General features: G+C 49.7%; 3 protein-coding genes and 1 pseudogene across 7 annotated transcripts; all 4 read left to right on the top strand.

Annotated features, from left to right (window-relative positions):
- The first annotated feature begins 4,269 nt into the window (after nucleotides 1-4,269).
- On the top strand, nucleotides 4,270-7,325 carry LOC309830347 (gametocyte-specific factor 1-like; annotated as a pseudogene). The gene is made up of 5 exons: nucleotides 4,270-4,362; nucleotides 5,300-5,454; nucleotides 5,580-5,681; nucleotides 6,627-6,693; nucleotides 7,262-7,325. The product of its transcript is annotated as a gametocyte-specific factor 1-like (transcript).
- Nucleotides 7,326-15,210: 7,885 nt separating this feature from the next.
- Nucleotides 15,211-30,080, top strand: GTSF1 (gametocyte specific factor 1). Its single transcript, XM_082666774.1, has 9 exons — nucleotides 15,211-15,260; nucleotides 17,160-17,204; nucleotides 22,200-22,300; nucleotides 24,099-24,225; nucleotides 24,667-24,750; nucleotides 25,216-25,279; nucleotides 26,867-26,961; nucleotides 27,882-27,915; nucleotides 29,927-30,080. Exons 2-8 carry the CDS (start codon nucleotides 17,189-17,191, stop codon nucleotides 27,896-27,898), a joined length of 504 nt encoding a protein of 167 aa, XP_082522900.1. The 5' UTR covers nucleotides 15,211-15,260; nucleotides 17,160-17,188; the 3' UTR covers nucleotides 27,899-27,915; nucleotides 29,927-30,080.
- Nucleotides 30,081-60,862: 30,782 nt separating this feature from the next.
- ITGA5 (integrin subunit alpha 5) lies at nucleotides 60,863-82,105 on the top strand. The gene is made up of 30 exons (XM_082665303.1): nucleotides 60,863-61,143; nucleotides 67,535-67,665; nucleotides 69,022-69,137; nucleotides 69,273-69,393; nucleotides 69,601-69,662; nucleotides 69,751-69,796; nucleotides 70,046-70,171; nucleotides 70,408-70,452; nucleotides 70,594-70,637; nucleotides 72,370-72,426; nucleotides 72,617-72,669; nucleotides 72,947-73,155; nucleotides 73,437-73,628; nucleotides 73,850-73,895; nucleotides 74,067-74,168; nucleotides 74,365-74,420; nucleotides 74,556-74,710; nucleotides 75,013-75,150; nucleotides 75,282-75,349; nucleotides 75,697-75,847; nucleotides 75,930-76,022; nucleotides 76,168-76,247; nucleotides 76,386-76,466; nucleotides 76,579-76,684; nucleotides 77,217-77,369; nucleotides 78,278-78,364; nucleotides 78,477-78,590; nucleotides 79,186-79,287; nucleotides 79,841-79,963; nucleotides 80,600-82,105. Exons 1-30 carry the CDS (start codon nucleotides 60,923-60,925, stop codon nucleotides 80,681-80,683), a joined length of 3,162 nt encoding a protein of 1,053 aa, XP_082521429.1. The 5' UTR covers nucleotides 60,863-60,922; the 3' UTR covers nucleotides 80,684-82,105.
- An 8,527-nt stretch (nucleotides 82,106-90,632) lies between these two features.
- Nucleotides 90,633-105,682, top strand: ZNF385A (zinc finger protein 385A). 4 transcript variants are annotated; one of them, XM_082666723.1, is made up of 8 exons: nucleotides 90,633-90,741; nucleotides 91,807-91,943; nucleotides 99,253-99,363; nucleotides 101,066-101,228; nucleotides 103,133-103,381; nucleotides 103,729-103,898; nucleotides 104,107-104,202; nucleotides 104,347-105,682. In XM_082666723.1, the coding sequence occupies exons 2-8, from the start codon at nucleotides 91,857-91,859 to the stop codon at nucleotides 104,575-104,577; spliced, it is 1,107 nt and encodes a 368-aa protein (XP_082522849.1). In that variant the 5' UTR covers nucleotides 90,633-90,741; nucleotides 91,807-91,856; the 3' UTR covers nucleotides 104,578-105,682. The 4 variants fall into 4 exon arrangements, with proteins under 4 accessions (XP_082522849.1, XP_082522848.1, XP_082522851.1 ...); XM_082666722.1 differs by having other exon boundaries at nucleotides 104,083-104,202; XM_082666725.1 differs by lacking the exon at nucleotides 90,633-90,741 and having other exon boundaries at nucleotides 91,818-91,943; nucleotides 99,240-99,363; nucleotides 104,083-104,202.
- Nucleotides 105,683-108,523: the final 2,841 nt, after the last annotated feature.

The raw sequence follows: 108,523 nt of genomic DNA, 5'->3' as shown, positions 1-108,523 counted from the left end.
AATTTTAGCACTATAATTTTTTTTTTTTTTTTTGTGGTATGCGGGCCTCTCACTGTTGTGGCCTCTCCCGTTGCGGAGCACAGGCTCCGGACGCGCAGGCTCAGCGGCCATGGCTCACGGGCACAGCCGCTCCGCGGCATGTGGGATCCCCCCGGACCGGGGCACGAACCCGTGTCCCCTGCATCGGCAGGCGAACTCCCAACCACTGCGCCACCAGGGAAGCCCTTAGCACTATAATATTTTGTCATTCCAAGTTAGGCCTTAACTCCCTAACTCAAGAAAATCAGCTCCCTTTCAAGTTTCTTTCAAGGCAAAAAGCAGAAAGTCCTCAGAAAATTCTAAATCAAACAGAATTGTCTTCATATTTACCTCCTTTCTAACACCTTTTCAAATAAACAAGAAGATGGAATAAAATTTCAAATATCTCTAAGGTAGACTTTGCATTTTCGGAAAACAGGATCTGCCTTCCAGCTTATTTACTGCAATTGAGTCCCTAGAAGGCTATGGGCCTAGCATAAGGTGATAGTGGCCCCAAATATTTGAATTACCTGCTGTTACCAACGAAACTCAGGTTCTACTAAAGAGATCCATGAGGTTTCTATTGGTCTTTCACCTTGATGGAGGAGAATAAAGGGCAGGCAGTAAGACACCAATATCTATGGAGCTGACCAGCAGTATAGCAGCAGCCTCCTTATGGGTTAGTATAGTTCCTATTGGATCTTTCTCACTTGCATTTCTTATCCTCATCCAAAAACTTTTGTTAAAGACACTCCATGCCAAGCCAATCTTACGCTCTGCTATCCCCTATTATGTACTCACCAGCTTAGTGGGGACCATGTTCTCAGTGTCCTATGTTCATTTTTCATTTCTGCCTTTCTCATTTATGGATGCTTTCCCTCTTGCTGACCCAAATCCCAGTCAATCTTCTGGATCCAGCACAAACAATCCCAAGTCCAGCCCTTGCTGAACTCCTATAGCACTTGGTCTATAGCACATATTTCACACCTAAATTAGTTTTCACCTTTAATTGCCCAGTTCATATTATACTGCCACCTCAGCTGAACTGTAAGATTGCTAGAGCCCAGAAACACTTATTTGCCTGTACTTGGCATATGGGAAAAGCCTACATTCTGGAATCAGACAGAATTCTGGGTTCAACAGTTGAGTACAGTGGACTGAGCCTTATGACTTAGAGGCTAGGATCCCAGGTTCTAGAGCCAGATAGCTTGAGTTCACATCCCAACTCTTATCACTTAGCAGCTTTGATCCAGTGTCTCTGTCCGTAAAATTGAGATGATATTAATAGTTCCTACCTCTTGGGAGTACTGTGTGTGTTAAGTAAGTTACTGCATGTAAAGTGATGACCTGGTTATTTACTATGTACCAGGTACTTTAAGTGCTTGACATGTATTACATCAAAGAATAGTAATAATGATACTCAAACACTTGCTAGCTTTTTTTTTTTTTTCAGAGAAAACAACTGACAGTATTTATTGCCACTGATAAAATACAAACTGTCAAGCAGAAATGACAATTCTGGAAAACCTGTATCCACTACTATGAGCCTGACAGATTCCCGATACTTAAAGTCGTTCCTGGGGCTTCCCTGGTGGCAGTGGTTAAGAATCCGCCTGCCAGTGCAGGGGACATGGGTTTGTGCCCCGGTCCGGGAGGATCCCACGTGCCGCGGAGCGGCTATGCCTGTGAGCCACAACTACTGAGCCTGTGCATCTGGAGCCTGTGCTCCACAACGGAAGAGGCCGTGACAGTGAGAGCCCGCGCACCGCGATGAAGAGTGGCCCCCGCTCGCCGCAACTGGAGAAAGCCCACGCACGGAAGCGAAGACCCAACACAGCCAAAAATAAATAAATAAATAAATAAATAAATTTATTTTAAAAAAAAAAGTCGTTCCTGATGAAATCAACACTTACTAGCTGTGTAACTTTAAGCTATCTACCACCACTGAGCTGGTCTCCTAATCTATACAATGGCAGTAATCCCTCATACAACTGTGCAAGTAATTATATGACATGGTGTATGTAAATATTTGGCTCAAGACCTGGTACACTGGATTAGGAGCGCCAAATATAAATTTTTGATTTTTTTTAGCATGTAGTGAGCTTATGTTGCTTTCTGTGGAATTCTATTTGGCACACCATCAAGAAAAAGGCCAAGTTTAAAGATGAGACTAATCTGCCAACAGGTAATCTCTAGGGAAACTTCACTGGAAACATTATGTGGCAGGTCCTGCTGGAAACGGGAGGAACCCTTCTAAGGGGAGTTCAATTACCCCAGAGCAGGGTCTAGTAACCCTGTCTACAAATCAGACACCTGTGGAACTCTTTTAAAGCCACAGTTAGCCAGACCCCATTCATGAAGATTCTAATACAACAGTTCTGGAGTGGGGCCAAAGGCTCTGTCACTTTGAAACTACTCAGTGATTCTCATGCACAACCAGGCTTGAGAACCACTTCTGAGGACCTAACTATGACATCAAAAACTTCCAGACCTCTGAGAAACCACAGAACATATGATGGGAGAAGAGGCATTGATTAGAAAGTTGCTTCACACCACTTGAACAGAAAGTTGCTTCACATCACTTGACTGAAAGGTACTGTGCTTTCCCTCCCGTCACACTTCAGCTGTTTGCCTTGTTTTGCCTTACAGAAGGATTGTTCTCCTGTTCAAGTGACCCTGCCTTTTGGATTCTTGAGAGTCACTGCTTCAAGAATAAGTTCGGTCTAAAAAGCCTTCAGACTAGGTTTAAGTGTCAAGCTAGCATCAAGGTTGGAATACTGTTGCCAAGTCTAACAAATGGCATTAAACCAAACGGCCTCCATTAGAGTGTTGGCCTCTCTACATGGGATATTCAGCTAGCAATAATTAGGTGAACGGTCCCAGGGCACCAATTCTTGAGGCCTATGCCTGAAGCGCTCTTTGTTTATTAAGACCAGCCTTTCAGTCCAATCAAACTTCAAATTTTTCTAGGCTGCTGGCTAAAAATGAGGGTTTGAGGTTATCTAAAGACTACACTTAGGTATTAAAGCTCTTTTTCCATTATCTTTAAGAATCTTCATTGTAAAACAACTATACCCCAATAATAATTTAAAAAAAAAAGAAGAAGAATCTAAAGATAGCTATGCAATGTTGGATTATACTGCGCCTTTATATTCAGGGAGCCAATTCACTTCAGAGTAAGTATTCACGGCTCTAACATAACCATTAATATGCATTGTAAGCTTTAAAAAAACACCTTGGCTTGTGTTCCTGAAAGGTACCTGAGTTTAAATCCCTAGACTTAATCACCTAAATGCCCTCAGGAAAATCTGACATTTAACAGTCTAGCTCTGTGCCCTTTGTCTATGCCCTAGGCATGATGTAAAGTAGAATTGAAATGGGCTATTCTAGGCACTTCTCTATCCCTACTGCTTATGGCAGTCTGCCTTGATCTTTTTCCCCCTTATCAGACTGTGCTGTCTCTGCTTTGCAGAAATCTCAACTGTAGCTGTTGCCTGGAAACTTGGGAGTCCTTGAAGTGAATGTCTGCGATGCTAAAGACAGCTAGCCATAAGGGAGTGTAGGCCTCCTATCGGTAGTAAAATGAGGCAGATTTGAGACTGTGTATTCTTAGTTCACTTCTAGGAGTCTTCATGTGTTAATACCTACAACTTTAGAGAATTCGGATGAGCATTCTCAGATGATTATAAAGTAGCCTGAACTTGAATATGGTAATGTTCATTCTTCCAAATCCTTCTCCCCAAAAGCGTCTATGCTGACCTATCTGACAAGTAGCATCCTTGTCTGGAAAAGAGCTTAATTTAGACAGGTTTGGCAGAGAGATGGAAGGGGGCAGTGCTGAACAGTGAAAGAACTGGCTGCCCCAGCCCTTGCTTTCTCCAGCACTCAAGCTTATGGTGTTAAACTTCACCTTACCCCAGTACTGTGAATTTTCCAAGGAATCCTACCTGTTTATTTAACACACTAATGAAGGGCAAAAAAAAACTATCTAAAACAAGCGATATAATATGTACAAATACTAATTTTTGGCCTTCCGAGGCAGATAAACAGTGAATTTATCCTATTATCCTACTATCTAACTGGCTAGACTATTGTTTAGTTATCCAAAACTTTCATAGGTAAAACTTGAGACACCCATATCTTTCACACTACTCTTTCTCTGAGAACAGAAAATAGACCTATGTCAACATTACTTGATCCTAAATGTCAGTATTTTCTTTGCCAACCCATGGCTCCTGCTATTTAGGGCTCATGGAGCTAGAAGTCTTGGAAATATGTCCTTATGACCCAAACCACAGGATGTTAGTCAGCAGGTTACAGTACCACCTGGCATCATGTAGAAAGGTGAGTTTTCCTGATAACTCTTAAGTCACTGGAAGGAGAAAACTAAGCTCAAAATATAAAAGGTTAAAGACCCTTTAAAAAAAAAGAACAGGGGGCTTCCCTGGTGGCGCAGTGGTTAAGAATCCGCCTGCTAATGCAGTGGACACGGGTTTGAGCCCTGGTCCGGGAAGATTCCACATGCCACAGAGCAACTAAGCCCGTGTGCCACAACTACTGAGCCTGTGCTCTAGAGCCCGCAAGCCACAACTACTGAGCCCACATGCCACAACTAATGAAGCCCATACACCTAGAGCCCGTGCTCCGCAACAAGAGAAGCCACCACAATGAGAAGCCCGCACACCGCAATGAAAAGTAGCCCCCACTCGCAGCAACCAGAGAAAGCCTACGCGCAGCAATGAAGACCCAGCGCAGCCAAAAATAAATAAATAAATAAATAAAAGAACAGGACTTCCCTGGTGGCGCAGTGGTTAAGAATCCACCTGCCAATGCAGGGGACACAGGTTTGAGCCCTGGTCCGGGAAGATCCCACGTGCCGCGGAGAAACTAGGCCCATGTGCTGTAACTACTGAACCTGCACTCTAGAGCCCGCAAGTCACAACTACTGAGCCTGCGTGTCACAACTACTGAAGCCCGCGTGCCTAGAGCCCGTGCTCCACAGCAAGAGAAGCCACCTCAATGAGAAGCCTGTGCACCACAATGAAGAGTAGCCCCCGCTCGCCGCAACTAGAGAAAGTCCGGGCACAGCAACGAAGACCCAAGGCAGCCAAAAATCAATAAAGAAAGAAAGAAATTAAAAAAAAAAAACTTCTGAGTATACATAGCACCTGCAAGTTCTTAATGTTGGAACATTGTATGTCTTCAGCATTTCCAGAAAGGAATGGAGGGCAGAATACAGGCAAAACCTAATAGCCATTTAACAAGAACTTCTTCCTTTTAGAAAAATCCAAAGAAAACTAAAAAAGATGGCTAACTGCAAATATAATGCTTGTCATGTGGTCCCAATCAAAAGGCTCAAAGAACATGAGACTAACTGTGTCAATAGAACTGCTATAGATGACAGCAAGTTTTTCATTTGGGGGACAGATAAGTGGAGTCGAGTTCTATTGCCCCCCCACCCTCCATATCTCATAGCTATGGACACCTTAGCCAAATGAGGAATGAAAAACAAAAAGAAGTTTCCACTCTGCTTCTATAACTTCTGGTCTGCTTTATTTCAGAGCCATTTAATCTTCCAAAGGTTACTTCTCCAAGTTTGGAACCAAGTGAAAAATTTTCTGATGCCGCCAATCAGATTCCTGACCCTGATGTCTGGAATGTAGGTAAGCAAGGGTGAGACAGTGAACACAGTCCTAAGTGAAGGCCTGGACCCTAAGTCCTCTATAGCTAATAAGTACAGAAGCTCTGCAGTAATTAGTCTTAATACTACTCCCACAAAATCCTTCACCAAAGCAATCAAAAGAGTAAATCTCAGAATTTCATCTCTCTCTGGAGAGGCAACCCAGTAAAAAGGAGTCTAATTAAATCTAAATTCACTTATAACAGTTAAAAGATTCTTATCTTAACAATACCCAGTCACTTTCCATAGAAGTAATTTTTTACTTGTAATCTGAAAGATTAGGATCTATCCTATCTCAAGTGATATCCTTTCTCTAAGATGCAGCATGTTATATTGGAGAATTCACTAGCTTTTCAGTCAGATCTAGGTTCAACTACCTGCTCTGGCCTCAAGTTACTTCTCAAACACATCTTCCTCATCCATAAAAGGAATAATATCTACCTCATAAGGTAGATTAATATTAAATAAAGATGTATGTATGTGTTAGAGCAATGCAAGCTCCTTTAACAGATAAAGTCCAAACTGTGTTAAATGTCATGATTTAACACAACAGAAGTTCCCTTGTATACAATCCAGTGCAAGTATTTGGTAGGAGTGGTGATTCAAGAACAGAGGCTCTTTGACTTTTGACTGTCACCTCCCACACCTGGCTTCCCAAGCTGCCACAAAAAGAGAAGGGAGAAAGTACAGCTACCTCATAACCACCTCAGCCCAGAAGAGAGTATTTCTACTCACATCCCATTGGCAAAAACTAGTAACAAGACCATACCTATGTCAGGGAGGCAGAAATGTAGGCCCAGGCAGAGCAGTCACTTCCCAGCAACAGCTATGGAAGGGAGACTCAAATCTCCTGCCAGCTAGCCTTCTCTGCAATAATGTAAAAATGCTTAGTACTTGTGTTACTTCATCCTGATTTCTTTCTTTCTAGATAACACACATCATTCTCCTTCATTTGTCCTTAAGACATTTGCTCCAAAAATGCTGGTTTGTGAAAGGTAAGATAAATCATCCTATAGAAGTTATTGGAATAGAGAGTGGAATACCTTTAATACCTTAGGAGAATGGCCACTAGATCATAGGCATGGCAGATGCCTAAGCTTCAATTACAAATTTTAAAAGAGCTGTATTCATGGGCTCTGAGTATTTCCATTCCTTTCCTAAGGCTCCACTTAGGACTTTAATCCATCAAGGACTTGATTACACAAGGTTCTCAATTCTGTGTAAGATTTTCAAGGAAAAAAACCCCAATTCCTAAAGCTACAAAGGGGAAAGAGCTAGTATACTATACATGGGCAGGATCCCCAACCACACAAACTTCAAGGGCACAGCCAAGAGCTAGAGGAGCCCTCAGTGGAGCTACCCACTGGATACACAGTGGGGAGGGAAGGTGCAAAGGAACTATATAAAACAGATGCTAGCACAAAACCAGTAATTCCTACCCGGACATGTAGTAGCATCAACTATTTTTGTTCAAGTAACTTTAATCTCCTAGAACTGGTTATCTAGACTAATTCTCTAGTTCTGATTTCCAGCTAACTTTCCTCCTTTGGTCATCTTCTACAGCGATTCAAGAGACATAAAAAAAGAGACTATGGATGATAAACATCGTAACAACCATAAGTCCTAGAGAAAAGGTAGAATAACTTTTTTAACATCACAGTTTTAATATATATTAACATAGTTTTTTATATTAACATAGTTTTAACTAATATCACTAACATTGTATTCTAAATCTTCAAAGATTCTTAGACAAGCTTTTCTTCTTTAAAAATAAACACTTTCAAAAAATAAATAAATACATAAATAAAAATGAACGTTTTCTATTCAAAGTCCTCCTCCTCTCACAATAGAATGCAGGGAAAGTCCTGATGGCTTTAAATCAGACTGGAGAAAGAGCTGTCTAGAACTCTATTTGAAATGCTATTAACACACATCAAGCTTAGGTCTTCCATAAAAATGCTTGCTATCAAAATGGCACTGCCTCAATGTTCTCTTTCTATCCTTAGGTAAGAAGAACTGATGGGGAAGTTGTAGGTTAAAGAGCCAGCAGATGGAAGATTTATTAAGTCTTTTTTTAAAACTTTGGGGAAATCTTTACTGTCAAGTTTTAGGTAACAACTCTTGTCACTGTTGGCATCTTAACGTGTTTTTATTTATTTAAATGAAGAGTATTTTTCCTATGACAAGCTTCCTTTGGTTTTTTATTCTTCCTTGCTGTCATATCCTCATATTTCAACTAAAGGGCTGGAGGGCTGATTTGCCTATTTCTCTTTGTAGGGGAAATACAGTCACCATGTGGTCTATAATGCTATTCCTTAGTTAGGTTCTTTATCCCCCAACCTTTTTCTCCTACCTCCAAGTCATTTACTGTATGACCATCGTATCAACCTTCTTCAATCAATTCTCCATACGAATCTTCCATGCTTAAAGGATATAGTTTTTATGACAAGCTGAGTTTGAAACATGGCTCCAAATCTACCTTCCTAACTCTGCAGAAGTCAGTTTACATCCATGTTAAATATGTTTTATTCTTTTTCACTTGGTTCGTTTTAAAATGTCACCCCTTGCCCTTCAACTATTCAAATCCCTGTTCTAGCTTTTTTTAAGTCCAATTCTTAATCGTCACCTCATTTAAACCTTCCCTGTCTCCGACCTCAACCAAACCACAAACCTTCATGAAGGAAGGCAGAATCACATACTGCTTTATATTTGCTACCTCATTAGCCTAGTGCTGTGCATCTAGGAGATATTCAAATACTTGGTGCTTAAACTGAACCAAGACCCAATTTAAAACAGGCCAAAATTAGTTCCTCTTAACCTGTAATTTTTATTGCAGCTAGCTAATCCTTTTAAAATAATGAGTTTGGGGTTTTGCTAGTTTACTGACTAGTCCAGGTATATTTAGACTTAAAGAGTCCTATCCCTACCTAAGTATTTTCTAGATCCTTTTCAAATGATCTTTTTTTTTTCTTCCGCTAAAATAGAAGGGAGAACAGAGAACACTAGACACTTTTAGCATCTAGCACATTCCAGTATATTTGGTACAAAGTGGAGGGGGTAGGGGGCTACTGACTTTCTCACTTAGCTTTACAGAATATAAACAAGATTTACTTTTATCTCTTGACTAAGACCTTACACATATTTTGAATTTTTAAAATTATACTTTGGTATATTAACACCATACTATATAAAAACAAAAGGTTGTTTCCCAGGAAAAATGGCCCTAAAAGATAAAACTGTCTTCCTTTATCATATTTTAGCTATATGGAATCTTCCCCTAAAAGAGCATGCAGTTTTAACTGGGGGACCATATAATTTTTCCTCCAAACCAGGATACTCTTGAGCTTGAAAGGGGGAACAATAATTATCCTGGGATAACAGCCAGACAAACCGAGTCAACTACCCTAATAAGTCATCACTTATTAGGCAGTTGTATCATTCAAAACATGGGTGCCAGATTTACTCAAATCTTGCTTTAAGAGGTTTTGAGTCCCTTGGATAAAAGCACAATAGAATCACTTTTCTTGGTTTCTAACATAACATTTGGTCAAAGCTTCAAAAAGACCAAATTAACTTATGGAAAAATACTTTGTAAAAAAAGCAAAGTTTAAAAATAATTGCCTCGAAGCTTGCCTAGACTCCCCAAAGTCCTAACTATTTCCCCAGGCTCCCATAACAGGTGGCTTATGTCTCCTTTTAACCTCCTTTCATTCTGATTTATTACTACTAAACTATAGCACGCTTTAGGAGAGGCATGATCTTACTATGTACTAGTCGTATGCCCATACAAAATCAAAGCTACTGAATGTGGAGAATCTATACTTTACACCCAAGGTGTAGTAAAAAGAGATTCAGTACTCTGGGCTAAATATTTATACTGAAAAAAAATCAACCTTTCAAAACCCTTGGTAACCAGGTTCACTCATCTTCACAGAAAAGTTCTATCAAGGTGATTTAAATTATGTTTGTGTAACAGTAATAAGACTTTCTGGCTATAAAGTTTCGTCCCTAAAATCGGGTTTTAGGGTTTCTACTCTTACATTCACAGTATGAACTATGGGGGAAAAATTGCTAAGGCCCATTACTCACGTCCTAGATACGTACCAAAACGTATCTCATTGGTTCCGCATCTTTTATCCTTTTGTTGGTCCATACTTTATGGGCCTTTTTGTTCAGGCTTTCCAAGCAGCTGTGGTATAAAAAAGAGAAAGAAAACAACCTCAAATAGTTTAGTCTCTTCCTCCCACGTATTCTCTTACAAGACAGATGATGTCTTACAGTTGCTGCAGCCGCTGACAAAATATACCTGTGCTCTCAAGTCAAATAATCAAGTATTGACTAAGTTTGGGACACTATGTTAAGAACTATAGTAGGGGCTTCTCTGGTGGCACAGTGGTTAAGAATCCACCTGCCAACGCAGGGGACACGGGTTTGAGCCCTGGTCCAGGAAGATCCCACATGCTGCAGAGCAACTAAGCCTGTGTGCCACAACTACTGAGCCTGCGAGTCACAACTACTGAGCCCACGTGCCACAACTACTGAAGCCTGCGCACCTAGAGGCTGTGCTCCGCAACAAGAGAAGCCACCACTATGAGAAGCCCCTGCTCGCCACAACTAGAGAAAGCCTGCGTGCAACAACTAAGACCCAATGCAGCCAAAAATAAATAAAAATAAAGAAATTTATTTTAAAAAAAAAGAACTAGAGTGGGCTTCGTCCATTATGAGGGAAAAATGTTGACAACTATAGTTAATATAAGGCAACAGTTCTCAAACTTCAGTGGGTATCAAAATCACTTGAAGGGCTTATTAAAACAAAGATTGTAGGGCATCTCACCCCTGAGTTTCTGCTTCAGTAGTAAGGCCCAAGAATCTGCATTTTTCTCATGTTCCCAAGTGACGCTGATGCTGCTGGTCTGGAGATCACACTCTGAGAACAACTGGTATGACACGCAGTTTAAGTGCTGGGAGGAAAGGAGGTTATAAGAAAACATAAGAACTTAATCCTAGGCAGAGGTTAGGAGAAGGCTTCAAAAAGAAAATGACCTTTGGGTTTAAACATTTGACATTCCTTAAAATAACATCAGAAGAATAGTATTATTGGAATTTTAGAACTGTTCCATACAAGACTAGCCCTTTACACAATTTTTAGAAGGTAAAATTTCCTTAGCGTAATTCTGCCATCCTACCATCTTTTCAACAAACTTTTAAGAAGTTTCCATTTTCTTACCTATCTATTCATTAAGCCTTGCCAAAGCAATACTAACAATGGTTTGCAAACTTGGGACTTACAATTTACATCTTAGATGCCAGCACCAGTAAGGGCATGAGGGGCTATTTATTGCTGAGTCCCAGGGAAAGAAATTACCTAGAAGTCAAGGAAAAACACAGAGAACAGATTGCTCGAGTACACTGGCAACTATTACAGGCAATGTGGATTACACAGCTATATAATATTTACATATTAGGACACAGAATGAATTTAAAGACAAAAATTAAGAAGTTACTACTGTTTTGTTTTTGTTTTTTCGGGTTTTTTTTTGCGGTACGCGGGCCTCTCACTGTTGTGGCCTCTCCCGTTGCGGAGCACAGGCTCCAGACGCGCAGGCTCAGCGGCCACGGCTCACGGGCCCAGCCGCTCCGCGGCATGCGGGATCCTCCCGGACCAGGGCACGAACCCGTGTCCCCTGCATCGGCAGGCAGACTCTCAACCACTGCACCACCAGGGAGGCCCCACTACTGGTTTTTCATTTATCCTGTATCATCCTGTGTTTGTGGAGGGGGTTGCTGGCTATTCTTGGCAAACTCCCATTAATGACCCTTTTTTAAACATAAATTTATTTTCAGTGGCTCCCTGGTGGGAACACCTCTCCCTGCTACTTTGCCTGAAAAATTGTAACCAGCCCCAACTTCTCACCCTCCCTACAGCAATACTTCCCAATCTAACCTCACCAATAAGAACATCTATTATGTTCCCCCATAGATCTCTTTTTGAAATATTTTGCAATTCATTTATTGAATAATTTTCCTATTTTAAATTATACACTTAACGACCAATCAGAAATCATAATTAGATGAGGGAACCAGGACTTAGTTGATAAAATTTAAGCCAAAAACAAAGAAATTTAATGTTTTAGTCTTCTGATGGGCAAAAGTTTAAGTTTTATCAGGCTTTCTGAAACACTGAAAATCTCTAAAGAATCTGAAAGACTACTGGGATTCCTTCAGTCCTAAAAACTGAGAAAACTCATCTTCTAACAAAGTTGGGGGGTTTTTTTCCAGTCATTAGCATACAGATGTCTCTTTACTCATTAGTTCAGTCTTTATTTTTAACTAATAACTCTAAAAATATAATTTATAATTTAGGGATAAATGCAAGCATATCCAGAGATAGAACCAGCAAAGATCAGATTCAGTTTAGGGAATTAATCCCAACTAGCTCTTAGAATGACCCTGTGTAAATGCCTTGGTCTCTCTCTTTTTTTTTTTCCTTTTCAAATACATTCAACCTGGCTGGAAAATCAGTCTGAAAGAAAGCTCAGCAGGGATATCAGATAAAGCAGGAACTTTCTGGGTTGGAAAGGAATGAACAAAGCATTTAAGAATAGAAAGAATAGATGTGTGATGCATTTTTATTTTAATATCTCCACCATTGAAAGACAGGTTTGGTTCTTTTGTTTGTTTGAAAGTCAGTGGGCTCATTCACTGGTGCTAAATGGAACAACTTTATCAGTTGAGGATCCTGTCACCCTGACAAAGCATTACTGAATGCACTGAAGCCTGACTTTGGATTCTGGTTTGGTACCCACTCCCCGTCCTCTCAAGCTCTTAGCTCTTTCTTCCCCAGCAGTTTCAACCTTCAGGTATCTGAATGAAAAGTTCGGATGGGTCACAGAAACAGTGTCAACAATTTCACCAGATTACCTCAATTTAAAGCCCGAAAAATCGGGCTTCCCTGGTGGCACAGTGGTTAAGAATCCGCCTGCCAGTGCAGGGGACACGGGTTCGAGCCCTGGTCCAGGAAGATCCCACATGCCGTGGAGCAACTAAGCCCGCGAGCCACAACTACTGAGCCTGTGCCCTAGAGCCCATGAGCCATAACTACCAAAGCCCATGCACCTAGAGCCTGTGCTCCGCAACAAGAGAAGCCACTGCAATCAGAAGCCCTCGCACTGCAACAAAGAGCAGCCCACCACTCGCCGCAACTAGAGAAAGCCCGCGTGCAGCAATGAAGACCCAACACAGCCAAAAAAAATGAATAATAAATAAAGCCTGAAAAATCACATTTCATTTCAAGTCACAGTGGCCCCACTAATTCTGCATGAATAATGTTGTGATAAATCCAGAGGTTTAAGGTTTAGGATTTCGTAAAGATTACGTTAAGATACTCTGAACAATCTGAAACTGATTCGCCAAAACAGCAGCTTTTCCTAAAATGCTTTGTGCTAAGCTTGTAAGGAAGCTTTCATTCTTAGCAATCATCTTTCAAGAAGCACTTTAACAGCTTGCTCCTCCTTCATAGGAATCATCTAGGCCACCCAGGTGAAGAATAGCTTTTGTAAGTTCAAAACAGTGCCTAGGTCAGTGGTTCTCAACCCTGACTGCACATTAGATCATGTGGGTAGATTTTAAAAAATAACTATGCCCAACCCTTTAATTGGTCTGGGAGGGGAACGTGGCACAATATGTTTTAAAAGCTCCCCAGATGATTCTAATGTGCAGGCAAGATTAAGAACCAGTAGCCAGGCTTCCCTGGTGGTGCAGTGCTTAACAATCCACCTGCCAGTGCAGGGGACATGGGTTCGAGCCCTGGTCTGGGAAGATCCTACATGCCGCACAGTAACGAAGCCTGTGCGCCACAACTACTGAGCCTGTACTCTAGAGCCCACGTGCCACAACTACTGAAACCCGCGTGCCTAGAGCCCGTGCTCCACAACAAGAGAAGCCACCACAATGACGAAGGCCATGCACTGCAACGAAGAGTATCCCCCACTTGATGCAACTAAATCCCACGTGCAGCAATTAAGACCCAATGCAGCCAAAAATAAATAAATAAATTTGTTAAAACAAACAAACAAACAAACAGTAGCCTGCAACAAGCAGGCTTGGGCTCTGCTTGCATCAACACATTTCTTTTTAGGGTCTTAATATGAACCAAAGGCTGTGAAGCACACTCTATTCAGCCCAAGGGATGATAATTAAACAAAAAACAGGACTTCCCTGGCGGTCCAGTGGTCAAGACTCCGTGTTTCCAGTGCAGGGTGCTTGGGTTCCATCCCCGGACACGAAACTAAGATCCTGCAAGCCGCGTGGTGCGGACAAAAAAAAAACAAAAAAACCCGGTAACAATGTTTACACATTATTCGTGTAAAGATAAAATGTCCCACGACCCTTTTCACTGAAGCCACATTAATTTCATGCTGTCAGGATAAGTTCTCCTAAATCATATTTAGGCTCCAGAAACCACTGAAATGTTCTAAAACTCCCAATATTTCAGCACCCAGACTGAGCTCCCAGACTGCCTACCTTGGGCAATACAAAAATTTGTCATATCACATCTCTTACTTCTTGGTTTTGAAAACTATTATTACCAGATCTACCTGTAGTGTCAATCTCTTCCTTTTTTCTGTCTAATCTTCAAAGGCCACATGTCCTTTTTCTCAAAGCCTTCCCCAGGTTACTTTGGGCCCCACTGATTTCCTCCTAATATGAATTTACAGTCTCAACAACTTTTTTGGCATCTGTTACACTACCATTTAACCTTTCACTTTGGGGCCTATTTTCCTAGCACCTTGGAGACAAGAACCACCGCTTGCACCTTTTTTTTGGGTATCACATTTTCCAGAACAAAGGCTCACAATATATGTTTCGTTTTCCACTATCAAATTATAACTTTCTGGCCCTTTTTACCTCGAGCTCTCTCCTCAACTCTAAAACTCGCTTTAATCTGACTAGGGCATCCATCCCACCACGCATTCTCAGATAAACCATTATCAACTTTCGAATTTTGAAATTCTGCCTACAATGCGTGCTAAACAAAAACAACTAGATTCCTGTCCTTGGTGATTCGTTTTGGGGCGTTGGGGTGGGTGGGAGAGGGGTCTGTTGTGTCTGCTTATCTCCTTTTCAATTTTCCTCTTCCTTCCAGTCAAAATCTAAATTATCTTTCTCTCTTGACAACTTCCACAAACAAGGCTTCGTTCTCACCAGTACCCATCGATGGACCCCTAATGAGTCCCGCCCCTCCCCGAGCGCCCATGTCTCAGCACTCGTTCTCCTTTCTAAGATGGCCACCCCAGAGCCCCGCGGGGCAGCGCGAGTTCCACCCACGCAAGGTCACGGTCATTCCGGGGGCCAGAGGACGACGGCCCGAGGTGGGGGGCAGGGGTGGGAGAGCCGAGGAGGCCCTCAGCAGAGCCCGCGCCTCGCTCGGTCAGAGTCCAGCCTCCGTCACCGGAAGTGGGGGCCCCACCCCCACCCCCTAACGTCAGGGGCCGGAAGTGAGCGTTGCTGGGCGCGGGTGTGGGGTGAAGGCGAGTGTGACCGGGAGTGTGACTCGGCCGAGGTAAGAATGACGCGCGGGCCCCGGCTTGGGGCCTCCAAAGACCTCACCTTTAGTGGGCTGGGATACCTTCACCTTCTAGGATCTTCCCTTTTCTGCCCAGAGCTTTCGGCCTCGTGGGTTCTCAGTGCGGCTGTTTTGGCAACCTGTGGTGCCGCCGCTGCTTCGTCCCCTCGACATCCTCCCTAGCTCCTGTGTCTCCATTCTTTTAAGTTAACCATCTTCCCCACCTTCTCTTATTTAGTCCCATTGTTTAAATCGACTCTGTTTTGTTTAAAGGAAGAAAAATGATGGTTTTACCGAGACCCCAGCTCGGTTAAGAGTGTAACCAGTTGCTTCAGGCTGCAACCAGCCCCCAAGCTTGCCTGCTAAGTGTCATTTGTCCATTACACCAATGTCTAGTACTAGGAAAAACGTAAAAGACTCACTTGTTAACAGTTTAATACGGAAGATACTTAGATGGACAGGGCTGAATGATGAGGCTATAGATTCCAGTGCCCTTAATCTTGTGTAATTTAGTCTTTTTGCCCCCAAAGGATAGGGTGGCTCCCTACAAGTTGATGAAACTGGCACTGATTGCTCCTTTAAATGACTTAAAATCAAGGAACATAGTGCTTGATTCTTTCTTCCAATTCTCTTTTTTTGTTGTTGAAAAAGTATAAAGTAACTGTGTAACATGTCAAAAGGAATGTCAGAATTTCTTAATCCAGACATGAAAAATATTTTTTATGACAGTTTCACCGATGATTGTCATTTACAAATGAGCTCTGCAGCAAATAACTGAACGAGTTCCAGCTGATCACTTGTATTTCCTATCATAGGTTCCAAGGCTGCTTATGTCATAGAATGGAGGGAAGGGGTGTGGAATTGTATGAGGCGGCAAAGGAGAGCTGGCTCTAGAGGCAATAGATGTAAACCTAGCCAGTTTTCAGAAGTTTCCTATGGAGATGGTTTTATATAAATTTAGTCTTTTCTATAATGATAAGTTTATTTAATCACAGAGCTCAATAGGGGGGAATCTCAGGTGGAAGAGGACTGACACTAAAAAAAAAATTGTCTTTTAATCTTCCACATTTCTGTTACAGACTTGTTCTTTTATGACTGTCAACTATAAAATGGACAGTTCTCGAGTCCTAACATTCAGAAGTTTTGCCTCAATGCATAGAGGGAATGAGTATTAACTGGAGAGATTTAAATAACCAAGTCTATCCATTTTAGCATAGGAGATTTGGGGAGGGGGGTAAAGCATCACTGGAAAAAGTACGGTACTTCCTAATCATGTTTAAGAAAAGTCATAGAAGTAGTAAACTAGAATGTCTCTGGACATATTGGATGGATTGAGTGTATAGTCTGACGCAGGCTTCCAGCATCCCCAGGTCCCCGGGGGAGAAGCAAGACTGGCAGCCTGCCCATCCTGTATTTTTGACGACTTGAGAGGAGAGCTTTAACATAGTAACCTTTTCCTTTGTTTATCCTGAAGTTTAAATAACAGTATTCTGGTGGGCTTGACTTGCCCCCTCTAATGTTAAATAGCATCAAACCCTAATAGATGGTAAACAGTGACAGGGTGTTGTAATGGCACTTAACATAGACTGACATCTTATCGCCTGAATACAGTTTAAGTTAGTAGTCATATTTGGTTTTTCTTAACTGTGAGCCCTAGAATTTATTCCAAGAGTGTGAATTGGGCAAATGATGTTAAAATGGTTCAAAGTAGTAAAGAATGCCTTCAAGGGGAGAAATTTATTGAGTGGGAGGGAGGTGCTATAAGGGTTTTTTATATTGAACTTGGGTGACTTCAATTCTAGTTTGAATCCAAGCTTGACTCCACTTCTTAGGGCTACTTTTGATACATTTCATTTCTGATTCCCTGATCCATTGCTTTTTTTTCCCCCCCACCAGCACTTGGATTTGGCTCCTTCATTTCCAACATGGAAGAAACTTACAGTACGTACTTCTTTTTGCTTTTAGAAAATAAGTTAAATTACTTACATGTAGTTTTCTGTCTGACAAGACTTTTACTGTGTTGGGAAAGATTCACTTTTCTCACTAGACGGCTGAGAAGAAAATGTCTCCCCAGAGACTGTTTTAGTAATGTAGAGAAATGTCCAAATTTGAAATACGACACTTGAAATTTAAATAAAGAAGTATGAGAAGTCATCAAGCTTTGAGAAAGCTGTGGTTGGGACACCTGTGTTAAACTATATTTTTATTAAATGAAGCATTTTCATTCCTCAGGACTTCAGTTTCTCCTGTTAATGACACAGGGATAGTCATTAACTAACTGGTTTCTTTCTATTTTGTGGGATAATATGATATACATAATGTTGATGTACGCTGAGTTTTTAGACTTAAAGAAATCCTAGGGAGGATTCTTGTTTCTCGAGTGATCCAGGAATCTAGATGGCCCAACAAATCAAATGGGAACCAGGAGACCTAGGATCATACAAGTGTAGCACCAAAAGAGACCTGAAAAATCATTTCATTCAACATTCGAATTTTACAACTGAGAAAACAGAACCTAGATTAATTGATTTGCCTTAAAGTTACATAGGTAGTTGGGGACAGAGTCAGAACCAGAGTCTTATATGTTGTTTATATGTAGTGCCCTACTTGCTACTACAAAGCACTATGGTTTCTAGACCCTGACCAAGTTTGAGGAACATCTGAGTGGATAAAACTCGTCAACAAGGCCTCCTTTGTTTCCTACTTTCTGTCTTGTTCAGAATCTCTATAAGTTCTAACTAAAGGGTATTTTAGTCCCATTCTACCTTCAAGGAAGAGTCCGATAGAATCTTTATCACCAACATGTAGAAACTACATGGAAACAATCTTTATTAAATATCTACAATAGAGATTCTTAAACTTTAGCATGCAGCAGAATCACCTGGGAGGCTTGTTAAAACACAGGTTGCTGGACCCCACCCCCAAAATTTTTGATTCAGAAGGTCTGGGACCCAAGAATTTGCATTTCTAACATGTTCCCAGGTGATGATGCTAATCTGAGGACCATACTTTGAGAATAATGGATCTGATTCTCCTTGATCTTCCTTAGGGCTTCCTCCTTCACCCCCTTAATTTTTCTAAAAATGTGTTAATTAAAATCTGAGATTTCCATGTGAGATAGATATGAGAGATTTATATTTATTTATTCTTGGAAGCTTACTACTCTATTAAATTAGAAAGCAACATCTCCCCTTTATATCTCTATTCATTACTTTTGTCAGTGGTGATTTTTTTTTTCTTAGAAAAATATCACCTGGTTCTTTTAATTACTGTATTGCTACATAACAGACTTTTTTACGTAGTGATAATCAGTAGATGTTTGTTAAAGAAAGAAGGAAATGGTGAATTTTGCTGTATGTTTACAATTTTATTTAAGTTTTGTGATTAAGTTTAATAAATAAATAAGTTGGCTTGTGAAGAAACAACTCCTTTAAGTCTATAGCATTTCTTTATCTATGTCTTTCTTAATAAAGCTTCATTGTTTTAAGACTTAAAAAAAAGAAAAATATCACCTGGAAGTAGGTTAGAAATGCACAACCTCAGGCCTCATCTCAAACCTGCTGAATCAGAATCTGTATTTTAACACAGTCCCTAAGTGATTTAGCACCGGGAATCATGTTAAAGTGAGAAACAGTGCTTTAGAATATGTTTGACCTTTTTCCCAAAGTGACCTAAAACTCTAACGTTAATCTGATAGACTCCTGAAGATCTCCAGCTTCTGTCTTTGGGCAGTACCTCTTAGCTGATGATACTCTCGTCAAGTCTAGTTCCTTATTTCTGTGAAGTTTCCTCCATTTCTCACCATGGGTTCTGGGCTCTATGCAAGTGTGAGGAACATCTGAGTCTACGCTCTTGGAGGAAGGTTGTCCACAGGGCCTGCTTTGTTTTCCAAATTAAGTTATATTCCCAGAAAGCCACTCAAGATTTTTGCTGAGCAGTTTGATAGTATTCATTACAACTTTAAATGCGTGTATACTTCGTGTAGCACTCTTAGGTATCTGCCCAAGGGAAATACTTGTACAATGCACAAAGAAGTATATGTTATATTGCTAGTCACAGCATTGTATATAAGAGTAAAAAACTGGAAACAACTTAAATGTCTATCCGTAAGGGAACTGATTAAGAATCTATGGTACATCCGTATGCAGCAGTGAAACATTTCTTAACATACTGACATAGAAGGAGTTCAAAGATATGTTAAGTTAAAAGAAAGCAAATAGCAAACTAGGTACAGGAAAGCTTGTCACAGGCTATACTCTGGATGAACTTTGAGGACATTGTGGGAAGTGAAACAAATCAGTCACAAAAAGACAAATGCCATATGATTTCACATATATAAAGTATCTAGAATAGTGAAACTCATGGAAACAAAAAGTAGAATAGTGGTTGCCAGGGTTTACAGGGAGGAGGAAATGGGAGTTATTTAATGGGTATAGAGTTTCAGTTTCGCAAGATGAAAATTTCTGGAGGTTGGTTGCACAACAATGTGAATATACTTAACACCACTGAACTGTATACTTTAAAATGGTTAAGATGATAAATTTTATGTGTATCTTATTACCATTAAAAATTTTTTATTAAAAATAAAATTTAAAAAATTTTAATCTAAAAAACCAGTTTAGGGCTTCCCTGGTGGCGCAGTGGTTGAGAGTCTGCCTGCCAATGCAGGGGACACGAGTTCGTGCCCCGGTCCGGGAAGATCCCACATGCCGCGGAGCGGCTGGGCCCGTGAGCCATGGCCGCTGAGCCTGCGCGTCCGGAGCCTGTGCTCCGCAACGGGAGAGGCCACAACAGTGAGAGGCCCGCGTACCACAAAAAAAAAAAAACAAAAAAAAACACAAAACAGTTTAGAGCTGACCTAAGTTATCAGAGACCAAAAAGTAAAGCATTTTGGTAGGAAGCTATCATTATCAACTCTGATGAATACCACTGTATGGGCAGTAAAATGTGTATGAATCATAAAGTACGTCCAGTCTCTGTCAGCTGCTGACATGGTGTATCGTTTGCTAGTGATGGAATGGATTAAATGAAGGAAAACTAACAAGAATTTCATCCGTACACTCTTCCCGGGTGTCCTGAAGCTTCAGAAATGTGAAAAGATTGCTGGTCAGGATGAGCCTGGCTGGCATAATAAGCCTGCTTGTCCTTTAAGACTTTTCGTTCCTATTCATTCTGTCCTTCAAGTCACCTTTCTGGCTCATTTGCATCACGATCATGGTTAGCAATTTATCCCATGTTTACCACTCTTCCAGTGAAGCTGTCTGTTTCAATTCCCCACTAGCTTCTCATTTTCATAGCAGTCTCCTGGTTTATAAGCTTCTTATCAAATGTGAATTGTTTATCTTATTTCACTTTTATTATTGCCTTCAGTGGTGGCAACAGCATTTTATTAGGTTGCCTCTTGTCCTCATAATATATTCAGAATGTGCTTAACCATTTAATTTCCCTTCTTTAACCAGGCTTCTTAAAATTTGGGGCTCAGCCTGGACATTTTGCAGAACATAAGGATAGTTGTACACGTTCAGAGAAACTTCTCTAGTTTCTATTCAAACTATTGAAATGGTCCCTAAAAGTATAGTCTTCTAAGGGTACTTTTAAATAGCGTGATATAGGTTAGGGGCTTTCTTTCACACAGCAGCCCCTTTAAGGTATCTGCATTTGTCTTAATAACTTCGGGTTCTCTTTTTGCAGATTATTCTACTTTTTTATCTGGCCAGTTTGATAATCACTAGGTTAAAGAATTCTCTGTCTTTCTCTCATTATGTTCCAAAATATGAAAAGTAAAACCACCGATCTGGTAAAGGTATTGGTTTCATTTGAGAGGTAACTAGATTAACCAAGATCAGGAACTACTTATAGAAGTACATTAAAGCAGACAGACGAAAAAGAAATCTATCAATGAATATTTCTCAAGCTTCCATAGAACGTATAACTGATATAGAGCAATGCTTACCAACTCTTTTCATGTCATAGCATACTAGTAAATAGGGATGCTAGTGTAGGGGATTAACTACCCTCAACTTACCCTAGGACTGGTTGGGGAATAGGGGACACGCATGCAATGGACCCCCACGGCAGTGTATCAGTACACTGTCCATTCCAACCTTCAACATACTGGCTGGGAAGCTCTGGTTGAACTAGCTAGAGATAAGAATGACCCTGAATTAGCACTTTTTTTTCTTTTTGGCTGTGTTGGGTCTTCGTTGCTGTGCGTGGGCTTTCTCTAGTTGTGGCGAGCGGGGGCTACTCTTTGTTGTGGTGCGTGGGCTTCTCATTGCGGTGGCTTCTCGTTGTGGAGCACGGACTCTAGGCACACGGGCTTCAGTAATTGCAGCACACGGGCTCAGTAGTTGCGGCACACAGGCCCTAGAGCATGTGGGCTTCAGTAGTTTGGGCATGCAGGCTCAGTAGTTGTGGCTCGCGGGCTCTAGAGCGCAGGTTTGGTAGTTGTGGTGCACAGGCTTAGTTGCTCTGCAGCACATGGGATCTTCCCGGACCAGGGCTCGAACCCGTGTTCTCTGCACCGGCAGACAGACTCTTAACCACTGCGCCACCACGCAAGTCCTATGACACTGAATTAGCACTTTTAGAAAAGGAAAAGATGTTTCATTTAATTTTTTTGTTTATAATAAGGGTAACCAACAATGAAAACAACAATATTCATGTACAACCAAATCTGAACCAAGACCCCACCCCATGACTGCTGGTTTTGCTGGACTTAATGAAGATTCGATGATAACGCAGTTTTATCTTCTCACAGTTACATTTTTATTTTCAGATGTTTAGTCACCCTTTCAAAAAAAAAGTCCAAGCTGTCGTTAGGCTGTCTTGTTGAACTCTTACAGATTCTGTTGAAAAAATCCAGTGTGCCGGGGATGCTGAAGTTTTACAAGGGCCTGTTAAGCTTTATACTTACCCTGTTTTTCTCTCTTTCAGTCGATACCCTGGACCCTGAAAAGCTGTTACAATGCCCCTATGATAAAAACCACCAGATCAGGGCCTGCAGGTTTCCTTATCATCTTATCAAGTGCAGAAAGGTAGGGTATTATTTTCTTAATTTGCCCTGTGATGCCCTCCTGAGTTCTTTTTAAAAGCCAAATTTTGTAACTATCAAATAATTTTAGCATAAATGTTTTAACTGAATGCCAGAATTGCTTTGGGTTAAATACCAATATTTATAGAAAAGAATTTGTTTATTTCTTGGATATGTAAGTTTTTTCTTATTTTGGTTTTCCCCCCACTAGTGACAGAGCACCCTTCATAAACAGCTTCTCAAGAATCTTCGCAGCCTTTGTAAAGAGGAAACACTAATTTTTGCTAGCAGTGAGAAATCCCTCTTGCCTTGTGAATTTGATGTGTTCATTGTCCTGATAAGGATTGAGTATTGTAATACACTTATTTCTGATTTTTTTGTTTGTTTAGAAATTTTAGAGAAGTTGAACAGCTAGAGGTTAACCCAAGAAAAGGTCATTCCTAAAAATAACTTTCTCCAAGTTTCAACAGTAAGCACCTTTGGGGGAAAAAAAAACAGCTCAAAGATTTTTTTTTCCTCTGGTCACCCTTTTGTAGACTTAGCTGATGTAAGCTAGTTTAATGCTGATATATTAATTGAGGCAGTTTGAAAGGATTGTTAGAATATAGATGTCAGATACAGAGGCCAAAGTTCTGCCAGGATTTATGCTTGGAAAACAATTTTAGTATTTAATCTAAACCTGCATACAATTCAAGTATGCATTAACATTCTTCAAAGGATGTTTCTCTTGCAGTCCTGGAGGCATGATTATAATGCCATTGTTGATTATTTCTCAGCTCCTTTTAATCTCTAGAGCAAGGATTCCTTAAGGTTGAACCTGGGCAATATGGACTAGCAAATACTACCACAACTTCCTCCCCTAGGCTCTCAAAAATGTTCCAAGGATAAAGGTTGGGAAAGGGGTCCAAGTGGTAAGAAGACATTGTCATAACTCCCCTATTCTAATGCTCTTAATCTTCAGCTACAAAACCTTTGCATTCGAATGCCTGATATCCCTTACAAAAATCATGGAGATACCTGCCCTCACAATTTTCTCCATCCCCTATATTTTTCCACCCTTCTCCCCACTTTACATTATTTTTACTTTTTTGAGTATCATTTATGATACATCTTTTGCTTCTCCTAATAAATTTCTTAATTGCTGGTAAACTTACCATAGGATTTGGGTGATATTAAACATTTTGTTTTGTTTTCTTGTTTTGTATTAAAATAAAGAACTTGGTCAGCAGAGTTCTCTATCATTTGGACTTTTCCTTAGTGAAATAGCTGAAATAAAGGTCAAATTGTTCAGAGCCTCATTTCAGGCATCATTACTTTAAATAAGCGTTCCTGTGTTAATCTGAAAAATCATTGGGTTTGCCTCTTCTGCAGCTCCCTTCCAACAGCTGTTTTCCTGCACTATTGTACTGCAGTAGCAGGGGCACTACTGCAATGCAGACTAAGTGTGTTTTAGTGTTGCTGTTCGTCCTGAATATCAGCTTTCAAAGATGTCCAGAGAGCTCTACCATTACAGGCTGTGCCACCTGAATCTTGTGACCCTGAGAAGTAAACGGGGTGAAGATATGTTTCAAATACCCCATCCTAAATTCACTGCTTACTTCCATACAAGCCACTTTAACCCCAATATCTGTGTTGTCAGTCTTTATAATCATAACAAAGAGGCTTAGCTTTTGATGATTCTGAGGTAATGTCTCTATGGTCCATATGAGTGATAAATAATTCCCTCTTAATGTTCTACTATGAGTTTACCTACCAAGTTAAGCCACAAGTTTATTGACGGACCCCTTTAATTTTTTTCACAGAATCATCCTGACATCGCAAACAAACTGGCTACTTGTCCCTTCAATGCTCGCCATCAGGTTCCTCGGGCTGAAATCAGTCATCATATCTCAAGCTGTGATGACAAAAGCTGTATTGAGCAGGATGTAGGTAAGACTGACTAGCTAAATGTTTCAGTGTTGGAGGTTAGCCCCTTCAAATTTATATGACGCTACGTTATCACCTTGATTTTGGCTTTCATCATTTCAGAAGAACAATGGTTTTCTGCCTTTGAGATTTTTATTTTAGCAGCAAAAGGTTGTCAGGTTGTGTTTGTCAGACTGCTTTCTCTTCTGAACAACCTGATTTCATTTTGCTAATAATTCATCTAAAAATGAAAATTCTTTTATTACCATAAATATGGCAAACATCTTTGTTTCTGCTTCTCTTTCTTGTCTTCTGTTGGCAAAGGGATAAGACCTCTCTGTTTAGCTTTCATCCCATCCATTTTTCAGAAACAAAGACCCTGCAACCTTTTAAGCCACTAACCCCTTTAAACATAATAACTTGGCAGTGTTCCCTTGTTAAGTCAGAATCTCTATTGTCTTGCAGTCAGCCAAACCAGGTACCTTGGACAAGAGGCTCTGGCTGAGAGCACATGGCAGTGCCCTCCTTGCGATGAAGACTGGGATAAAGGTGAAATGCTTCTACATCTTTTTCTTCACAATGTCAAAATCTCAAGTCATTTGCTTTAGACAGAAGGAAGATTTTCCTTTTTTATGAACATACCATGTTGTTCAGAATGACTTGTTATTTTTATTGGGCCCCAATACAAGCACATATTTCTCTCTGTGCAGACACGTGGAACAGCCTATCCCTCTTGATTGGAAAAAGCACTTCTTTACATCTGTTTTTTTCCATAAATTGTGTTGTACCATCTGTGTTTGGTTGCTACTAGGCACATTTATTATTATTTATGTCACTTGTGTTTATATCCTTCAATTAAATTCTTGCTACTCTGTCACTTAGGCCAGGTACTTGATCAGTTATTACTTGCTTCTCTAAACTTATGTTTATTATTTCTCATCTTACAAATTCAACTAGCATGAATTGGTGTTCTACCTAGTAGTACCACAAACCATGTTTTGCTTCCTTTGGCAGATTTGTGGGAACAGACCAGCACCCCATTTGTCTGGGGCGAAGCCAACTACTGTGGCAACAACAGGTAAATGAAAGGGTCTCATTCCCACCTCTTCCTCCCAGAATCACAGTGCTCTGTTACCAATAGAAGCCACCAAAGCATGTATTGACCTCTTTCCTTGATGATGTTACTTGGTGGTAATTTAGTCTAGATATAGTTTTGGTGGGGTTTTTTCCTTATTTATTCCTTGATTCATAAAAAGGTCACATGCTTTGTGTTAATTACCACGGGAACACAAAAATACTAGCTTATAGTCTAGTAAGGGAGACAGTGGCGCCAGCCATTCTTATGTCTTAGTTGGAGTTTTTGCTAAGTTCACATTATTTTAATGCTTTGAAAAAATTCTCTAGCTATACCACATGTATCATTTTTACTCTGGGTAACTAGTGTCTAAGGAAAAAGTAATCTTAAAAGTTCTATTTTTTTAATAAATTTATTTTATTTATTTATTACTTTTGGCTGCGTTGGGTCTTCGTTGCTGTGTGCAGGCTTTCTCTAGTTGCAGCGAGCGGGGGCTACTCTTCGTTGTGGTGCACGGGCTTCTCATTGCAACGACTTCTCTTGTTGCAGAGCACAGGCTCTAGGCGCGCAGGCTTCAGTAGTTGTGGCTCGCGGGCTTCCGTAGTTGTGGCACGCAGGCTCAGTAGTTGTGGCCTGTGGGCTCTAGAGCTCAGGCTCAGTAGCTGTAGTGCACGGGCTTAGATTGCTCCGCGGCATGTGGGATCTTCCTGGACCAGGGCTTGAACCTGTGTCCCCTGCATTGGCAGGTGGATTTTTAACCACTGCGCCACCAGGGAAGCCCAGAAGTTCTTGACTTGAGATTGGGCAATCCATAATACCAAATGGGTAGGAAAGCAAACGCATCTCTTCTTCCCACTGATTTTGTATCTAATTTAAACCTCTTAAGATTTTTCATTACTATTTGATCTTCAAACCTTAAAAGATTCCCTGGCAGTCCAGTGGTTAGGACTCCGTGCTTTCACTGACGAGGGCACAGGTTCAATCCCTGGTTGGGGAACTAAGATCCCATAAGCTGCGTGGCAAAAAAAGATCATGTTTCAAACCCAAATGAGAATACTTCTGGATTAGAAAATGAAGGAATTAGATGCTAGACTTCATTTTTTTCCTCAAATAGAACACTTATCAATTTTTATTTTTTAGCTCCTGAAGTCAGTTAGTTATAATAAATGTATCTTAGTCTGTGTATGCACTGAGATAGAAAAACTTAAAGATGAATTCCATTGGTACAATTTTAATTTTATCTCAGTTCTGTGAGATTTGTTGCCTTTAGTTTGGTTGTCTTGGCATTTTATCTCTTTTATCTGTTGAGTTCATGAGCCTGTCATACAACTGAACAGTAGATGGCATTGCTGTTTATCTCAATTTCTGGAAAATGAAAATGGTTAGACTCATCTTAATGCCTGTACAGAAGACTGAGCTTTCCAGAGAAGCTGGTAATCATTCTCATTGTGAGAATGTTTTGATGGAAATGTGTTTACATTTCAGAATGTAGGTTGTTGTTTTCCCCCAAATTACAAAAAACACATTTGATTGTCTTGTGTGTGCCTGCCTGAAGAATACATATAGTCAAATTCATCTTTCTTTTTGCAGCCCCGCAAGCAACATAGTTATGGAACATAAGAGTAACCTGGCTTCAGGCATGCGTGTTCCCAAGTCTCTGCCATATGTTCTGCCATGGAAAAACAGTAAGTGAAATAGAGGCAAAATGCTTTTACTCTGTTTGTTGTGCTAAATACAGTTGGTCTTGATTATTCAAGGACATGTTCAGTCTGAACACCTAGTACCCACATGACCCTGAGAGTGAGTGCCTCCTTAAATCTTGCACCCCAAGCACCTTACTCACTTCCCCCTACTCCTGGTTAGTAGCAGGAAAGGACAAGATCACAGAAGCATAAAGAATATTTTCAAGATGGGGTGATCACTGACATCGAATACCATGGGTAAATTTGGGGACCAGTAAAAAGGCTATTGATTTTGACTAGGAGGAAATCATCCCTGATTTTCAGGCCATAATATTGATAGGGAATTAGGATTAGAAATTGGATTGCAGGGGCCTAAAAGGTAATGGGTAGAGACAAAATGAAAGTAATAAGTCGTAAGAACCACCATAAGAATGGTATTCAGATGTCTTTCCTAGGCTTCAGAGACCATGCTGAGTAAACAGGTATGAAATTCATGTCATACCACCCTAGTAAAGAAATTCCCACATATGGTACACCCAAGGTGCTGTCATTTTTATTTAATACAAACTTTCTTTTCCTAATGTTGCCCCCAAATTCAGATTCTCTTGATTTCAGTTTTTGCTACTGTTTGAGCTAATTTTTAAATGGCTAGAGTATCCCCTTTAAAACATTTCCCTTTGGATACTTGCATTTCTGCAAAAATGAGATCACCAAATCATATGCCATAAGGCTTGATAGGTAGAGGACTGTTTCCTTTTTCCATGCTCTTGAGTGGAATCCAATTGCTAATTTTAAATTCTTCTCCTTTTATATTATAATTCCATATACCCCAGGAATAAGTCATTCGTGTTTAGTAAGAATAGGGGATGGAGTGATTTTCAATTGACATGGCGTATTTATTTTGAAATATTTCTACTCCATAGATGGAAATGCACAGTAACTGAGTATCTATCTCAAGTAAGTATTCCAGTTTTATTTCACTATTTTTTTTTCCAGATGGTAGCAAGATTTAACTGGACATAAAGCAATTTGGGTCCAATTTTCTTTCAGATTATGGTACCAAATTAAAGCTTTGTATGTGCCTGTGTTTTTAAGTATATATCCTCTGTTATGGCTTTACACACTAATGAATAGGCATTTACTAGTTAAATTAGAATTCTGTTACATGCCAAGTTGCTTTCCCTAATGTTAGTGCGCACTGCCTCTTTCCTTTTTCTTTTTTTTTTATCAAAGTTGCATTCTAGATCTATCATGCCTTTTTAATGGACTGAGATTAGTCAAACAACTGTGCTTCACTGCTCTGCAGTTCTTCCCCTGTGCAGTACAGTTTAGTACTCATCAAAAAATTCATACTCTTTTGAATGAGAACTTTAAAGTTTTGGGTCTCTAAGAGTCTCTCACTGTTGATCTTATCTGAATATTTGATTTAGCAGAACCTCACAAAATCTATATAAAGAGTCCAGAATCTTTTAGTTTTCACAGATGAAGCCTTTCTCTGAGGTCACCCTATGGACCCATAGCAGAGCCAGGTTTGATGCTTCAGATGCTGTCTTGGCAGAGGCTGCTCGGCCACACTGCTTCTGGCAGAAGGAATACTGTTGGGCTGGGAATGGGTTGATAATCCCCACTGTCCTGCAGATAGTAGGCCTTCAGCGAATATTTATTGAATGGATGAGTAATTGGCCTGTTGCCTTCTAGTCCATTTACTTTCTCTGGACAGTGAAGTAGATGGATCTCCTGCAAGTTAGGGTTCATTTTAGTACCAAAACTGATGTTTCTTCTGGTAAGAAGCAGAAAAGAGATTCTAAAAGCAAACACCCCTTAGCTATGAACAATAATATTTATCAGTTGCTTGTAGGTACTGGCCATTTTTCTTGGTAGGTTCTGACATCAAATTATTGAATATATCTGGAAGCCAGAAGTTGGATTTGATCCCAGAAGGGAAAGACACAACTGCACTGGGGTGTGTCAAGAAAGCATACACAGACATGGGTAAATGGTGAACTTTGAATCCTTCTCTGACACACTGCATGAGATGCTTGTGTTCATAGAGTGTGGATAGTTACCTAGTAAAAATGGCTACTCTACGGTGAAAGCCTAGGAGAAACTTCTATCACTTAAGACTAAACATTTTTCTGCTTTGGAACTTAACTCTTTGCTAATAAACTCCTTACACACTGATAATTTTTTTCTTCTATGTAACCCGTGAGGAATAAGGGGAAAAAAATAGGTAAGAATCCTTTAACAACAACAAAAAAGGAATCCTTTAACAGCCAAAGACCTTCTTATCCCCTTAATAAAAATAAAGCATCATTTTTTGAATACCTGTTGTTGCAGAACTCTCTTCTTTGGATAGATACACACACACACAAAATGTAAGACATGACTTATTCCCTTAAGAAACTTAAGAATGGGTGGAGAATTTTTTTTAATGCACATGCCTGAAAAGGGTTTGTTCACCTTGCACTTAAATGCTTTATCCCATTTGTGTTTTTATCAACAACTCCAATTTTTACTAGGTAAGTGCCTCAAAAGCAGGTAATACCATGATGTACATTGTAACAGCTCAAAAATATGATTGAATTACTGAGTAGATGGGTATATGAGAAGAGAAAAAGATCAATATAAGTTAATTGGAATTAATCCAGAATTGTCTGCAGAAGTCAATTGCCTGGATGGTCAATTCTGATTTTCTCCTCACCCGTGAAAACTGTTGACACAACAAGTGTGCGTTGATCTCTGTATAGAATGTTTTTAATTCAATTAACAAGTTTCTGTGTGCTTAGTGATACTAAAGAGCTAAGGGTCAGAAAGTACTTGGTGTTCTGCCATTAGCAACAACAGATTCTTCCAGCAGACCAGGAGACTAATTGGGCTGTAGTTGTGTGGCCCATTGTCAGATGTAGTTGATGCTTTTGTCGTTGATAGGAACTAAGAACTCTTTTTTTTTTTTCTTATTTCCTTGCAGATGCCAGACCCTAGAAGACTCTTTGCTTCTTCCTGCTACAGTGGGTTCTTCATTTTTTTCTCCTAATCTAATTATAGAAAGATAAATTGTTTGTGACTTTCAAACTGACAAGTACCTTTCTTTTCCTCCCCCCTTTGAGTCCTTACTCATTTGATGCAAGAAAGAATCCTCATGCTCAGAAGAACTGTTTCAAATAAACCATCATTGTAAATAGCTTGATAGTTTGGTTAAGTACCTGCAGCCGCAAGATCAGAACTCATATCTCATTCTACATTAATGAAACAAAATCATTTAAAGTTATCTTAAAGAATCCAGCTAAAGCAGGCAAGAAATTTGGGTTGGAAAAAGTAACTGTGTATGTATTTGTGTTCTCTGACACACATGAACCAAATTCCTTTTAACATTTATAGGAATGGACCTTTTCTGATTAGTGCATTTTTTATTGAGTCTTTGATGTTGATAGCATTTATATATAGAAATATACCCTATTCTTGTTTAGAATCTTTAGGACATCTTGTTCCCTGAACATTTGTAACCTAGGGTAGGTTTCTTTTATTTCTTTTCTCTTTCCCACATTCCAGCTAGAAATTGTACTAGCTGTCAAACCAGGTGTGGATTGCGTAGGAGTGAAGATTGGAATGGAGAGGAGGAACCAATGTACATGTGGAGAAGAGATAGGCTTTTCATCTGTGTGTGAAATTTGATTAAGCTTCAAAGCTGAAATGTGTGAAGGCTCTGCTGACTACCCTGGGACGTGTGTATAATAAGTTAGATTTCTGAACTCAAGGCTCTGGCTATCCTAGCATCTTGTTGACCCTCACAAGGAGACTTCATAACCTCCCAGACCAGTTTTTTGTTTGGTTGTTTTTTTTCAGGTTTGGTGTGGTTTGGTTTTAAAGCCATTTGGCATGGGAAGAGATTTGGGATCTGGTATAGATAGGGAGTCAGATGAAGCATACTGACCAATAATTCCAGAACTGATCTGTTGAGCATTGTTTGTAGGGGGAGTGGGCTCTTGTGGAATGCCTCTTCCACAAGTTTCACACAAAACAGGATTCTGTCTTTAATGAAGCAGAGCTATCTGTTTATTTAGTTCCAATCTCTAAAAACAGATTCAAGATAAGCCCTAGTACAATAGTATTTCTTCTTCTACCTGTATGAATAAGTGAGTAAGTAGACCATTTCTTCTGGAGTGGGTGGTATAATGTATTGAGGAGGGGGAAAAAACACCCATTATTCTCCTAATTCTGGTTACTTACGTTTGAGTATCAGTCAGCAACTCACATTTAACTTTATTTAAAAATAGTTTTAACTAGAAAATACAAAACCCTTTTGATTTCGTTTGGGTAATGACAACCCAAACTGTGTACACTACACTTGTAACCCAGAGCTCCTTCCTAGTTTAGGAAAAAGGGGTATGAGTCATATTGCAAAGAATTAGCTACTTGAGTACAACTCAACAAAGGAATTAAATAGAACATAGTTACTTTGTGTTTTTTAAATATCTAAAGGGGCAAGAAAGGCTAGCATGTCATTCATGAAAAACCTTATGTTATTTTAGGAGGACACCTCTTTGCTCACCACTACGAAAACTTAACCACAACACATCTGACCTTTGCGAGTGTAACACTCACTATGGGAGAATGCCTGCCTATGTTAATTTTGTTAGCTTACAAAATAGATAACCCAGTTTTTCTTTAGTAAACCAATGATTAAAGCAGCCAATTTGTCTTGTCCAGGAGCTTTCAGAGACTGCTTAGGATTTTTATTGGGCCTAGGATTCACTAGACTGGATTTAGGTTGCTGAAGATTTTTGGACATTCCTAAAAACTAGAACAAAGAAGTGACTGTTTAACTCTTGTCAGAAGTTGGGAGTTGGGAGAAGAAACTTACTTATTTTTGAGACCTTCTTCAGAGGCTGCCTTCCCTTTGGAATGTGAACAGTGGAAGGTAAACACTTGAATATTGTACCTTAATTTCAGTTAAGGTCAAGTGTTATGGTTAAAGGTTAAATGCAGACATGTTTCAAAATTTTGAGCTTATCTTAGAGAGCCTCTGAATCCTGCATATTGATCTTATCCAGGGTTTCCACACTCTACCCCAAGAAGAGCATTTGCTTTCTGGAAGATTACCTTTCTCTGTAGGTATTCTGGAAGTGACACTGTGATTTGCAAATGTTCTTACCGGGAATAAACAAATGTAGGTAATAAATGATGCTTAGCTCTCCTGGTAGCTGTACCTGAGCTAAACGAGGAGAGTATTTGGATTCAGTTTCAAATAGTGCACTGCAGTACCCTTTCATTGTTGAGAGAGAACAGTAGCTGCTTGTGTTAGTCTCTTAATACCTATACTGACATTCTTAGAGTCCTTTAGTTGTACTTTTCACAATTCATATTAAGCTCCAAAGTAGACAGAAACCAAGGAGATGACATTATACTTCTTACTACCATTTTTAAAGAGGCAGGTTATAAAAATCAAGGTGATTTGTATGCCATATATATATATATATATATATATATATTCTTTTTTTTTTTTTTTTGCGGTACACGGGCCTCTCACTGTTGTGGCTTCTCCCGTTGCGGAGCACAGGCTCCGGACGCGCAGGCTCACGGGCCCAGCCGCTCCGCGGCATGTGGGATCTTCCCAGACCAGGGCGCGAACCCGCATCCCCTGCATCGGCAGGCGGACTCTCAACCACTGCGCCACCAGGGAAGCCCTGTGTGCTATATTTTAATTGATTGAAGCAAGACTGGACTTGGGAAGAAGATACCTCTAAGGAAATATCTGTTTTCTTGTGCCAATTCAATGGGTAGAATAAGGAAAACTACTGAAATTCCATGAAAAAATTACTGTAGTGAATGCTCATTCTTTCGACCACTGTTGTCCTGGTACTGTTAAGGTTCAGAACATACTCACATCCTACTTTACAGTCATGGCCTCTTCAAAGGCCACTGAAAACACATTAAGCGGTTACCTCGTACCAACAGTCTCAGCTGACTTTCTATTCCAGCCATACTGAAGTCTGATAAACGCAGACCTGTGTACGAGCGGGGCATTTGTTTGCCCTTGACATAGCAATTCCACTGCCTGGTCCAACTCACTTAACTCTTATCAACTTGGTAACTGGTGTGACAAATACAAAATCTCAGGTTGTTTACAGATAGGGAGAACAGCATCCTAGGCCAGACAGGCACCCTAGAGGAAAGCCATATGGTCAGCAGATTTGCATTTGTGTTTATCGTATTTAAAGATGTTTTTTGTTTTTGCGGTATGCCGGCCTCTCACTGTTGTGGCCTCTCCCGTTGGGGAGCACAGGCTCCGGACGCGCAGGCTCAGCGGCCATGGCTCACGGGCCCAGCCACTCCGTGGCACGTGGGATCTTCCCGGACTGGGGCACGAACCCGCATCCCCTGCATCGGCAGGCGGGCTCTCAACCACTGCGCCACCAGGGAAGCCCTAAAGATGGTTTTTTATGAAACTAAGATAGTGTAAGCACCTTTGATGAAAGTTAAAAAGACAAAGTTAGTTGTTTTACTTTATACTACTTATATATACACATATATGTGGAAGAAACAAATCCAGGTTGTATTAAAAGCTACTGCATATGAACCCAACCATGCCTCTTAATTTTTATTGAAATACTTGTCACTGAAATAAAGTATGCTTTCCCAGTTCATCTGTTTCAGTCCTATTTCCTCAGGCTTGAGTTTCAGGATTTCATTGGACAGTGTCAGGGGCTTAGATTATTTAGCTCCTCGTGTTGGTTTTCTCTAGAGTATAACTTTATAGCAGAGGTGCAAATTGAAAGTGATGGAAAGTCTTGATCTTGAAATTAGAAGTTCAATCGAGGGGGCTTCCCTGGTGGCAGAGTGGTTAAGAATCCGCCTGCCAGTGCAGGGGACACAGGTTTGAGCCCTGGTCCAGGAAGATCCCACATGCCGTGGAGCAACTAAACCTGTGTGCCACAACTACTGAGCCTGTGCTCTAGAGCCCGTGAGTCACAACTACTGAGCCCACGTGCCTCAACTAATGAAGCCCACACATCTAGAGCCCGTGCTCCACAACAAGAGAAGCTACCACAATGAGAAGCCCATGCACTGCAACGAAGAGTAGCCCCAGCTCGCCACAACTAGAGAAACCCCATGCACAGCAACAGAGACCCAATGCAGCCGAAGATAATAAATAAATAATTTTTTTTAAAAAAAACCACAGACTCTTGGGCTTCCCTGGTGGTGCAGTGGTTAAGAATATGCCTACCAATGCAAGGGACATGGGTTCGATCCCTGGTCCGGGAAGATCCCACATGCTGTGGAGCAACTAAGCCCATGCGCCACAACTACTGAAGCCTGCACGCCTAGAGCCTGTGCTCCGCAACAAGAGAACCACCGCAATGAGAAGCCCACACACCGCAGCGGAGAGTAGGCCCTGCTCACCACAACTAGGGAAAGCACGCATGCAGCAACAAAGACCCAACTCGGCCAAAAATAAATAAATTTATGAAAAAAAAAAACCCACAGACTCTTAAAAAAAAAGTTCCATTGAGATATCCTTTTGTTGAATTGGAGATTTCAACAGAAGAGCAAGTGTTTTAGCTTTATAAAACCCTTGAAAAATAAACATTAATATGGTTCTGCTAGGTATGTAGTTTTCCTATCCACCTATCATATCTCATATACTCTTAAAGCTAGAAGGGAGTTTAGAGAGCCGCTAATCCAAAGCTTCATCTTACCTATAAAGAAACAGGCCCTGTACAAATGTGGAACATGACATTTTTTTTTAAGGAAAAAGAATGATAAATACAAAATTCAAGATAGTTATTTTCTCTAGAGGAGAAGCCAGGAGGATGGGATCAGGAAAAAACACAGTATATTAGTAGTATTCTGTTTAATAGGTTGGGTGGTGGGTTTCCCAGTGTTTATCTTGTTATGCTTCATATGTTTGTATTAAATAGTATATAATTTTAAAACATCTAAGAATACTTGCTAAAATCATTGCAGAGTGCTTACTGTAAGCAAGCCACTGTTCTTAGCGTTTTACATATTTTAACCAAGGATGAGGGGAAAACAGGCCCTGAAAATTTTCTCTTTACCAAGGATACACAGCTTGTTAATAGTGACCATAACCTGCAACTTCTGATTCCTAAATTGCTGCTTTGGGCTTCTATAACCATTCTGCTTCTCTAAATGTTGATTCTGCACTCAACCTCTCATTCTCTCAGGCTGTGCGTTTCCTCCGCAACTCATTTCCACGTCTACCAGTTTGGATTCCATGGTCAGTCACTTCAGTGGCCTAAGTCAACACCCTGAGTTCCCTTGACCCTGTTGTTCTCCTACTGTCTCCGCTTCACCAATTCTCAAGTCAAGCGAAACCCGCCATCTCTTACTTTATTTCCTCTAGGTTATCAAGCATAGTGACAGAAAAATCACATAAATATGCCAACTGACTCCACTGCAGATGTATGATTTCTTAAGTACCCATTCCTGTTTGGCTTTTTTCAGCTTTACCTGGTAACTATTGCACCCTTTTTATTGTTCTCCTCAACTTTATAGTCCCTACTTCCCACCCCTACTTTCAGCAGATGGCATTGCCTCTTACTCTCTAGAGGAAATACTAGTTATCAAACTTAACCTCCTCTTTTCCCATCCCTAGACTTGAACTCTTGTGACATCCATCTTTTCCTTTACGTCAGAGGTATACTTCTTCTCCAAGGCTAACTTCATCCCTGTACTATATCCCAGCTATTGATGCATAACAAATTTCCCCAAAGCACAGTGGATTAAAACAAAACTAGGGCTTCCCTGGTGGCGCAGTGGTTGAGAGTCTGCCTGCCGATGCAGGGGACGCGGGTTCGTGCCCTGGTCTGGGAAGATCCCACATGCTGTGGAGCGGCTGGGCCCGTGAGCCATGGACGCTGAGCCTGTGTGTCCAGAGCCTGTGCTCCGCAACGCAACGGGAGAGGCCACAACAGTGAGAGGCCCTCGTACTGCAAAAACAAACAAACAAAAACTAAATGCTATTACCCTCCCAGTTTCTGTGGGTGAGGAATTCAGGCGTGGCTTAGCTGGGTAATCCTGGCTTGGGATCTTTCATGTAGTTGCAGTCAAGGTGTCAGTCAGGGCCACAGTTTTCTGAAGACTTGACAGGCTGGAGGCTTTGTTTCTAAGGTGGCTCCCTCACATAATTGGCAAGTCAGTGTTGGTTGTTGGCAGAAGGCCTCAGTTCCTCGCCGTGTGGGACTCTGCACAGCCTGTTTGAGTGCCCTCACAACATGTCAGCTGCCTTCCCCCAGAGTGAGTAAGTTAAGAGCAAGGAGGAAGCTGTGAATTCTTTTGTGACCTAACAACTTTAGAAGTCACACTCCATCATTTCCATAACATGCTTTTGGTTACACTGGTGAGCCCTTTTCATTGTAGGAGGAGAAGTCAAAGGAGCATGAATACCAGGAGGCAAGAATCATTGAGGCATCCTGGAGGCTGGCTCTCAGACACTTTTTCTGTCTTCCAATATCTTCCGGAAGTTATTCCCTCTTTTCTCTTTACCTTAATTCTATTTCTTTTACTTTATATGTTATATTTTTCAGTAATAAATAGGTTGTCTTCTTTAATCTTTAACTCTTTAAACTACAATAATGCTAATGTTACATTTCATTCTTTAAAAAAAAAAAAATACGGGCTTCCCTGGTGACTCAGTGGTTGAGAATCTGCCTGCTAATGCAAGGGACACGGGTTCGAGCCCTGGTCTGGGAAGATCCCACATGCCGCGGAGCAACTGGGCCCGTGAGCGACAACTACTGAGCCTGCACGTCTGGAGCTTGTGCTCCGCAACAAGAGAGGCCGCGACAGTGAGAGGCCCGCGCACCGCGATGAAGAGTGGCCCCCGCTCGCTGCAGCTAGAGAAAGCCCGCGCACAGAAACGAAGACCCAACACAGACAAAAAATAAATTAAAAACAACAACAACAACAACGCGTACACTCTCCCCCGTATTAATCAGGGTTCGGTTGCAGAAAACATCTATTTGAGCTAGTCTAAGCAGGAAGGGACGTGTTACGGGGCAGTAAATGGATCACAGAATTATTGGGAAGACTGAAGAAACAAACTCTAGACTGGACTCCCCGAAATAACACCCAGGAAGCTGCTGCTTCTACTACAGTAAGGAAGCTGCCACTGCAGCTGCCAGTTCAGGAAGCACACTACCTCTGCCACTGTCAGCATCCCCAAATGGATGCCCTGTACCCTCTCTTAATCGCTGCGGGCTTTAGAATCATACAATGGTTCATCTGATTGGCAGAACCGAAATCACGGCTGAACCCTAGTTACAAGGGATTATGGGAAATGTAGTCCAGCTTTCCAGAGCGGTACACTAGAAGAGTATCATGTTAAGCAAATCAATATATAGAAACCTCCACACTCCCTCTCGAGCTATTGTTTGCTTGCTTCTTCCCTTCAGTGCCTGATTTCTTGAAAGAATTGCCTATATATAGTTGGTCTGCAGTTCCCACTTATCCCTTAATCCATTGCAGTCTGCCCACTCTGTTCTGTCTCCACCCAACCTACTAATTTGCAGGACCAGTGGTCTATTTTAGTCCTACTCCCTTGGACATTCAAGAAGCAGCAGGTTGTTTCTTGTGCTGCTTGTGGTAAGAGCCATATTGATGTGATGCACAAAAGAATTACTTAAGGCCACTCTCCTGGAACAGGCCTTGGACTTGGAGGCACTTAAAGCCTTGAGCTTCAGCTGCTATCTAGACCTGCTCTCCCTCATACGTGACTAATCTAGGTTAATGATGTTTCTGTTCGCCTAGTCTTTTCAGAATCCCTCACATTCAATTAGTCACCAGATCCTGGAATTTCAATACCAATGATGACTTCTGAAGCCAACCAGTTCTTTGTATCTCCACTGCCACTGCCTTATTTCCAATCATCGTCCCTGCCTGGATTATTACAGTAACCTCCTAAGTAGTCTTTCAGCCACTAGGTTTTTCCCATTTCAGTTTATCCTCCACCTGCCTTCAAGATATTTAGTAATCGGTTTCCAGTTTACCTAATGATAATAGCAAAGGCTTTTTGAGCACTTGGTCTGTGCCAAGCACTGTACAAAGCACTTTATATGAACTGTCACATTTAATTCCCCATGAAGTAGATATTATTATGTCCCCACTTGGTAGATAAGGAAACTGAGGATCATAGAATATATAAGATTTGGCCATTAGTCACTCCATGGAGGAACTGGAATTGGAGTCAGGTCTGCTACCCCGCAAAGGCAGTATTCTTACTCCCACCACATTTTACAGTTGCTCCAGCCTCATCTCTCCCGACCCTGTTCGTAGTCCAGCCATAGTGAACTGCCCATCCCTCTAGCGCATTGTGCTCTTTAATGACGACACCTTGGTGCATCTTGTTTCCCTCGCGTTCCAGTGATTCTCTGCTTAGCATATTCCACCTTCAAGTTCCAACTCAAGTGTTATCTGGGTAACTCCAGGCTCTGTGGTCTAGGCTCCTGCTGTTCTCTGTTAGTACTCATTTTGAGTTGCGTTGTGATTAGCTTCTAAATGCCTGTACCCGCCAGTTTAGAATAGGAAACAGAAACCACTCTCCATATCTCCATATTTTAAGCAGAAAAGAAATTTAATACAGAGAATTATGAAGTGCTTACCAAATCCTTGGAATAGCTGGAGAAGCAGGCTGTAGCTGAGGCCTCCAGGAATGACTCGCAGAACACTACCAAACTAACCCACCAAAAAAAAAAAACAAAAAAAAACTAACCCACCAACGGAGCTACAGCCTTGATGGCCATGGGGATACCGAGTGTGAGAACGTAGCACTCTAGTACAACCCAGGGATCAGGAAGCTGCTGACAAACAATCCCACGACATATATAGTGTCAGACTTCTTGCGGAGCTACTGACCAGTGTAAACATCCAATGCGTAGTCAGCAGAGGGAGGAAAAAGGAAACTGCATAATCAGAACCTGGAGCACTGAGGGTTTGTTCTAGGGTGGGTTGGGGTTTTTGAATGTTTGCTTTCAAAAAGTAAGATTGAGGTAAGACTTTTTTTTTTTTTTTTAAGGAAATAGTTATTTTCAAAGTCCACAGGAAAAGATAACCATATGCCAACCTCCCCACTCCAAAAAAAAAGCCAAAAATTCTGTAGCTACAGTACTTGAGTACTAAGTGCTCAGGCAAAACCATTTGAGAAAAGCGGTTACGAAAGCAATTAAGAGAGGTACTGTTAAACTGGGAGTCAGTACAAACTTACCTTGAATCGAAGACCAGCCCTGTGACCTTGGAAACATCATTTAAACTGTTTGTCCTTCATTCTTCTCTTCTCTGACCTTCAAGGTTTAATCCAACCCTAAATTTTGGGTTTGTTAGTTATTCAACTGAAAAAAGCATTTTTAAAGTAAAGAGGAGGAAGATTATGCAACCATCTCTAGGACTCTCTGTACTTTTGATCATTCTGTAAAAGTTCCCTGTCAACCTTAAAACATTCTCTGAGGCCATCCGGATGAGGCGAGAGAAGCAGTGGGAAAGAAAGGAACCTAGAAAGTGGAGGGGATTTTGCCTTCACCATATCGAATCAAATACAGTCTTTTAAAACACACAGAGCAGCTTCGAAGTTCCCTAATTTCCCAATTTGGAGTTTTGGTTAACCTGTCCCCCGAGTTAAGGGGGAAAGAGATTCTTCAAAGATTCTAGGAGCTAGAAGGGCTCATCACAACCTCAGAAGCCAAGCTTGTTATAAAAAGTGCATTAAGAAGCATCCTCTAGGCTATGTTAGCTAGGCCAGAGATTAAATGGAGCCTTCCCAGGTCCCTGCAGCCTCCTTTGGGCTATTTGAGGTGCTTGCTGTATTTTTTGGCCTATTTTTTTTTTTTTCCTGCAAGACTTGTCCTTCATCTTCTTGCTTCTCTGATGTAAATGGCTTTTCAGAACTTCCCAGACAAACCTTCAAGTGTTAGCGGAGGGTCAGTTTGCCAATACTGTTTTCTGTTGTTGTTATTTCCTTCAAAATAAGAGACTGGTGCTGTCTTCAGAGAATGCTATGGCATGACAGGAGTTTTGTGCAGCCGTTCATTTCTCCCCTGCTAATATGCTTCCTTCGTTTGCTTCAAAGCTTGTTTACCAACTCTAGCTTGGTCCCTGGACTCTCCTCCCTTCACCCTGCCCCCTGCATTGTGCATTTCAAAAGGTAGAGAAAAATAACAGCCTCTTCTCAGCCGTCTCCAGTGAAGACAGCAGAATTACCAGGGCCAATATGTCAAATTGTACAGCCTTCACAAAACCTTAGCCCAGAGGTATTTCAGGTTAGTAAAAGAAAAAGCCACTTCACATAGAGCACAAGGGCCTCTAACAGACAGGGAGGTTCCAGGGCTGCCTCTCCTCAGTGCATACACACACAAAAAAAGAGAGTTAAGAGTGAATAGGCAGGGTTTAGTTCTTAGCCACAGATGATACAAACCCCAATGATACATCTATTGCTACATGCCGCCAAATTAAATGGGATGTACACATGAAGATTTGCTATAGTTACAGCCCTACCCTCAAGCCGTTTATAGGCAAAGGCAGTGTTTCTCAAAGCATAATCCAAATATCACCTACATCATAATTACTTGGGTGCGTATTTTAAAATGCAGATTCCTGGGCTTTCATCCAGATTTCCTGAATCAGAATATCTGGAAGCAGCACAGAGGAATCTAATTTTCACAATACACCTCGTATAATTCTTAGGTACAGTAAAGTTTCTGAAACCACATATTACTTTGAATAAAGGCTTTTTAGGAATTTACAAGGAAGATAATTATACTATTTGAGTTTTCAGGCTCCAAGTCCTTAAAAAATCTGCACATTAATCACAAAGTAAAGAGTATAGCATAGCAGCAATTAAGAACAGGAGTACAATACAGCGCAGTGCCCGAATCATAAGATCATTTAAAGGTATAAATGGGGGAAAATGCATTAAGGTTTTTAAGAGTGTTCACAGTAAGCCCTCAATACATTTTAGCCGTAATGAATAAACTGAGGGCACCTAATACACAAATGACGTGACGTACATGGAGCACAAGATTATCCCCATACGCGGTCTTAACGCCTCGATTTCTTCCTTCTAAAACAAAAATTTGAAAGCCATTAAAGGACATCCTCTCAGTCAAGGTCAGGCAACCAAAAAGTAAAGCAATGGCTCCTTTTTACTTAACCTGGGTAAATCACAATATCACCTGGGAAAGGAGAGTAGATTTCTAGAGCTGCTGTCGTTTGCTTGCCTAGCCCTGTAACCGCCGCAGACTGATGTTATTGTATGTCCTGATCAATCCTGACGGTATTTACTGACATTGTCCCATTTCACCAATAAAAGATTCATTTGAGAGCTATCGCTACTTATAAATGACCTTCACCTCTGAAGATATAGCCTGAGGACTCTAGGGGTTAGCTAGCCCATGGTTTCAACATGGACTGAATGACGCTAATGGGTTGTAGTGGTGTTGTCTCTGCTAGGAGCATAGGAAGATGAGAACAGCCAGTGAGTATAAAGAGAACAGTAGAGGATGCCCCCACTTTCTCCCATACCTGGGTCAGGCAGGGGATAGACAAATAAGGGCAATTCTTTATCTAGGATTTCCTTCTCCTGGCCTCTAAGGCTAACGAGTACCTAGTGATTTATGCCCAAGCATAAGCCCACCTGCCTGCTGCTTTCTGTTTGTGGACATAGCTAACCTGTGTGAGGAGGGGCATAGATTTCAACCTCCCTACACCTCTGGCAGCTGAACAAGGAGACAGGGCTCTGTATTCAGCCTCTGAGTTTTCGATAAAAGACAGCATATGGGGGAAACTGTACCCAGGTCTCCCTTGAATCCAGTCTCCGAAAAAGGCAGTCTTCCGAGAGAAAACTGTAACTTCAACAGATCTGAGAAGGAATAATTTAACCTTGGAATGAAGGTGGAGTAACTGTGAAGTTTTATTTAATCCTATGTCTGAAGAGTTGACGCAGAGTTGTCGATCTCCTTGGTGTCCAGCAGGTGGAGATACAGTCTAAGGCTGCCCGGGACTGCAGTGGAAATTCCTGGGCAATAGGTACATTCCAGAGTCTTCTGAAGCCTGTGGCAGACAGTAAGCAGGGTGCCTTTGCTGCTTACCAGTCCCCAGTCATCCTAACCTGCATATTTCTCTTCCTTCCCTTTCACAGAAACTTTAGCCTGAGACTATGACCTGTCAGCTTTTGGTTTCAGACTAGGAAGGGGTGATACAAAGAACTCTATGGTGGAGGAGAGATGGGAAGAGGGGGATCATAGAGATATTTGAAGAACTTTCCTGAAGTCCAGGATCTGTGCTGTTTAGCACAGATTCTGTGTTGGCAGTGAGGTGTCATTCCTGCCAATCTGGAAATGTCAGTATCTTTAAATCCATGGAGGGACCACCCCCCTAAAACTCAAATAAACAAATGGTGACACAAACCAGGACCAGGAGACCAGGCAGGATTCAGCATAAGTATCTAACTAACCTTCTGGCATCTGTGGATGCCAGGCAACAGGTAAAGATATGGGTGGGCGCCCTCCCTGCCATCGGGCACTAGGTCATGGCCACCAGTTGGGTACAATCAGCCTGCCAAGGTGAAGGGCATCCCAGGATGTTGTGCCCATCAGCTTCCCCTGCCACAAACTGAATGGAGCCCGAAACTTACGAGAGCCCTCCTCCATAGACTCAGTTCCTCCTTGAGAACAGCAGGAGAAAGGGAAGCAGGGAAGGGCGGTAATGCTCTGCTTAACCTAAAGACAGTAGCAGAGGCTCTTCACTCCTCCACTGGAAAAGAAGAGTCTGGAAACGGACCTTTCTGAATAGGACCCAGAACTTGAAGTTACAAGTTAGTAGGATAAAACAATGTATGATGGAAGTAGAGTGAAGGCAGTATGGCATCGTGGAAGGAGCTAATTTGGGATAAGGACACCTGGATTCTATCCCACGTTAGCTGCATGACCTTGGGCAAGTCATTTATTTTCTCTGGTCTTCAGTTTCCTTGTCTGTAAAATGAGGACATTGGGCTGGATGGTATCTAGAATATCTTCCTTCTCCGACATGTGCTATTCAATTTTGAGAACTGATTGACTTTCCCTTGTTGAGGGTGACTAGTCTAGCACCACAGACCCCCATGTGACTAGACATAAGCTATGTCTGAGCTAAGGGAAGCAAGTACTAGAGGAGTGGGGGAAGTGAAAGTTCTGGGTTCCCAAAGTGCCTCCAGACTCACTATCTCTATTCCCACACTACGCCACAGGGATTCCCCACCACCACAGAGACATGAAGTTCAGAGGTCCAGACCTCCTAATCTTCTGTCTACTGAGAAGGCTGGAGGCTCTTGTTGTCAACCTTGTAACTAAGAGAATCTAAAACTCCTGTGTCAAAAAGAAAGTGATACTCATCTGGGTAACATCCATTGAATTCCTATCTACTGAGTTTGGATCGATCGAATGCAGATCTGTCTCTGATCTCTGCTCCATTGCCCCCAGAGCTGCCCTTCCTCACTCAGGTCCCTTCCTGCCCATTCAGATTCACAGTGGGCTGAGTGCTGGTTCTGGCTGCCTGTGCAGGGTTCACCTGGTCCCTAGGATAGGACCTGTGCCTGAATTTATCCTGTGAAGAGAGGTGTCCCTTTACTTCCCCTCCAAGCATTGTCTCACTTCTTTGCCCAGGTGAGTTTCCATAGGATATTGGAAACTCCTCATTTACCAAAGCTTCCCTATATACCCAGGCTTAAGAAAATATTCCACTTCAGAACTGAGAACAGGGAGTTTGGGGAGATTCAAAAATGACAAATAATCATACTCACCTGAGACCTGAGTGCTACTCCCTTGTCCTCCCCTCCACCCTGGGGAATCTTAAATAACACCCTCAGGGAGGAAAAAATGGTTGGAATAGTCTGACAGATTAACATCATGTTGCATTGTGCTGAATTTCAAAGGGAAGTTAATTTCACCACTCATACTCCACCATATATTTGAATATGCTATAATCTTCAAGGCGGGGCGGGGCAGGGAGATGCAATAGCTTGAAGTAAAATAGGTATAAAACATGAATCCCACTTTCAAGGAATTTATAGCCTATATTATTTATCTATTAACACATAACAAAATTACCCCCAAAATGTAGTGACTTAAAACAACAATAAACATTTACTCTAAAAAAATTTTTTTTTAATTTAAAATTTAAAACAAACATTTATTCTCTCACACAGTTTCTGTGGGTCAGGGACTCGGAATCCGCTTAGCTGGGTGGCTCTGGCTTGGTGTCTCTCATGAGGCTGCAGTCAACATGTCAACTGGGGCTGTAGTTATTTGAAAGCTGAACTAGGGTTGGCCACCACGTACTGCAAGATAACTCGCGTGAGTGAACTTGACTTCTAGCAAGTTGGTGCTGGCTTTTGGCGGAAGGTCTCAATTCCTCTCCACAGGGGTCTCTCCATAGGCCTGCTTAAGTGCCCCCCCTGACATGGCAGCTGGCTTTCCTCAGGGCAGGTAATCCAAGAGAGAGACCAAGGTAGAAACTGCCGTGTCTTTCATGACAGCCTTGGGAGTTACACACGACACTACCGCAGTATTGTGCTGATCACACAGGCCAGCCATGACTCAGTGTAGGAAGGGAACACAGAAAGGGCATGAATACCAGGAGGTGAGGTTTGTTGGGCCATCTTGGAGTCTGGCTACCATATAAACCATCTGGGATCTCAATGTTGTCATAAATAATACATTACGCTAAACAAAAGGGGTAGAATATTTATAAACCTACAAGAAATTTGAATACGCCATGATAGGGCAAATTTCATAGTTTTTCACAAAATGCCATTAAGCAAATGACTTTAGCAGATTCTGTTTTCATTGAAACTTGCTTCAGTTTTACCTTTAAACTCCTTGAGAACATTCTTCAGAGTAGGCTAAGAGATTGCATGATTGCATCGCGATCTTAATCTTTATTCGAAGAATGTAAGCCATGCGGCTATAACCAAGAGATGGGCAAATAGAGGGGCTCAGATAGAGTAATAGTCCAGAGGTAGGTAGAGAGTCCTTGACTGGTGAAGAAAGCTTGCATTGCTGATCCAAGGTGGCTGCTTAGTTTGTCACCATGTCCCAACAAGCAGAAGGAAGAAAGAGGAAGTAGAAGATCATCAGCTTTCCTTTTTAAGAACGTGACTGAGAAGTGACACACGTTGCTTTATTCACATCCCATTGACCAGCACTTAGTTGTGTGTCCACCCCCTAACTGTTGGAGAGGCTGGGCAGAGTACCCTAGCTGGCAGCCACACACCCTGCTAAACTCAGCGTGTGGGTGGCCAGGTGGAGGGGGTCATATTACTAAAAGGAAGAGGGGACTAGATCCTGGGCTACAGTGCTCTCTGCTACACCTACAAAATTTCATTCTTTGGGGATAGGTCAGGTGACCGAGGTTAACACGTAATTGGATCACATTTCCAGCTACATTTTTTTTAATATTAATTAAAAATATTTTTAATATTAATTAATTAATTTGGCTGCACCGGATCTTAGTTGTGGCACACGGGATCTTCGTTGCCATGAGAGGGATCTTCGTTGTGGCACGCGGGATCTTTAGTTGCGGCATGCGGGCTCTCGTTCCCTGACAAGGGATCAAACCTCGGACCCCCTGCATTGGGAGCGGGGAGTCTTAGCCACTGGACCAACAGGGAAGTCCCTCCAGATACATTTCAAGAATTGGATGTACATTAAAACACAATAGCAAGAAGTGCTATCTTGGGACTTCCCTGGTGACACAGTGGTTAAGAATCTGCCTGCCAATTCAGGGGACATGGGTTCCATCCCTGGTCAGGGAACTAAGATCCCACATGTCGTGGGGCAACTAAGCCCGTGTGCCACAACTACTGAGCCTGCACTCTACAGCCCGCGAGCCACAACTACTGAAGCCCGCACGCCTAGAGCCCATGCTCCGCAACAAGAGAAGCCGCCGCAATGAGAAGCCTGCACACCGCAACGAAGAGTAGCCCCCGCTCCCCGCAACTAGAGAAAGCCCGCACGCAGCAACGAAGACCCAACGCAGCCAAAAATAAATTTATTAATAAAAAAAAAGAAGAAGAAGTGCTATCTTGATGGAAGACTTTCTTGGTTTTTTGGTTTTTGTGGTTTTTTGGCCACACCACACAGCATGTGGGGTCTTAGTTCCCTGACCAAGGATGGAACCCACACCCACTGCAGTGGAAGCACAGAGCCTTAACCGGGGAAGTCCCTAGAAGACTATCTTGTTAAAATAAATAAATAAAAACCTTAACTTATTTGTCATAGAGTTCAGAAATTAGTTTTATAATATCACTGTTATGTTTACCGTTACTTTTTATAAAAAGACTCAGTTTATTCACGTAATGTTTACTGATCTAGGCAAAGTGTTAGGCAATGATGGGAAAACAGAAGTAAACAAGATTCTCACAGAATTGAGTCTAGTGGGGGACGCAATTAAACAATGAGACACAATACAGTGGGGTAAGGGCTATGACGAGTGAAATCTGGGGTCCTGGGTAGGGGATTAACGAAGGCTTCTTGGGGGAAGTAATATCTGTGCTGAGAACTGACCTATAAAATACATTCCATTCTATTCAGAGAGCGCATCAGACTGAATAGTTTTCAGATTCCTCAGACAAACTGAACGAGGCTTTAATCTGTGCAGTCAAGCGCTGTGGTAGGTAATTTTACATATAGTATATTAAATTCTCCCAATAAATCTATGAGGAAGTTGTTATCTCCATTTTACAGAGGAAGACGCTGAGACCCAGGAAAGTTAAGTAGCTTCCCAAGGTCACATATCTATTAAGTGAGGGAGGAGGCATTCAAACCCAGGTCTTCTTTCTGGTATAGTATACACCTTTCCTTTGCAAATTAAAAGTACTTCAATTAAAAGCAAACGTTAGCATTAAAAATTCTATGGAATATGCTTTCATAAAATATTTATAGTTGCTTCTATCGTATGTACATCCAAATGTATTCCATTTCTAAATCGCACAGCATTTTGTAAATTCCCTGCATAATTAAGTGCTGGACTGTGTAGTCCAGACTATGAGTGCAGGAATTCAGAAGAGTGGGACGTTACTGAGAATTATAATGAGCTGGAGAAACGTATGCAGGGCTTGGGTGGGCCTTGATGAATGATACAGAGGTCAGTGCATTCCAGACGTGGGAATCACAGGAGCAAAGCTAAAGATAAACTGGGCACAACAGTGAGACAATATGGAAACACAGAGACTCAAGTGACTGGACTAGAGGCTGTATTGGAAAGAGGCTTTTTATGGTCCTCACAGGTGGGGGAAGAGTGAGGCCTCGATGTCAGTTTACCCTCGTTTAAGTGGTCCTGGTAGCTGTGGCCCTAACCCCTCCCCTTTTCTAGGAAAAAATATATCCCAGCATTCCCAAGGTCTCCCCTGCTCCTCTATTATCATATTGTCACTTTGCGTATCAAGGAGTATAGTATAGGGCTTCCCTGGTGACGCAGTGGTTGAGAGTCCGCCTGCCGATGCAGGGGACACGGGTTCGTGCCCCGGTCCGGGATGATCCCACATGCCACGGAGCGGCTGGGCCCGTGAGCCATGGCCGCCGAGCCTGCGCGTCCGGAGCCTGTGCTCCGCAACGGGAGAGGCCACAACAGTGAGAGGCCCGCATAATGCAAAAAAGAAGAAAAACAAAAAAGATGTATAGTATATTATTTTCCTAATGCTGGTCTGGGGCCTGTACCAACTGACAGACACACAATCTTTGTTCCATTAAAGTTTCCGGACTAATGGGGCTACAAACAGACAATTCAGAGAAAAGAATGGGGTAACCTTAGTCCAAAATAAGAGCATCATGATTCCCCTTAAATGTCAAAGTGCTTATAGCTACACCACAGACGGGCCATGACAAATTTCTTTACATGGAAGAGAATACTAGACATGGGATGGTTCCAGACTGGATGGGGTTACTTATGCCCACAAATCCCTGCGATTAATCCAGAACGGTCACCTGGAAAGGGGCTGACAGAAGGGGTACCTTTCCTCCAAAGGAACCCTGCCTCTCCTCTCTCTCCCCCCCTCAAATGAGCATTGAGTAGGAAACTGACCAAAGGAAGAGGTAGGAGGTGCTGTGAGGGTCAGACAAGACCCAGCAACCTGGACCCAAGCCAGCGGAAACCACCATTGTCTGAGTTGCTTTCTCAACTTCCTGCCCCCCTCCCAACGTGCATACTCCATCTCAGGCCTCCCGCTCCGTCACTGTGGTTCCCAGGTACCACAGACCAAGAGGACAACAGACCACCAAGGTTCTCCTAAAGTGAGAGGGGACATCATCCAGACCTGTCCCCAGTGGGGAGGGGCAAAAGACATGACATGGTCGCAGGCCTTTGAGATCACGAGAGGAGGCTGTTTCCAGATCTTAAAGGAGATCCAGGATACCCTTATCTCTTTCAACCCCACTTGCAGCTCACAGGAAGATCTGGGGTTTTCTGGCAAAAGTGAGCAACAGCTGGATGGGGGAAGAGGTGGATGGGGGTTGCGGCTACATAGGTATCTGTGCCTCTAGGCATGTCATAGGGGGTTTATCTCTGGGAGAGAATATGGCAGACTGGGTGTGGCAGTGGGCGTGTCCTGAATGGGATGAGGGCGACAACCCTCGCAGGCATTTCTCATCATTACTCAGTTAAGATCTCCCTGTTCTACCAGCCCTGACCCTGAGCCCATTTCATGACCCTGATGAGACCAGATTCCCGGTCGCAGCTGATTCCCATTCCCAGCCACCGGCCTCCAGCTCCTTGGTCCCTCCCCCATCGCCACACTCACTCCTCTGGCAGGAGAGCTGGCTCTTGGCTGAGAACTGAGCTCAAAGCGGAAACGGGCAGTTTGGGAGGTGTGATGGTGTGATTTGTGTCTCTGACTTCACCCCAGGCTGGAGCCCAAACACATGGACCCTCCCCTCGAGTACCCTTCTGGCAAATTTCCTCCTCCTCCTCCTGGAAATCTCAGGCTCTTCTAGCTGGTCAGAGGTCATGCGGGCGAACCACCCCGTGTCCACGTGTCCACTACCATCCCCCTCTCTATCATCCCCCTTCTCTACCACCACTACCACTACCCCTCCACCTCCCACAGACTGGTAATGGAGGAATGCATTGACTTTACAATCACCATAGGAGGCGAGATTCCCCTATTGGCCCCAAACAATAGGGAAGTCCCTCTATATATCTAATTGCCTTCTCTCCTGCTGTTGGGCCCAGTAGTTAGTGAAAACAAAGAGCAGCTAGCTCACTCAGAATTCTCCCTCTAGCTTCTCAAGCTCCTTTTGCAGATTTAAGGTAACCCCCAACCCTATGGGGGTGTTTCTATCGCTAAAGACTTCTAAGGCGCATTCTCCAAGATATCAGTGTCATTTTCCCCCTCCTACTCAGTAACATGTCATGTGGCCTTGGTGCGTATCTTCATCTCCCTATTTGTCAAGGGCTGGAAAGCACACCCCACCCTCCCTCCAGCTAAACCAATCTAGAAATCCAGAGCCAGCAAAGATATTCCTGGGAAGTGAGGGTCCCCTAACTCCAGGGTCTCCCACCTTTACCAGTTAGAAAATCCTACTAGAAATCTAATTTCCCTTTTTCCGACTTTTTCAGATCCCTCATTAACCAAATGGCCTTGTTAACTTTAGAGGGTTGTTAGGAAGATGAAATAGGGACATCGATTTGAAAGATATAAAATGCTGCCTCACAGGATTTTTTTTGGGGGGGGGCGGTTAAATGAGGTAATACATGTAAAATGCTTAGATGTGTACCTGGTACTTGGTAACTATTCGCTAATTTTTCCCATAATACCTCAAAAATTGAGGAGGGACCTGAGAGTTTGCCCTTCCTAGACATCTAGAGCTCAGACTCTCGTACAGCCTCCTCAGATGGGAAGCTCAGCTCTCTAGGTTTTAATTTCTGAAGGGACACAGTTGAGTGAATGAATGAGTCCATCCTCCGTTCACTGTTCTGGGGTCTGGCCTTGCGTGGCCTGGCTTCCTTCCCATCCCCCACTGCAGAGCCTTTCCCCCAGAGCCCTGAGCTCATCCTAGTTACCAAATGTTTGTTTAGTTGTAGCCCCACACAAGGACTCCAGCCTCCACGCTGGTTTTCCCCGCTGAGTTCCCATAGAGGAATCTGAGTGTGTTGGGGATGGAACCTCAGGGATCATCTAGTTCAATTCCGTTGGCTTATGAAAGACAAAATGGAGCGCCAGAAAAGGGGAGAGTCTTGCTTAAACTGGTACTTCCAAGTCAAATACCTGGATCTATCCCAGGGGCTTCCTGGCTGCTGTCAGGGCTAGAATTCTCATCCCTTTCTTCCTTTCTCCCCCTCAGTGGGGAGAATAAATCACTATTTTTAACTGCCTAGAACAGAAGCAAAGGCTGGGGAAGGGCTCAAGGAAGTCCCTCCACACACTCCCTGTGGCTTCTCCTTCATTCTCTCAGCTCGGCCCTAACTCTCACTTCTCACCCCTTCGTGCATTCCCCCACTCCCCCATCTCCTCCCTGCTCCCCAGTCACACTTATTTAACTTCTGTGCTAACCTGCATATCCTCGGCCTGTCACTTAACAATAGATTTTGGTTTTAGTTTTTGGTATTTTTTTAATACATCAGTGGCTCTCTGGGAGTATATACTCTGAATCCATGCAAACACCCAAGGGGCCATAGTAGGGCCCCTGTGACCGGCAGCTTCTGTGAAGCATCGCCATCCCACAAGCCACTCGGGCATCCTTTATGCCTCCGCCAGTGAGTCTCAAGGATTCCATAGGCAAAGCGAGTGGGTTGGTTTCTCCTAAAGAGAAGCCTGATCGCTTGGGTTTGAATCCCAGCTCTTCCACTTACTCTGGGCAAGTTACTTAACCTCGCTGTTCCTCGGTACCCTCACCTTACCAGATAGGTCAACGGTACCTCCCTCATAGAGCGGCAGTGCCAATTAAATGAGTTAATACATGTAAAGCTCTTAGAATACATAGCGTAGGAAAGACAATAACTCCGGGAAGCTGTGCCCTCACCCCCGCCCCCATACATACCTGGGTCATGCGGCCCAGTTCCCCTTTCTTCCCGGGATCCCATTACCCTTCTCCAAACCTGCCCATCTGGCCCCTGTGCAGTCTTACCCTTACCCAGCCCCCTTCTCTCCCCTGGGGCCCAAACTGGGGTGTTGGGGAGGGAAGGAGGAAAGGAGGGAAAACGTGGCCATTTTAGGGCAGAGGAGCTGTTCGAGGGGAGAGGGAGTTAGGGGAGTGGACCCGGAGTTCGAGGCTCCTTATTGGGAAAGGCCCCTGTCTGATTCTGTGAGACAGAGGCCAGGCCTGGGCAGTCAGCCAAGTGCAAAGAGCGGGCCCCAGGCCCTCGTCCTGGCCCCGAAGGCAGCACCAGTGGAGGGACTAGATGCTCGGTTGCTTTGGGCCCTTCTCCGCAGTCAAAGCACTGTCTCCTACGCCAACCCCACCCCTTCTGCCTAAACCTTCATGGCCCTTAAGATGGCTGGACTCAGGAGTACCACCTTCGTGTGTGTGTGTGTGTGTGTGTGTGTGTGTGTGTGTGTGTGTGTGTGTGTGTGTGTGTGTGTGTGTGTGTGTGTTGGAAGCAGGGGGCTCCTGCTTTGGCTCTCTCTGGGACACTGCCCACCAGACACAACCCCTGCTACTGCTACCTCCCCTCCACGTCCAACACCGGAGCTCCTCCTACAGGAATTCAGCCAGTTCTGGGGAGACGACTGCCGGTGAGGGGGGGCTCAAGGGTGAGTAACAGTTCCCATGGGGATCGGGGCGCCCATGACTAATCAATGGGAGAGTGAGGGAGGAAACTTACATTCCTTGACTTGTAGGGCAGTGGATGGAGGTGGGAGGTGGGGCAGGGGCAGACTGAGGCAAGGACAGCCAAGTAGGGACACAGAGATGGAAGCCAGGCTGGGGTGGGGGTGGGGTGTCTCTCCAGCCCTGATCTCTGTGCACCCCAGGCTGAAGGAGAGGCAGGCCCCAGGTAACCAAACACCTGGGTCCCTGCTGTGCTCAGAGAGCTTCCCACTTGCTGGCCAATGAGCCCCTCCCGAGATCCGCTCAAGTCAGCTTACAGACCTTGAATGGGTTGAGGGAGGGGCTCACTGGCATCTCATTTGCATTCCTCAGCCCCCATTCCCACTCATCTAGGGGTCCCCATGCCCAGAAATCCAGCTTGGAAAAGCTCTACGGTGCCAGGTCGAGGGCTGCGCTAAGGGCATAAGAGCGGAAATGAGCTGGGAGCCAAGGTGCCGTGGGGAGGAAGGAAGCCAGTCTGCCGCCACCGAGGAGTCAGGAAAGAGAGGGAACAAAGAGCCAAAGGCTTCCTGCCCCCCCATCCCTGCCTCCCCCTCACACGCCCCACCAGCCTCCTTCAGCCTACCCCAGCATCTTGGGGCTGGGGAGAGGGAGAAGAGGGGTGCAGAGACCCACACCGGACACCCAGTAATGCTTCCAGCTCCATAGCCTTCACGGCAGGGCGCCAGGGGCTACTCTCACAGCAGCGCCTGCACCCGCTGCTGGGTGATCATCGTCCCCCAGCCAGCTCGGAAACCCCTTGCCCCAGTTTCTTCCACTGGGGACGAGAGTGACCCATTCCTCTCTCTGTTCCCTGGCTTACTTTCTCTAGCCTTCCCGTTGTCTGTGGTTGAAAGAGAAGGTCCTGGGTTAGGGAAGGGATGGGGTGACGGGGAGGGCAGGCAGCTGTCTCACCTCCCACTGCACTGGGAAGGGAGCAGGGTGGTCTCACACACGCACGCGCACGCACACACAGGTTTTCACCTCACATAAACATTCACATCACACAGCATCTTCCCAGTCCTGCCAGTGCAAATGGTCAACATTCACGTGTAGGGATAAAAAAACCTGGGCCAACGTGGGCCCAAAATCTATCCTAGCCTTGGCGCTTCTCAAGGCCAGTTTCTCCTTGCTCCTCCCCCGGGGCTTTCCCCGCTGAGCACAGCAGAGGTGCGTTGGGGCCACCTGAGGCTGCCCCATCCCCAAGCCCGCTTGTGAGACTCGGTCAGCACTGTCTGGGTTTCTGGAACCCAGCCCCCCTCCCTGAGGTGATCACATGGAAAATGTCCAGCTGTGGTTGCCTGGAGAGATGAGCTCAGCCAGTCTGAGTGGGGCTGGGGGCCTGGACTCAGCGTCAGACTTTCCACCTCAGACGTTTCCCCTTCCCCCACCCGCAAATACCACCCCAGGGACTCTGGAGCAGGAAGGGGGCCAGAGGGACTTCTGATACACATTCTCAGCCCTGCACTGGTTTGGAGAAGGAGGGGGACCACTGAGTGCAGACTAGGCCAGACCTGGATGCACCTCTGGTCTGTTTCATCCCTGCCCACCCATTTCAAAGACAGAAACCCAGAAAAGAGGGCCACGGGAGACTGCCCCGCAATGTGATGAGTGGGAAGGACGCTGACTTCAGAAATCTGTGCCCAAGAGATGAGGGTGGGGAGGAAAGGGAACCAGAGGAGGAAGAGTCAATTCAAGGACCCCCAAAGGACATAGAAAGTCCTAAATGGGAAGGGGGTGGGGAGCAGACAGGTGGCCTGCGGGCTGTCTGACCATCGAAACTGCCGACAAGAGGCCAGAGGGGAGTGTTCCCCCTTTCTACCCATCTCCCACTCCCCATGGCTCCGCACCCGGCCTCTCTCTCTCTGCTGGTCCTCTCCCTCCATTCCCCTCCCTCTTCTTTCCTTCTCCTTTCCTTTCCCCTTCCCTCCCTCCTACCATCTTTCGGGGGCCCTCCTTCCTACTTCCTCCACCACCTTCATTTCACTCCCCACTCGTCACTCGTGGCTCACCCTCCTTGGTCACTCTGCCTTTTGTCTCTTTGGAAGCCTCTCTCTACCTCTTTGCTCTTATTTGTGTCTCCACCTCAGCCCAATTCCCCCTCTTCTTCTCCCTCTTCATGCCTCCCAGCATGGCCCCCTGAGCTTTGTACATAATTAGCACCCAAAGATGTATATTGAATTGGATCACTACACTTACTATGTGACTTGCACAGTTCTAGACACTTTATTTTCTTTTTTATAAATTTATTTATTTTTGGCTGCGTTGGGTCTTCGTTGCTGCGCGCGGGCTTTCTCTAGTTGCAGCGAGCGGGGGCTACTTCGTTGTGGTGCACAGCCTTCTCATTGCAGTGGCTTTTCTTGTTGTGGAGCATGGACTCTAGGTGTGCGGGCTCAGTAGTTGTGGCTCACAGGCTCAGTGGTTGTGGCTCGTGGGCTCTAGAGCACAGGCTCAGTAATTGTGGCGCACGAGCTTAGTTGCTCCGCAGCATGTGGCGTCTTCGTGGACCAGGGCTCGAACCTGTGTCCCCTGCATTGGCAGGCGGATTCTCAACCACTGCGCCACCAGGGAAGTCCCAGTTCTAGACACTTTAGAGTAGACAGATCTTTACTGATTAAAAAGTTGAAGCCAGGGAAGGTTTTGAGCTGACAAGGAACATCCTTAGAGCCTTGGTGAAGAAGATTAATTTGTCTGCCTGCAATGAGTAGGACGAGTTGCGGGGAGACGAGACCCTTTTTCACGTCCTTTCTCTCCCCCTCCAGCTGTTTCTCTCTGGCTCTTCCTCATCCTCACAGGCTTCCCCACCTGACCGCAGCTTCTCCCTCTCTCCCTTCCATGGATCTCCCTCTCCTTCCTTCAGTTTTCCTTCTCTGCACCCCCTTTCCACCCTCCCTTCTCTCAACCCCCCCTTTCCTAGAACATCTGTAAGCAATCGGCTTGTGGGGGGGTGGTAGGGTTGAGAGCTCTTCCCAGCCAGCTGTGGAGGGTGTGGCCTAAAGGAAGGGCTGATCTCCAGGAGGTGAAAACTTAGAGCTCCATCCCACCTTCCCCTCCCCCAGCCACTCAGCTCTCTACCCAAACCCCAAACTTTCCTTCTTCCCCTATCAATCTCTACCACACACCCCTCCTCTATCTTTGAGACCTGAAGGCCCTAGCCCTGCCCCTAACCCCACAATTCCGTCATCTGGGACACTCTAGTCAAACCTAGATCAGAGAGGTGTCCCAGTGCCCAGGCTCTGAACTGCTGGACAGCTATTGAAAGGGATCTAAGCCAGAAGGTCAGGGAGCTCCGCTCCTCGGCTTCTCCCCTGGGGCTCTGAAGTCCAATCTAGGGTTGAGGCCAGAGGTGAGAAGAGATGGAGGCTGAGAGGGCATAGTCCATTCGACCTTGCTGCAGGTAAGACAGGAGGCCCAAGATATTTTTATACATCAGACTTGTAAATTGTATCCACCACTACCTTCTATTATATTAATATCTCAGCTCAGTAAAGCCACAAGCTTGAAGTCCAGAGGTTGTTTAAAAATCTTTTAGGGCTTGGTTCCCCCTCCAGCTATAGCTACGGAAGAGAGGGCTGTGCAGAGGAGCTCTCCCTCTCACTGCGCTCCTGAATCTCGGCCCCAGGGACTTCTCATTTTACCCTTGGGGTTGGCTGCGGGGAACACCTGGATCCCTTGCAGGGATCACGGTATACCCCCATTTACCCCCTAATTCATTACCCCAACATGTTATATCTCCCTGAAGGGAAGGGCAAGGGGAGGGACCTATTCTTAGCCCTGTACATGATGCCGGGCAAACAAGTGTGCTCATTATGAGGTGACGATGGACAGGAAGGAATTGGCAGCCAAGGAAGGAGTGTGTTTGTTTGGGGGTGGAGGGGTGAGAAGTGCTAGAAGTCCAGAGAGCTCGTGGGAAGACCTACACCTTTTCATGAAAAGCAAGAAGGGGCACGTGCTAGCCCCCATCCCCAACCTGATGCCGAAGCCAATTTATTGTGTGTGTAAGGACAGATGGCATACCTGTGCTGTACACACACACGCGTGCATGCATGCGCGCACACGCACACGCACATCCTGATTCCAAACCGATCAGAGATGCTGTCTTTTTTTTTTTTTTTTTTTGGCTATACCACGTGGCCTGTGGGATCTTAGCTCCCCAACACGGGCCCTCGGCAGTGAAAGCGAGGAGTCCTAACCACTGGACCACCAGGGAATTCCCGCTGTCCTCTTTATAGAGCCAGAAAAAGCTGAAGCTAGTGAAATAGTATGTCTGTGTTGTGGGTGCAATCTCTGGCCCTCTTGCCCTCCTCCCGGCCCCTTCCAATGCCTTAACTTTCTGTCTGGCATTGGTAATATTTTCCCAAGAGCAGGCTAGAAATGGCAAGCGTCGTGGGGGTGGGAGGGAACGCCTGGCTCCTCCTCAGCTCCTCACAGCCCCAGCTGGGTGTGCACTGGGAATCCTGGTGCTTCAGGTCCCTCCCTGATGGGCTCCAGATGTGCTTACATCTGGAAAGGCCATCCCAGGAAACGACGCTCCCGCCCACACGCTCCCACCCCGGATGGATCTCTCCTTCAGCTTCCAGGCCCTTGAGCCCAGAAGCTTCAGGCACTCCTTTCTTCTCTAGAGGTAGGTACATGGCAACAAAGGAGAGAAAAAGGATGGACAGCAATGGGGGTGGGGTGGGTGAGCAAATAAAATGAGGTCAATGCTTAGGACACCCCAGAGAATCTTATTTCCCTTTTAACTTCCTATGTGAAGTTGTTACATTCTCCTGCAGAATTCTGTTGCCTCAAAAAAATGCCAAAAAGTAGAATAGGAAAACTGAAGAGGCTTTGGAAAAGAAGACACTAGCTTGGATGGTGGAAATTCCTTCCCATTAATCTGATTGCTCTGGACCCCTGGGCCTTGTATTTTTTTACCCCAGTGTTCCCTTAGCCCTGCCCCTCTCCCACCAGTGCCCTTCCCCTAATCCCTGTCCCTCTGCCCCTCCCAAACCTAGTCCAGCCTGGAAAAAGTCCCAGTTTTGTCCCTACAGAGATACCTGAGCACGGTCTCAAGCCTTAGGTTCAGAGCCCTAGAACAAGAGAACCAAAGCATCTCATCTCCCAGGACTGGTCTTGTCCCCATGATGTCTAGCAAACATCCTTCATCCACCCCTCCTGTGCTGTGAGCAAAGTGGGGGTAGAAAGGGGAGGGGAGTCTGCGTTTATTTTAGGTCAGGACATGGGGGAGGGATTTTCCCCCCCCCGGGTCAGACAGGGAGTGGGGATGGTGGTGGGTGAGTCACAGATGATGGAACCGTCAGTTCCCCTAAGCAGAGACCTGAGTCAGGGTGGCGAAAGAGCTTTAGGGTTCATATGGCCCACTCCTGTACTTTCCGATTTCTCTCTCTTGGACACACATACATTTCAATGCTCCAACTTTAGCAGGTTCCAGACCCAGACTCCTGGGATAACCAGGATCTTACTCTACTTCCAGAATCCTCCCCCCCAACCCTTGCAGCTCCATAATCTGTATACCTATCCCTCCGTCCTTCCCTCTGGGAGACCGAACTCCCACTCATCACCCCACCACAGGGCAGGAGGAGGGGGTCCCAGGAGCCGCAAACCAATAAGCTCCTCTGATGCCTTTGTCCAGCGAGGTCTTCCCACTCTTTTTTGCATCATATCACATTGAGAACGTTAGATTTGGACCATCCCCAGAGGTAGTGAGAGAAGTCGCTCTGGCCAGAAGCCACTAGCCTGGGGTCTCTGGTGCTCCCAGGTCTTACCAGGCTGCGAAGGTTGAGGGGATTGATACCTGCCTCAGCACACCCACAGCCCATCTGTGTGTGTGAACACACACCAGTTGGGAAGTGTTATTTCAGGAAGACCTCACCCAGCCTATGCCACCCCACCAGGCTTCTTACAGGCCCCACAAGGCTCAAGTCTATTCCCCGAAATCAGGATATCCAGCCTCAGTGCTCTCAGAGTTTCCAGGCATTTGAGAATCTGGAAGAAGCAACCCCAGAGAAATCACACACACACACACACACACACACACACACACACTTCCATCCTGTTTCCGAGGATTAATGAATTGTGCACCCAATCTTCCCCACCCCCACCCTAGGAACAATGGTCCTATGTTAAATATCTCTGCTCCAGAATCTTCCCCCTGTAGAAACCCAGCCCAGTTTAGAGGACTAAACTAACAGTGCAGTGGGAAAAGCAAGGACTTCGGGATCACTTGGGATGAAATTTGGATTCTACCTCCGCCCCTTTCTTTGTGTGATCTTGTCTTAGTCACGTCACTCTCTGGGCCTCAGTTTCCTGACAGTAAAATGAGAATCATAATACCTGCAGTGCTGGAGATATTCGGAAGATGAAATGGGACAAAGGCAGGTTAATGGTCGAGCCCAAGGCCAGGCATAGAGCATGTGCTAAATAAACTATTATTAATATTCCTCAGCCCTCTCCCATGCCACTGACACTCAGCGTGGCTCCCGGCTTTAAAACTTGCACCTCTACCCTGAACTCCTCTGCGGAAATTCAGTCTCCTAGTTCTAAGCTCCAGCCTTCAGGGCAGGCAGGCTGGTGACAGCAGGAGTCTGGTGAGTGTCCTGCCCTTGCCCTTCACCCCTTCTGCCCCTCTGTCAAGCAGACCGTGATTAATAATAATCAGTCATCACAGCAAATAATTCTTACTGAGCAATGAAGGGACAGAGGGTAGCAGAGAGGTCAGAGCCGAGAGAGAAAACAGAGACACTTGGAGACACACAGACTGGCCAGAGACAAGCTGAGAGATACACAGAGAAAAAGCTGACAGGAGACAGAGCATTTAGTGGGCAGTGGGCTGAGAGGAGAGGGTATTGGGTTTAGAGTCAAAACACTTAGGTTCCAGGCTCACCACTAACTAGCAGCCATGTGACCTTGGACAAGTCAATTCACTTCTCTACACCCATTTCCTCTTCTGAAGGAGAGGGTTGGGCTGATGATCCCTAGGAACCCTCTCCTGGCTGACCTTTCTAGGCCAGCTTCCAGGCCTGGAGGGCTGCCTGAAGCAGCTCCAACTGGGAGGGAACCCCAAGTGCAGGCCTGACCCGGAGCAGAGGAAGGGAGGGCCAGGCAGAGGCAGGCATGGTGAGATGGAAGGCAGGAGGTGTTGGGGCCACTGGGAGAGGACTTATAAGGGCAGAGAGAGCCAAGAGAGGAGGGATATTGGGGAGAGTAGAAAAGCCAGCCAGAGAATGACTAAGGGGCTCCCGGTGTAAACAGGAGCGGGGAATGGACAGGGAGGGGGCCTGTTTGACTTGGCCAAGCGGGGTGGGGGGGGGGTGGAGTGGGGAGGAGGAGTGGGGAGGAGAACTGGGGCAGGACGCTATGTCCCTTGTCCCTCACCAAGGCTCCTGGGAGGAGCTGAATCACACACCTCCCTCCCTGTATCCCTCCCCACCCCCACCCCAAGCTCCCAAATCCTGGGAAAATCTAAAGAGCTTGTGCCTGGGCTGAAACAGGAGAGATTTGGGTTCACACACACATGCTCTGCTGGGTTATACAGCAGTCAGCCCGCAACCTCTTTCCTCCCAGAGAGGGTCTCAGCCCTTGGCTTGAGTAGTTTTCACCTAGAGGTTACCTTCGCGGCAGTGCTGTGCTTAAGATCCTGACCCAGAGATTCTTTGGGTTCCTCGCCTAAGAGGGGGTCAGGACCTGCAGATGTGAGAGTGGGATGGGAGCCAGCACCACTCCACGGTCTGACCAGCTGCCTTCTCCCTTGGGCTGCAGCTGGCTCTGGAGAGGGGCTTTTAAAAAAACAGCTGGGCGATTTGGGACAGGAAGTAGAGTAGTAGAATGAGGAGGAGACTCGTGGCGAAGGAAAGAGCATTGATTCTGAGTCCCCCAAGCCAGAGTGGGGCAGGGGACTGGAGAAGAGAAGGGGCAGGGTTCCGATTCGGGGGATTATTATTCTGGAAGGGGAGGAGTCCTGGAGGAAAAAGACAGGAGGAGGGCTGGAAAGGAGAGGAGGTTAGGAGAGGATCTAGGCCCCTTGGTCCCCCTCCCCCAGACTAAGATAAAGACTAGAATCCTGAAAGGTGATCTCATCACACAGAGCCAGGGCTGGGGGAAGGGATGGGCAGGGGGTCACTGCCTTCTCCTGCTGCAGTCCCTTCCTCTACATCCACAGGGCATCTTGGGAGAATGGGGTCCTGGGTTCCAGCTCCCAGAGCCTAAAGACAATAGAAGCTAAAGGTTGGGCCCCTTTGCAAGACACCACCCCACCCCATCCTACAATTCTCCAGGTCTGTAGGAATCAGGCCAGTTTGATCAAGAAGACACTGAAGGGCCAAAGCAACCCTTTCCCCCTCCCACTACCAGGCTCTTGGTCAACTGCCAGGTTCTAGGAAGGGACTCAGCAGAGGTTTCCATATCCTGCAACCGAGAAAGGGGGAGGCCTGGACCGGAATCCTCCTGGTGAAGTAACCCCAAATTTCTGGACTCCTGGGTTTTCAATTCTAGCAACTTGGGCGGGGGGAGGGGGCAGGGAGCCGAGAGCCGGTGTAGGTCCTCCATCGGATCGGCCTGACTGGGAGCACCCTGTACCTCAACTCCTGAGTCCCAAATCCAGCTGGCTGGAACCCAGGCACCCCATGGCCCCGGAAGGCAAAGGGGGAATCCCAGTTGGCCAGATGCCAGAGGTGTCTCCTCTGCCTTTAGACCCCAAAGCCTCCTCCCTGAATTGGTGAGGGAGACCCCACACACATATTCAGACTCCCTCCGCCCTCCGGAGGTGATTCCTTTCCTCATTAGGAAATTCTCCGCTCCCTTTTTCCGACTCCTTTTCCGAGCGTTTACGTTGTACATCTGGAAAGGAGGCGGGAGGAAGTAGGGGGAAGCAGCGAGAAGGAGGGGGAAGAGCCCAAAGCAGCCCAGTCTGACCCAGTCCAGACAACCGGCCTCCAGCTGGGGCTGGGGCGAGGGAAGTGGAGAGGTGCGTCCCCCCCCACGCCCCTTCGGGGTGGGGGGCGCGGGCTCAGCGTTCCAGGGACCCAGGAATGCCCCCCCGCCCACCCCCCCGGCAGGCGGGGGGAGGGCTCAGCCGGGAGTTTGGCAAACTCCTCCCCGCGTTGAGTCATTCGCCTCTGGGAGGTTTAGGAAGCGGCTCCGGGTCGGTGGCCCCAGGACAGGGAAGAGCGGGTGCTATGGGGAGCCGGACGCCAGGGTCCCCTCTCCTCGCCGTGCAGCTGCGCTGGGGCCCCCGGCGCCGATCCCGGCTGCTGCCGCTGCTGCTGCTGCTGCTGCTGCCGCCGCCGCCCAGGGTCGGGGGCTTCAACTTAGACGCGGAGGCCCCAGCAGTGCTCTCCGGGCCCCCGGGCTCCTTCTTCGGCTTCTCGGTGGAGTTTTACCGGCCGGGGACAGACGGGTGAGTTGAGGAGGGTTGGCGGCGGGCTGGCGGGGTCGGGGGTGCGCGCCTGGAGACAGGGGGCGCGGCTGGAGTCTGGAGGGGACCAAGGCTTGAGTTTGGGAGGCGGAGTTTGGAAGGACTAGGGTTGGAGTTGGGGGCCCTCGCCGGAGTTGGGGGCCCGCGCTGGAGTAGGGAGGGGACAGTGGCCGGCGTGGAGGGTGGCCAGGAGTTTGAGAGCGATCAGCAGGGAGACGTGTGGGGTGGGGAGAGGACACGAAGCTGCAAGCTGGAGGAGTCTGGGCCGGGGTCTTGGGGCCAAGAGAGAGGAGGGCGCGGGAATGGAGAGCAGAGGGTCTCTGGCTGAGATCCGAGAGCTGCCGGGACCGGAGGCGGATGGGGACGGAGAGGGGGCGCGGAGGCCAGGGTGGGCATTTTGGAGCACTGGGGAACCCCGGGACCCCTGAGGGCCATTGTGCGGAGAGAGAACGGGTCGAAGCAGAATGAGCTGTGTGTAGTAAGAAGGGAGTCGGAGGCTGAAGGGGTCCGGAGGTTAAATGGGGGCCAGCCCTCCCCTCCCCCCTCAACTCAGACTGGGAAAGACTCGGGAGGGGGACGGCGGCTCCCTCCCCTCTCTCCTCGGTCTCCTACTCCGCCCGCCACCCCCAATCTCTGTTCAGAAGAGGGGATCCGGGAAGTTGGGGAGAGTCCCGGGACCCTGGTCCTGGGGGGCGCCGGGGCTGGGGGCTGTCTCAGCCAAGGGCGGGGGCTCGGATGTGTCGGGAGGGGTGTGTGTGCGCCCGTGAAGGGGGGTGGGCGGTTTCCCTCTTCCTCTAGCTCTTGGGAGGAAGAGAAAAACTGATTTCCTGTAGCTTGTCGGCTGGAGCTGAGCTGAGACCGGGACTTCTGGGGCTGGGGTCGGAAGCTGGGGAGACGCGGGCTCGCAGGGCCCAAGAGCGTCAGAACACAGGACCTCAGAGACCGGGGAAGTCTCAAAGGAGGATCCCCATTCCCAGCTCAGCAGGGTGACAAGCAGAGCGGACCCTGTGTGCCAGGAAAATGGGGAGCCCACGGGCTTGGGGAAACGAGCTAGGCAACATTAGAACAAGGGTGTTTGTTTAAATGTGGGGGGGGGAGTAAGAGGGGAAGGAAGCTGCTCCTGGGGTGGGACGGGGACTCCCCGGTGCCAGATGCCTGATCCTCCACGATGTCTGGAATAATCCTCTTTCTGCATCTCTGGGCTCTGAGATTGCCACTGCTCCCCACCATCGCCACCAGCACAACCACCCCTGGTATCCAGCTTTGATAGGACCTCTGTCAGAGGTGAGCTGTTCCTACACATGATACAGTTAACTGAGCTCTACTCATTTCCTTTAATTTTTGGAGAAAAGGGGTTAATCTAGGTAATTCACTTGGGGTATGGGGCATATTTCTCCTTTGTCTGGAGGATGGTTAGGCCCCAGCTGTTGGTTCTGGGCTATTCAAGGTCCCCACCCAGCCCCCACCCCACCCCCCTGGCCTCCTGCCCAAACCCCATTGCATCACCCTGGCCTGGAGCTTCTGCCAGGCCCGGCCTCCCCCAGGCCCCTTGCAACTCCTTACCACAAACCTAACGGGGTAGAGAAGGGGGAGGGAGGGAGGGGAAGGGATCCTCCCCCACAATAGGGTATCCAGTTATCTGTATCTTAACCTTCCTCTTATCCCACCCCCACTCCCACCTAACAAGAGTGTCATCTCCCTTTTAAAACACTCCTCTGAAACATCTGGACTTTCACACACTCCCAGTTGGTTCCCTAGGTGTCTGTCTGGCCCCTGGCCTGATCCTAAAGTCCCAAAAGCCCTTTTCTAAAGCAGGACCCAGCAGTCTCTTCCCCTCCCCCTCCCCTCTGCTCATCTCTTCTCCCAAGAGAACCCAGGTGTCCAGCTTGTGCACCTCCCCCTCTCATTTTCTCTCTACAAAGCACTCTTAGAATAGGACTCGGAACATTCCACCTCCCCAGTGACCTCCCTCCCCACCACATCTGGGACTTTCAACCCCTCCTACCTGTGGGGGACAAATGTAGCCCCTCACCTGGGGCCTTTTCTGGAGAGGGAGGGCCTCAGTGTTCTTGGCCCCCTTTATCACCTCTCACTGTGGAAACCGAAACAGCATCAGAGGGCAGGGTAAGCACTAGAGAGGTTACACAGTAGGAAAGGGGCAGGCTTTAAGTCAGGCCAAGCTGGGTGTGCGTCCAGGCCTCACCACTTACTTGTTCTTTGTGTGACCTGGGCTGAGTTACTTAAGACTTAAATACTGGAGCCTGGTCTTCTCATGAAAATCAGACACCTAACTTATGAGGCTGTTCTGAGGACTAAACGAGACAATATATATAAAAATCGCCTGGTCCGTGGAGGGTGATCGGTATGTGGAGGTAGGACTTTTATGAGGTAGCTATTTTCTGGTTCTGGTTCTCTCTTCCCTGGACACCACCTAGTTCTTTGTCTCAGATTTTCACTATTTCTTACTCACTTCTAATATTTGCTTATGGCAGAGATAGTCATAATAGTGCCTCACATTCCTTAGCACTTTCATATCAATTTTTCTGTCGGATCATTACAAAAATCCTTGCCTTAGACAGACGAAGCATTACGGCTCCCATTTTATGCGTGTCTATGAACTGAAGCTTCAGGAATCATAGAAGTTTAGAACTAGAAGTTTGTTTAGGGACCATTCAAGGGCAACCCATCATTTTATGGGTAGAGAATTCAAGTCTTGGAGAGGGCAAGTGACTTGACCCAAGACCTGCGCTTGAAAGGTGCACCAGCCTTAGCCCAGCTCCTTCGCCATGTGGAGCTGCCACAAGTGGAGGCAACTCTTCCTTCCCAGCCAGCCAGGCATTTCCCTCGAGACTACACTGGGGGACCCAGAACCAGGTGTCTCCTCTGGCCTGGCCAGGGCTGCCGTAGGACCTGCAGGAGCTGGGTCCAGTCCACTTGCTACTCTCCACCCCCGACCTTGTCAGGCCAATAGAGTCAAACAGTAACCATGTATTGAACAGGAACTTGGTTAATCAGAAGCCTGGCTGGGGAGATAGTGGCGAGGAGAGGAGGGAACAAATTGGCAACGGGGTAGACCAGAACAGTGGCCTAGGTATCAGGATTCCTGGCTTCTGTTCTTAGGTTGAGAAGGATTCTAAGTGACCCCAGGACGTGTGACTTAATTTCTCTGGGACTTAGTTTCCCCATCTGTACAATGAGGACATGGGACTAGGTCAGCAGTATTTTTTGTTACAGTTTTTTATTTTCTTCCTTCCCTTCTTCCTTTCATTCTTCCTTCCTTCCTTCCTTCCTTTCTTTCTTTCAATTCAAATGATATCTTATCAGGGCATTCTATATAAAACAGAGAAAAGGGCTTCCCTGGTGGCGCAGTGGTTGAGAGTCCGCCTGCCGATGCAGGGGACACGGGTTCGTGCCCCGGTCCGGGAGGATCCCGCATGCCGCGGAGCGGCTGGGCCCGTGCGCCATGGCCGCTGAGCCTGCGCGTCCGGAGCCTGTGCTCCGCAACGGGAGAGGCCACAACGGTGAGAGGCCTGCGTACCACAAAAAAGAAAAAAAAAAAACAGAGAAAAGAGGTTGCTCTGAAAGAAGATGGAGAGGAGTGTCAGGACCGAACTGGCCTCTGCTCACTCCATGTGGCAGCCCTGAGGCATCGACAAGAAAGTCTTCAAACCACGGTGTTGAGGCAGCCTGGGTCTCCAAGAAGCAGCTCTAGAACATCAGAGTTCCGAGGCTTCAAAATAAATTACGGCAATTTATTTCTTCCCTTGGTCTCTATATTTTGGAAGAGTTTATCTGCCAAGCTGCATTTAGGAAGGAATAATTCATTCCTTTTTCCTGTTTTTTTTTTTATCCACCAAAAATTAGAACAAGAAGACGTCTATAGCTGCCAATCAGAGCTTCTGACCAATATGAGATAACTAGGTTCCCCACAGGAGTTGATATAATTCCGGCCCAAAGCAAATACACTTGAGGTTTTAATTAGCCTGGGCTGCCTTATCAGGTAAATGCATGATTTCCGTTAGGCTCTCTGAAATATTGAAAAGAGCCCAAGGACCCTCCATCGTTACCTTCTTGGACCCCTAGTAGGACCCAACTGCTGTAGGATTTAGGAGGCAGGAACCAGGAGTGGGAGAATAAGGATAAGGTATGTGACGTGCCACCCCTGACACTGGGCGCCTCTCTTGGCACGTAGGGGAGGGCACTAGCTACTGGACTGACTTGGAGGAGCTGGGAAGGAAGGGCCACTGCATCCTCAGGTATAAGCCATGGGCGGCACGGGGCAAGTCTGGGTCGGGATCTGTGTCCCTTGCCTGTACCCCAGATCTCCTGAACCTTCACGCAGCCATGGCATATGCGCCTGGCCCACAAGTCTGTGGGCTTTCTAAGCCTTGTAAGGCCTCTCTCTCACCTGCCCGCCCTGCCAAACTCCAAGCTTCTTCCTCAGGCCATCCCAGGAGCACCCAGGCTCAGCCCCCCTCCACGGAGTGGTGGGAAAATTGGGGGTGGGAGCAGGGTCCCTTGGCCAAGCCCCTACGCTCTCCCGGAAGACTTTGAGATAACCTGTTCAACCTCTTCACCCAGAGGAGGAGGGAGAGGGTATTCCCAAGTCCACACTGAGCTAGTGCCCGGCCCAGAACCCCTGCACCACTGCTGTTTTCTGCGAGAGGCATGCACCCCTCTCTCCTCCCCCAGCCCGGGGGCAATGCAGTCTCTCCCCACCACCAACCTCACCTACTAGGCCTGGCAGCCAACCAGGTCACTGTGCCTCCGAGTAGCCAGCTCCCACCCCCCTACTGAATGTACTGCCTGAGTGAGAGGGGTGGGGCCCAGCAGGCGGGCGGGTGGGTGGGAGACAAACGGCGAAGTGAGAGGTTGGAAACAGACAGGAAGCCGCAGGCAGTAAACATTTCCTGTCCCCAGGGTAACCGAGGCTGGCACCCCACCCCCCACCACTCCAGGAACTCTCACTCCAGGCCTCCCTCCTATCCCTCTGGACCCTTTCTTCTCCCATCCTCACCCTCTGGCCCTGCTAGACCACCCTCACTCTCTGCTTCAGCCCCTTGGAGCTGCTCTCTCTGGTGTTCCCATTCCTATTCCTCTTGGACCCCCCACCCCACCCCTACTTGATGTATCTCTTGTCTCCCATCCCGTCACACACACACCCGCTTTTGTGACCTCTACCGTAATCCCTGACTTGGGGACTCCTGGTAAGAAAGGCTAATGAAGGGATCCAAATAGCGGGAAAAGGGTGGGTGTTGGGAGTGCTGAAAGCTGAAAGGGGCCAGAAACCAACAGAGATGGAGAAGCCCAAGATCTGAGATGAGAGAGAGACGGGGGTTCCTAAAACCAAAACCAAGAGAGCAAGCAGTCCTAGGGGCAGAGGGACAGATGGAGAAGCAGTGCCAGAGCCAGTTATGGGAGGAGAGCAGAGGCCAAGGCTGGCGGCTGGCAGGGACACTGGTTCAGTTGCCCCGGCTGCCAGATGCAGCCTCATGGGAGACTCTGGAGGAGAAAGCCCAGAAGGCTGACTACTGCACAGAGGTCTTGGAGGCAAGGGACCCAGAAATGATAGAGGCAGAGCCAGAGGCAGCAAAATTATCCAGGACCTTAGCTGTCACCACCCCATTACATAGGACCCCCAGCAAAGGCAAACTTCTCCTCGTCGTCTCAGGGGGAACGAGGCACTGTGTCCAAAACTAAGACCCAAGAAGACCCGGATCTGAGTTCAGACTCTGACCAATGGTGTATGGGATAGGGGTTCAGAGGCTGAGACAGAGACCCAGCCAGGATGGGGAGGTCCCACCAGAGCGCAGGGTGAGGGCAGGTCCACGCCCAGGCCCAGGGGAACAATTTGCTTTCACCATTCTCCAGTTCCTCTCTCCACTTCTGCCTGGTTTCCAAGACTCACATTTTCCTCTGACATGCCCCAGGGCTGGGCAGCTGGACGCCTGGGTTTTGCCCAGAGAAGGGCTTTGGCTTGGGAGGAGAGGGTATAGGCTAGGTAAGAGGACCCTGGGGTTCTAGGGGCTGCACCTCCAGTCTTGGCAGGTCCATAGAGGAGATAGAGAAGCTCTGGCCCCGGCCTCTTGCCAGAACTGACTCTGGTTCCTCCTTCTAATGACAGGGGAAGGTAGGAGGGGAGAGAGTGGGGGGAGGAGAGAGGCTGTGTTAGTGACAGCGGCACATGGGGACCGCCTGACTCCGGCCTGGGCCTCTGGCATCTGTGGCATCTTCTGAGATATAAATACAACCCGGGGGGCATCTGTGCCACGCCCACCCAGACCCTGGCCCAGAGGCCTGGGTCCTTCCCGCCTGGGGAGACTGGAGAAGAGCTAGGAGCCTCCCTGAGCTGCCTCTCCTTTCCCCTCCGCAGGGTCAGCGTGCTGGTGGGAGCGCCCAAGGCTAACACCAGCCAGCCGGGAGTGCTGCAGGGCGGTGCCGTCTACCTCTGCCCCTGGGGCACCAGCCCAGCACAGTGCACCCCCATTGAATTTGACAGCAAAGGTAACCCTCTTCGTAGGTCGGGGAGGTTCAGGGAGGGACTAAGGGGTGGGGCTGAGGCTAGGGGGCGGGGCCCGGGCGGGGTCTGGAGCGAGGGGCGGAGCCTGACCAGTTCCCCGGCCACGTGCTCTGAGGCTCTGGGGCTCCAGCTCCGTGCAGCGGTGCAGCGGCTCCCCGTGGCACTCACACCACGTTCCCAATCCAGCCCAGCCCAGCCCAAGGAGGGCGGGCATGATTCAGAAACATGTGGCTCTCATTTTCCTTGAATCACCCACAACTCAGGGAGGCCAGGGCAGTAACACAGACAAAGACAGGGAGAGTCACAGAGCCTATTCGATTCATTTAACTAAGCACTGACTAAGTGATAATGCGTGCCAGGCTCTGTGCTGGTACTGCAGGGGATTGAAACATGATTAAGGCCCCGCCCTCAAGGAGCTTAAGGTCCGGAGTAGATGCAGAGAGGGATGGAAGGAAACAGGCTGAGAAAGAATAATAACAGCAGCTAACGCTTCAAGAGCACTTGCTATATACTGGGCACTGTTGTAAGCACTTTACATATATTAACGCACTTAATCCTTTCAACGATGGCGCGAGGTGTTATTATCCCCATTTTATAGGTGAGGAAACGGGTTAAGTAACTTGACTAAGGTCACACGGCTAGTAGAAGGTGGAGCGAGGACATGAACTTGAGCAGTGTGGCTCCAGAGATAAACTGGGGTGAGGGGACAAAAGAGGAGAGCATCAAAAGATGGAGACGGTGGGGGAGGGGTGGTGTAAGAGCACAAAAGCGACCGATTTCTTTTTAAAACCTGGAAGACGGATGAGAAGCGGAGGAATAAAAAAGGCTGCCCCATAGAGGCAGAGAGGGTTTGGAAGGAGAGAGACAGCCAGACAGACAGATGCGCACACGCAGACACGAGGGGCAGAGATTCAGTGACGTGAGAAAGGTCAAGGACATAGAACACGTGCTGCTAGAGACACAGGCCCAGGTACAGACAGAGAAGTGCAGCCAGAGGGTGGCCCTCTCAGGAACTAGCCATTCTTCCCCACCTCACCACAAGCATCCTTGTCCCAGCTGGGTGAGGAGGCAGGCGGACCAGGGGAATGCACCTCTAGAAACCCCAGGTTCTGTGTGTGTGTGCGTGTGCACATGTGTGCACATGGGCTTGTGTGCACGCGTGCAGGGGAAGCTGAGTCAGGCTACAACAGGCAGACTGTAAGGACCTTCCCCACTCCCCCTCCCATGAGTCATGGGCTCAGGGCTTGCAAGTGCTTGGGTGCCCCCAGGCTGAGGGCACGGGCTGCTCTAGGGCTCAGCTGCCCACAGCTGGCATGACTCCCCTTTCTCACTCCCCCAAGGCTCTCGGATCCTGGAGTCCTCGCCGCCGTCCAGCCTCGAGGGAGAGGAGCCTGTGGAGTACAAGTCCCTGCAGTGGTTCGGAGCGACGGTGCGAGCCCATGGCTCCTCCATCTTGGTGAGGGCCAGCAGGCTGAGTGGCGTGGTGGGCAGGAGGGGCAATGGTTGCGGTTAGCGGAGCACAGTGGGGGAGGCGGGGAAGAGAGGTCCTGTTGGACTAAACCTGGACCTCCCTCCTCCTGGGCCCTCCCAGGCCTGTGCTCCCCTCTACAGCTGGCGCACCGAGAAGGAGCCGCTGATCGATCCCGTGGGCACCTGCTACCTCTCCACAGACAACTTCACCCGGATTCTGGAGTATGCGCCGTGCCGCTCAGGTAGGGCAAGAGGGGGCACGAGCCCTGAGTCTGCCTTCTCTGTGAATCCCCACGGTCCCCTGCCCCCCATCAGCCTTGATGCTCACTGTCTGGTCCAGAGAGGTCCTTTCTCTGGCCCCCTCTCCCCTCTCCTTCCCCAAGCTTCCTGCTCTTTCCTGCCTGACCCATCTGTGTGGAGCTCCTTCCCACCACCTTCTCCCCTTGCAGATTTCAGCCGGGCAGCAGGGCAGGGTTACTGCCAAGGGGGCTTCAGTGCCGAGTTCACCAAGGTGAGGAGGGATCTGGGAGGAGAGTGGCTGTGGGTGCTGGATGCAGGGGAATCAGACCAGATGTGGACTCACCTCCTTCCCCCCACAGACTGGGCGTGTGGTCCTGGGCGGACCAGGGAGCTATTTCTGGCAAGGTAAGCCCTTCCTCCTCTATCCCTGCGTCTGTCTCCCGCACCTGGCCTCTTATCCCTCTCCCAGCCCGAGATCACCATCCTTCCCTCCTCTGCCCCCGTCCCAATTCTCCTCTCCCTTTCCTGAGACTTACCCCTCCACAAGCTTCCCGTCCTTGAACCAGACTTCTGAAATCCTACCCAGTCAGCCCCCAGTGCCCCCATCCCTGCCACCTCCTCCTCCAGCCATCCCCTCCTTATCCCCTTCCCCAGGCCAGATCCTGTCCGCCACCCAGGAGCAGATTGCAGAATCCTATTACCCCGGGTACCTGATCAACCCAGTTCGGGGGCAGCTGCAGACTCGCCAGGCCAGTTCCATTTACGATGACAGCTACCTGGGTGAGGGAGCAAACGGGGTGGGAGCTGCAGGGGGAGCACCTCAGGGGCCCCTGTCCTCGCTCACCCCCCCACCCCGCCTCCCTTCTCCCACCCAGGCATCCCCAGCCTCCTGCCCTATGTGTCATGTGGAGGCTGACTACGAAGGCCCAGTAGGGGTGGGGAAGGGATTGAGGATGGGCCAGGACAGAGGGGTCCCCAAAGTAGGAATCCTAATATCCGCCCACCCTGTCTCCTAGGATACTCTGTGGCTGTAGGTGAATTCAGTGGCGATGACACAGAAGGTGAGTGTGTCCCAGGCTGGGGCCAAGGGAGGGGGCAGATGGAGACCCAGGACCCAGAGCCACAGGGACTGAGACACTTACCATTTTTGTCTGACTCCCCTTTCCCTGCCCTTAGCCTACAACTTTCTCTTCCCTCTACAGACTTCATTGCTGGCGTGCCCAAAGGGAACCTCACCTATGGTTACGTAAGGCCCAGCCTGACTCTCCCTCCCTCCTCTGCTCTCCCGTCCCCTGGCTAATCACAGAGAACCATGCATGGCAGTTTGGGGGGGTGAAAAAAGTGGATCAGAACACGGGCTCTTGGGTCAGACCAGTGTTTGAGTTCTGGTACTCACTCTGGATGAATCAATCTGTGATTTATTCCTACCCCACTTCATTCCATAAAAACCTTGAGTCTGCTTAACCTCTCTGAGCCTCATTCTTCTCTTTATAATGGTATAATAATAGTTCTGACCTCACAAGACTCTTGTAAGGATGAAGCGAGATAATGCACGTGAAAGTACTTAGCGAACTGTGCGGCAGTGTACAACTGTAGCTGTTATTATTAGACCATGGCGAGTGCTTTAAAAAGGATATAGATAAGAACGCTATAGGAGTCCATTCAATTACCAACATTTATGAGGGCAAGGTAAGAGATAAGAAGATGAATAAGACATCATACCCCATCTTGTAAGGCGCTTCTAATCAAGTATGTAAGATAAGACACACAAGTGATTGTAATCGAAGGTGCAGCTCCTATTCACGAACCCCTCAGTGCGTCGGGCACTGTCCACTCATGAGTTCTATTCTTCGCAACAAGCTTATCAGGGGAGATATTACCATCACATTTTACACATGAGAAAGCTGAGGCTCAAAGAGACCAAGTAAGTTGTTTAAGATCACCCAGTTAGTAAGTGGCTGGATAGAGATTTAAAACCAGACCTGTCTTATTCCAAAGTCAGCATTCTTTCTGCACTAGGATAAATTTCAGAAAAGTGGTCAAGATGATATAGCAGTTTAGAGGGAAGAATAACCTCTTTTCTAGGGCAGGGATGGACAGAAAATGTCCTATGAAAGACCAGTGGAGATGAGGAAAGAGAGCATCTGGGCGGGAGCGTGAGAAGAGGCAGGGAAGGAAAGGGAAAAAATGCAAGCCAGTTCAGCATGGGCTGATTGGGCATGAGGAGACTAAAGAGAGGTTGGGCAGAAACAGATAGGTTGGGGCCAGATTCTCCAGGGCGTCAGAGGACCAGCCAAGAAGCTGAGACTGGGCCGTGGCTTCAGGGAACCACCACGGATTTGCAAGCCAGCCGTATCCCTCCTAGACCGGCTCTAGGGCGATCGGTCCCGCTGCCATGGAGGAAGGGTGCTGAGGGGAAGGGAGAGCCCGAGGCAGGGGGAGGCCAGGGGGCTCTCCAGCAGTCCTGGGGGAGGGCTCACACCAGAGGAACAGCTGCAAGACTGGGGAAGAGAAGAGGGAGTCGAGAGCCTCAGGGGACCGGAAGGGCCCATCACTAAGGGGGGCACGTCGGGGGAGCCATGAGTGTTTGTGACTTGGGAGGGCTGGTGGATGTCCTTCAGCTAATAATTATTGAGTGTCAGCTGCTCACCAAGCACTACTTTAGGCTCTGAGGAGAAAGCAAAAAACAAAACAAGGCTCCTGCCCTCACTTATCTGACACTCTAGTAGGTAGACAGGCACAACAGAGAGATAAGTACGAAATCTGTCAGTAGTAGTTGATAAGTGACATGGAGGAAAATAATGAAGTCTCCCTGGGATGGAGCTACCCAATATAGAGATGGGAATGTGAGGCAAAGCAAAGGAGGGAACTAGGAGACAAGTGATCTATGTCTTCAAGGAATGCCTGCCCCTGGGTATCCTGTACCCATGGGATGGTCTGGGGGTCTGGGACCAATGGGTATATCTCCTCGTCCCCAGGTCACCATCCTTAATGGCTCAGACATCCGGTCCCTCTACAACTTCTCAGGGGAACAGGTGAGGACACCTTCTCCCCCCCGCACACACACACACAACCCAGCTTGGCCCTTTGCCAACCAAGCCCCTGCCCTGAGCCCACAAGCTCAGCCCAGCTTCTCAGGCTCCCTGGAGTCCCTGATTTCCCCTCATAGCCCTTGTTGATTGACCCCCTAGTTCTGACCCACTGCTGCCCTTCTGTCCCTCCCAGATGGCCTCCTACTTTGGCTATGCAGTGGCTGCCACAGACATCAATGGGGACGGGTGAGTAGTGGGAAAGGGGCACAGCACAGGACGAGGAGTAGGGACGGGACAGAAAAACGCAAGGAGAGTTTTTCTCTGCATTCTCCTCCTCCTGCCTGCATTCCCTAGGCTCAGGGGCAAAGAGAGAGCTGAGAACCAAAGACCAGAAGACCTCAGGTCTCTCACTTGGGTGGGAAGGAGCCCGGATCCAAGAGGCCTGGGATTTCCTGGCTCTGGGATTGAGGAGGGGACATGGCAAGGCAGGGCCTCAGGATAACTGCGTTTCCCGTACCCTCAGGCTGGACGACTTGCTGGTAGGGGCGCCCCTGCTCATGGAGCGGACAGCCGACGGGCGGCCGCAGGAGGTGGGCAGGGTCTACGTCTACCTGCAGCGGCCGGCTGGCATGGAGCCTGTGCCCACCCTTACCCTCACTGGCCATGATGAGTTTGGTCGATTCGGCAGTTCCCTGACCCCCCTGGGGGACCTGGACCAGGATGGCTACAATGGTAAGCACCGTGGGCTCAAGTTGCTGAGGAGGAGTGGGGGCCTGAGTCAGAAGGGATTTGGGGAGAGATGGCTGTCAGATAAGATACCCAAGACCCCCAGTGACTCCTCCAGGAGGTGTGTGGATTTTAATCCCAATGTCTGGATCTTGGGGCTTGAAGAGGTTAGAATACTGGGAATGACAGATGGGGAAAATAGGATCCCGGGTCCTGGGGTCCGATGGTAGAGATTTGAACTCCTGGATTCCTGGCCTGCTGACTGCTGTGTGTTGTGTGTCTTGCAGATGTAGCCGTTGGGGCTGCCTTTGGTGGGGAGAACCAGCAGGGAGTGGTGTTTGTATTCCCTGGGGGCCCAGGGGGCCTGGCCTCTAAGCCTTCCCAGGTCCTGCTGCCCCTGTGGGCAGCTGGCCACACGCCGGACTTCTTTGGCTCTGCCCTTCGAGGAGGCCGAGACCTGGATGGCAACGGATACCCTGGTGAGTTGTGCCAGCGGCCCCTTTCACCTTAGAATTCCCTGGTCTCAGAACCCTAGCCCCTCTAATGCACTTTCCTAAGCTCCTGGGTGCAGTTCTAGGATGATGCCACCAGATGGCGGTGTCCCCTCACTTCGGCCTCCTTGAACAATGCAACTGGAAGGGGTTGGGAAGGATTCTGATTTGGGGCTTGCTGTAAGGGGTAGTTTCTTGACTTCTTGCAGATCTGATTGTGGGGTCCTTTGGTGTAGACAAGGCTGTGGTGTACAGGTATGAACTTGGGCAGGGGGCAGCCTGGGAGACGTGGGAACTGGGGGATTTCTCAACAGGGCCGAGTTTGGGGAAGTGCACAGACTGGGATCCTGGGGCTTGGGCGTCAGCTTCCTGTGCCCAGGTTCCTGAGCAGTCTTAGTTCTTTGACCCCACACCCACTCTTGGCAGGGGTCGCCCCATCGTGTCTGCCAGTGCCTCCCTCACCATCTTTCCCGCCATGTTCAACCCAGAGGAGCATAGCTGCAGCTTGGGGGGGAACCCTGCGTCTTGGTGAGTGGGGTGCCCAGGAGACTGCGGGGATGGAGTCTGGGGGTGTTTCATCTGTGCCTGGAAGTGGGGAGGGAGACCAGGTCTTTGAAAGTGGACAAATGGGACTGTCCCAGTCTGGGTCTGTCTGGGAGGCAGGTAGGGAATAGGATGCCTGTTCCAGTTGGATACACCAGCTTTCCCTTTGGTCTTCCTCCAGCATCAATCTCAGCTTCTGCCTCAATGCTTCTGGAAAACACGTTCCTGACTCCATCGGTGAGGGAGAGACTGCCTGAACCTTTCAGGCACTGGGATGGGGATGGAGGGGCTGGGGACTCGGGGACCTCTTATCTCTCTGGATAGATTAGAAGGGAGGGGCAGATGCTCATTAACGTATGTGCCCGGCTGCAGGCTTCACGGTGGAGCTCCAGTTGGACTGGCAGAAGCAGAAGGGTGGAGCGCGGCGGGCACTGTTCCTGGCCTCCCGACAGGCCACCCTGACCCAGACCCTGCTCATCCAGAACGGGGCTCGGGAGGATTGCAGAGAGATGAAGATCTACCTCAGGGTATGGGCCCGGGGGCAGGGTCGGGACTGGCCTGGGAAGAGTGGCCACGTAGAACTGGGTGCCCCTCATGAAGGGAAAGAGACAGGGAGATTCCAATGAAGGGTCTGGGACTTTGGGAGGCTGGGGAAGGGGGCCCTTCTGTTGGAGGAGCTGGGAACCAGGCTGCCTCTGAAGCAATGAGCATGGTCAAGTTTGGACACCTGAATTCTGGAGGGTCCTGAGTGGACAGAGGGAGATGTGAGAGGATGAGGACCAAGTCCCCTGTGTCCCCTGAATCTGTGAACCCTCTCCCCCGGCCCCAGAACGAGTCAGAGTTTCGAGACAAACTCTCCCCGATTCACATCGCCCTCAACTTCTCCCTGGACCCCCAAGCCCCTGTGGACAGCCACGGCCTTCGGCCAGTCCTACACTACCAGAGCAAGAGCCGCATAGAGGACAAGGTGAGGGCAGGGTGGGGAGACGGGCCGGGAGGAGAGGGGCCTGGGCCGCTAGGGGTGGGGCCCTGGAGGGGGGAGCCGACAGCTTAGAAGGGGGTCGCAACTCCCCCTCTCAAGGCTGCCCTGCTCCCCAGGCTCAGATCTTGCTGGACTGTGGAGAAGACAATATCTGTGTGCCAGACCTACAGCTGGAAGTGTTTGGGTAAGTGAAGGCTGACGTCAAGCTGGGGGGTTCCAGATGCCAAGGTCTCCTAGCAGAACACATGGAGCTTGGAAGCACCTGGCATGTGAAAAAGTAGAATAGGAACGTATTAGCTGGCTGTGTGACCCTGGGAAATTGTGCAACTTCCTCATCTGTATAGTGAGAATAAGAGCATCTATTTCTCTGGCTTTGGGGAAGGATTAAATGAACTAATCTACATAAAGCATCTAGCCTAGTGCCTGCCATAGAGTTGGAACTCAGTAAACGGTGTCTATTATTGTTATGGCCCATTGTGTTGGTTTGCGGATTAATTCCCCAGTGTCCCTGACCCTGTGTGTCCCCTCCAGGGAGCAGAACCACGTGTACCTGGGCGACAAGAACTCTCTGAACCTCACTTTCCATGCCCAGAATGTGGGTGAGGGCGGCGCCTACGAGGCAGAGCTTCGCGTCACGGCCCCTCCGGAGGCTGAGTACTCAGGACTCGTCAGACACCCAGGGGTGAGAGGGGACTCTTAGGCAGGGCTTGGGAGATCCTGCCACAGGGACACCAGAGCCTTACCTGCACCCACCCCACCTCCAGAACTTCTCCAGCCTGAGCTGTGACTACTTTGCTGTGAACCAGAGCCGCCTGCTGGTGTGTGACCTGGGCAACCCCATGAAGGCGGGAGCCAGTGTAAGTCTGGGACAGGAGAGAGGACCCAAGGGAAAGTGACCGGCTCATCCTGAGAAGAGCTGTGGGATAGGGAAGGAGGGCTGCAATTGGGATTTGGCAGACGCCCAGTCTAACAGCCCCCTTGTCCTCCCTCCCTGTCCTCCAGCTCTGGGGTGGCCTTCGGTTCACAGTCCCGCACCTCAGGGACATGAAGAAAACCATCCAGTTTGACTTCCAGATCCTCAGGTAGGGAGTGGGTGGGGCCAGGCTGAGGCTGAGTTGGGGGCGGGGCCGAGGAGGGTGGGGCAGGGGCGGAGTCTGGTGCAGGTGAAATTCTTCCTGGCTGGTCTCCAGCACCACCTGAGTCTCTCCTCCATCCCACAGCAAGAATCTCAACAACTCTCAAAGCGAAGTGGTTTCCTTCCAGCTCTCTGTGGAAGCTCAGGCCCAGGTCTCCCTTAACGGGTCAGTTCTCCGGGCAAAATGGGGCTCTCTGGGAGGCAAGATGGACTTCTAGGAAAGGATGCACATGGGATGGGGTACCTTCCACTGTCCTCTAAACCACCCTCCTCTTTAGTGTCTCCAAGCCCGAGGCAGTGCTATTCCCTGTGACCGACTGGCATCCCCGAGACCAGCCGCAGGAGGAGGGGGACGTGGGCCCTGCTGTCCACCATGTGTATGAGGTGAGGAGGGACAGAGGCAGGGAGGCCCTGGTCCCCAGGTGTGCTACTGGGAGTGGAGGGCCGGACTAGAATGAATGACAGGGAAGGAGGGGCTGTATGAGTGACAGATGGCTGGGACCAGCCTGAGGGATTGAGAGCAAGAGAGGGGGAGTGGGGAGTGAGAGAGGAAGTCCTGGGCAGGATCAGTGTGAGAGACTGGCCAGCTGAGCAACTTAGAAGGGAAGGATGGGGACTTACCTGGTGGTCCGGTGATTAGGACTCCACGCTTCCACTGCAGGCGGCACGGGTTCAATCCCTAGTTGGGGAGCTAAGTTCCTGCAAAAAAAGAAAAAAAAAAGTGGTGGGGGAAGGATGGAGCCGCCTCCTCCAGGAGGCTTGGCTGGGGAGGATTTCGCCTCTGCCCGTTGATTTCCTCCCTCGCTCCTGAGATGGGAGACTCGCAGCAGGCATGAGCGGGCCACCAGGACCTGGGTTGCAACAGGGCAGAATCACTGCCTCCCTTCCCATGATCACCGTGCCCTCCTCTCCTCAGCTCATCAACCTGGGCCCCAGCTCCATTAGCCGGGGCGTGCTGGAGCTCAGCTGTCCCCAGGCTCTGGAAGGTCAGCAGCTCCTCTACGTGACCAGGGTCACAGGACTCAGCAACTGCACCACCAGTCACCCCCCCAACCCACAGGGCCTAGAGGTGAGGGGCCTGGGGACTGGCCTGGGGGTGAGGGGACCAAGTCGAGGGTGGTTGGGGAAGGTCCCCGGGAAACTAGAAGAGCCAAGTAGGGTGTGCCTGGAGCTAGGACTTAGGCCACAGGAAGGGGGTCCGAAGGCCCACAGACACCTTGAGACCCTGGGAGGGGAAAAGACTGTTTTATGCACTGCCCTTCTGTCTTTCTGCCTGAAGTATCCTTCCCTGACGTCTTGCCCTGGCGTACTCCTAGGGCCCAGCTCGGCACCACCACCTCCGGAAAGCCTTCCTCAGAGCCGCTCGCCTGGGCCCCATTGCCTGTTTTAAAGCTCGTTTACACATAAACAACAATGCACTGAGCCACGTTACAGGCTCAGGAAAGATCGCACCAAACAAAACTCACAAGGCCCCCACTCTCATGGGGTTTATGTTTTAGTGGAGGGTAGGAGACAATAAAAATTAAAAAGAGAGAGAGAGAGAGAAACAGGTATTGAGAAGTGTTGAGAGTGCAGTGCTAAAATGCTGGGGCAGGGCAGGGCCCGGCTGGGAGCCTGTTTGAGTCATCAGGGAAAACCTCTTGAGGAGAGAACAGGTGAATTGAGGCATGAAAGGCAAGGGTGAACCTGTGTGTGAAGACTCGAGAAAGCATTCCAAGCAGAGGGGACAGCCGGGGCAAAGGCCCCAAGGCAGGCACGGGGCCCTAATTATCTATTGACATCTCCTCCTTGTAAACTCCAAGGATCAAGTCTCACCCGTTTCGGTATTTCAGTGCTGAGGTCGGTGCCTTGCCACAGGAGGTGGTCAGTTGTATGGGTGGAAGACCAGGTCGAAGCTGCTCTGGACCCCAGAGGCAGGCTGACTTAGAGGCTGTAATGAGGTGAGAGAGGCAGCTAATGGTCCCTTTCCTCTTCCAGTTGGATCCCGAGGGTTCCCAGCACCACCGGCTGCAAAGACGGGATGCTCCAGGCCGGAGCCCTGCCTCCTCAGGGCCTCAGATCCTGGTAAGTCCTCCTGGAAATGAGGTCTGGGTCGAAGCGTTGAGTATCTGTTTGCATCCTCAGAGCCACCAGCAGGGCGGAACGCCGCATTCAAGCCTCCCCGCTTTCTTCCCAGAAATGCCCGGAGGCCGAGTGTTTCCGGCTGCGCTGCGAGCTGGGGCCACTGCACCGGCAAGAGAGCCGAAGTCTGCTACTCCATTTCCGCGTCTGGGCCAAGACCTTCCTCCAGGTGAGGGAGCCTCACCTCAGTCCTGACCTCCGACCTTCGGGCCTGCCTGGACTGACGCTCCTTTCCCCACTGCCCTAGCCACCCGCTTTGGTGACTGGGACCCAGGCAGCCGCGCTCCCCTCCCTCACCCTTGTTTGGACAGGGCTGTGTGTCCTTGGCGCCACCTAGTGGCCACATTGGGACCGACAGCTTCCCTTTCCTGGCCCATTCAAAGGAGGGAGGGCGGGAGGGAGACCAGTGGCAGAGAATGATAGAAAACAGAGACGAAGACATATCCATCACAGAGAGGCAAGCAGATGTAGGAACAGTAGAGAGCAGTCATTTATTGAGTGCATCCTATAGGCCAGGCATCATCCTGGGTGCTTCACCCATATTCATGATTCCAAAACAATGCTTTTTCTATTGAACATGCTGTCATCTAACTGTGACTCTTCAGTTACACATTTATTATCTCACATAAGGAACACAGAGAGAGATTCAGAAGAGAATGATTCCAAAATAGGGAAAGATCATAACCAGAGCCAGACCATGGGGAGCCCAGTGACCTCCTAGATACCATACGAGGCCACCCTGAACACCTTTCCACCACCCACAGAGGGAACACCAGCCATTTAGTCTGCAGTGTGAGGCTGTGTATGAAGCCCTGAAGATGCCCTACCGAATCCTGCCTCGGCAGCTTCCCCGAAAGGAACTGCAGGTGAGTCCCGGGCCAGAGGTCTGGGCCAAGGAAGATGGAGTGCTGGGCCTGGCGCTAGCACTGGGATGCGACGGGGGCTGGTCTGATTATGGTGACAAATATTGATTGAGCATCTACTGTGTGCCAGGCACTGTGCTAGGTCCTGGGAATACAGTGATAAGCAAGATGGACAGGGCAGTGAGAAGACGGTGTGACAAGTGCCAGCATGTTTATGGGAACACATCATAGGGACACTCGAACACAGGCTTGCAGAGTCAGGGAAGGCTTCCTGGAAGAAGTGATGTTTAAGCAAAACCTGAAGGATAAATAGGATCTACCGGGCTAACCAGTCAGGAAAGGAATGTTCTCTGGGGAGAGGGAACGAGCAGGTGTGAAAGCCCAAAAGTAAGAGACAATAATGCACATTGTAGGAATTTGAATTTTGAAGATCAGAATTCTGTTAGCCCAAGACGGAAGGGGAAAGGTGGGTCTAGGTCCAGTGGCAAGTGGGAGCCAAGTGTAGGGTGGGAAGGACTAACGGCTTTTCAGCGACCTCTCCTGACCTGCTCCCCAGGTGGCCACAGCCGTGCAGTGGATCAAGGCGGAAGGCAGCCACAGCGTCCCGCTCTGGATCATTATCCTAGCCGTCCTCGTTGGCCTCCTGCTCCTAGGTCTGCTCATCTATATCCTCTACAAGGTCAGCCACATCCTACCTGACCTGGCCTCTCTCTCACCAGGTTCTGCCCTTGAGGCAGCACAGTCCCAAGCGTCTGCCTCCAGACCAGTTCTCCAGCCACATGTCCCCACCTCTCCCTGGCCACAGGCATCCCGTCTGGACACTGCCTATGGGATCCTTTCCTTCATTCTACAGCCCCTAGCTTAGAAAAAGTTCTCTTGACTCAAGCTGATAAGTTTATTTCTACTTTCAAAATCAGTGTTACTCCCAAGTGGCCAGTATGTGGCATTTGTGCTGTCACTTCCTCCAGAAAGCCATGGCAGCCGTCACTGATCGTTCATACCCTAGAAGTAGCCTCAGAACCCTTCTCGAGAGGCAGCCACTCCTAGGCAATGAGACTTAGAACTTGACTTCACACCTATGTGCCGTCTCTGGCTGAACTGGGGGCATTCTTATGGCACCAAAGCACCCCCAACCTTAGCCCTCTTAACCCACTGGACCTCTTGGAGAGGTGGTCTTAACAGCCTGAATTTGGGCCACTTTTGCAAGATGGGGAGATTGGAAGCACTAGAGTCATCTTCATCCCGCCTTGGGATAAGATCTGCGGAGAAAGGGGAACCAGAGTAACTCAACTCTCCCTCCTTTTCCCCTCATTAGCTCGGATTCTTCAAACGCTCCCTCCCATACGGCACCGCCATGGAAAAAGCTCAGCTCAAGCCTCCAGCCACCTCTGATGCCTGACTTCTCCCGATCCCAGACTCCCAATCCTGAAGGTCCAGTCCCCCCACCCTCAGTCTACTGACGGGGAGGGGGCTGGGTGCTTCCTGAAGGTGCTGAGGGCCAGGGAGAAGCTCCTCTCCCCAGCCCAGAGACATACTTGAAGGGCCAGAGCCGGGAGGTGTGGAGCTGGGGATCCCCTCCCCCCATGCACTGTGAAGGACCCTCGTTTACACATGCCCTCCTCATGGATGGGGGAACTCAGATCCAGGGACAGAGGCCCCAGCCTCCCTGCAGCCTTTGCATTTTGGAGAGTTTCCTGAAAACAACTTGGAACCAGAACTGGGGGATCCAATCCCAGTTCTCCGGCTCAGACGTGCCACCAGGACTTCCTGTCCAGCTCCAGCCTGCAAAGATCTGTCCTCAGCCCTGCCAGAAGCCCCCAGCTAAGAACCGGGAACCTGGGGAGCGAGACATGGCAGCTCTGGACAGCCCCCACCCCGGTGGGCCAACAAGGAACAATAACCATGGATGGTGCCCCAGGCCCCGCTCAGGACAGATCCCACACCAGGATCCACGCTGGCCCAGAACCAGCTGCAAGGGGAATCAGAACTCTAACAGGGCCAGATCGAACCTGGGGCCTGGGGTTGATCTGGGACCCAGACTCAGACATTGGTGACGTAACTAGGCAGATCCAGGACTACATTTGAGCCTGCTCCAGACCTGGGCCTGGAGGCCCAATCCACCTCTGACTCAGGAGAAGTCAGGAATTGCCCAGGACCCTGAAGGGGCCACGATGGCAACAGATCTGGAACCTTAACACTGGCCGGACACAGGCCCTACTAGTCCCCTGGAGAAAGGGGGAGCCCGCTGCCCCCGGCCTGCAGGATCTGGGTTCTGCCCGCCAGCTGCACTGACGCTGCCCCTCCTCTCCCTGCCCAGCCCTCCCTTCACCTTGGCTCCGGACACCCGGGACTTATTTAAACTCTGTTGCAAGTGCAATAAACCCGGCCCGGTGCCCCCACTGACCAGAGCTGGAATCTGTCCTATCCCCACTCTTTCCAGAACTTTCCTGGAACCAGACCGCTTGGTGGGTAGGAAATGTTTGTGTTTCTTGCAGCTTCCTTCCACTGGGAGCCAAGAGTATGACCCCCAGCAACTGTGGAACTAGTTTGGGGGTTCCCTTTTCTTAAGTGAAAGAGATGATGGAAGGGGTGAAAGAAAGGCTTGACTCTTCTGCTCATCACCCAGCCCCCGCCAGATCTGGCCCCAGCACCTCCAGGAGAGAAGGGAGCGGAATCCCTTCTCTTTGGGTTTGAGGGTTAGGGAAGAATACAAAGGGGGAGGTCCAAGTTGAAGGTGGGGGACCATGGTCCAGAGACTCACCTGGGCTTTCCTAAATCAAAATAATGAAATGGGTTTCGAGAAAAGGCCGCAGAACTAAATCAGAAGAAAGCCAGCTGGGTTTTTGTTTTGTTTTCATTGCCCATTGTATTCTGGTGCATAGAGGGAGTGTTAAATAGTTTACATACAGTATCTCATTTAATTTGATAGAAATTAAATGTGTGAAGTAGGTACAATTAACCCCATTTACACAAGGGGAAATTGAGGTCCAGAGAAGTTATGTAACTTGCCCAAGGTCACAGACTCAAATTCAGCCTTGCCTGACTGTGAAAGCCCTCATGCTTAACCAACATGGCCTTGAGGTCTTTGAAGAGAAACCAGAGTGAGGGAACCCCTCAGGATCCCCTGTCTCCTCTAGGACTGTCCTAATATCCAGGAAGAGGACAGAGAGGGGTGCTGAAATGCTAGCGGGATCGTTAGAGGCAAAGATGTTCATGTCCTGCTAAACCAGAGTTCAGCCACCAGAGGGCAGCATAGCCACAAATTCATGGGAATTTGGGGAGGGGAGGAAATGAGGTCCTCCTCACCTTTCTTCCCCCATCAACAGGGCTATTCTTATTAACTTAGGCTCCTGCCTATCAGTACCCACGTGATCTCAAAAATATCTCTCCTAGGAGGCCAAGCCCACTCCACACTCCAATCTGTGACGTCTTGATAATTCTGTAACTTGGGAACTTCTTCCCAGAACCCATAAATGAAGAGGGACTGACAGGCAGGGTGAGACCTGACGAGGCAAAGAGACACGCAGTATTTCCGAGGATGACAGCTGTGGCATAACAAAGCACTGGGAATTCTCCAGGAAGGAAATCCCATACTCGCCCTCTCGGGGGATGGGTGGGAATGGCATCAGCCGAACTCCAGGGGCCAAATCTGAGATTTCTTATACGATTATGAGGAGGAAATGAGGAGGGGAAGTGGGCTGTGAGTACTGGGCTAGTATCATGGGTGTGTCTGTATAGCGCCTGTACCTCTGAGTCTCAGAGAGTGACAAGGTCTCTCCCGAGGATGCACAAAACAAGATGAGAATTCCTTGGGCTCAGCAATGCTGCAGATGTAACCCAGCACCAGCCTCTCTGTCCCTGAACTGTAATTCTCAGGCTCTGGTCTGTTTCCCCTTCCCAATCTCCCAGCCCCTCCAGAGCCTGTGTGCCTCCCATCTTGAGACTTGAGTGATGCAAAGGGACAAGAGGGGAAGGGGAAGTCCTGAGTCCTAGCCTCGTCTGTGTCAGTGGAGATGGAAAGGAGGCCCTGGGAAGGGAACAGAGCAGCTGGGGGCACAGAAGGGGGAGGGGGCTCAGGAGAGGCAGCTGGCAGGCGGGAAGCTGATCTGGGGGTCTCAAGTTTCTTGACATCAATTAGAGCAGCCGGCCTGGGCTCATTAGTAGCCCAGGGTGCAGGGCTCATCAATAATGAATTCATCCCACACATTGTCCCCCTCCAGCTGCCTGCAAGGTCACCCCGCCCTCCAGCCAGCTGCCTCCCCTTGGTGAGCTAAGGAACCCCTCTTCTAAGACCTCCCTAACTCAGAGTCCCTGGGGGTAGAGTGGGAGGATGGATGAGGATGAGGGCAAAGGGGTCTCTATCACTGATCAGCCAGGCCTGATGCTGACTCTGGTTTGTCCTCTGAGTCCACCCAGGAGAAAGAGTGGGAAGAGGCAAGGGGGGGTAGGTAACAAGGTGTGGGAGAAGCAGGCTTTGTGATACTAGGCTCGAACAGCATGGTGGTAGGTCGGTTCTGGAGCAAGAGGACCTCCTCTGATGGGCTCGGAGACCCTACCTTCTCCCCCCAAGGCCAGATTCGGGCAGCAAGGCCACAGTCCCCTGAGATCTCTGGGTCTCTGGATCAGAACAATGCCAAGGCATTAGCACCCCCAGGATTCACTTGCCCTTGAGCTGGAGCATCTTGGCAGGTGCAGAAACAGATCTTTTTTTCAAACCAGATCAGTGGAGTGAGGACAAGAGACTGCTGGGGCCCAGAAACAGGAACTTGAACTTCCTGTACCTTAATTAGCCCTATGGTCCTAAATTCCCTGCAGAACCCAGGAATGCCAGTCTTCAGTCCCCTTGCTCTTTCCTAGAGTGTTCCAAGACTCCAGTCCCCCCGCCCTTCTACCGACCTCTTCCTCCCTGCCTCCACTGTCCCTAAATCCCAAGTGTTCTAGTTCCTACTCACACCTCCTTTCCCTCTGGCTGGGGTTGGCCTGAAGCTGGCTGCTTGGCATTCTGGGAAATCCTCCTGCTGCCCTCCCTCTTGGGGCAGGTACAGACAGGTCCAGGCTGCAGCAGCTGCATCTTCCCCAGACACCTCGTAGACTCCCAGACTCCAGCCTCATGCCGCGGTCCCAGTTGCTTGCCTTGGAATACATCCTGTTGGTCCTCAAAATACATCCGGTGTCCTGTACTCCGCCTCTCCTCTGACGTTCTCCCCAGCCCATACATTCTGTCCTATCCTCCATCCTCCCCTCCACCTCATCAAAGACCCCCTACCAGGCCTCTTGAGTCCAAGTTCACCTTAATGGGGAATGCCCTGGATAGATGCTCCCATCCCCACCAATCCAGGTCATCTCTACCAGGCTCAGCCTCAGTTCTTGATCTTCTGTCATCTCTGGTTGCCCTAATGAGCTCAGTTGCAAGCTTCTATTTCCACCTCTTTGGGTCCACTGATTGCAATCTCTTCCCTCAGACCTTCCCTAAGGACCTAGGCATTCGGACCCCAGCCAGAGATCAACCCGGGGTCCATCTTCAACCCCACGTTTCACCTCTGAGACCCAGCCCCCAGGCATCCTGCTCCAGAGCCAGGGAAACAAACTAGTACCTAAACGTTCTCTGCCCCACCCTCTGCTCCTGCCCAGCCCATCACTCTGGAGAGGACTCAGGTGTCCCATCCAGCCAGGCCCCATCCCTCGCCAGAGTACTTAGGCATTCCCCACCCCATATCAGCCTGTGACCAGACTTCCCGCCCTCAGACTCAGCCCTTCCCGGGATCCCAGGCATCTTAGTTTCCAGCTTCCTGTATCAACACACACCGTCCTCTAGATGTCTTGTTCCCCCAGCCCTGGCTGCAGTGACACCGTAAATCCAGAAGACCCAGGGCAGCAAGTAGAAGAGAAAGCGGGAGGAAACAAGGAGCCGCCAGGACGCCCTCTCCTGGAGCCCTGGGCGCCCGGGTCCCCCCTCCTCCCGTCTTCACCTGCTGCGGGCTCCGCCCCCGCTCCGCCTCGGTCGGCCTCTGCTCCTCCCCCGACTCCACCCCCCGTACCCCCAGCCCGGCCAGAACGGCCCCCGGGACAGAGCGACGCGGAACCGCGGACGCCTGGGTCCCCAGCATGATCCTCGGTGAGTGGGCTCTGCGGCTCCGCGGCTCCAGGCTCCTGGGTCCCTCTCAGTAGGTCACCCCCCAACCTCCCGCACCGCGGTGACTGCGGCCGCCCGTCAGCCACCGGTTCCCCCTCCCCCTTCATCTGGCTCCACATCTGGGGCCCCCTCTTTCCCTCTTCCCCAAACTGCCACTTCTTCTCCCGGTGATCCAGGGAGTGGTAAAGGGGGAGACAGAGCCGAGTAAGACCCCCGCCCCGTAATGAGAACATTGCGTATTCATGAGGCTCATGAATATTATATGACAGTCTACGAGAGGCTGGGGGAGGGGCTGGTCCTGGCCTGGCGGAGTTGAGCGAAAGGTTCTGACCCGTCCCCCCCTCCCCCCCCCCGCCCCGCCCCGGGGCCTTCCCCCACCCTTAGCTCAAACACTCCGACATCCTTCTGGGCCCAGGATAAGAGGGAAAGGAGGAAGTGAGGGGCGGGCGGGGGGAGAAGATGGTGGGTGTAGCTTCGAGGTGTGTGGTGGGAGGTGGGAACCTGAGGGCTGAAGATAAGGGGTCTGGGGAGAAAAAGGGGTGGGAAACTGTCCATCCCAGGGCCCCTGCGGCTCGGATCCTGTCTCCGCAGCCATCCTGCCCCAACACGCCGGGACCTGCCCCTCTGTCTCCGTGCTCTGGCTGCCTGGGCCCTTCCTTCCCCGCTGCCTTCTTCTTCCTTCCTCCCCCACCCCACCCCCACCCCTGCCTTGGGCCGGGGGCACCAGCAGAGGAAGGGGCCCCGGGGAGTACAAGGATGGCGGAGGGAGACTCCCGCGGGGCTCTGACATCCCTTCACCCACAGCCACCCCAGCCTCATGACCTACATGGGAAGGGAGCCCCGGGAGGGGGAGGAAAGGACTCCTCATCAGTCGGGCTCCAGGCCCCTGCCTCCACGATAGTCCACAGGCCTGTTCTGTCCTCTGACCTCTGACCTCTGCCCTCTGTCCTGGCTAGGCCGGTTCCTGGGCCCTGTTTGTGGTGGGAGACCCCCCACCAGGCCCAGACACCTGTGGTCTCCCTGCCCCCCACCGGGGACACCTGGCTGCATGCTGGCACCCCAGGGCTCGCCTGGCTCCCACCTCAGCCCTCTGCTGGGGCCCCCTTGACTCTTGCTTTTCTTCTTTCCTTTGACCCCTATTGACTCCCACTAGGTGGCTCTCTCCCCTTCTGCCCTCCTTCCTCCACCCCTTTCTCGCCCCCCCACTCCTGTAGCTCCTTGCTCTTACCCCTCTACATCTGCCCCTCTCCACCTGGCATCCCATCAAATCCATTAAATGAATGAGCCAACAGAGGCACGAATGACTGGTTGCCTGCCTTCTTCCCAAGAGTGTCTCTAGCAGGAAAGAGACTCCAGGCCCATCTATGAAGACTGTCCCGACCCTGGCGTGACCCCCACCACCACACTTGGACTCAGGTTCCCAGAGCACAGGCTCCACATTCCTCCAACCTGTGCAATCCCTGCACCCTGGCCCCAGCCTGGGCACGGGCCCCAGAGGCAACATCATGCTTGTCCAGGACAGGCCAGTTTGAGTCGTGCTTCTCCTGGTCAGTAGGCCTTGGAGAGGACCTCGGGAACCTGCTCGAACCAGCCCAAGATCCCACCACAGGAGGAATGCCAGGGGCCACCAACTGGACGCCCACCACACCTCCCTGAGGACACTGCGATTAACTCCCTCCTTGTGCCCAGCCCACAGAGGGGTGGGAAGCCTGGCGGGCCACATACCTTAACCCTCTTTGACGAAGGAAGGCGAGAGGGAGGCAGCTCCCGGCCAGGCCTGAGGCCCATTCTAAGGTTTTCAGGTTCTGAACGCTGAGGTCCACTGAATCTGTGTGCAGGTGCTCTGCCCGGCAGGTGAGGCCCAGCCTGCCTGCCCAAGAGCTAGACTGTGGGCCCAGGTTTAAGGTGGTGGCTCTGGACTCAGGTTCACCGTTTGAACTTTGCTTACCCTCCTCTCCAACTGGGCCCTTGGTGTGGTGTGTGGGGCAGGGGCATTGAGGGAGGCTTTTCCCATCAGGCCCGGGGAAAATTCCCCAGGGGTCTTCCTTCTGCCTTTCCTGGCCACCTCCCCCCTTTAGGCCCTGCCCCCGCCCACATCTCCCCCGGGGTTATTAGGGATGATGTTTTGAGTAGTTGTTCATAATCATCCCCTTGTTGCTTTCATCTTTGACTTCAAAGCCTTTCCAGCACTCAGCCGGCCTCCTGCCAAGAAGGGGGAAATTGCAGCAGAAGGGGACAAATACCTCAAATACCTGAGACTTGGTCAAGAAGGCAAGATCTAGGGGTTCCAGGCTCTCCCCTTAATCCCCCAGTTTTAGGCATTTCTGGGGTTAGAAGAGGCCAAAAGGCCCAAAGTGAAAAGGGGATGGATTAGAGATGAGATTCCAGTCCAGACGCAAATCTCATTTCTCCTTTGGCCCCAGAGCGTAATTCCCGTTTTAACCCAGTGCTGACCCCATGTTTTTCACCACCTTGGGCCCTAACGCTACGTGCAACCTTATCCCCGATACCTCTCTGGGATCTGAATCTCATCGCGGCCCAATCTCCAGACGAACGCTAACCTGCAGCCTTACCCTCACATCCTTCCTGGCTCCTGTTCCTACCCTGACGCTGCTGCTCCCAGAGCCAGCTCACTGGCAGACACTCCCATTCTTTGCCACAGGGGCTTCAGGCCCTAGGCCCGACCGGAGACAGCCAAGGGACTGGGACTCCCACCTGGCCAGAATTTCTGGGGAAGAGAGGAAGGAAAAGACGAGCTCTGAGTGGGATGGAAGGAGTAAGGAGTCAGACCTGGCTTGGTTGTGGCCTGGTGCTGGGGGGATACCGGAGCAGGATCAAAGTGCCTAGGTCCAGGTGGGGTGCAGAAATGAACAGACGGCCATCCATCCAAGGGACTGAGACTTCACCTCCCCCAGACTGGTTGGGAACTGTCTTTAATAAAGCATTTGGCAGCTCCCCACGGAGCTGGGTGGGGCTCTATCTGCTGGAGCTAATGAGCTTCCCTCTGGAGTGGCCTGTCCCAGCCAGGCCTCAGCTCCTCCCTGTCACGCCTGACATGGTGTGCAGACCCGCACGCGTGTGCGCACACACACACACACACACACACACACACACACACACACACACACTCCAGTTTGCTCTCCACCTCCTCCTCCAAACCCACCTGAAGCCCTCACCTAGCCATATGAAGCCCTGGATTTCCTCCTTCACAGCCCTTATTATATTCCTGCCTTTTCCCCCTCCATCCCTAGGAAAGTGTGGTGCCTGAAAGCCCTGTCTGGAGCCAGCCAGACAGGTTCAAATCCCTCACTAGCTGTGTGACTTTGCTCAATTAACTCCCCCTCTCTGAGCTGACAGTCATCTATAAGATGAGGATTCGTTTATTTAGCAAACATTTATTGAGCTTTCTTTGTGGCAGGCCAGCACTTTACATGGATTTGTTCAATCCTTTCAACAACTCCACAACGCAGGTACCGTTGCTCTCATTTGACAAAGGAGAAATGAGACAGAGGGGCTTCGGAAACGAGCTAGTCACCCAGCTAGTGAGCAGTAGAGCCGTCCGCAGGGGGGCATATATGTAAAGCGCCTGGCATACAGTGGGCCCTTATTATTCTCAGGATGGCCGAGAGGGGACTGAGGCGTGGGCTACCTGACACCAAGGGCCCAGTTTCTCCCCACGTGGCCCGTAAGTTGCCATCTGCCCCCTCCCACCTCTGATCTCAGTGGAGTGGACCCAGGAATCTGGGAAAGAGACACATGAATCTCCAGTTGCCCACTTTGCTTCCTTGCCTCACTGCATCCTTCCTTCCTTCCTCCCACTTCCCCTTCCCTCCCCTGACCCCAGGGCTCCTGTCAGTGGAAAAGATGAGTTGCTGGCTAGAGGGAACTGACGGGCTGCTACCTGTTTTCCTCCAACCCCAGGAAGTACATGGAACTTGTTCTCCCCGTCCTCTCCTTGGACAAGATGGAAGCCTTTCTCAGATCTCTGCTGAATTCAGGGTTAAATGGGAGCCCTTTGGGGTTGCGTAGCAGAGAAAGAGGGTGGCAGACCTCGATGGAAATCCCAGCTCTGATACTTACAGGCTGTGTAACGTCAGCCGAGTCTTTTTCAGTTCTCTGAGCCTCAGTTTCTTCGAGTGTCAGATGGTTAAAAACTAGCAGCAGCTACCCCATAGAATAGTTACCTCAGAGGTTACATGTGCTACTACTCAGAGTGCTTTACCTGAAAACATTCTTTTCTTCTGTTGCCTTTTGTGGAACTCACCTCTCTCCTCTGAGGTGGTTGTTTGAGGGGTGGGGGCCTGGAGAGTTCAGAGCCAGGAAAGGGTCAAGGAGCTGAGCTGCCTCCCTCTCTGGGGCCGGAGCAAGCACGAGCCCCGGGCCAGCTGCCTGGGGTGGGTGCTGGGTGCCTGGGGCTCTGGGAGTGCTCAGGTTTCTCTCACCATTCCTGATGCCGCCTGGGGCTCGTTAAGGCTGCCCTGGCCTTGTGTGCCAGACAGGAGGAGGCGGGCACAGAGGGGAGAAGCCATGGGCGGACAGAGGGGAAGGGGAGATGGTCGCCCTGCCCCATCAGTCTGTCGGTCCCACTCTCTCCTCTCTCCCTCTCTCGTTCTCTGTTCTCTGGTCTTTCTGCCCTCGTCTCTAGCTCTGTGTCCAGCTTCTCAGCGGTGTCTCTGTTTCTCTCTCATTTCACTCTCTTCATCTCTCCATCGTCCCCTGTCCTCTTCTCTCTCAGTGTCTATGTCCCTTTTCTCAGTCGCCTGTTCCTGCTTCTGTCAGTCTTTCCCATTCTATCTCACTCACTTTTGTCTGTCTGTCTCTCTCTCTCCTCTCCCCCTACCCCATCTCAACCCCGAGGTGGCAGAGGAGGGAACGGACATGACACACAGACCCCCAGCTGTCCAAGGGCCAAAGCCAAGCATCCTGGCCTTCTCCTTCAACCCTTAGATGTCTGCAGCCCAAGCTCCCAGCAGCCTTGACCCCTCTCTGCCTCAGGCACCCTAGCTGCCCAGTCGGAGCAGTGGGTGGAAAAGACAGACCCCTCCAGACCTTCCTGGACCAGCTCCCTGCCCCCAGCTGTGCCTGAGCCCTCCCCACCCCCACCCTCTCGCATCCGATTCCCCTAATCCCTGCTCCCCCGCCCTCCCCTCTGCCCCACTTTTCCAGGACTCTGATTGGCTGATTCTACTGACTGGACTGGGGGGGAGGCTGGCAAGGGAGGGGGCAGGGGGCAGAACCAAGGGAAGGGGACGCTGTCAGGCCCAGGCCCCTGGGGGGCCAGGGCCAGGCCACTGCCTGGGGGCAGCAGGCACCAGACACTGAAGGTATGAAAAGGGGCCGTCTCTGGAGGGAGTAGGAAAGGATCCCAGGGGGACCCTCTGCCCCAGTAAGGTCATGGGAGGACGGGGCTAAGCTTGCAGCCTCCTGGGTTTGCCTTTGTTCCTGGGGACCCCTGTTGCTGGCAGGGGGTTGCCAGAGCCATGAAGGGCAGCCAGAGTTCCCTGACTGGTGGACAGAGAAGTCGCAGAAGGGAGCTGGGCCAGCAGAAGCCCAGAGGGGCCAGCCGTGCGGAGCCTGGCAGGGCTCCTCCCACGGCTCTGGGGCAGGAGGAGAAGCTTTCAGGGACGGTAGTGGAGTTTCAGTTCCCCTTGGGGTCAGACCCAGGCATTCCCCTCCCAGGGACTGGTCGCAGTTCCTCCCGCAGAGCCTGAGCTGAACATTCCCGCGGCTGACAGAGGGACCTGGGGAGGACAGGAAGGTGGGGAGAAGGGGCTCTGAGAATGGCCACAGGCAGTCCACCTCCCAGATCGAATGCCACTTTCCTACCCCGAGACGTCGACAGTTAATTAAGAATTACGACTGGGACAAAATCATAACTTTGGGGAGCCAAAGTTATGAGAGATCCAGCAGCCCTCCTCCAAATACAGGCCTCAATATTCCTCTCTAAGCAGTGGGATGAATCACTCACCTGACAGTTCTCCCTGGGGTAAGACTTAGCCTCTGGGATTCCCTGGGGGAAAGCAAAACCAGAGGAAGGGAGTAGCCAGGGGCGTGGGACTCCCGAGTCCTTGTGGTCCAGCAGGCGGCCTGCAGAGAAGGCCTGTGATTTTCCTGGGTCTGTAAAATGCCTAAAGGTCTTGGGGGAGGGAGGCTGGAGAAGGGGGAAGTGAAAATCACCCAGAAGGGAAGAACAACAGGTCTGCGCCCTCCCCCAGGCCCACAGGGCACCGTGCTCCATTGCTCCGGAGCCAGCCAGCAGGGGAAGTGTGTGTGGTGGGGGTCACGCTTCTGAGTGTGGGCCCCCAGCTGGGAAGTGGGACTGCCAGGCTTGGGTTGGGCTCCTGAGCTTCAGCCTTCCTGCCCCACATGATGTTTTCTCTGGTCTTTAGGCAGCTTGAGCCGGGCAGGGCCCCTCCCTCTGCTACGGCAGCCCCCCATCATGCAGCCCCCACTGGACCTCAAGCAGATCCTGCCCTTCCCACTGGAGCCGGCACCCACCCTGGGCCTCTTCAGCAACTACGGCACTGTGAGTAGCAGCCTGCCTGCCTTCCCCACCCTTCTGCCACCCCCGCTGCTTCCGTCCCTGCCCTCTTCTCCTCTTGTATCTAATTCCTTATGTCTTCTTAGGGCCCCATCTCCTTTACTTCTAGTCAGTTACAAGTGTTGTTGGCTCTCTGGTATACTGTTGACAACAATAACAATAATAACTAATATTTGCTGAAATCCGGCTATGGGCCAGACACTGTGCTAGGTGTTTTATATGAATCATCTCATTCAGTCCACCATCGAGAGAAGTCACAAGACCTTGACTGGTGGTAGTGAGTACAGGGAGGTGGAAAGAGAGACTCTTCAAGGGCACAAGCAGGCTGTTTGTAAGCTGCAGCTCTCTGGAGCCCACCGTTGGGTGGATAGGGTAGGGTCAGTGGGGTAGGGCTTGGAGGGCTGGCAAAGTCGTCTAGATTTAATCACTATGAAGTAGGGAGGCATTATCCATTCTTGAGCAGGAGAGTGAGTGGGAAGGGGCAGTGTTTGAGGCAGGTGAGTGGGGCATCTGGATGGAAGGGAGCAGAGACTGGAGGATGGTGGCCAGTTAGGAGGCTGTCCCAGCAATAAGCGCCTGCAGGGGAACCTGGAGAGCCAGACTGGGCCCGCGGCATCGGAAGAGTGCGTGAAGGAAGCGGGGTGGGTGAGGTTTTTCCAAGGAAATCTTGACAGGCCACGGTGACCAACCAGGATTTGGGGGTAGGGGAGAGAAGATGAGTCAAGGATGACTCCGGGGTTCAGGCCTCTGTGACCGGGAGAAAGAACTCACCTTGCCAGGGACAGGGGGTTAGAGGAGGAGGCTGGCCTGGGGTGAGGCTGCTGAACGCACTTTAGGACATGGCGAGTTGGTGGGCCAGTGGGACGTTGAGCCAAAAATGTCCAGCAGACAGTTGGAATCTGGGTCCTGGAGAGTGGGCTGGAGCTAAAGGTTTGGGGGAAGTCAGCTTTATTCAATTCAAGTAACCCACCATCAAACCATATTCAGTTACAAACACGTACTGAGCATCAACTACGCACCAGGCACTGCAGCAGATGTGTTTTTGTGTGTGTGTGTGGTTTTTGTTTGTTTGTTTGTTTGCCTACACTGTGTGACTTGTGGGATCTTAGTTCCCCAACCAGGAAATTGAACCTAGACCCTCAGCAGTGAAAATGTGGGGTCCTAATCACTGGACTGCCAGGGAATTCCCTGCAGTAGATGTTTCTATACTTGATCTCATTTAATCCTCACCACAACCCAACAAAGTAGACATTATTATTCCAGTTTGACATACTGGAAGACAGAAACTAAAGCCCAGAGGGTTTAGGGATTTATCTAAGTGGACGCAGTACGTGCCTAAGGTATGATTTGAACCCAGAGCATCTGACTCCAAATACAGTTCTCTTTATACCTGCTGCTTCCTCCAAACTCCTCCCAGAGAATCCAAACCAACATTTGCAATGCGCTTTGAGGTTTACGAAGCATTTTTCATATCTCAGTTTTTATAGCAACTCTATGGGGTAGCTGTCATTTTATCCTCGTTTTACAGACGAGAAAATTGAGTAATGACGATCAGGAAGGCACTGTCCTAGATAAAAGGGAGACATGAGGGTAAATATGACATGCTCCCATGCTAAAGGCGCTATATTCAGGAAAGAAGTATAGATGTGTATGCAGTGATCTACAATGCAAAACAGAGGAAGTGTTATAAATATTGTGACAGAGACACTAACAAAAATTCAATTGAACAAAAAAAATTTTGAGCACCTACTATGTGCTAGGCACTGGTATCAGGGACACAGGACTCAGTCTGTGCTTGGAGAGCTCACGGTGTAGTAGGAAAGACAGTAAGTTAGCATTTACCCTATAGTGTGAGAAGAGCTGTGCTGGAGGCAGGTAGCTTGTAGGGGAGCCCAAGGGGGTGTCAGGAAAGACTTATTGCATGTGGTGAGGGACCAACCAGAGCTGAGCAGGAAAAAAAAAGAAACAGCAGAGGAAAAAGGGATTGAAGCTGGAGCAGATGACGTTATGATTTGGGCTTTGAAGAACTATTAGTAGGATTTTAAAAGGGATTTCAGAGAACACTGCAGACTGAAACAAGGGCTAAAAAAGAGCACTTGAGAAACTGCAGTTGACTGGGTGTGACTGGAGCAGAAGGTGCTGGGAATAGTTTCCCCCCAGTCTACATACCTGATTTACACTTAACCTTGGGTCTCCTATCTTTGTCCCCATTTTATAGATGAGGAAACACTGACCCAGAGAGGTTAAGTGACTTTCCCAAGATCACAAAGCTACTTTGTTGATTCACGTGGATAATCCCAAGTTTCTGACTCCCCAGGTTCATGGCTCCACGGCCTCTAGTGGGGAGGAGCTATTTAAAGCCATGAGAGTGGATAAGCTTGGAGAGAGTGTGGCCAGGTGTTGAGTGATACCAGCTTTGGCATCAGACTGGCAGGATTTGAATTGATTTTCCAAAAGTACTGGCTGTGTGACTTTAGGCAAATTACTTAACCACTCTGAACCTCAATTTTATCAGCTGTAAAAGAAGACAGTAATAGCAACTCGCAAGGTTGTTGTGAGAATCGTATTACATAATCATAATGCCTAGCACCTAGCACAAAGTAAGTTTTCAATCAGTGTAAGCTGCTATGATTATTACGTTATTTCATTGTTTTTATTTAATAGAGGATCAGAGAGAGAAAGGTAGTTTCCAAGGCCCAAGCCTTGGGTAATAAGCAGAATTAGGCAGTAGGAACAGGAGGAGGCAGGCCCCTGCAAAGGAAATGAAGGAGCCACAGGACGGGGTGGGGACAGAACCAAGTTCCTATAGAGTTGGAGAAGCCAAGGGAGAGAGTGTGGCAGGCTGCATCAATAGTGCCAAATTCTGCAGGGGAATGAGGACTGCAGAAAAGCTGCAGACATGCCCTGGCAGTACTGTGCAGCAGTTAAGTACAGGGCTTTGGAGTCAGAACGCCCGGGTTTAAATTCAAATCCCAGTTCAGCCACTTACTAGCTTATGACCTTGGACAAATTATTTAGCCTCTCTAAACCTCAGTTCCCTCATCTATAAAATGAAGATAATAATAGTATTTACTATTATAATAGTGGTTGTAAAGATTAAATTAGATAATCCACGCAAAGAGCTCAGTCCAGACGCTGGCACATTCCAAGGGCTCAGTCAACATTAGGTGGTGGTGATGGTATTATTATTCACGGAAGAGTCTCTCCTTCCCTGCACTAATACTTCCAGATGTCTCCTACTCGGGTAATTCCTACCCCTTAGACCCCTCCCTGAACTATGCGTCCCTCTGCCCTTGGACATCCCTCACTGTCTCCCAAAGACAGCCTCTCTCTACATCCAGGCCCCTGCTTCGCTCATCTCTCGGCCCTAGGTGGAACGGAGGGGATGAGATCCGGAGATGAGATAGCCGGAATCCTAGGACCTATCCAGAGAGGATAAGGAAGTGTCTGGGGCAGTGGGCTGTTCTGCCCTCCTGTCCCTCGTCCCCCAGTGCTGCCCCCACTCTACCGCCAGAGGGCAGCAAGTGCACGAAGCATAAGCCCTTCGGGAACCTGGTTCTCCAGCAGGTGGCGGGCGAGAGGAGGAGGTGGGAAGAGGTTAGGGATGATGTCCCCAGTTTGAGGTCGCTTCTGCCCTGGGCGACCCCAGCTCCACCGTTCAGAGGAGTCACTAAGAGAGCAGTGCCTGACACCCGGGTACCTGGGCTCGGTCTTGCATCCCTAGTAGGGGAAGTAACATGTATAAGGGGCACAGGGGTCGTGTGCAGAGGGAGCAGGGAAAGGGTCGTCTGCGGACTCGAAAGAGAAGCTGTCAGCAGAAGAGCGAGGGTGGAAGGGGTGAAAGAAAGGAGAAAGGTCCAAGCTAGAGAAACAGGGTCGGCCACTGGTAGGGATACTGGACCCAGCAAGGGTCCCCATTGGAGGAAGTCCAGTGGAGCATCTGGTCAATGCCCCGTCGCCAGGCCGAGGGGCCCTTCGCCAGGACCAGGTCTTTCTGGAACCAGTGTCTGGACATGGACACCCCGTCCTCTCTTCTTTTCGCCCTAGCGCCCCTTCAAGCCTCCCGAGCTCCCTATCCCCGCCCCCGTCCTCGGCCCCGCCTCTGGGGCGGGCTCCGGGCCGGGCCGGCGCCGCCTCCCCTTCTCCGGGCCGGCCCGGCCGCACAGCCCCGAGCCACCCGGGCAACGAGCGCCGCGTCCCCGGCCTGCCCGGCCCGGCCAGGCTCGGCCTCCCCTCCCGGGTCCGCCACCCCGGGCCATGGAACCGCGTCCCCCGGGGTCCCGCAGGGTAAGCCACCCGGCCCCTCCTCTCTCCCTGGCTCCCGCCGCTGCCGCAGCGCCCCCCCACCCCATCCCCGCCCGCCCCTGCCCGGCTCCCTACCTCTCCCTTCGCCTGGTCCTCGGGTTATCCGGCCCATCCCCCACGACCGGCGCGGCCCCAACCAATCTCCGGATCCCATCTGGCGCCCCCCAGACTGCTGCCACCATACTGGATACCCCGGCCTCTGCTTCTCAGATCCTTGAAGTCCCCCAAATTTTCAGACTTCCCATCAGGTCCTGCACCTACCCTCAAATTGCCACGCCGCCGGTCAGATCCCTTATGCAGCCCTGACCCCATCTCAGCCTTAGTCCCCTTCCTAGCATCCCTCCCCCACCAGCTTCCACCTGCTCTTTAGACACCCTCTAGCTCCCTCTCTTTCCTGTTTCAATCCTTCCTGTCCCTCAGGTCTTCCCATCCCTGAGATTCCATCCCCCTTCCCTTTTTGCCTTTATTTGGGGCGGGGAGGTGGTGTGGTGGTCAGACAGGGGCAGTGGAGCCATCAGATAAAGGGCAATGGAAGGAAATATAATCATAGCCCCTCCTGGTGTTCCTGATCTGGTTTCCCCCTTCCCTCCCCCTTGCCCTTCCTGATTCATTTTGCCCCAGCTTAGGAGAGCGATTCCCTTTCATGTCTGCTATTGGAGGGCAGGTGGGAGGAGACTGTTTTGTGGACCTTTCCAGACAGTGTCTAGGCCAAAATCCTAGGGAAGGGGCTCTGGAGTGAGAGGGCTCTGGGAGATGCTGGCCTTCACCCCTCCCCAGAGAGCCCTCATCTAGGTCACCAGGGCCTCTTGACCTTGGCCTGGAGCAGCACTTCAGTGGCTCATATTCCACCTGCGCAGGGATTGGGCCCAGGAACCCTCACCTTCAGCCTGGTGTCTCCTCAGTTCCCGGAGGAGAGGGTGGGAAGGACCTACCTGACTGGGTTGCCGCCCTCCTCTCTGCCCACCTCCCACCCCTAGTTGGTGTTTATGGACTTAAGCCTGAGGAGAGGGCTGTGCAAAGGAAAAGGCTCTCACCTGGAGGAAGGAGCCAAGCGGGACAGGGACCAATTTGCAGGGGATGGATGTTGGGACAGTCAGCTCACAGGTCATCCTCAGGGCACTGGGTCCTCAGCCACTCTGGGGAGCAGGCTGGGGTCCTGGGGTGGGGCACAGACAGAGCCAGGACCTCTGCTTTCCCCTCTCCATCCCACTCCTCTCTCCCTACCATTTTCATCGACTTAGGTTTCCTGGCCCAGATTGGGTTTCTGTTTGGGCTGAATTCCATTCCCCACCCAGCATGTGAGGACATCCAGGGGCTATGGAGAACCCTGGGGCAGAGTTGGGGGGGTCCCTGGTTAGGGAGGACTGTCGCCCGGAGGCTGGGAGCTGAGTGCAACCTCTGTCTCCCCTTTCTGATTAAAGCCTGTCTCCAACTCGGTCTGTCTTCCTGCCAGACACATCATACATTCACACCGATAAACACACAGCTGAAGATTGCACAACCTGACCATTCATGGCTTCGGCAGAGCCCCTGACACAGAACTGTTGATACAGAAATGATGTACACACAGCACGTGACACGCCTTCACACTCCACCCCTGCACAGATTGATCATAGACTGCCTAGACACACACAGACACACCCAGTCTTCCCCTGTTTGGCTTTTCCCTGAAAAGGACCTGGGCTTCCAGGAGGTGAAGAGTAAGCCACTGAGAGGGGCTGCTTCCAGCCAACGGCAGGCCAGGAAATTGACACTGGTCTGTCAGACTGGTTATCTGAACCTGGCTCCTGCCTCTGTCACTGCCAAATGGGATGGCGCATTTCACAGGGATGCTAAAGCCCCTTTCCAGACCACCTTCTTCCCCCTGCTCCGTGTTCCTGTCTCTCACCGGTGTCTCATGGGGAGTCATGAAGACCTGGGCGCAGGGAGGGCCTCAGCTGAGGAGCTGGGTACCCCCAGCAACTTTTTTTTCACTTGATCCTTCCACCTAGAAGATAAGGTTTCAGCTCTAATCTGGTTCCATGCTTATGAGAGATCCCAGCCACCACCCAGTTCTTCTCAGCCTCAGCTGCATTCCAGGCTCGCCTCTCCCTGGCCGCCTGGGGGCCAGAAGGGAGGAGGACGGGGCAGGGAGGCAGTTTTCATGCCTCTAGGCCCCTGGCTTTATCCTCATCGCAGAAAGCCTCAGACAGAAACTCCCATCCTCTTCCCGCCTCATGTGAACTCTTGGCGGGAGACTGCAAAGACATCTGCTGACCCAGGGTGGGGGCAGAGGCCGTTCCTGATCCCTCCCAGCCCCGTAGCCCTGTGACCAAGGGGAGGGAGTTCAGAAGATCCCCGGGCTGCCTCAGGCCAGCCCAGCTTCTTACGTTCTCGACTGACTCCCGCTGGAGCCACCTACTCTCTCCTGGGTTCTTTTGCTCCTTCTAGAAGCTACTGCTTTAAGAGGTCCAGGGAATGAGTGTGTCAGGGCAACCTGGGGCGCAGAGATGGGAAGCTAGGAACATCTGCCTCCTGGGACCAGAAGCTTGGCTCGGTTGATGGTCTTGCCCCAGAGAGGAGGCCGAAAAAGGCTTCAGCTGAGAGCCCTAGGGTCTGGGATGCTTTGAGACTTCCTGAGTGGGCCTCTGGTGGATCAGCCCCGGAGAAAGGTCAAGGTGACAGAGCTTGATCTTCATGGTATAACGGATGGAGACAGTCCAGGTTCAAGTCCCAGCTCTGCTATTAAGTCATGCTCTGACCTTGGGCAAACCACTTCTACTTTCTGTCAAATGGGAGCACTGGGCCAGGGGATCTCTCAGGTCCCTCCCAGTGCTATGAAGATTGGGCTGGGAGGGAATCAGGGAGCTGAGGCTCAGAGCCCTCTGGCATGCTGGGGGATTGGGAGGAGGCTCTGGGGACTTTGGTTCAACCCAACTGCTGCCAGTGGGGTTGTGATGGACATGAGCTTGTGCTGGGGTTCCTGGCTCACCCCAGCCTGCCTCCACAGATGGACCCTGTGCAGAAGGCTGTACTGTCCCACACTTTTGGGGGACCCTTACTCAAGACCAAGCGGCCCATCATTTCCTGTAATGTCTGTCAGATCCGCTTCAATTCTCAGGTAAGAAACCCAGCTGCTCACCCATCCACTGGCTGGGGCAGGGACAACCAGGGGATCTTAGGGGAGGGCAGGGTCTGGGAGCTCTGGGTGAGGGGCAGGGATTAAGGGGATATGAGGGGATACTGCAGGAGAGGCAGGGCTGATGGAAAGCACTCGGGAGGGACAAGAGATGGCTGTATATTTTGACATGAAGTATATAGCCCAGTCCTCTAAGGCTGACCCCTCCCTCCCTTGGGGACTGAGGCATCCCTGGCTCAGAACTTCTTGGAACACAGGTGGCCATCTGTGTCTGGGTGGGAGTGTGGCCTCTGGTCCTCTGGTCTTGGGTACAGGGCTGAGTTATGTCATTGGCTCCCTGCAGAGCCTGTGCCCTCCTTGGCCTCTGCTAAACTCCTCCCCGGCTCACCCATTTCCCTCTAACCTCCTGGCTTCCTCCTCTCTCTGCCATCCTCCCTCCAAATTACACACAAGGCCTGGCCCCCACTGCTCTCCCAAGGGAAAGCCTCTCCCATGGGAGAAGCCACCCCAAACTCAGAACCTTGGTGTCTGGCCTCCCAGATTTTCTCCCTCGGAGGCTCCCTTGGGACTTTTGTGTGGGTCTAGAGGGGGCTTTGTGGCGTGCAGGTTCTGAGAAGTTGAGAGAAGTTTTGGAGAAAAACAGCAGAGCCTCATTCTGCTGAGTAGGAAAAAGAAAGCATGTTCTGTTTCTCTACCCAGCACACACACACACACACACACACACACACACACACACACACACACACACACACACACACACACACACACACACACACACGCCACACCATGCCTCCAGGCTCTGCACACCCCTGGCCCACCCCTGGGCTGTCAGTCTTTTCCTGCCTATCCACACCTTTTATTTCTACTTTACTGCCTGTCTGGGTGACCTTGTGGTTCCAGGATTGTGTGTTCTTAGCAGGGGGTGCACAGAGTGTGGGGTGGAGCCAGGACCAACCCAGATTTAGACCTCCCCTTGACCTCGACCCCAGGCATCCCCTTTCCCAACCCTGGCTCTGCTCACTGCTGGAGGGTGGGAGACTGGAGGGGCCAGGGGCCAATAGTAAACAGCCCTCTCCTCTTTTTGCCCTCCCCTCCCCTCCCCCACCAAGCGCCTCTGTTTTGACAGCTGTCTCTGCTGCTCTCTCTGTCTCCAGAGCTGGGCTTGGGGCCAGGGTCCTCCAGGGTGTCCGCAGAGGCTTCGGGGAAAATGAGACCCAGAGGGGAGTAGTCAGGGTACAGCCCAGGCTGCAGAGCTCCTGGGACTCCCAGCGTGAGGGTGGGAGTCCCAGGAGCAGCAAAGGCTGGATCCTGGGGCCAGGGGACACAGGCATAGAAGGCCGGGGGTCGAAGAGGATGCGGACTGGCTAGATTGCTCGGCCCCTCCCATTTAGGGTTCTCCTATAGTTGTGAGGTCCCCTTCCCTCACCCCTGGACAAGGTGGGAAGCCTGAGTCAGCAGGCAGGCCCTGGGTGTGGTGGTGGGGTAGAGCCTGGGCTAGGTGGGGATCCAGGTTCCCAGCGACTGAGTAACCAGGGTCCTCGACATGGGGCTCTACCTCTCCCTGGTGTAGGGAGAGGTTAAGTGCAGCCTGCTGAGGCCACCCCAGCACCTGAAGGAGCTCCATGGGGAGAACGTTCAGATGAAAGACGATCTCAGATTCCCTTTTCTTCCTCCATCCCTATAGAGCCAGGCTGAGGCCCACTACAAGGGTAATCGCCATGCCCGAAGAGTCAAAGGCATCGAGGCTGCCAAGACTCGAGGCAGGGAGCCCAGCGTCCGGGAAGCAGGAGATCCAGCTCCCCCAGGCGGCACGCCCCCAAGTGGAGAGGGTGTAGCCCCCCGTCCAGGTATGTCTGACTCCCCCCCAGCATCCTTCAACTGAACTTGCCTCCTCCATTCTGTCCCCAGTTCCCAGAACTCTCCTCTGCTTTCATCTCTCTCTTCCTCAGCTCCCACCCCAGCCCCACCCAAGGTGAGTCCTGCAGCCAAAGCCAGTGACGCGAAATTTCCATCCTGTCACCCCCACTGCTGCCCCAGCTCCTCTCAGCAGAGTCCCCACTGTCTGTCCTCCCCACCTCCCAGTGACTCAGACAGGGGCTAGGGTGAGGCTACCTGGCAAACTTCCTCAAGAAAGAGGGAACCACCAAATCCAGGGAGAGACCATTTCATCTTGGGGAGAGGGGCAGGGGAGAGAATCAGGATATCTGAGGGCCTGCCCATGGGGGCTCCCCCCAGGGAGGACTGAGCCCAGGAAACCCAGGCAACTCCCTGTGTGATCTTGGGTAGATCTTTCGACCTCTCTGGGCCAGAGTTTTTTGTCCCTCGGAAATGAGGGAGTGAGACTTGAAGATCTGTGAGGTCTTTTCCGGGTTTACAGAAAGCAACTCTGAGATTCTTTCTCCCTCGTGGCTGGTGGCCATCCTCAACCTTAACTCCCAGCCAAGAAACTGGAAAGAAGGAACATCAAGACGGACGATCCGAGCCACCCCCATCCTGGGATTACATCAGATGTCAGTCATGGCAACTCCAGAGAGACCTGACTTCCCCATGTCCTCCTTGTCCTTGCCTGTCCTTCCTGCCCTACCCTAAGGAGAAAGAAAACCAAGGAGCTGCACCACCAGCTTGGGAAGCAGGCCCCACTCTCACCACACGTACACACACAAACACACACACCGTCCCTCGGGGATGCACAGACAGGGCGAGTGGGTGAGCTGAGTTCTAACTGTGTTCTGGCTGCTTCTCAGCCTGAACATCTCAGGTTAACTTGGTAATGTCTCTGTCAAAGGGGGATGATGATGGTGGCGGTGTAGCTAGTCTTTTCTGTCTAGCCCTGTTCTAGGTGCTCGATACATATTACCTCACTTAGTTCCTAGGGTATCTCCCTAAGGAGGTAAGGAGACCTGCCCTGCTTTTGGAAGCCAGGAGCTTCTGTCCAGATAGAGATGTGAGTGTGCTGTCTGGATTGGGATGGAGATAAATGATGTCAGGAATGAGGAAGAGAAAAGAAAAGGAAAGATCACAGGATGGACCAGCAAAATGGACACTGGCAGGGCTCAGGAGGTCCCCTCCCACCAGCTCCCCAGCCCCACCCCCGGCCTCCCCCTGACCCGGAAACTGGATCAGCTGCTGGAGCAAGAATGGGAGCGCTAGAGTTTCCCCTGTGCAGAGGCCAGAACCCAGCGCTGAGGCCTGGGGCCTGTGCATCTTTAATCAAGCCATGAATTATAGAGCAGCCCACATCCCTGTTTCTTCCCTCTCTGGTTCTGCTGTTTCTGTTTCCCTTTTGCCATGTCTGTGCCTGTCTCTCCCAACCTCTCCTCACCTCGCTTCTGCCCCTTCCTAGAGTTCTTTGGCATGCCTCCCTGGGGACTGGGCAGGCCTCTTGAGAAGGGGCTGGCCGGGCGGGAAGCCCAGGCTGGCTGGCAGGCCTCGGAGGGGAGGTTCCTTGTTCCGTGCCCCTCTCCCCCTCACCAGGCTGGCTGCCAGCTTCACCCTGGCTGAGGGGAGGCTGGTGGGGCTGGACCCCTCGGCCATTCCCAGCTCATGGAGAATGAGCCAGGCACTGGAGTCTCACACCCAGCCCGCGGCAGCTGGACCACATCTGGCTCTGGTCCAGGGCATGAGAGCATGTGTGCTGTCACAGGGTGGGGACTCCTGGACCCTTGCCCTCCGGGAAACGGGGCTAGGTCTCCTCCACATAAAGAATCTTCTCCGAAAGCCATCTGGGATGATCCCTATGTTTCTCCCCCAGTGACAGTTTCCATGGAAAATGGACTGGGTCCAGCCCCAGGATCCCCAGAGAAACAGCCTGGCTCCCCATCCCCTCCCAGTGTTCCGGAGACTGGTCAGGGTGTGACCAAGGGTGAAGGGGGGACTCCAGCCCCAGCTTCCCTGCCTGGGGGAAGCAAGGAAGAGGAGGAGAAGGCCAAGCGGCTGCTCTACTGTGCTCTGTGCAAGGTGGCAGTGAACTCCCTGTCCCAGCTTGAGGCACATAACAAAGGTATGGGCTCCCCTCCCCCATCCCCTCCTGCTCGCTATGTCCTAACCCTCCTGGCTTCCAGCATCCCTGGACCCTCGAAGGCTCACCAGCCTATCTCCCTCCCTAATCATCTCCCTCATTCCTTAGCCCCTGACCTTCTCGGTTCCCTCCCCGCCCCCGCCCTATTTCTGGTAACTGTGACTCTCCCCTGACCCACCTTGTGTCTGGAAGGGTCCCAAGGGCCTTGGAAAGCCCCCACGCTTGATGCCCCCCCCCCAATATAGTAATTGGAAATGTGGGTATTTGAGGCGTAGTAAGCCTGGAGAATTTTTTTCCACCTCTTACCTCCCGCCCTCTGGGGGCTCCAGGTACTAAGCACAAGACGATTCTGGAGGCCCGAAGTGGACTGGGCCCCATCAAAGCTTACCCTCGTCTGGGGCCTCCCACTCCCGGGGAACCAGAGGCCCCTGCCCAGGACCGAACCTTCCACTGTGAGATCTGCAATGTCAAGGTCAACTCGGAGGTCCAACTGAAACAGGTGGGTCCAAGGCCCTTTCCGAGGACTCTGGAGAGCGCACCTGCTGAGGGAGGAGGGGGGACAGGGAGCTTGGGTGAGACTCTTCTTCAGGCTCGTCCTTTGGTGCCACAGAAGGGGCGGGGCCAGGTGCTGAGGTGCGATCACTCCGCTCCCTGGCGGTTGCTCCTTTCCCCGTGGTTCACAGCCCCCCACCCACTGGTCCCTGCAGCACATTTCCAGCCGGCGGCACCGAGATGGCGTGGCCGGGAAGCCCAACCCCCTACTGAGCCGTCACAAGAAGCCCAGGGGCGCCGGGGAGCTGGCGGTGAGGCCTGGGCGATGGAGAATTCGTCCTAGGGGCGGGGACCGGAGCGGGGAGGAGAGGGGATGCCGGCCGGCCCTGGGAGAGGTGGAGTTTGCGGGGCCACAGAAGGACTTTTCCCTCTCCCCGCCCCTCTCCCCCCTGCAGGGCACTCTGACTTTCTCCAAGGAGCTGCCCAAGTCCTTGGCCGGAGGCCTGCTCCCCAGCCCCCTCGCGGTGGCTGCGGTGATGGCAGCGGCAGCAGGCTCCCCGCTGTCTCTGCGCCCGGCTCCCGCCGCACCTCTTCTCCAGGGACCGCCGATCACCCACCCCCTGCTCCACCCGGCCCCCGGGCCCATCCGAACTGCGCACGGACCCATCCTCTTCTCCCCCTACTGACCTGAACCCTGAACCCCCTCCCATTCAAACCCCCCACCTCCAGCCGGGACCCAGGCCTCCGGGCTCCCAGTCCGTCCCTCCTCCCGGCACTCCCTGAATGATCTCTCTCCTTCCCCCCCACCCCGAGGTACGGGGTTCCAGGAAAGGGGAGGGGTAGCGGGGGAGGGGGGCTTCAGAAGGGGGGGAACACCCCAGATCTCAGGGAACCCCGCCCCCTGCCCTTCCCTCTCCCCTAGAAAAGGGGGGGCTGTCTCACCCCCGGGCCCCCTTGGAGACACCCCCTCCCAAAAGCCATGTGCATCCAGCCCTTCCCCCCAAACCTAGCACAAAACGGGGTTCACAAGCCATGATCGGGGTCCAGGGGGCAGAAATGGATTTTCTTGGCAATAAGCGTACTCTGGGACTCCGGCCCCCTACCCCCAAACTGAAGCGCTTCCGTGAACACCCCCGTCCTCCGCAGGGGGAGGGGAGCAGGCGGGATCCTGGGTCCCTCATAAGCACTTTGGTTTTACCGCCTGCAACCTCACTGTGCCCGCCCCGCATCACGCCCCAGCCCAGGTCTAGCCGGGCCCACGGGCAGCACTTGGTGGCATCTCTGGCACTTGGGTGGGACCAAGTAGATGCCCCTATAGACCCTTCCCTCACCTTCTTCCTTCCCAGTCCGGATTCCATTCTTTTCACCAGCACCCATCGCCCAAGGGGTACCAAGGGGGGCAAGGGGTGTCCAGTCCAAGCCCACCCCCGCCTCGCCTTCCGCAAAACTGTGAGCAAAAAGCAATAGAAGCCTCGCCCCCGCCCCGCCCCTTTCCGCAGGATTTGCAGTCTGTAGCCTACCCCATCCCAGCTCCTAGACCTCATGGCTGTCCCCTCCCACCAGACACCTCCACTGCACAACTCGGGCGGGGTCGTGACCTCCCCACCCCACCTTGTGGTTTCCGTATCGTCAGTCCTTCCAGCACAGACCCGGGAGGGGGACAGGCCCCCACCGGCCTTCCCCTCCCCATCAACTCTTAATGCTTGACGATGTAGCAATCCCGGCCCCCAGCCCACGTCTTTCCCTTTTCCCCCTCCCTGACAATAAAATCTGGATTCGTTGCCCTCCGTCCCCCAGACTCAGACTCTATCTTTGCCCGCTGAGATGGGAGCAATTCCATCAGAAGTGTATGTGTATGGTGACGGGGGGCGGGGGGGGGGGGGCGGGCACACAGGAAAGAGGGCCAGAAGAAGGAGGGGGACGGGAAAACGGGGCTGGGAGGAGGCAAGATCCGAGGCTTGCGCAAAGTGAGCAGAGCTCCCCATCCCACTCACGCCTACTCCGGCCCAGCTCAAGTGTCAACTTGGCCCTGGGGAATCATTTCGAGTCCAGGTCTCGGATTGCAGCCACGGCTGTTGGGAATTCGCCGCAACTCCACCAGGCGGCGCCAACGACATGGAAAAGGAGACCGCTAGGCTGCAGTGCGTGTCTCTAGATTCTAGGCAGACAGGTCTAGACCCGGTCTCAGACAAAGGAAGAATCCAGGTTTTTGTACCTCTGGTGGGAAACGCACGCCAGCAACCCTCAAGGCATGGGAATAAGTAGGGGCAGGGACTTGGGAATCTGAGCTGTAGGCTCTGCTCGGCCCCAATGTAAACAGTGACCTTAGGGTTAGTCCTTACCCTCTCGAGACCTCAACTTCCCCATCTGCAAAATAAGCAGGTTTGGGTCTCTTAAAAGTTCATTGAGACTTCATGGATGGATCCATGACTAAAGTGTTGGGACCGTGCCATTTACAGATATGCTAGAGTGCCTTCTCAACTGGTTCCCTAAATGGTCTATGGGACAAGAGAGCACACATCGCTCACTGCCTCCCACGTGATGCTGGGGGAAGGGGTCTCTTCTCTGTCTTCAGAATTCGACTCGACCACACACTCACAAGAGCAGCCAGTGATTCTGTGACCCCCCCCCCCTTGCTCTAGTCCAGCTGGGCAGCAGAAGGTCAACAAGAAAGGCCAGACCAGAACCCAGTCTCTACATGGGCCCATCCTGAGTTGCATTCTCTTTGCTCACTTCCACCTCTCTACCCACTTCTCAGTCTTGCTGAAGAAAGGGGGAGGGAAGACGGGATGACATGACGACTGTCAAAGAGGAAGGAGAGGGGGAAGAGGGGCCTCCTGAGCTAGTCAATTATGAAGTTGTTGGGGGGAGTTTGCGGTAGGCTCAGAAATGGAACCCAACAAGGAGTTTGGGGGGTTTTTGTGTGTGTGTGTTTTGTTTTGTTTCAGGTCGATCTAGCTCAAAAAAAGAGACTGGAGATCTAGAAGTCTGAGGGGCAGGAGTGGCTGAATAGGAGAGTGGAATGAGAAAAGCCGGGGCTCGATCACATGTGGGGTGGGGGGGCTGGAAGAAATCGGGGTTAGAGGGGCTGAGATATTAGCATGTCCCACAGGTACTTCAAATCTGGTATAAAACTGAATTCATTATTTACCTCCTTCCGTAAGCCTGCTATGCTTCCCACATTCCCTATCTCATTGATTAAGAGAACCACCATCCATCTGGAAAACTGGGAGTCTTCCTAGCCTTCCCTCTTCCTAACCCTTTATCTAATGAGTCATTAAATAAATCCTATTTGGGCTTCCCTGGTGGCGCAGTGGTTGAGAGTCCTCCTGCCGATGCAGGGGACAGGGGTTCGTACCCCGGTCTGGGAAGATCCCACATGCTGCGGAGCGGCTGGGCCCATGAGCCATGGCCGCTGAGTCTGCGCGTCTGGAGCCTGTGCGCCGCAACGGGAGAAGCCACGACAGTGAGAGGCCCGCGTACCGCAAAAAAAATAAATAAATAAATAATAAACCCTATTTGACCTCTTAAGGACCTACGGATCCCGATCATTGTTCTCTATTCCCACAACCGCCGCTCTAACCAGGACCGGCTACATCATTTGTGGGGCCCAGTGCAAAATGAAAAAGCAAAGTGTTCAAAAACGATCTCAAGGCTGACTGCAGAGCATTAACTCAAGCACTGGACCCTTCTCAGCACAAGGCCCTGTGCGATTACACGCGCAGGTAGCATGCCCACCAAACCAGCCCTGGCCCTAACTCAGGCCCTGCCCACCCCTTGTCTGAACTGGTGCCTCCTTACTGGTCTCTCTCCCTTTGGCCTGCAGGCTTTCACTCCTTACTCACAGCTCTCCAAGCGTAAATCTCCTCCAGGATATAACCCCAGCTCCTCAGCATGGCGCACAAGGCCTTCCTTGATTCTGACCCCACTCACCTCTCCAGGATCTTCCCTCTTGGCCCCTCCTTCACATCCTTTGTTCACCTCTACCTAAACCTCCGTGACTCTGTGCATCCTGTTCCCTTTATCTAGAATGTCCTTCTACTTATCCGCCCAAAAAACTCCTGTTCATCACTCACAATCCAGTTCAGGTGTCTCTCTGTGAACCCTTTCCTGATCCCCTCCTTGGCAGTTCGCTTCTTTTCTCCAAGTCTCTGATGTACTTCACAGAGGGTCGGCAAACTTTTTCTTAAAGGGCCAGCCAGATAGCAAATATTTCAGGTTGTATTGGCCAAGAGGTAAAATTGAGGGTATTATGTAGGTACCTACATAGGTAACCTTTTTTTTTTTTTTTTTTTTGCAGTACGCGGGCCTCTCACTGTTGTGGCCTCTCCTGTTGCGGAACACAGGCTCCAGACACGCAGGCTCAGCGGCCATGGCTCACGGGCCCAGCTGTTCCGCGGCATGTGGGATCTTCCCAGTCCAGGGCACGAACCCTTGTCCGCTGCATCGGCAGGCGGACTCCCAACCACTGCGCCACCAGGGAAGCCCCGGGTAACCATTTTAAAATGAAAGAAAACATTCTTGGCCCATGGCCCATATGAAAATAGATAGTGGGCCAGATTTAGCCCAAAGGCCAAACTTTGCTGACAGCTGCTTCAGAGGACCAATTAGGCCTTTATATATTTACATATC

This window comes from Grampus griseus (assembly GCF_964374135.1).
Source record: "Grampus griseus genome assembly, chromosome: 11".
NCBI lineage: Eukaryota > Metazoa > Chordata > Mammalia > Artiodactyla > Delphinidae > Grampus > Grampus griseus.
This window is presented reverse-complemented; position numbering and strand designations above follow the sequence as displayed.

Coding starts and splice junctions, on each gene's coding strand:
- GTSF1 (XM_082666774.1), top strand. Junction 22,301..24,098: donor ATCTTATCAAGTGCAGAAAG/GTAGGGTATTAT, acceptor TTTTTTTCACAG/AATCATCCTGACATCGCAAA. Junction 24,226..24,666: donor CTGTATTGAGCAGGATGTAG/GTAAGACTGACT, acceptor ATTGTCTTGCAG/TCAGCCAAACCAGGTACCTT.
- ITGA5 (XM_082665303.1), top strand. CDS start 60,923: ATGGGGAGCCGGACGCCAGGGTCCCCTCTCCTCGCCGTGCAGCTGCGC. Junction 69,797..70,045: donor AGGGAGCTATTTCTGGCAAG/GTAAGCCCTTCC, acceptor CCCCTTCCCCAG/GCCAGATCCTGTCCGCCACC. Junction 76,467..76,578: donor GCCCAGGTCTCCCTTAACGG/GTCAGTTCTCCG, acceptor CCTCCTCTTTAG/TGTCTCCAAGCCCGAGGCAG.
- ZNF385A (XM_082666722.1), top strand. CDS start 91,857: ATGCAGCCCCCACTGGACCTCAAGCAGATCCTGCCCTTCCCACTGGAG. Junction 91,944..99,252: donor TCTTCAGCAACTACGGCACT/GTGAGTAGCAGC, acceptor CTGCCTCCACAG/ATGGACCCTGTGCAGAAGGC. Junction 101,229..103,132: donor GGGTGTAGCCCCCCGTCCAG/GTATGTCTGACT, acceptor TTTCTCCCCCAG/TGACAGTTTCCATGGAAAAT.